The sequence below is a fragment of the Telopea speciosissima genome, chromosome 10 (assembly GCF_018873765.1).
Source record: "Telopea speciosissima isolate NSW1024214 ecotype Mountain lineage chromosome 10, Tspe_v1, whole genome shotgun sequence".
NCBI classification, from domain to species: Eukaryota; Viridiplantae; Streptophyta; class Magnoliopsida; order Proteales; family Proteaceae; genus Telopea; species Telopea speciosissima.
The window spans coordinates 62,388,538-62,523,327 of record NC_057925.1 but is presented as its reverse complement, the minus strand read 5'-3'; the positions used below and the strand labels follow the sequence as shown (position 1 = coordinate 62,523,327).

General features: G+C 38.8%; 7 protein-coding genes across 14 annotated transcripts; 3 read left to right on the top strand and 4 right to left on the bottom strand.

Moving 5' to 3' along the window:
* Positions 1-17,502: 17,502 nt before the first annotated feature.
* Positions 17,503-88,398, top strand: LOC122642716 (calpain-type cysteine protease DEK1-like). 2 transcript variants are annotated; one of them, XR_006330085.1, is made up of 33 exons: positions 17,503-17,699; positions 22,480-22,730; positions 26,592-26,774; positions 26,927-27,062; positions 27,370-27,500; positions 27,602-27,716; positions 27,825-28,839; positions 28,981-29,091; positions 30,353-30,411; positions 31,760-31,922; positions 32,709-32,982; positions 33,111-33,261; positions 33,365-33,476; positions 33,619-33,784; positions 33,908-33,978; positions 34,146-34,237; positions 39,977-40,139; positions 40,273-40,344; positions 47,612-47,989; positions 48,079-48,194; positions 48,299-48,596; positions 49,970-50,289; positions 50,426-50,777; positions 50,945-51,265; positions 51,350-51,454; positions 51,596-51,724; positions 67,636-68,016; positions 68,115-68,252; positions 68,617-68,853; positions 68,957-69,337; positions 82,176-82,180; positions 87,245-87,250; positions 88,389-88,398. XR_006330085.1 is itself a non-coding variant. In XM_043836280.1 (30 exons), exons 1-30 carry the CDS (start codon positions 17,575-17,577, stop codon positions 69,260-69,262), a joined length of 6,471 nt encoding a protein of 2,156 aa, XP_043692215.1. In that variant the 5' UTR covers positions 17,503-17,574; the 3' UTR covers positions 69,263-69,393. The 2 variants fall into 2 exon arrangements, 1 of the variants encoding a protein (XP_043692215.1); XM_043836280.1 differs by lacking the exons at positions 82,176-82,180; positions 87,245-87,250; positions 88,389-88,398 and having other exon boundaries at positions 68,957-69,393.
* On the top strand, positions 72,742-80,153 carry LOC122642718. 3 transcript variants are annotated; one of them, XM_043836281.1, is made up of 12 exons: positions 72,743-72,998; positions 73,263-73,325; positions 73,407-73,493; positions 74,835-74,933; positions 75,500-75,595; positions 75,790-75,855; positions 75,957-76,047; positions 76,656-76,723; positions 76,848-76,913; positions 77,727-77,777; positions 79,051-79,115; positions 80,072-80,153. In XM_043836281.1, exons 1-12 carry the CDS (start codon positions 72,786-72,788, stop codon positions 80,124-80,126), a joined length of 1,020 nt encoding a protein of 339 aa, XP_043692216.1. In that variant the 5' UTR covers positions 72,743-72,785; the 3' UTR covers positions 80,127-80,153. The 3 variants fall into 3 exon arrangements, with proteins under 3 accessions (XP_043692218.1, XP_043692216.1, XP_043692217.1); XM_043836283.1 differs by lacking the exon at positions 79,051-79,115 and having other exon boundaries at positions 72,742-72,998; XM_043836282.1 differs by lacking the exon at positions 77,727-77,777 and having other exon boundaries at positions 80,072-80,133.
* Positions 84,273-102,453, top strand: LOC122642720 (arabinogalactan protein 13-like). Its single transcript, XM_043836288.1, has 3 exons — positions 84,273-84,314; positions 85,798-85,800; positions 102,274-102,453. Exon 3 carries the CDS (start codon positions 102,274-102,276, stop codon positions 102,451-102,453), a length of 180 nt encoding a protein of 59 aa, XP_043692223.1. The 5' UTR covers positions 84,273-84,314; positions 85,798-85,800.
* Positions 85,174-86,969, bottom strand: LOC122642719. 3 transcript variants are annotated; one of them, XM_043836285.1, is made up of 6 exons: positions 86,760-86,969; positions 86,548-86,640; positions 86,223-86,460; positions 85,835-86,114; positions 85,620-85,697; positions 85,174-85,430 (listed from the first exon to the last, which is right to left on the bottom strand). In XM_043836285.1, coding segments are annotated over exons 2-6 (648 nt in total). In that variant the 5' UTR covers positions 86,549-86,640; positions 86,760-86,969; the 3' UTR covers positions 85,174-85,379. The 3 variants fall into 3 exon arrangements, with proteins under 3 accessions (XP_043692220.1, XP_043692221.1, XP_043692222.1); XM_043836286.1 differs by having other exon boundaries at positions 86,223-86,454; XM_043836287.1 differs by lacking the exon at positions 86,760-86,969 and having other exon boundaries at positions 86,223-86,463; positions 86,588-86,640.
* A 4,994-nt stretch (positions 102,454-107,447) lies between the features above and the next one.
* Positions 107,448-108,577, bottom strand: LOC122641479 (transcription factor MAMYB). Its single transcript, XM_043834726.1, has one exon. The coding sequence runs from the start codon at positions 108,547-108,549 to the stop codon at positions 107,587-107,589; it is 963 nt and encodes a 320-aa protein (XP_043690661.1). The 5' UTR covers positions 108,550-108,577; the 3' UTR covers positions 107,448-107,586.
* A 12,853-nt stretch (positions 108,578-121,430) lies between these two features.
* LOC122643868 (protein phosphatase 1 regulatory subunit INH3) lies at positions 121,431-121,814 on the bottom strand. The gene has a single exon (XM_043837439.1). The coding sequence runs from the start codon at positions 121,812-121,814 to the stop codon at positions 121,431-121,433; it is 384 nt and encodes a 127-aa protein (XP_043693374.1).
* An 11,257-nt stretch (positions 121,815-133,071) lies between these two features.
* LOC122642231 lies at positions 133,072-134,476 on the bottom strand. 3 transcript variants are annotated; one of them, XM_043835665.1, is made up of 3 exons: positions 134,144-134,476; positions 133,528-134,107; positions 133,072-133,413 (listed from the first exon to the last, which is right to left on the bottom strand). In XM_043835665.1, the coding sequence occupies exons 1-3, from the start codon at positions 134,341-134,343 to the stop codon at positions 133,297-133,299; spliced, it is 897 nt and encodes a 298-aa protein (XP_043691600.1). In that variant the 5' UTR covers positions 134,344-134,476; the 3' UTR covers positions 133,072-133,296. The 3 variants fall into 3 exon arrangements, with proteins under 3 accessions (XP_043691600.1, XP_043691602.1, XP_043691599.1); XM_043835667.1 differs by having other exon boundaries at positions 133,528-133,786; positions 133,826-134,473; XM_043835664.1 differs by having other exon boundaries at positions 133,528-134,474.
* Positions 134,477-134,790: the final 314 nt, after the last annotated feature.

Genomic DNA, 134,790 nt, shown 5'->3' with positions numbered 1-134,790 from the left:
ATAAGTGCTTGCAAAGCAGATTCTCATTTCATTGTAAAGGGCTCTAATAGTTTAATGCTTCATAAACTAGATGTTTCTAAGAATGTGACCGTGTCACTTGGTTCCTTGAGGATTTTGTTCATCAAGAAGCTTTTTGGGCAAAGGTTCTCATATTTTAGTAACGCACATGCAAAAATTTTTGTTAACTTTAGTAAAATATTACCTACAATATAATGTAGGGAGAGGGTTCCCTACAGTGCCAGTGTAAAGGGAATCTTTATGCCACACTAATGACAGCACAGATAACGGTATCATTTGCAAGAGCCTATATGGTCGGATTAGGAGGAAAAAGACAACAATAAAAGAAGAAAAAAACAAAAAAAAACCTCATATGAGAAGGCAATAGTAAGCACCCATATTAACGGATTGAACATATAATTTGTGGACTACTGACTCAAAGGTTCTCTGTTCATATGTTGTTTATGTGGATTGGAAGGCTAAGAAATATTTGGGAAAAAGAACCTTGAAAAGCAGCATGGCCCCTTGACAAGTATGCATTTCGCTTCGGAATATGCTACTTACTCTTTGGGTTCGCTTGGTTTGCATATTCCATCTCGTAGACATTTGAGAGCTCCACATAACTGTCTTGGATGGATTTCATCATACATTTTGTGGTTGCAGGCATTACTCATGCACACCATACCATCTCCATAATCTTCTCACTGAATTTTTTCTTCTCATGGAAAACAGGAAGAAAAAAAGTTTAACCCACTCACATATATCCTCTTATATGTCTATTTTGGATGAGAGAACTCTTCACATGTTATGTATGTAAGCATATTCATGACCCTTTGCTCTAGCCATGTGGCAAATTTTAACCCAGTCACATATCTCCATGGGGGAAATAGTTGAAAATATTGAAAATACAAGGGAAAGGAAAACAATATCATAAGATATGGGGTGGTAAATAAACAATTGGCCCTTCGAGGTTTCAAGATATATACATGTTAAAACTTTGGTTTCTAACATTCTAAGTTCCCCCTATTCTCTAAGAACTTGCCGGTAAATTCAAGCCTTTTAAATTTAGAATTCCTAAATTTCTGTTACATCATTGCTATTATCGTTTAAAATGGTAGTTCCCTCCAATCCACATCCATTTCTGGTTCCTAAACCTCCCTATATATGCTTCCTATTTCTGGTTAGGCATCATCGAAGGCTCTTGAAATGAAAATTTCAAATTGCATAGGAATCAAGCAGTCACTCGGAACTCAATTCGCTCTCTAGACTGCACTGCTCACTTGGTCTCGTCTTACGCCGGCTCAGAAACCGGATAGAACTGCGCCCTAAGGCTCTTTCTGTAGCTAATTGAACGGAGTCTTAATTAGTAACTCTCAAACACTAATGCCAACTCCCCTAAGGGTTCTAAGGCATAACAGAAAGAATCAGGCCACCTTGAACTATTAGGCTTTTTCTCTCAAACTCAGGTCGTCCCTACAGGGCCAATCCCTGGATGAAAGAGTGCCTAAATGGATTAGTAGCAAGGAAATGTGGTTTTCTTCCTAGGTGGGGAACAAGTTCCATCTTTCTTTCGTTAGTTAAACCCCCCCCCCCTTTATCTAAAGTGCTTGTAGTAATTCTGGTCTACGAGTTTTTTCTTCTCCCGCAGTCTCCTTCATCGCAACGCCCCTTTCGGATCAACTCTACTAGGATTCAGACATCTATGTGATGTCGGGTCCGGAGAGAAAGTCTACCCGCCTGACTGAGAAGCTCCTTTCTTTTTTCAAACATCGCAGACTCGTAATGTGTCGTGCCCTTTTAGACCAATCGGATCATGAGAACCGAGGGTTAATACGCATGTATGCGGGTATGAGACAATAATTCAGAGAATTTTCATGGCTGGTACCATATATTTTCTGTTAATATCTAGTTATCTGAGAGTAATCAATACTCCGCGAGCAAGGAGCGAATGAACATCAATCTTCATATCAACATATGAATATCCTTCGCCCGTTATCTCCTCATCTTCCTATTTATAAGCCACAGCTCACTTCGACGTTTCCAATTTTCCATAGAAAAAGTTCCAAACCAAGGTCCACCTTGGGCCAAATTCATGCTCAACTTTTAACCAAATTGGGTTGGGCTTGGATGGGCTCAACCTCAATTTGATTCAAATTTATCAATTTCCCAAGGCACTACCCAAGTATATTTTGATTGAAGGGGAAAAAATGAGAGAGTTAGGAGGGTGAAGCGATCGTCTCATTTTTGGTACAACTTTCAGTTAAAAATGAGTAGAACAAAAATTGCTAAAACTACAAAGATGCCATTATGTACTATATTCATGGGAAAAGGAACGCTAAGCGGTGCTGTGTGTGGGTGTATACCTGCACCCAGATACTGCATCGGTTAGCGTTCTTTCTCCCTATATTCATTTATGTTTTATGACATTTTTATAATTTTAGTGAAACTTCAAATCATATAAACTTTCCTAATTTAATTGGGCTGAAATTTTGCCATTGATTGGATATAGGGTCTTTTATCACATAGATCCACCCATGTACTACGACATAGTAGATGGTGAAGCATTATGGAAGCCTAAAAGGACCCCTTAAGTAAATTTCTAACACCAATGGAAAATAAAATTAATATAACATATTCATCAGATGATTTTTAATATTATTTTCGTTTTCCATTCTTTACATTTACTTGATAAAACAATGTGAAAATCACTAAAAAGTCAATATTAAATTCATGAATTTACCATCAAACTTTAAAGCCCCGTTTGTTTATAGGGGAGTATGGGGTGGGATAGTCTGACGTATGGTCCTAAAGACTGATGGGATAAAACAACCAAAATAGCAAAGAGAGGTCAAGTGAGGTAGCGGATACCCAAGGGAGTGGAAACTACGCTAACAAGTAAGAACGTTGGAAGCATTTTTTCGTCTCTCTCTCCGCTTTGCCATAAGCTTTCTCTCTTTATTCTCGTGTCTCTGTGCTATATACTTATATTTGCATGATTGGGTGCTATTTTTTCTTTTGGGGTGCTATTATTTGCTTCTAATTTATAATATACGATTTCATTTTGGAGAGCAGAAAGTAGAGGTGCAACAGGGTCGGGTTGGGATGGGCTTTATAAAATCCTAATCCAACCCTGAGTCTCCTTAGCTAGGCCCAGGCCCGATCCGACCCTAACTTAGGGCCTGAAAAATCCAACCCTGATCCGCCCTCAAGGTCGGGCCGGGCTGATCCTGATTGGCCCTGATCATGGAGGTGGGGAAGGGAGATGCATGCATGGGCTGAATTGGGCCAAGGAGAAAATTATCAATTTTACCTAAAATAACACTATGATAAAATGTTTATATCACTTATTATCTTCATATATAATATATTATATAACAAAATGTGGATGACATTTAAAGTTTATAATATATATATTTTATAGTATAGCTTAAAACAATGTCGGGCCAAGCCAGGCTCAGCCTGAGGCCTCAACCTTGACCCGACCTGACCCTAATCAGGGTTAAAAATTTCTAGCCCTGACCTGCCCTCAGGGCCAAGATATCTCAGACCAGGCCTTGTTTGGCTCAAGGCGGGTTTGGGCCGACAGGGCCAAACTTGCACCCCTAGCAGAAAGGGTTCCTTGAAGTCGGATCTCTCCAAGAGAGGAGCGTTAGCAAAGCTATTCGCTAGATTTCTTGGCAATGGGAAGAGAGGTAGAGTAAAGAGAGCCGTTGCATTTCCATGAACAATGTAAGAGCCCCAACGATTTGGTTAGACTTTGGAAAGTAATGGGTGAAAGACACATCAACAGACAAGGAAACCTTGACGTGCATATGTTGTCGGGTAATGTTCCCACCCCATCTAATCAAACGCCTCACTTTCTCATGCTTTTGGTAAATAAGTACAATTCTCTCACTCCTTAAATCCCATCCATCAGATCCTTCTTAAAAAATTAGTGTAATAGAATAACAATGGAAGAGTACATTTGTAAAACACTTAGGTGAAATAAGGAGAGTCTATCCTACCAAAAAATAAAAAAGAAGAAAGAAATAAGGAGAGTCTATTAATTTGAATGAAACCTATTGAGATTAGTCTCTCATTTACCCGCCATAGGTGGACCATAGAAATCGATAGAAAATCTATCCATGTACACAACTCCCATGGAGATTTTCTAAATTTCTTGTCCAACTTAATTGAAATTTTCTTACTATACATATTGGAATTTTTTTTTTTAATGAAATTTGGTTAAAGGAATTAGTTACATTCCTCACTCTCTCTCTCTCTCCACCTGTGACTTTTTCTCGTTTTTCATAGTTGTCCCAAAACAATAGGTTCCTTATTTAGGATGATTTGAACATTTATAACACAAAGTGTTTTAAGTAACTATTTGGGTTCTATTTACCAAAGAAATGATCCATATGTGAATACAACTACTAGTGCAGCTGGTATTACCCCGCTAAATAGATGGCAGGGTCCCAAAGGGGTGGTGGTAGATATAATACAAGGCATCCAATGCTGAACATTTAGCAACAAAAGGGGAAAACTACTTTGTTTTGAAAAAAGAGTTGGGTTTTGATAATATATTCATCGTGGTATTAATTATAAGTGTTTTATTCTTCATCACTTGCCTAGTGAAGCATAATACTTTACTATTTGCCACATGGTAGTACACGGGATAGTCCATGTGATAGAGGACCAGGTAAGTATCTCATTGATACTAGTTCAACTTAAACTAAATATAGGAAGTAGCTAAATTACAAAAGATGTTATTTCGTATTTTATATTCATCTCCATTTGATGACATTTTGATGATTTTATTAAAATTTTGAATCAGAGTTTTAACAACATTCTTTGCTTACTTTGGATTAAAATTTCGCCATTAAATATATGTGGGGTCCTATATCTCACATGGACTAACCCATGTATTGTCAAGTGACCAATAGTGAAGCGTTATACTTTACTAGGCATAGTGACACATAGAAGGACCCTAGTTATAATATCTATAATAGTATGCTTAGATAGCTTTAAGAGAGAGGCAGTAATGATTGGTGGAAACATATTTCTTAAGTTGCAAGCAAAGCAACTCTAGTTTAGTCAATTGGACATCCTTCTTAATTAGGAAAATATTGCTGTACTATGATTCAAAAGGACACTCAAATTTACACAGTGAACTTGCATACATATCTAGAAGTAATTTGGCAAGAGTGTGGGAGGGAAATTGAGAAGATGATAAATTGGAAAATTAAGGCAAGGGACCAGAGTACCAGACTTAAAGGGATTGATATCATGAGCATTCTCACTAAAAAAAAAAAAAAAAGAGTCTACACCATGTGGTAATGGGAAATTATCTCCTACGATTCTCTGCCCGGTACAGTTACCTGGTGCCTCTAATAAACGGGGGGTGGACCCCACTCAGGTAGAGTGTTTAGGCAGGGGTGGAATGGTCATTGCGCCCCCTTGTTAGAGGCACTAGGGAAACTGTACCGGGTAGGGAACCGCAACGGATAAAGATCCTTTGGTAATTGATATATATTGACCTAGTCTTGATTCAATCAGGCTTAAACCCATACAACCACAAAACTAGGTGGGGTTGGATCAAGGATGGCCATTTCACAAGCCATAAAAGCTTAAAATTTTAAAACAATTTACTTGAAAATTTGGTAAGAATTATGGATTTACTAATTAAATGGGTTAATATAAAAACAAAACTGCTAGGTATAAAATCCACATAAAACTCATCAAACCCATCTTACACACGGTCAAGTTATTGGGCTAATTGAATAAAAAGTTTGACCACTTAAATGATGAGTCAATAAGTTTTGAGATATTGTCATTTTTTGGATTAATTTAAGCAAATGTTAAGAAGTAACTTGGTTTTTTTAGACTTTCCTTAAATACACTCAAACTTGAAAAAAGTTCCTTGACATACCCCTCTTTTTAGTTAAAGGGTCTAATTGATAAAAGATTACATTTTAGGACAAGGAGGCATAAAGATGAATATGATTAGCAAAGATATTTAAAATTATACTCAATATTTATACTTGAGGAAATTCTTTTCTTTTTTTTTGTAAATATTCATTCTCATGACCCATTTTGATGAGCTTATCAAAGCAAATGAATTGCATTGTGCTATAGAATGATGATATGACAATTATGAACATTATGAACATTTCATATAGAATACATAATTTGGATTAGCTATGTGTCAAATTTCAGAAAACCTAATTCAATTAAATACCTCAGCCTTGTATATTGGCATACATCCCCATGTATGTTAATACATGCTTATGGTACTTTGATCACTGTTTTGCAATCATCCATAGCCCTGGATTTTCAAAGCTCTATTTTGCCACTTAGGAAACTATATTATGATGAGAGCATGAAATCTTAGGCTATCAGTTTACAAAATTTGAGCCATCTTGTTATATCCGCACCTGAGACCCTAATATCATATTATTATATTTGTGCCAAGTATATGGAGCTGAAGTTTATGTCGATGAATTGTTTGCAATGGTCATCAAACCGACCCACAAAATCATCGATCAATTCATGGGAATGGCTGTCGAGGATAAATTTCTCAGCTGAGAGTGGGGAAAGTTCATCGACGATGACTTCACGGACTATCCTCCTAGTTCGAGTCCCGGGAGCGAGGAGTTTCGAAAGGAGCACCCGATATCTTGTCACATCAACACTTCGTGTCTTAACGATGTAAGTGTTGAAGTTAGGAAACTCTTCGGAATCTCGGAAGACACATCGTGATGGATGAGGGGATCACATTTTTGAGTATGCTTCTAAGCCTAATTTCTCACTTGTTCACACTCCCTTAGAAGCCCTTGAAGTGCAGGCCAAAGCCCGGGGCTTGTTTAAGGTTAAAAAGGCCTTTCAGTAGGGGCGGATTCTCATACGGAGAAGTGAGAAACCAATCGAAATTCCACCCATGTTGTACTGCCCTTATTAGATTATTGGTTGAGGGGACCCACTTGCCTCGTGATCTGTGCAAGTGTGTGATGTTCCCATGCCGTACCTTTCTATGTTGAGTCATGTAGGTGGGTTCACGAGGCTCAACTAAGACTAAAGTGAGTTTTGAGTTGTATTTTGAGTAAAAAGTGAGTTTTTGGGTTTAGGGGCTAAGGCAAACAGACCCTTAGGTCTAACTTACTATAAATATGAACCCTGGGCCATTCATTGGCCCATTTTAATCTTCTCACCAAACAAAAATGTGGGAGGAGGAGGGAAATGAAGAGAAGAAGGTGGAGACTGGTGGAGGCTGCTGACTTGGAGGCCATCCATTGGGAGTTCCTCATTCTTCAGGTAAGATCTTTATTCCCCTCTTCCCCTCTTTGGTTTTGGGTTTTGGGGAAAGACTTTGGATGGTTTGAACCTAGGGTTTCATGTGAAACCCAAGGGGAATGTTGGAGCTCTTGATGGTGAACCATTATAGACCTCTGCCTCTTCCCTAGTAGACCTTAGGACACCTTACGAGTCAATGTATGGAGCCTAAGGCTCCATTCTCTCAAAACCTAGGTCTAGTTCTTGTGGGGGATTCAGTTCATTGAATCCTTAAACCTTTAATTGAAATAGGTCAGTGTGACCCTAGTAGACCCTGGGGCATCCTCCCTTGGTCCTTGAGGCTTTAAAACTTAGTAAGAATGAAATCTGGAAGTGAAGGCCTTTAGATCCCGGGCTTGACCTCAGGCGGATTATCAAACAGGATCTCTCCCAAGAGAAATCGGTCAAGAATCCTCCAGCCTTATGAGGCTGCTGCCTTGAGCAAATTTTCGCCAGGTAGCATGCACTGTAGAATTCGACCGAATATGCACCCTTGCCCTCAAGGCCTAGCCTTAGGGGCAACATGTGGGGGACCTTAGGGGACTTTCCCTTCATGTTTTTAACACTTTCTCCCACCTCCTTAGGCATCTACGTAGCTACGGGGAGACGTATTAAACGACATTCGACGACGAACCATAACTCCAAATCGTAAACTAATAGGTGAGCGGGGTTGGGTTTTGAAATAATTTTGGAATGTTTATCATTATAACCTATGTATATATGCCATATTCATACATACTTCATACTTGTATAATTATAACTATGATTGCGATTATGTTAGTGTTGTTTATGGCTTTATGTGATGTGTATGTTGGAAAGGATTGACATGTGATACAGTGGTCAAGGATGCCGACACTGGAATCATGTGACTTATTGCTGTCATATGATATGTTGGCCTGTCATGTACCGTGTTGTATCTTGTTGGTATTCGGGTGATAGATGATATGAGACTTTGATACACCCGGTATACCTCTTGACATGACAGTTCATATAGCAACTGCAGTTAGGGTTATGTTCCCTTTGCTACGACTCTTACCAATAGGGGTTTAGGTGTTGTGTAACCAAGTCTCCCTATGTGCCTGAGGAGTGATTCGAGCCCACGTCAAGGATGACCATTGGTTATCGGGGTTTGCCTTTGGGTGGTAAGTGGCTTCTATAGGCGCAGGCCCCATTGTAACAATTGAGGTTGTATTTCGGTGATAAGATAAGTGATCTGTGATGTTTCCCGAGTCGTTGCAGTATCAAGAACCTAGTGACTTAGACATGATTGCTAGGTGGTTAATTGGTTAATAATTCCATGCATCATAGACTATATGTTATTGCTTGTGTGTTCCCCATCCCCTCACTGGGCTCAGTGGCACTTACCCCCCTTTGTGTATACCTTTTTAGATGTGATTGTAGATGATGGAATTGTGACGAACCTGGAGGTTCACTCTTCAGATTATGATTTCATTGGTTCCGACCCAAAGTCGTTGATAGAGGATCACGGCAATGGGTGTCCTTGCGATGATTGTGCCTATAGGGCATATTGATTCAGAGACTTTACTTCTGATTCTTTTGAGTTTATACCAGTAATTGTATAAACTTTATTTTTATAGTTATGTAATGGTTGTTTGATTAAACATTGGAATACTGTATTACCTATCACTATACAGATGAACATATGTAACTATTACTTATATGCTTCTGCAACTCTGATATTATGCTTGGAAATGTAATATTCCTTTGTTTTCTACACACTAGTATTATTGTGATGATTATATTAGTTGACTGTGATTCAGAACACTGCATTCGAGATCCTAGCGGTGTATGGGATGACACGTGTCATCCTAGTCATACCTTGGTTACTATATTTTATCATTGTTGGGATAGGGGTGTGATATCGTGGTATCAGAGTGTGATGCTCTGCACCTGAATCACGATCTAACGAAACGTTTGATTTACTCTACACAATTAGGTTCTAAAATTTAAAAGCTTTCAAAAATAATAAATCAATGTGTGTGCAAACTTAAGAAGAAGACTAGTTAGGCGTGAAAGCCGATAACAACAATAAATAACAAGAAGAAGAGAGCACAGTGATACTAATGAAGCTTATATTAATAAAGTTGTACAATATTGGAGTACATAAGATTGTATGGAAAATATATGGGATGTATATGCCATTACATAGAAGGGTATTTGATGTAAGGGGGGATTTACACACTGCTTGAATGCATTGGCATCTCTCATACCTTGCCAATAGGCGCACTTGATGGAGTGCCTTACGATTCATATTATAGGTGTCAATTTTTGACCTAGCTGATTGGCTTTGATTTTGTATTTTATGAAACCAGTAGGAATGAAAATTGGATCGAATTGATTGAAATTGCAATCGAACCCAAAAAAAAAAAAAAAAAAAACTTTTTTTGTTTCATTAATTTTAGGGAAAGAGAACACTACCTGGTCAGGTTTGGTGTGTTGCTCATGCGCCTACACACAGGGCCACGTGAAATGACCGTCATACCCCGATGAATAAGTGAAAATCCCTAAGGGTGTGATAGTAATTTCTCACGGCCCTGTGTCTAGGCACAAGAGCCGTGCGCCACACACGACCAGGTAGCATTATTTACCCCTTACATTTTAATATATATAGAAGAAAAATGAAACTAAACTAATAACAAAAATAATTTGTTAAGCTAACCTAATAAAAGACTGAACCAAAATCAAGCATTGGCTTAACTTTGATTTAACATAAGATGAAAAATTGATTTAACTTAATCAATATTAAATCAAATCAATTGATTAATAATCCTCGTTTATATGTTGATGACTCACATGATTAGGGGGGAGAGAATATATCCAAATGCCGGAGTGTACATCAATTTTACTCGGCTGACTCAGGCTTTGAAATTCTATATTAACTAGCGTAGTGTAGATTTACCCAAAAAAAAAAAAAGGGAAGCAGTTTTCTGTACGGGAGTGTGGCCTACGCCAACACTCCCATGTGTCTATCTCTCTCCTCCTTAAAATAAGGGGGCAAAAGTATCTTTTCACATGGGAAGGAGAGAGATAGACTCATAGAAGTGCTGGCAGAGGCTACACTATCGACCATAATTTTTTCCCAAAAAAAAAAAACATTGGTGTAATACAGGTAAATACAAAATCATATTTCTTACTTTTGATGCCTTTTTGATGGGATTTTAATCCTCTCCATTTCTCAATCTATTATTTCTTGTAATTTCCCCCCTGAAAATGTGACACATGGCATAACCAAATCTAACGGCCTGTATTTAAAGTCCAACTTTTAAATCCTAACTAACCATGGTTACACCAACTCCTAGACTAACCCGAGTTGATGCAACCAAACCAACCCCTAAACCATGGTTAACGTTTAGATTCAAACTCATAATCATACTTCGTTTGCCCCCCATCTCTCTCTCTCTCTCCTATTTGCTCAAAACCTCTCAACCCTCTAGGCCGCCCCCATCTCGCCGGAGACGTTGAGGGTAAGCGGAACTCGGTCACCCCATCTCATTATAGAAGGTGCTACTCCCTTTCTCTATGGAGCACTTTTACGCCAGCGCAAGAGCACCCTCACGCAGCCTCTGAATTTTCAGGCGACGGCTCTTTGCCTCTGCAACTTCAGGCAACATCTTCCTCACTCCGCCGGAGCAACCTCAATTACTGCGAAGAAGCCGGAGAAAAATCCTTAGGTGGTGAGTGCAAATCTGAATCATTTCCCCTATTTTTTTCTCCTTTTCTTTTTTTGCTTGTCATCTTTGACGTCGACTTGGATTTTTATCCTCTCTTTTACTTTACTGTAGATATATACCCATTGTATTCTAGGGTTTCCAGTCTTCCTTATTAATCCCATCTCATCTTTTTGATCAAAAGTTTTGATCGTCATTCTTTCTCTCAAATTCCTTTATCCCTTTGTCATTCCTTCATCCTGGAGCCATGGCACCGAAAGCTAAGAAAAGACTACCTAAAGCTGCATCCTCTTCCAGGAGAGGAGTAAAATCCCATTGTACTTATGCTATACATGGAGCTTTTCGTTTTTTCATTTCTGGGTATCTGAATTTCAGTTTTAAAAATAGTATTTTTTATGTCACAATTTAGGGCTTGAAGATGCTTTGATGGACTATATTTCTGGCAAGAAAAAGGCAACTGAGGTTGCTCACTCGTGAGTACTTTAACTTAAATCACCGACTTCTTAAATTACCTATATGCAGAATGCAGTAAACATGTGGAATGTTCTCCCTCCACCCTCACCCTCACCCCCACCCCTACCCCTACCCCTACCCCTACCCCTTTCTCATGAAGTGCATATGATGAATGGTAAAGTTAGGGAAGAGTTTCTGTGTGATTTGATTTACTTCATTAATCTTCATTCAATACGTGCTTCGATTGTTTTTACTTGTTCTTGCCTTGAATTCCATGAGTCTTCTGCTTTGGATCAGACTGGAAATGAAAATCATTAATGTCTATAGTTGGGGGTGTGATTTGTATCGCATCTGACTCTCATTTGAAGCGTCTACTGAAATTATAAGAAAAATAGAAAGCAAATAAATAGAAACAAGGATGGAATCCTTCTAGAGGATCCATTACTATTACATGCAAAATGGAAAGTAATAAAAATTTGAAACTTCTACTTCATATCTATCTTAACCACTGAGTAACTCATTACATGGAATTAGGGCTGTCGTGATGGACTTTGAGAGATTTTTTAGGCAGAGGATAACATGACCGCCATATGTCATGGGGTCCAAAGTCAAACTACCACTTTGGGTTTTTATTTTCTTTCCCGTCTAATGATTTAAACATATGTAAACATGCTTAAATATGCACTTCGTGAAGTTTCAGAACAAAATTCCAAGTTTTGGCCATCGAAATGGACCAAATTTTGATACCGAAATTACTGAAATGCTGAAATACTTTGGTTTTGGTAGGGGTCAAAATCCCACCTTAATCCAAAAATTTTAATCTTGGATCTGATTATCCAAAAGAATTCAGGATGCTTGACTATGGTTATCTCATTGAGTTAGTTTTTAGCAAATTCTTCTAGTAGGCTCTGTTAGAAGGTAAATTCTCCCCCTGCCACCTTCCTCCTCTTGTCAGGGTGAAATGTAACATGGACATTATGATATTGGCAAATTGCCTCTACTGTTACTAGTGTGGCACTGATAAGCTGCATCCAAAAGTAGCAACATTCTTTCGTCATCCTTACATTGTAATCATAAGATTATATCCCTTTAAAGGGCAAAGAAAAGCGAGTTTAACCTTTCTATGGTGCAAAGTGCAAACAGCTCTATTCTTTTTCAAATATGCCGCCCAACCATTTATATATATTTCCAACTTTTCTTGCTCAAGATGTGGAGATATCCAATTGTTCCCTTCTAATACTCTTTGCTTTTGCTATTTTAAAAGCTTTTGTTTGTTTACTTGTTTATTTTCTGTTTCTTTTGGTTCATTAGGATGTGGAGACATATGGTCCGAAAAGGGGACACAGTAGTTGATGCTACTTGTGGCAATGGTCATGATACCTTGGCAATGGTCAAATTGGTAGCTGATGAGTCAGGTAGTGGCTGTGTTTATGGAATGGATATCCAGAACATAGCTCTAGAAAATGCTTCCTTACTATTGGATGCATTGCTTAATCCAAGTGAGGTAATTGTACTGTGCAAGATCCAAGTGTCTTCCTGGAATTGCTTTGTGCTTATGATGAAGTTGCAACATTAGCACATGCTACATTGCTCTCAAATTTTATTTGACGTGCTTTTAGTACATGCAGAGGGAGGACTCAGAATTTAGTCCTCCAAATTTTTTTTTTAATTTAACCAACGACCATTTTAACATTTTATTGCAGTTTTTACAATTTATCGTTCAAATTTAGAAAAGTTTAGGAAATGGGTATGGCTTCTACTTTGAAGTTTCCAGGTCCCTGAAATAATACAATGGTTAGTCTAGATGGTTGATTGTATTCTTTGACTTCTAATACTCTTTGCTTTTGAGCATTCTAATTATATTTTTCCCACTTGGTGAATGATCATTATTTGATAGGAAAACTGAATATTCATTTCCATACCAATGCTTACACCATGGAACACAAAATTGCACAAACCACACAATATCCTTCTCCTTCACCTAAATGAAGGTATGTGAGTCTTTAGCTCAAAACATAAGAGCAACTGGGGTTATACCCAGTAGATGGTGGTTCGACTCCCCCAAGACTCCTAATTTCTTTACGAGGGGATACAATATGTCCTTTTTTCATGTCAAATACTCTACATATCCTTGCTGATTAATTCATCTAATGTTTGGTTTGAGAGTCGATCAAGGAAGTCAATCCTGTTGGTGGCTATGAAGTTGACAAAAATAAAATCAAAGGAGATATTGGCCAGAACAGCATTACTGCCAGCTCTGGAACCAGTTCTTTTTTTTTTTTCTCTCTGATCTAGTATTAGTTGGAGATGAAATCAGGACCATTTGTTGCAAGAACTTCTGCCATAGCTAGCACTACTTCTATGTTCTCTGCAGCTCCAAACTCTGTAAGCTATTTTGCCAGCAGACCTGAAGATAGACTGCTATTTTCATGAGTTGGTTATCCTAGTTAGTAGATGATTCTATTGATTGAGCTATGATATTTGAACATTGAAGGTTGTAGTAGCTTTATGTTTTTGTCTGGAAATGGTTATCTGGTTGGAAAGTCTGTATGTTTATGGTATTTTCTTTGTTAACTGAAAGTAAGTATTCTGTTGTTAGGAAGAAAATTGGGTAGAGTGCAAACTCCCCACCTGGTTAGGTTATCTGACCAGCTTCCCTTGCGTACCTGTGGACAATGACTGAAGTCAATGGACCAATGGATTCTTCAACTAGTGGTACAAGTAATGTTAACCCAGCATGTCTGCTCTTGAGAGCACAAACAAACATATTTCAATTGTTAAGTAGGATGACACCAACTATCCAGACTGGGCTCATTCTATGAAGTTATCTTTGAGAAGTCGTGGGAAATTAGGATACATAACTGGAGAATGCGCCCCCCCCTCCCCCATTATTTATAATAATCAACCAACAACTGCAAAAATTGTAACCCTACCATGCATGGGGGTTACTTTGTTGCCAAGCTACTTAGGATCTTCTTCTATGCTATCTCAAAGAAATAGAAACTTAAAATAAAAGGGACTCTTAGTTATAGTAATAGTAACTAAGAGTCAACTACAAAAATTAGAAACCGAATCATAATAGAAATAAAATAGTAACTAGGATAGCTGGCACAATCGTGTTAAATGTATGAATCCTGATGGATTCGAACCATCATAACCTGGGTAATTCCCAGGTGCTCTCCCATTTTGAGCTAAAGATTCACCTTAAAAAAAACGTCAGAACAAACAAAAGGATTTTGATTTGGTTTGAAGGTGGAAAAGAACAAGAGATTCTTTCATTTGAGCCAGATGTGTGGGCTCTTTTTTCCTCTATTTTTAAATCAGATTCTTTCATTAAATTAACCCAAAAAAAAAATTAAAGGGAAAGAAGTACACGCTACCGATCCAAGATTCCAACACAGCTCTGTGGACTAACCAGACACCCTACAAGGAAATGTGCGCTTAAGCTTCAGAATTCAGCACTCAGAAGGGTATGGGATATCTCCAAGACTCCAACACAGCTTGATTGCAAATCAGCCATGTTCGTTCCACAAGAAGGGTATGGGATATATCCAAGACTCCAAGGTAAGGGGTTCTCAAGCTTCAAAGAAATCAGCCTGTTTTGTCTTTAATTTTGATAAAAATAAAAAATAAATTTAATTTTAACAAGTATGCCAATACCAATACATCCAATTGACCAGCAAAATGGCCATTCCATTACAAATCTTGTTTTAGGGAAAATTACAAGTCTCAGATTCTCATTTTGCATCCCCTAATCTACTCATCAGCCAATCCTCATAAAATATATGAACTATTTCACCATTACACCCAGTTCTGAAAGAACAGATCCAAATTAATCCATAGAAAATAAAAAAGAAAAGTCTAACCTACCATCTTGTACACAGTAAAGATCATTAGTCAAACAAAGGAACCAAAATCAAAGTCTAAGCTACCATCTTGAGAGCAAACAGTTGACATAACCATCAAATAAAGTGCATTCTTTCAACACTTGATGGAAAAATTGCAGTTTCAAAAATATATTTTACAGTCTTTATTTAACTTACCATTGATAGAGAATCCCAAACCAACCCTAACAAATCAACCAATCCTTCAAGATATTAACAGAAGCAAAATCCCATCCAACAAACAGGTGATCAAATAAAAATAAAGTATTGTGCCTATTTAACACCATAAAATTAGAGAAGCCCTCATGCATCTGGTATAGTGACTAGTTTCAAGAAATCGGTGATTTAAGTTAAAGTACCCACGAGTGAGCAACCTCAGTTGCCTTTTTCTTGCCAGAAATATAGCCCATCAAAGCATCTTCAAGCCCTAAATTGTGACATAAAAAATACTATTTTTAAAACTGAAATTCAGATACCCATAAATGAAAAAACGAAAAGCTCCATGTATAGCATAAGTACAATGGGATTTTACTCCTCTCCTGGAAGAGGATGCAGCTTTAGGTAGTCTTTTCTTAGCTTTCGGTGCCATGGCTCTAGGATGAAGGAATGACAAAGGGATAAAGGAATTTGAGAGAAAGAATGACGATCAAAACTTTTGATCAAAAAGATGAGATGGGATTAATAAGGAAGACTGGAAACCATAGAATACAATGGGTATATGTCTACAGTAAAGTAAAAGAGAGGATAAATCTAAGTCAACGTCAGAGATGACAAGCAAAAAAAGAAAAGGAGAAAAAAAAACAGGGGAAAGGATTCAGATTTGCACTCACCACCTAAGGATTTTTCTCCGGCTTCTTTGCAGTAGCTGAGGTTGCTCCAACGGAGTGAGGAAGATGTTGCATGAAGTTGCAAAGGCAAAGAGCCATCGCCTGAAAATCCAGAGGCTACGTGAGGGTGCTCCGTCAGGTGCTCTTGAGCTGGCGTAAAAGTGCTCCACAGAGAAAGGGAGCAACACCCTCTATAACGAGATGGGGTGACCGAGTTCCGCTTACCCTCGACGTCTCCGGCGTGATGGGGGCGACCTAGAGGGTTGAGAGGTTTTGAGTAAATAGGAGAGAGAGAGATGGGGGAAAACGAGGTAAGGTTGTGAGTTAGAACCTAAACGTTAACCATGATTTAGGGATAGGTTTGGTTACACCAACTCGGGTTAGTCTAGGAGTTGGTGTAACCATGATTAGTTAGGATTTAAAAGTTAAACTTTAAATACAGACCGTTAGATTTGATTATGCCATGTGTCATATTTTCAAGGGAAAAATTACAAGAAATAATAGATTGAGAAATGGAGAGGATTAAAATCCTTTTTGATGAGGCTGTAATTTTGTTTAGGATGTGGGACCAATTGTATGACTGTGACGAGGACTAAGAGGGAAAAAAAAAGAGATTCAGTAAAGTCTGCTTTTTTCCTCGGCGCGTGGGTCGCGCTAGTCTCCCGATAAGTTTATTTATCAGAAATATTTTCTATTTTCGGACATAAAATTTCTTTTAGACCCACATCCTGTCTTTTATCATTCATTCATTCCGCATTTCCATTTCCATTTCCATTTCCCATTGAAATGGGATTTCATCTGTTGTGTTTTATTTAATTATTTTTGTGTTTTCACTCTATCTCTTCTCTCTCTCTCTCACAAACACACACTCTCACTCTCACTCTCTCTTTTCCTCAACCTTCAGAAGGAACCGTTTCATACTCCTGACTCCTCACATAGGGTTTGAGACGAAAAAGTAATCTCTGTTCTTCGCCAAAGATTCTTGAAGGGCAGCTGCACAAGCACAAGATAACCCAAAAACCCTAACTCCTCATCACTCCACTCGATTCAATGTCCTTATCCTCGTTGTTTTTACCCTCCACACTCTCGTTTCTCATCAGTGTCTGAAACCGCTGGTTTCGGAAGTTAAAAATTCATGCAGAAATTAGTCACTTATCTTGGAATCATCACCTCTTTCCTTTTGTTATGGTCGATGGTCTGAATAGTTTCCGTCTGAAGTAGACTAGGGGGACTCTAAGATGGTCTCTTTTATTCCTGTTCCGGAACTCCACTAGGGCTGGGTTCTCATCTTTGTGGATAGTTTTGCTTTGCTTTTTTTTTTTTGGGGGGGGGGGGGGGGGGGAGGGCTCGAGCTGCTTGACTCGTTTGCTCTTCGTATTTCTATGACGTGAATTTGGAGTGAGTGAGGGAAGAGCCATGGAGGGAGACGGGCGTCAAGTTCTGATCGCATGCGTTGTTTCTGGGACGCTTTTCTCCGTTCTGAGTTCACTTTCCTTTGCTATCCTCTGGGCAGTAAACTGGAGGCCCTGGCGGATTTACAGGTATGCTTCACATTCTTTGCTGGGCTTAATTTCAGTTCAATTGGAGTAGTTGATTGCATGGTGTGGCAAATTTGTGCTTAGATTTTCTATTTGCTACTTCTAAGTATTTATGCCCTTCTTTTCCAGGTTCAGTTCAACCTGTTGGTTGAATGTGTAACCCACTAGACAAATCACTGCCATATTCTCCTAATCGCATAATTGATTTAGATTTTCCACACCCCCGCTTCACGATTGATATGAGACATTGTGTTGTGGTTTTTGCAATTATTTGTCAACCATTTTCCACTTTATTTATTTTCATTAGATATTGTTTCATTTGTAAGTATATATGACCATCTTTTCCAGGTTTAGTTCAGTCTGTTGGTTGAATATGTAACCGATACACAAGTCACTGCCATATTTTTCACAATCACATATTGCCTTAGAATTGCCACACCCCCGCGTCATGATGACATGCAATATTGTGGTGTGGTTTTTGCTTAACTGCAAAAGACTTTACATTTAAATTTTCTTTCCCCCTTGCCCATGTTGTGGCTTGGGATATGCTTGAAGTGACATCCGACAATCTCAGCGTGCCTAAGTTGATAAATGCGTGCGCAGCTGTAGAAGAAATCCATTACTATTTAAGGCTAAACTAATAAAGGAAGCGACAGGTCCAGAATGTGCTCTGTGGAAGTTGGAATTTCCCTGCCCGCATCCTTACCCCACATTCATGACCGAGTAATGGAGGCTTTCACCGAGCCGAAAGTGGATGATCCTTTAGATTAGGGGCATCACCTTTTCCAATGATCAAAGTGATATAAAATTTCTATTATATCGGATGGGTTTTAACTGCTATTTTAGGATAAGCTTTGATTTTGGGACTCAAGTATGTGTGGCCATTACATATAGATGAAAATATTATTTAACTATTTGATCAGAGTCAGACATACATATTTAGACCAAGTATTGGTGCTGCGAAGTACTTGGACTTCAGTTATTTTTTCTTTATATGTATGGCAAAGATGATCTTTTTTTTGGGGGGGTTCGAAAATGGAGTTTTCTGGGTACTGCCCCCTCCTTTATTTTGGTTCTTTGTAAGGAGTATTTTGACGTCAGCACTAATAAACTGTTTATTAGAAACCGGATCAAAACATTTATACCCTTTCTGAGTCTGAGAATAGCCAAGAAAATACATTTAATAAACCATAGTTATAAAGGCAGCAAGGCGACCATGGCGTTGGAGAGGGCCTAAAATCAAGGCAGCACCAACAAGGCAGCAAGGCGCCTGCCTAGGTGACCAAGGAGCCCAAGGCGACCCACCTTGATATCTATGTAATGAACCGAGGAGATAGTTTATCAATGGCAGGTTTAAGAATGTGAACGAAACACACTCAGCCAAAAACACGTGGTGGAGATGTCAATAAGGAACTATCCAGGTAAAGAATAGAAAAAGGAATTTTATTATTTAAAACAGAGGACGACTAGGTAACAAACAGTATGGACGACATCACATCAAAAACGTTTGGGCTCATTCATGTGGAGCATAATGGACCTGGCCACTTCCAGTAAGTGCCTAATTTTGCGTTCGGCCACTCCATTTTGTTGTGGAGTGTACGAGCAACTAGTTTGGGGAATAATACCATGAGTGAGGCAAAAGTTAGAAATCTTAATTTGAGTGTACTCAAGAGCATTTTTAGATAGAAAAATTTTTATGGATGTGCAAATTGAGTTTTTATTTCCTAATAATTTTTTTTAAAAATATAGTAAGAAATTGAGTCTCGTCCTTCAACAGATAAACCCAAGTGGAATGGGAATAATTGTCCACAAAGCTTACAAAATAAGAAATTCTTACCTATTACAAACTCGACACGGACCCCAAATGTCAGAATGTACTAAAGAAAAAAAAATGAACTTCTAGGTATAGTACGGGCAGGAAAGGAGGCACAGTGATGTTTACCTAGGTCACAGGCTTCACATTCAAGATGAGATGTAGACTTGCAACTAGGACCATTAATTAGAGTTTAGGTAGAGACGGGCGACACCCATCGCTCTCAAGCTCTCCACCAATCATCTTCCTTGTCTGAAGGTCCTGAAAAACACAATAAGAAGGATAGAAAGTTACCGAACAGTTAAGAGACTTAGTAGGTTGATTGACAGATAAAATACTTAAAGGTAATTTAGGAACATGAAGAATAGGAGAGGAAGTCATGGAGGATGTTGGAGAAACAGTTCCATGACCAGCTACCTGAGTAGAGGACCCATCAGCAAGGATAACATTGGAAGAGGTTTGAACATGATTTATGGAAGAAAACAAACTTGACTTATCAGTCATGTGACACGAAGCACTCGAATCAATAAGCCATGAAGTAAGAAGGATAAAAAGCAAAATTATCTTAATAGGATAAGGTGGCTGTAGAGGTGAAGGTAGATGCAACTTCAAGTTGTTGAAGGCGTTTGACTAGCTGGTTGTAATCATCGCGAGACATAGATGATGAAGTACTAGAACTCTGATTCATGTCACCAGTAGGTTTCTTAGTAGTAGTGTCAGTCATGGTTGTATTGGCTAGTTCATTCGCTCACTCAGGTTTTCCATGCTTGGCCCAACAGGTGTCCACGTTATGATTCGGTCTGCCACAATAAGAACACTGGCAAAAAGACTAGTCAATAGTTTGAGGACTTGTACCTCGTCCTCCAGTGCCACGGCACGGCCTCTAATTGGCCATGACCATATCCTCGTCCATGATTGGCAACAAAGGCTGAGTTGTCCTTGGGTGTATTTTCAGGTTTGGATGGATTAGCCAGACGATTAATACGGGAAAAAACTTCATTGAGAGAAGGAACCTTTTCCCCTGTGAGTAACTGATTCTTTACAGACTGGTGGTCAGGATGTAGTCCAGCTAGAAATTTTGCAACATGGAACTCAGCTCTTGTTGTTTCAACTAATCTAGATTGGTAGTTAGGGGCTGATGTATTTGGAATTCTTCAACATTGCCCTTATAACTGGCAAAATATTCATTCAAGGATTTATCTCCCTGTTGGAAAGTGAAAAGTTTCTCATAGAGATCATACATGCTGGAGATATTCCTTTCTTGAGAGAAACCTTCACGCAAATCATTTCAGACATCCTTAGCAAGAGATTGAAACATCACACTGGATGCAATAGCAGGTTCAACCATAGTTGTCACGACGCCTAGGCGACCCAAGGCATTGGAGAGGGTCCAAAATAAGGTGACACCAACAAGGCGCCTAGATGCCTAGACGTCGCCTTGACAACTATGGGTTCCACATTGTTCCATAACCATATCTTGATAATAGAATTTTTACGCAGCCACTCATCATGAGCTGTGATTGTGGTAGGATCCTTAGGATCACGATCAAGAGGATCATCTGTAATGTATTTTAGTTTTTCCTTGGCATGCATATAAGCTTGCACTGCCTGGGTCCATAATAGATAATTTGAAACTCCGGAGAGTGTAATAGTAGTAATCTTAACTTGGACATTGTCCATTGGTGGTTTAGGATCAGCCATAGGTAGTAGCAACAACAATATGCCAATCGGCTCTTAGATAGAATCAGATTGGGGTTTGAAATAAACCAAAAACAGCAGCAGTATACTCAACAGTAGCAATGTAGGTTTTAATAACCTAAAACCAGCAGTTGCACTATCGGCAGGGGCAATATTAGGGTTTAAGAACCCTAAAATAGCAGCAGTAATAACAAGAACAGCAGCAGCACACTTGTCAGTAGCAGTATTAGTGTTTATGAACCCAAATTAGTAGTAGTAACACAATCGGCAGTGGAGAATATCAATTCCAAGTTTACCAACCCCCAAAACAACAAAGATAGATAGCCGAGCGTTGTTCTGGGAGAGGGGAAACAGAGCCCAAAATCTCTTACCAGAAAATTGGATCGATTGGAGAAATAAAATTCCGACGAGGGTTCTGTAGAAATAAGAACAGAAATTACATTGTAAGAGGCCTTCAGTCTTCAACAATGGTCCACTGACTGGATCTGAAATAGATATATTAAAGAGTCTTCAAGAAGAAACCGCAGCTTGAATGAATGATCTCCAATCGATCTTGCATCTCAGTTAAGTAGTAGAACCCTAGTTTTTAATTGAAAACTCCATCTAGGGTTTAATGTATAGTAATATGCAGCAATGAGCACAGGGTGCTGCACCCCTTTAAGAAGAACTTGAAAAGACCTTCAAACCAGAATTGAAGAGTAACCCAACTAATGGTTGTGCTCTGATACCATGTAACGGAAAGTACCACTAGAAAACCAGAACTGAGAGAAGAAGTGGGAGAAGAGAGGAGAGCTGTCAAGGAGGATCGAACTTGGCAGTCTCCCTCAAAGTGTTTGTATTTATATGAAATAGATTACAGTCAAAAAGGGGGGGGGGATTCCTAAGCATATTAGGAATTCGTTGTTACAATAGAAAGTAGGAACAAAACATGAATTAGAACTAGGACTAAGGAACTTTAACTAAAGCCAAAATAGAAGAGACACATAAGGGGGGAATCTCGATCTGAATAATGGAATATTCTAATCAAGATTTCCCTTCTTTGTGCTCGATACATTTCAACATGCTATATATATTTATATTCATTCTGTCCCATCCCTTCAGAAGTTAGCATTCGTTTCTTCGTTGCCGGGTAGCTAGATCATCTAAGTTCCACATTTCAGTACTTATTTTCTTTACGTTCTATCTTTGTATAGCTTACAATTGAATCACGTCCTTTTTATAGTTCCCTTATGTTACTAATACATTGTTTTCATTTTGTTTCTGTAACATCAGTTGGATATTTGCCAGAAAATGGCCGGATGTTATAAAAGGATCTCAGTTGGGGGTAATTTGTGGTATCCTGTCTCTGTCTGCATGGACAGTTGTTCTTTCTCCAATTGCAGTGCTTGTCATTTGGGGGAGCTGGTTGATTGCTCTATTGGGTCGGGATATTATTGGACTGGCTGTAATAATGGCTGGCTCTGCTCTTCTGTTGGCCTTTTATGCCATTATGCTTTGGTGGAGAACACAATGGCAAAGTTCAAGTATGTACCGTATTCGCTTTCTTTAGTTAAGAAGATGTTGTTTATGCTTCCAGTCTTGTCAAAAGCACTAAATGGAATGGGAGGGTCATAATTACTTATTTGATGTTCCACCACTGACTAAGAAAAAAGAGAAAAATCTCGACATAAATATATTGGCTACTGGTGAGCCAGACATGGACTAATTGATTCCCTAATATACATCAGCCGATATGACCTAAATGCAAATGATGAGGCCCAGGATGGTGAAGTCAACTGATAATTGTTTTATAGGCGGCATTTAAGCGCGGTGATTGATTTATTGGCTACTGGTGAGCCAGACAAGGACTCATTGATTCTTTAATATACATCAACTCATATGACCTAAATTCAATAGATGAGTTGATGTATCAAATCAACTGTGTAATAGTGTGAGATTTTTACAGATTCTGAAAATGGCCTATATCAAGTAAGATGAAAATCTCAGTGGACATTTGCACATCAGTATCCAACTTAGGGTTTTCAAGTATCCTCAATGCAGAACAAAGTCAATGATTCATGTTAATCAACTAATGATCACCCTGTGCAATGATTGGGTTTTACACATGCACACGAAGAGTCACAGTCAGAGAGATCTTTCTTGTGTGTGTGTGTGTGTGTTTAGATGTGGATTGAATGAGTGGGATTCTAGGGGGGGGGGTTGGGAGACAAGGGTGCGGAGTATCTTTCTTGTGTATGTCACATTGATCGGGTAGAGGATTTTTGGGGTGTGTGAGGATGCAAAAAGGAGTTTAGAGGAGAGATTTGGTTTCCTAAACAAAAGGAGATAACTGTTAATCGTAAAATGATTATTAAAAAATTAACCAATGGAAAACTATAAAATATAATATTTTGATATTTTAGGAATCGAAAAGCCCAAAAAGGGGTGTGTGTGCGCAAGAAAGGGACCAGGGACAATTTCCGTTTAATATGTATTGTATGGATGCCTTCAACTCCGGTAGGAGATCAGTCAAATTCTATTGGATCTTCTGATATGAAGAGTCCATCTGTCAAGAATTACTTACAACATCTGCTTCTTTCCAATAAAACTTATCCAAAACAAATAAATTGTAGATGAACCATTAGAAGTTCAAAAGTGTTTTTTGGCTGTATGACTTATAGAGGCATAGAATCCACAGTTACAACTCAAGAGCAGTGATCAACGTATCTGATTTTTGTAAAACTGTTAGTAGAAACAATAGAAGCTTTGACTAAATGATCTGGAAATTTGCAAAACTGAATTCTGATCTTAAGTAGTAACAACTGAGTGAAGAACAACAAGGAATATTTGAGTCTCAATTAGCTATTTCAATAAAGCAACCCATTGAAATGTCGTATAAATCTGAGGTGCTTTTACTGGCTTAAATGCTTTGAATCTTTAGTTAACTGTTCACTTTTTAGCTCCTAACTAGATTTCGACTTGCTAAAAATAAAGTGGGAAACCAGAATTTAAAAAATTATGATATCCAACTAAGCCACTAAAAGACAACTCCAACTTTCCAAGACTTTTTAATTTAGAATGTAAAACTCAAAATTAATAGATTTGACTTGAGTTTCAATTGTTGGAACTCCCATGAGGGTTTCCCAGATGAATAAAACATTTAAAGTAAACATATAGACTCAGTTCTTAATTAAATTTAAATCTCCAAATGCAGCTTGATACTCAACTAAACTCATCCTTATCCCAACTAAATGGGGTCGGCTACATGGATCCTTTTTCTCCATTCAGCTCTATTCAAGGCTGACTCTCTCTCCATTGAGTCCATCATGTCCTCCCTTCACCTTTTTCAAAGCCTCTTTGGCCTCCGCATTAACCTCTTCAAGTCCCTCATCTTCCTTGCTAGAGTCCCTGACACCACCAAAGCCCTCCTCTCCTCCCTTACTGATTTCACCATTGGCACCTTGCCTGTCCGTTACCTTGGCCTCCCCCTCATCCCTGCTAGGCTAATAGCTCACCATTGCTTTCCCATTTAGATCTCCTTCGCAAGAAGTTGCAGCTTTGGAAAGCCTGGCTTCTCTCCTATGCAGGTGGGCTTGAGCTCATCAGATCAGTTCTCCAATCTTGCTACATATACTGGAGCGGAGTTTTTGGCCTCCCCAAGGCCACCATCAAGGCAGCAGAGTCTATCATGTGTGCTTTTGATGCAGCATTAAAGAGCCACATCTGTAGGAAGAAGAAGAACCACCCCCACTCCCATGTGGGCCCCATTGAGTAGTTACTTAGGGTTGGCCCTTGGTCCCCATACTTAGTTAGTTTGCTTAGTATTTGTTTACATTTTCTATACTTAGTTTTTTTTTAATGTTTTTAATTGAACCGGTTCAAATTGGTTGCATCCAATTGGTTCAATTTTAGTGAAATGATCCTATTGGCTAATAGGGTCTTAAATCCTATTGGCTACTTAGTAATCTTCTTAATTAGATGTTATAAATTAGAATTCTCTCCCTTCCATGATTTTAGAAGGGAGATTAAGTTGTACTGTTATTCAGCCAAGGAATTCTATTCCAAGGCTAAATCGTATTTTGGCCTTTGGCCTCATTATATATATTAATAAAAAATCAGAAGAGGATTAGCCTCCCAAAAATCGTGATTGAATATTGCTGCCATTGTTGCTGCTGTTTTGCTCCTCAGAGTGTGTTGCATCCTTGTGGTTCTATCAAGGTGGAAAGGGTAGGTGGATCTCCTACGACTCCTTGCGCCGAGACGGCCGGGAGGATCTCCATTGAAGGTGGTTCTATCCTTCTCCATTGCTCAAGCTTGCTGCCAGAGGAGTCTGCTGCAGATTGAGATCCAACTTCTGTTTCTAATCCTCTAATCCCTTCCCCAATTGATTCGCCTTTATTTTTATTTGAGTTCTATAAACCCTAAACACCCTTAACTCTGTCCAGCATCAATCCTTCACCAAACTCCCTCATATTTGGATCACAACTTCCCCTTAGCACCCCCTCCACTCAATCCTAAGTTGCTGCCCCAAATTATCATTGAAACCTTAATTCCCCTCTCCTCTAGTAAAACCCTAAAAACCCCAAAAGCTTCCTAGACCTAAACAGCCATCAGAATTACACCATATCACAGCTGAACCCTCCCCTTGTTGCCTCTAGCACTCGGCTAGAAGCCCTAGCCCAAACCCCCACTTGCAACCCTAAATCCAACTCTTTTCCTAGTTCCCAAAACCCGAAACCCTAACCCTAATTTTCTGATTTTTGTTTTCTCACTTAGACAACATCAAACCTATACCATTAGCTTCCCCTAGACCTGCCTAGTTTTATCATCTATCACACTCACCTATTATTCTAACCTAAACCCTAGAAATTGACCAAAACTTTAATTCGGCCCTGTTGAACTGCAGAATCAGCAGCCCCTTGGTTCCTTTGTCTTTAGATCCTGGATCACTGGTCTCTAGTAGGTCCTTTACCTATCTAGAGCTGCATTAGACAGCCTCTCTTCCTTCGGAATACGGTGATGATTTCTTTCACTCACTTAGGATATCTGGTGGTGAGATCTATTTCTGAGACACTGACTGTAGTAGATTCGATTTTATCTTGTTGAGTTCTTAGTCCTGCTACTGTAAATTGCTCAGTTAGTGGCATTCAATGGAATGGAATTCCGAATTCTTTCTCTTCATCCTAAGGTTTTAAAGGAATGCCTCAGTAGTCAATTGGAAATATATTTTGAAGAGCATTTTGGAATTTGACTTAACAGTCACAAATATACTATCTATTTCTGTTATGAAACTCAAACTGACCTGTAATACTATTTCTCAAAAGTTCTCATTTACTTTTCTTTTGGGGGACAAAAAGCTTTTTCTTGCCCTCATGAGCATCAACTAGTTTGTTTTCCTTTCACAGGGGCAGTTGCAATTCTTCTTCTACTGGCTGTAGCCATCCTCTGTGCATATGAACTTTGTGCTGTGTATGTCACAGCTGGTGCAAGTGCATCTGAGCGATATTCACCATCTGGCTTCTTCTTTGGTGTATCAGCAATATCCTTAGCAATCAACATGCTTTTTATTTGCAGAATGGTCTTCAATGGTAATAACTGTTCTTTTTCGGTAGCCAAGTTAATTAATATGTTTTATCAAGGGCTGGCATGTCATAATTCTTTCTTGAGAAAAATTAATACATGTGAAGTGATCAAACTACCATTGGCTCATCTCATCTTTGCAAATGTATTACTGTGTCAGGAACTGGTTTAGATGTGGATGAATATGTGAGAAGGTCTTACAAATTTGCTTATTCGGATTGCATTGAAGTGGGTCCTGTTGCTTGTTTACCTGAACCACCAGATCCCAATGAGTTATATACTCAAAAATCCAGCAGGCAAGTATTTGGTTCCTTTGGATGTTTGTTGTACTACTATTGCATGAAATGCTATTATCTCTTGCGGAATTATTTAAGGAAACTGGAAGCCTGGAGCAGATTTATGTTTTTATAGTGTTATTATATATTATATTTTTTGTCAAAAATAAAGCTGACTAGTATATTTTGAATAGTTTTCTACCTGTCGAGGTATAATGTGCTTTTCTAACCTGGTTCAGGCTTTATGATTCTCGAAAAGTAAATCCAATTTTTTCCCGTTCAATAGTTTTTTTTTTTTTCTTTCTCTGATTTGACATTGTCTCTGTAGAGCTGCACATCTTGGGCTTCTCTATCTCGGGTCATTGGTTGTACTACTTGTATACTCCATCTTGTATGGTTTGACAGCAAAGGAGGCACATTGGTTGGGGGCGATTACGTCAGCTGCGGTAGTTATTCTGGGTATGTTGCTTACTTGCTTTTTGCAGTTGTTTACATATTTGTGTATTGCTATCTTTTACGCACTGTGGGCGTGATTGATTGTTTCAATTTGTTTTTCCTAGACTGGAACATAGGGGCATGCTTGTTTGGTTTTGAGCTTCTCAAGAGTCGTGTTGCTGCACTGTTTGTGGCCGGAACTTCTCGGGTTTTCCTCATCTGCTTTGGAGTGCATTATTGGTTTGCTCCAGAACTTGCACATTCGAAAGTTTCATTTTCACAGAATTACACTTGATTGAAATTTAATGCTTTTGTATGTTTACAATTCCTTTCATTTTCCCCCTTCAGGTATTTGGGACATTGTATTAGTTATGCAGTTGTAGCATCTGTACTGCTTGGTGCTGCTGTTTCTCGCCATCTATCAGCTGTGAACCCATTAGCTGCAAGGAGAGATGCCTTGCAGAGTACAGTGATTCGCCTGAGAGAGGGATTCCGGCAAAAAGGGCAAAACAGTTCATCTAGCTCTTCTGAAGGTTGTGGCTCAAGTGCAAAGCGTAGTAGTAGTGTTGATGCGGGTCCACTTGGTATTGATGCTGCTTGTAGAACTGCAATTGGTGAAACTAGTAACTGGAATAACGTTGTTCTAGGTACCACTGCTAGTTCCCATGAGGGGGGAATAAATAGTGAGAGTATAGATAGTGGAAGGCCTAGTTTAGCATTGCGTAGCAGTTCCTGTCGTTCGGTTGTTCAGGAATCTGAAGTAGGAGCAACCTTTGCTGATAAACATTTTGATCACCACGGCTCTTTTCTGGTTGGTTCTAGTGGTGGTCTAGAAAGCCTGGGATGTGAGTCCAGTACATCAACTTCAGCAAATCAGCAACTGTTGGACTTCAATCTTGCTCTTGCCTTCCAGGAAAGTCTAAATGATCCCAGGGTTACATCTATGCTGAAAAGAAGGGCCAGACAAGGTGACCATGAATTAGCTAGTCTACTGCAGGATAAAGGTTTAGATCCTAATTTTGCTGTGATGCTGAAAGAGAATGGCTTGGATCCAACTATTCTGGCATTACTGCAGCGCAGTAGCTTGGATGCAGATAGAGATCATCGAGACATTACTGATGCCACCGTTGTTGATTCAAACAGCTTGGACAATGTCAGGCCCAATCAAATTTCATTGTCAGAAGAACTAAGGCGGCGGGGATTAGAAAAATGGCTGAAAATTTCCAGAATGGTTGTGCAATGTATAGTGGGTACACCAGAGCGAGCATGGGTACTTTTCAGTTTCATCTTCATTCTTGAAACAGTCATCGTGGCCATTTTTCGTCCAAAGACAATTAAAGTGATCAATGCAACACATCAACAGGTGAGAATGAAGAGTTATGTTTTGGAATTTCAGTCATTTAAATTGCAGTTTTTGGGGCATACTCGAGCATTATAATGATCCATATGTTTGGGATAACTTATATTTGCTGATACAAATTTATTATGCATTTCGCATGTGCAGTTTGAATTTGGATTTTCAGTTCTGCTTTTATCCCCTGTTGTATGTTCAATTATGGCATTCCTGCGGTCACTACAAGCTGAAGAGATGGCTATGACTTCCCGGCCCCTTAAGGTACATACCTTGGATTTATAGCATTTTCTTACTCTACATCATTTGGGGCATATGGAGAATGAGTTCGATCACATTAAAGCTGACTTGCTTAATGTTGACACTGGTTGATTTTACTTAAGGAACCTGAATTTGAGTAGAATGGCTTGAACGATTGATATGAAAATTCCAGAAGAAAGAAATCAATATGTGCATCTTGAAGTTGTATTTATTGATATGAAGTCTGATGCCAGCCTGCAGAGATATTGCTTTTATGTATATCTGGTCAATCCTCTTTCTCAGCAGTGAAAATTCCATAAGAAAGAAATCCATTTGATGGATTTAAATAGTTCAGGTTGTGTTGTACAAAGATATGCACAATCCTATGATGGGACTAGGGTCACTAAACAGTAAGCTAACAACCCAGTTTCCAACCCAATAACGCGATCAATAGGACTGGCTTACAACTAGTTAGACTCTTGTTATCCGTAATAGAAGGCTAGTAAATAGGCCTATCAGCAAGGCTAACAATATACGGCTGTTGACACTTTGTTAACCCATATATCATGATCAATATACTGTTATTAATGATTGAAAAACATTTAACAAAACAAAAAGGTGAACCTCACTGTCAGCAGTAACAGAGAACCAGGAAACTTAGTGAACAAGATACTCCCAAAATAAAAACTTAACACTTAAAATTAGAAACAAGAGATTCAGAATTAGAAACTCAATACTTAGAGATTTGCAGCCATTGGATCGCCATGAAAGTACTGTCGGGGGAAGCCAAGGACTGGAGAAGTAACATAGCAAAAGAGGGGCTTGAGTTGCTTTTTGGATGTAGAGATATCACCTCTGAAAGCTACTATTTTCATACGTCAGAAAAGTTGTGCCGCAGGGTATGTTTTAGCTTCAAAACTTCAATTCCTTAAGGAGGATGGATGGATCATGCGAGGAGACTTTGACAATACCTGGAATAACCTTCAAAGAAGTTCTCGGTATCTCCCAACATGTCTCAGTTGTATTGAAACAAATTAAAAACTTGGGAAAGAAAGGTGGAGAAGAAGGGGTGATGGGGGCGCGGGGGGGGGGGGGTTTAGTTTGGAACAACTCTACAACCCTCCTGGATAGGTCCCAAGTCAAAACCCCACTCGGTGTGTTTGTAATAAATGGAAAGCTTTGGCCTACTGTTTCTCTTATTTTGCTTCCATTTTCATGCATTATAGTGTTTTCAAATTTTTGTATTACCATTTATGGTGTTTCTAATTTTCTGCCAAATCTTCAGTATGGTTTCATTGCCTGGTTGTTGAGTACCGGCGTTGGCTTGCTTCTTTCCTTCTTGAGGTATGATTCTTCATCTCACTTAATTCTTTATGTTTCTTGTGATGGTGATGTTTTTCATCAAGTTTATGCCCTATGGCCCGTGCAGAGAATGATTCATGCTGTATGTTGCAACAGTTGGGTTGGAATTATGTTGTGATTTACATGTTCATTATCCTTATTTACTTAGGATTTTCCCTTGTTACTTCACTAGCAAAGTTGTTTTTGCTGTGGAGTACTATATTGTCATTCTGCCTCATGGATATGGATCGTATGATGTAACTGGTTGAATTAATTCCTTGAGAAATACCCATATCGTACTATGGGTAGGTAATAGATTCATGTAGGATCATGTATCCCCTCCCCCTAAATGATATAGGAGCGTGAATTTCTGTGGTGTTGATATTCTTTCTTGGGTCAGATGTCATCTTGAGGATGATAACATAACACTATCCCTCATTATCTGTAGATTTAAATAGTTACATATTTACCTGTTAAAGATCATCTTTATTCGAGTAATGAAGTGGATAGTTGTTACTACATACGGAATACTTTGCATGTGCTGTATTATATACATTCTTGTAATATATCTTAGAGAAGTTCAAGCTAGTCATAGAATTTCCTATTCCATGATCTGTAATGGAACTAGCTTTCATATCTCCTTTGTCCTAAGGGCCCTTCGACATTTTATTTTGGATGCATAAAAAATTCATTACCAAAAGAAAAGAGAAGAGGGGAGAGAACATACAACACAACATACAACTTATAAGACTCTGCCTTTACAGAGGGAGGGAGGCAAGCGCTTGAAAGAGAGAAGGGGGATGACCCCGAAAAGCTAGAAACAGATGAATTCTGGGGACCAAAGCTAGCAATGATCTAACATAAAATAAGAAAAAGACCAAATCTGTTGGAAAGATCTGGGCTACCCGGACCCTCTTGAGAGAGATATTGCATGTAGTTCATTTGATTTTTGTGATTTCTGGAGATGATTTATGTAACAATAGTTTATTTTCAGCCGCATATCCTTTGATATTTGGGTTGGGTAGTAATTGTAAATGTTGCTCTAATAATGCTCCAGATTTTTCTCAGGCCTCTTCCAACTCTCCTGTTAATGTAAATATAATTCTCAGAAAGAAAAAACAAAAAGAAATTGGAAATTCAACAACTTTTGTGCGTCGTTTGCTTAGAGTAACAGCTTTAGTTATTTACTGTTATCTCCCATATTTGTGGCTGATATTTTGAAGGGTCTAAGTTTTGTGGACTTATTGTTCAAAGCATATGCTTCGGTCCAAGTTATTTCCTGTTGTCTCCCACTTCGTTATTCCTTCTGTTCTGCTTGCTGATGCATCTACTTCGGTGTTTACCGCTGCAGCAAATCATCAGTTTTACTTGGCTTGGCTTTGACCGTCCCTCTCATGGTTGCATGCCTGTCTATTGCCGTTCCCATATGGATCTGTAATGGCTATCAGTTTTGTGTTCTGCGAGTTGAAATTGCCAGTCAGGGGCGCGACCATCGAAATCCTGTGATCAAAGAGGTCTGCTCTTGAGATATTCACTTGTTATCCTTTCATATGTGATATAATATATAGTAATATACTCGCAAACAAACGCGTATATATATCATTAAAATATATCCTTTTCCAATTTTATATCTGCTTAATAACCGTGGGGCAGATAAAAATGCATGTGATGCAGGACATTCAGGTGGTAACCTTAAATGGGACTTAAACTGGGTGACGCTAGGGATCACATGCATGGAATTTTAAACTAATTTGGCTAACATGATGAGGCACTGAGAGTATATATTTTTAGAGGAAAAGATGTATTTGTTTTGTGTATTATTGATCCGTACTTATATTCTGCATGGTGTCATGCTCATCTCCTCTTTTCCAGAGATGAAAATTTTAGAGAAGGGCTGAAGTTCAGTATAGGGAAAGGAAATATTGCAGAGATCTGGGCTGATAGATGGTTTGCTGATCATTCCCTCATCAAATTTTTTATTTTTACATCATCGTCGAATTTCAAGACAGCGACAATAGAACAATGTTATGAAGTTGTAGAAGTTGCTATATTTTGGTCTATGAGATTTTCCATAAATCTAAACGACTAGGGGTTTAGCCCCTTGCAGGAGAGGGAGGGAGAGAACAAAATGCAATAATTATTCAGTTTAGATCTTGTGCTAGTTGCTCATGGATGATGAGGAGTTTTATTATCAAGTTTTTTTTTTTTTAAATTGTTTTCTCATTCTTATTGTAGAAAAATTGTGTGAATTTTTTTTTTCTGGTTATGTTTTCACACTTCCTTCCTGGTTTCCATCTCAGGGTATTATTCTCGCTGCTTGCGTCTTGTTATTCGTTGGGTCCATCTTATCTTTAGGTTTTATAGTATCAGCCAAACCTTTAGATAAATTAGCCTACAAAGGATGGACTGGAGATCCGAAAAGTTTCACCTCACCTTATGAATCTTCTGTGTACCTTGGCTGGGCAATGGCTTCGGCGATTACTTTGATAGTTACTGGTGTGCTGCCAATTATATCCTGGTTTGCGACGTATCGTTTCTCTCTCTCTTCTGCTATTTGTATTGGTTTATTTGCTGGTACGTATGTCAAGCATACTTAATTCAACTTTAATGTAGAATTTATGGGACTCTTAAATTGCTACAAACATTGGCTTGGAGGTAACCTGTAATTCCGTGCATCTTTGTTGCTGCTCCTTCTGCTGTAGTTGTTCTTGTGGTTTTCTGTGGTGCATCTTACTTAGAGGTGGTGAATTCTCGTGACGATGGAGTTCCAACAAATGGTGATTTCCTTGCCTCTTTACTTCCCTTGGTTTGCATCCCAGCAGTGCTATCGTTTTATTCTGGTCTGTATAAATGGTGAGTAAAATCCAACAGCGGTGATTTGACTTTCGAAAAACATATTCTTCTGTGTAATATCAAGAGGGTCAGCTTCCTAATCTGCCATACAAATTTCTTGCAGGAAAGATGATGACTGGAAACTTTCTCGAGGCGTATATGTTTTTGTTGGCATTGGTCTTCTTCTGCTGCTTGGTGCAATATCAGCTGTCATAGTTATAGTCAAACCATGGACGGTGGGTTTTGTCTCTAGTCTATCATTTGTCCTAGGTCCCATATGTTTACAAAAAAAGAAAATGATGGGAAGCGATATTAATTTAAAAAGGAAAGTGGAACTTTTGAGTATTACTGATTTGTTTTGTTCTCACATTGCTACAGATTGGAGTTGCGTTCCTTCTAGTTCTCCTGCTTATTGTACTAGCCATCGGTGTTATCCACTACTGGGCCTCGAACAATTTCTATTTGACTCGAACACAGATGTTCCTTGTCTGCTTCCTTGCTTTTCTTCTGGCTTTGGCTGCTTTTCTGGTTGGGTTGTTGGAAGGTAACAACAGAATCTGTTAACAGTGTGTGTATTAGTTCTGAAATCGTTAACTGTGCTTCAAGATTCTTTCCATCTTGTGAATTGCCTGTTATGAAATGAAGTTTTTTTATTTTTATCTTTCAGGCAAACCATTTGTTGGAGCATCAGTTGGTTACTTCTCATTTCTGTTTCTTCTTGCTGGAAGGGCTCTAACTGTGAGTGAAATGTTGGTCTACATTTTTGACTTGATTCAATTGATAGAACTCTTGTAGTATTGGTATTTGGTATTGAGTCTTGTTTGTTGATGTATAGGTTATGAGTAATTTCATCTTGTTTTGGCTTCATCTTCTTTTCATGACACAGAATAATTCCTCTTTCACAGGTTCTTCTTTCACCTCCCATTGTCGTCTATTCTCCAAGAGTGTTGCCTGTGTATGTGTATGATGCACATGCAGATTGTGCAAAAAATGTCAGGTCTGTTTTGGTAACATCTTCTGTTAAGTTTTATGTGAATGATTTCAGTGATTTAAGGTTTACATGTATTTGATTGGTTGCTTTTCCTTATAAATTGTCAAAATTTATAACATTTTTCTTTTTGAATAATTTGGGACTATTTTGTTTATTAATGTGGGAATGACACTGGATAACTCTTAATCTCGATGAACGTGGAAAATTGGTATAAACATGATAAAAGTAGTAGAAAGCAGGGAAGAAAATAGAGCTACGCAATCACACCTAGGTTCCTAAGTGATGACTGATGCAGGTTGGTCAAGATGGATCTACTAGTGATTGGCCAATTTCCAAGATTCTGTTTCAAGAGCTGAAATTTCCTAAACTAATGGCTAAGATTTCTCAAATCAGATCTCAGATCTAATGGCCAGAATTTAAACAGATAATCTACAGATTTCAATAATTAATTTCCAAGATAAGATTTGGAAATGAATAAACTTATATATCAAATCAATGAGATGGATTGAGAGCATAGTTGTCAAGGTGTCGCCTAGGCGTCCAGGCGGTTTTGTTGGGGCCTAGGCGACCTCCGCCTTATTGCAAGGTGCCTTGCACTGGTTTTTATTGGTATCAAACTTGGTATTGGCTCATATTTATGCCAAATATCATTTACTTAAGAAATTATTCATAAATAAGCAAATACCCCCCTATTTGAATCCAATGAGTATAGTTAAAAATCAAAATCCAATAGGATAAAAAGTCAACCCCCCAGTTCAAGAACAAAAACTGGATTTTTGACGGTAGGTAAAATTTTCAACTTTCTAATGCTGGGGTTTTTCTCAAAGCTAAAAATTCTATAAATCTTAATATGCTAAAACATTGCTAAAAACAAAAAATGAGGTAAAATATTCATTTGTTTTGATATTTAAAAAAATATTTTCATTCAGTGCGATTTTGACAGCATTTGCGCATACCAAATAAGGTTTGACCGGAATATAACTTCTTGATGCAGAATCATCACCAAATAGGGCTTATTTCTTTAGAAATAGGCCTAGGGTTGGGTTATATACATGTTGGGCCTTTGTTCCTAAGGGTTTTTTATGTATTAGGCCACTTTAATGAGCCTAAGCTAGGGGTATATAGGTTGCATACGGGATTAGCCCAATACTTAGTTTATTTTTCTGTTTTTAGATTGAACCGGTTTAGAATTGGTTGCACCCAATTGGTTCAATTGGTCTAATTTAAGTGAAGTGTTCCTATTGGTTAATAGGTCCTTATATCCTATTGGCTAATATGGAATCTTCTTTTAAATTAGTTATTTTAAGTTAGATATCTTTTAACTTAAGTTAGTAGGGTTAAATAGGTCTTTTACTATTTTAAATTAGTTAAGTTAGATTAAATCTTTTCCTTCCACGATTTTTGAAGGAAAAGACTTTAAATTGTACTAGGACTTGGCATAAAGCCATCTTATTAATATAGTAAATCGTGGAGGGCTTCCCCCACATTGAAATTTGAATTAAAAAGACTGTTTTCTATTGCTTGGCCTCTAATAGGATCCTTATCCTATTTGGAGCTACATTATTTTGGTATCAGAGCCATGGCTGAACATGGCAATCCGGTGCTGCCACAACCACTCGATCCTATGGCAGCAATGTTTGAAATGTTTAAGAAGTTCACTGCTGAGCAAAAGGCTATATTTGAAGAGATCAGAGCTAAACAGAGGACTATCACTGAAAGGTTGCATCTGATTGAGCAACGACAGGTTACTCCTCATAGGGACATCAACATTCCCCTAGATGAGGACGGATATCAGGTCCAATCCCAAGTTCACCAGCCTCATAGAAGGCATAGGGAAGACAGGGATAGGCACAAGGATTACAAAGAAGACATGTATAGAGAATACAAATTTACATTGCCAAAGGAAATTGAGAGAGCACAAGTTGAAGATAAAGCTGAAGTGGCAGTGAATTGTGATGAAAAGAAAGAGACAGCCCCTATAGCTTCAAAGATGGACAGTCGACATGTAGAAGACCCTACTGAAGTGGTCAATGTCGAAGAAATCAAAGAAGACAAAGCGAAAACAGCAGAAGATGAAGAGGTGGTTGAAAACACTCCACAGGAAGGCAATGACCTTCAAGATGTTGTTCTTGAAAAGGTGAAGCTTGTGTCTCAAGTGTTCAATAAGAAGGTTGCTAACACTGAAGACTCTATGGACAGGACATTCATAGTTGCTGCTGATTCAGAAAGCGAACACATAAAGTTTGTTATGCCACCATGGTTCTTCGAAGAGAAAGCTCCACGCCTTGGAGATTTTATCTCCAATGTTCCTGCTTCATCGGAATTCTGTTTGGGGATGGTCAAAGCTGCTGGTCACATGTTGATTCCCCCTCATCACTACAAAATTCAAGGATGAATTTTTTCAAGTTGGTGAGAGTTGATGCAGAATCATCACTAAATAGGGCTTATTTCTTTAAAAATAGACCTAGGATTGGGTTATATACATGTTGGGTCTTTGTTCCCAAGGGTTTTTATGTATTAGGCCACTTTAATGAGCCTAAACTAGGGGTATATAGGTTGCATACGGGATTAGCCCAATATTTAGTTTATTTTTCTATTTTTAGATTGAACCGGTTTAGAATTGGTTGCACCCAATTGGTTCAATTGGTCTAATTTAAGTGAACTGTTCCTATTGGTTAATAGGTCCTTATATCCTATTGGCTAATATGGAATCTTCTTTTAAATTAGTTATTTTAAGTTAGATATCTTTTAACTTAAGTTAGTAGCGTTAAATAGGTCTTTTACTGTTTTAAATTAGTTAAGTTAGATTAAATCTCTTCCTTCCATGATTTTTGAAGGAAAAAACTTTAAATTGTACTAGGACTTGGCATAAAGCCATCTTATTAATATAGTAATTCGTGGAGGGCACCCCCACATTGAAATTTGAATTAAAAAGACTGTTTTCTGTTGCTTGGCCTCTAATAAGATCCTTATCCTATTTGGAGTTACATTACTTCTTCAATATAAATCAGATTTAAACAATTTTGGATTTGTTGGAAAGCTGGTTTTGTGCTCTACCTAATACTAAAAAGCTCATGTAAAAATAAAATCATCTGACTAGTCAAACTTCTTAGAGAACAAGAACATTTCTCTAAATCGAGAACAATTTAATTACTTACAGATAAGATCATATTTTCTAAGAATAGTATAAACCAAATGTAAGAGTAGTATATACCAAATGTATGTTTAATTGTTTCAAACTTCCAATAGCTTGCTTCTTCAGTTCTGTTGTCTTCTAGTTCTATGTTGATTTTTGATGACTTGATGTGGCTTAATATTGATTTTTGATGACTTGATGTGAATTAATGTGGCTTAATGTTGATTTTTGATGACTTGAGAAGGCTTAATGTTGATTTTTGATGATATAAGGTATATATTGTAGCAGACTAAAATATTATAGCATACCAAATAATGTTAGAACAGGGGGAAATAAAAAATAACACTTGGCGGCGCCTTGTCGCCTAAGCGCTTTGACACCCCTTTGAGCGCCTTGAGTTGCTTGGCCGCCTTGACAACTATGATTGAGAGAGAGAAATGGGTGATCAATGGATGTTGTAGAAGAGATAAAGTGGAGAAAGTTACTAGCATGCGGTGGAAGGAAGGATGGGGGATGAAAGGATATTAATCTATTGTACTGTCCTAATAAAGAGAAGAAATAAAGAAAAGAAGGGGAAAGCTGACAGTCGTCGGAGGGGAGAGAGAAGTCAATGAGAGGTGGAGAGAGAGAGAGATAAAGGAGAGAGATTCTCCTATCAAATTGGGGAGAGGGAGAAGAGAAGAGCCAACTAGGCCATTGCCAAGTGAAACTAATTAATTCATTAACACCATAATTATAGGGGGGTGGTTACATCTATTTATAGGGAAAAAACTCGAAGGAAATCTAGTAAATCTAGGACTCTTGGACGGCTAATCAAATTTTATAATAAGCATGCTACTTTCTTAATAACATGCAACCCAACTTTTTGTAAAATATAGTATTTTAAACTCTAAAAACTCCTAGTTGATAGCTAAAAATGAACTCTCCTTAAAACTCCAATTTAAAAATAAGAATTAATAACATAATTGCCCTCAACTCTAATTAAATGACTATCCTGCCCTGGTTACAAGATTTTAATCAATACTAATCTAAAGTAATCCCAATCACATGATCTGAATGTTGGATTGCTTCTGCATTATTCCCCCCTTATGTAATGCTAGGTCTTAGATAGACAACTAATAACCTAACTTACAATAGGACCTTTCAATCCTAACAATAGTACAATGTTTTACCAGTTTCCAGCACTAGAAATCAACAGAATCATCTGTCAGTTGTTGAACAGCAAGACAATCAACTCTTTTAACCCTCAACAGGGTTTAACAGCACCTTGGTTAAAGTCCAGCCACAAAGGAAAACAAAACAGGACCAATCTGGTCTATTGGCTGAACTAATAGGGTAGGTAGGTATTAACCAGGAAAAACAACAGGACACAGAATTAGTAAGTCATCTCCTCAAATGGCAAAGGAACGGCCAATTTTGGAAATAGAGTATTGAAGGCTTTTAAAACAAAGCCGTGAAGGTTGTCTTCAACCTTTAGCCATGAATAGAGCCAGTGGAAGGAGAAGAACTCCAATCACATGAAACTCCTTCAGCAAAGCACAGTTGGGATATGAAGGGAAATAGCATTTATTGTGAGGGGACAATCTTGAACAAAAATAAAATTAAGGACAGATCAGAATAAAAGGGAAAGGAAGGCCCAATTTTGGAAATAGATTATTAAAGGCTTTTAAAACAAAAGCCGCGAAGGTTGTCTTCAACCTCTAGCCACGAAGAGAGCCAGTGGAAGGAGAATAACTTCAATCGCGTGGAACTCCTTCAGCAAGGCATGGTTGGGTCTGAGTTTTTTCAGACGACGGTTGAAATTTCAAGCTCTCTTGAATGCAACTATCAATCAACACAATTAATTTGTGAAAAGGGTGATTCAACTCCTGCAACTCTAACCTGGCGGTGAATACAGTTTCAAGCTTGGTTGTGGTGCAGAATCTCACTGCAGAGAATGATTCTGGGGAAAAAGCACGGGCTTGGGTCGCCCTAAGATGGTGATTCAACGCCCGTAATATTAGGGTTTGATCGATTAGAGCTAATGGTTCAGCAAGACTTTCTTTCTATCCTGGTAATATCGCCCAACAGAAAAGAACACAGAAACCAGTGGACAAAGAAGAAGAAGAAGGGGAAGAAGAAACAGTTGCAAGGCTCCACAGCCATTTAAGGTAAACTCAAATCTTGTTCCATTCCAAAAATCTCTATGAATCCTTCGTTACAGCATGTATTATAAGACTCAAACAATCCATAATCCTAATCCAAATCTAAAACAAACTTTGACTCTATCTTGGACTCAACAATTGAAACAAACTCTAACTTCTGAAACAAACTCTAACTTGCTATTAACAAGTAACAACTCTAACAAGATAAAGACAAAAGAAATGCAAATTACATTTTATCTCTGATTAAACCTACGCTTAACTGCATCAACTGTCCATATGACTTTTGACCCTATTCAATGCCTATGAATGTTTCAGGTCCTAGAGAAGCTCCATGAACCCCAAAAGAAGTCAACTCCTTATAGTTCCTGCTCCTTGTCCTTATTGTTGTTGTCGTCGTATCATTATCTTCATTATTTACTGTTGTTCTTTTGGTCTCTAATATCTGCTACAACCTTTGTTTGACAGTGCTGCGTTTCTTGTTCTTTATGGAATTGCATTGGCGACAGAGGGCTGGGGTGTTGTCGCTAGTTTGAAAATTTATCCACCATTCGCTGGTGCTGCTGTATCAGCAATTACTCTTGTTGTGGCTTTTGGGTTTGCTGTGTCTCGTCCATGTTTGACTCTTAAGGTTGGTGCCACAAGAACGGAAGAACCCTGATTTAATTGTTCTGATGCCTTTATCTTCAAAAAATGTTTTGTATTCAATTTTTGTCTAATTCTTCCAATTTTGACTGGGGTGATATTCTTTTTTCTACTATCAGATGATGGAAGATGCTGTGCATTTTCTTAGTAAGGAAACTATTGTTCAGGCAATTGCGCGTTCTGCGACTAAGGTACATTTTCTTGCTTGAAATGACTATGAGATACAACGTCTGTGTGGTTGCTCCTATATTTTCTCAATTGTGATTGAGATTTTAATTTTATCTTTACTATGTGTAACCCTATTGCTTATGATTAGAGAGACATGGCAAACATGTCACTGCAGCAAATATCAGTGATTCAGTGGTCATAAGAGCAGAGCCGAACTGCCAAAGTCGGGGAGCTTGGGAAGGAGGCCCTGTTGTTTGACTTGATGTATGCTATCACTTTTCACAGTATATCACCCACCCGCCCACCCACCCACCCACCCACACATATCTATAATAATAATATATTTATAATTTGTTTGCACTTACATCATTTAGGAGTGTAATATGATCTTTTAAGATTTCTATGTATCATGAATTGTAGTCAAAGGAAAGTAAATGTTTAGGAATGTTAGCTTATATTTATTTGAGTAAACATCTAGTAGACCCCCTGAGGTTTGTTCACCTATCTTGTAGCCCCTAATTTATTAAAACTTTACTTACGGACCCATATGATGGACGGAATACTCGTTCCGTTATAGTCAACATGTTAAGTGATGATGTCAGCAGATTAAAGGTTATGTAAATGCCAAAATTACCCTTGTATATCTTTAATGAAAATAACCAAAGTGGAAATTACATGTCTTTCCTTATTTCATCTCCAACCTTAGAATTAAGATTTGGAGATGCCGGCCGTGAGGAAGAACCAGGAAATCTCACTCATAATTGAAGGTACTCTTTCCCCTAACTAAATCACTCCTTAATTTTGCCGTAAATCCTATTCCATTTTTTCTAAATCACTTTCCTTATGATGGCGGCAATGGCTCCCTTCAGTTTCTCGATGTAATTCTTTCTACCAGATGCAAAAGTTAGGCTTCCAGCTTTGATAGAGAAGGTGGCTTCTGAACATGGGATATTAGATTGAAATCAGTCATAAATGGAGTAGAATCCACACAAAAAAATTCGACTGGGATTGATTGAAATCGGTCAGAATCTGTGGAGTTGCAGGTGTGACTGAGTACGGTGGAGAGTGGAGAAGATGAAGTGGCTCACTAGGTTCTAAGCCTTTTAACTCCAAAACAAAAAACTTTAGGGATTCCTCTCAGAAAAGAGCACGCACCATCTCTGCCCTTTTGTCTTTTCTTCTCCTTGCAAACCCTGCACCGGATTCCTCTCTCACAAAAGAGCACATGCAATCTTCCTTTTTGTCTTTTCATTTTTTCTTTTTGGTGAAACCCTTTTGTCTTTTCTTCTCCTTACAAACCCTACACCGATCCATTAGAGAGAGAGAGAGAGTATTGCAGAACTTAGAACCGATTAAACCGAGGAAAAGAAAAGAAAGGCCGTCTCAGAGAGAGAGAGGCAGTGCAGGAAAAAAAAAATCATGGAATAAAGGACCAAGAGGCACGATGCCGATTTACTTCGAGGTTGAGCGGCAATGGAAGGGATGGATTTGAATTAGTTTGTGTTTGAGGATGATGAAGATCAAGATGGATAGTCTCTTCTTTTACTGCTACAGAAGATGGATCTCCTCCATTGGGTTGTTGTTGTTGAGGCTTTGACCTTTTTGCTTTTGCCTCTTTCTGTTGTTCTTCCTCGGCCCGTTCTTGACCTGCTTTCCTGTCTGGTTTCAGTCGTTCCTCCGGCAAGGGCACCTTGTGAAGTTGAAAATCTGATGGAACAGTCGGGCAAAGAGAAGGGTAGAATTGTCTTTTAAAATAGCCTTTGTATTTTATTACAGATGTATAAAGGCTATTTTGGTCTTTTACTTTGTTAAACTAATACCTAACTAGCACCGTGAGATTAATGGGTCTGTAAGTAAGGTTTTAATTAATGGGGGGCTACAAGATAGGTGAACAAACCTCAGGGGGTCTACTAGATTTGTCTAATTTATTGATGAGGTCCAGTCAGTGGTAGATACAGTTCATTAATTATAAGATAGATTAGCAAATTAATTCAAATTCCTACTTTATTATAGGACCCAATACATATATTATAGTTGACTCACTGTAAGGTGGGATATATACCGTAATGTGTGCATCATGCTGCCCCTCTCCCCCCCCCCCCTCCCTTCCTCTAAAAGAGATGAATCTTGACTCTGCACTGGGTAATGTAATTCTAGATTGGTAGGAGACCAACTAGAACCAATAACCAGGATCTGCTATGGATTAGGGAAATTGGCTAGGTCAAAATATGTGAAATTGTGAAACTAGGGTTAGGGTTTGATGGGACCTAGGGTTAGATGTTAGGGTTAAGTTAGAAGAGTGGATTATATGGGAGAGAAGAGATGCTGAAAGGTATAGTTAAATAAGATGACTAAATCTGAAGTTATTGAGGAATTCTAGTAGAAAATAGAAATAGGATTGAGGGGTAAAAAGGTAATTTCAGACAATCGGCTGGGTGGATGGTAATAAAATTTGGATCAAGTCTCTCTTAGGGTTTGAGGAAGATTCGATCAAATTTTCAGCAGGTTCTAACGGTTAGATTTGGCTGGGTAAAATTTTCACAAAAATCACCTTGCATGTGACCACCTAGAAGAGAAGAATTCTCCTAAAAAGACGAAGTCATTCAATATTAGAGTAACAGGTTTGGTTCATTTTTTTGCATTTTAGCTAGAGGTGTAAGTGAAGAGAATAGAAGAGATGAAGTCCGTCCCTTAGCCTAGTCTATATCCACAGCTTACGCAACTCTGTACCGACGCCTCACTACTACTTAAAAAATGAATTAACGGCTAAGCGATTTCATAACCTGAGCTTTAATTACAGAATTTCAATTTCAGACTTCTTGTTTGAAAATATCTTGAACCTTGCAGAGAAATTCCAGCAACTGAATATGTTTCTTCAAGAGATCGGCTTTGGCAGAATTGAAACTTGAATGGAACTTAATTGGAGATCGATGGAGGGCGTTGGGGAAGGGGATGGCATCTCACCCAACCTATCTCAGGATTTTTAACAAAGGCTAAAGCGGCCAATATTTCATTAATCAAATTTGTCTACAATGCTGGCCTCCCTTACAAACGTATATAGAAGACTCAAAATTAGACTTAGACACTAAAAGGGAAGGCCTAACCCTAACTGTAACTAATAAAGTAACCTAAATTGACTAGGAAAGTGAAATAATAAAGAAAACAAACTCAAAATAGGACTTTAACTAAACTAAGGAAGTAAATCCCGTTTTCAACCCATATTTTAGGTCCATTGAATTGGCCAATTACAAAATAAACCCATGGGATCAAAAGCCCAACAGATATATAACCCAACCCAAAGCTTATTTTCAATATAATAAGCCCTCTATGTGACTTATTTACATCACTGGGTGGGTATGTGATGGAGGATCCCATCTGATGCAGTACAAGGCTGGCATAGGAGGAGAAAGAACCAAAAAAGGCCAGCTCAGTCAGGCCCAAATTTAGGTCCAATAATAAGTCATAACTAGCTCACATTAGACCATGACTTGAGTTATAGTCAGAGGCTCATACTGATGCAGGAGCTGTTCCATGGGCTGGGCCGAACCCGTTTGAAAACCCAAACCAAGATGAACCGGTTTCAATTGGATATTTGGGTTCAGTAGGTTATTTAATTTATTAGGATTTTTAATTAGTTGGGATTTATCTTGTAATCTTCTATTTAATAGGTTAATTAGTGATGGAATTGCTTTAGGATTTAGTTAGTGATAGACTTGCATTAGGAATTTATTTCAGTTTTAAATTTAGATTAGGAGTTTTATTTTCCATAAATACTATCTTGTAAGCAACGAAGGATCAGATTTGAATGAATGAATGTTTGAGTTGTTTTGTTTACCGGATTGGTACGAACAATGGTTGTGTGACCATCTATTCCCCCGCCCCCCTTCTTTGTCCGATTTCTTCTTCTGTTCTCCTTCCACTTCTCTCTTGCTCTCTTACTTCATCCCTCTTTTTATTCTCTGTCTCCTGCTTTCCTATTCTTTATTGTAATACAGTTGACTTTTTCCTCTTTGCTGGACGGTACTACCAGCTTCAGGAGAAAAACCTTGCTGAAGCTTAAATCCTAATCGATTGACCCTCAGAGTTGGGTTGTAGGTCTGGGCGATTCAGCCTTCCAAACCTTTATCTCAGCCCCTTTCAACCTTGAGACTCCATCGCACATCAGACCTGCACCTCCATTACAACCGTCAGAGTTGGTTTCAGTTCCATCGTTCTCTTGGTTGTAGGTTCTTTTCAATTATTCTTGGTGCCCTTGAGAGAACAGGTTGTGGCGACTCTTGCCTGAAGCTTCGCATCGATTGGGTTCTCACTAGAAAGACCCATCTTCGAAATAACTTCCATTCTGCCGCTGGGTTATGGACCCTTCTTTGGCTGAGGAGCTGTGAGGTTGAAGAAGACAAAGTCCTTCCTTTTGTTTCTCGATTCCTTATCTATTAACCCATTTTCCTTTAGTTTCCAACACTACCCTTTTCTTTTACCTTTATTCCCTACTATCCATTATTTTATATTTCATTCCAAATTTGCTCTCCTATCACTTACGTTTCATTCCTTTTCTTTGCTTGTTGCCTTCTTTGGATTTCCGTTGATTTACCAAAGTGCCATCTCCTTGGTTAATTTCAATATAATTACAGAACTGCCATTATTTCTTGCCATTGAGTCATCTAGTATTCGGGTGGGCCCATAGCGAGCCCAATATTCCAGCCCGGGTTTGTATCACATACTTAGGCCCATATGTTGATCAAAACTTAAGTCCATAAAGAGCCCATGAGTAGCCATTGATCAGAAGCCTTTGGAATTTCTATTTTGGTTGATTATGTGGGCCCTTGTTGCTGCCACATGTGGAGTTACTACAATCTTTCTTAGTTATTTTTTTTTAGTTTCTATTCTTGTAATAATCTCTTAGTCATTGAAAGTGGCAGTAACTAAGAGTGCTTTTTTTTTGTTTTAGTAAGTTTCTAATTTTTGTAATAGCCAGGGATCTTCTTTCTAGGAATTTCTAAATATCTTGGTGAAGCAAGTGGCAACCAAGGTGGTGAAGCCTTGGAGGGAGGGTAGTGATTATAGTTGTCAAGGTGCCGCCTCGGCGTCCAGCCTCCTTTGTTTGGAAGGGAGCCTTGTTGGTGTCGCCTTAGTTTTTTACCCCTTCCGATGCCTTGGGTTGCCTAGCGTTTTGACAACTATGGTGGTGATACCTAACCGCAGGCCCTAGGTGGTGGTACCTATCAGTCATATCTTCTTTTCCTTTTCTCCTATTCTGTTTTGTGTTGTGTGTGTGTGTTTGTTTTTTCCACCTTTTGTCATTCACTGCTCCAGCAGCATTCCAGCAACTAAGGTTCCTACAGTGGGCATCCTTTAGGTGATTTCTATTTTTCTTCCTTGTGTTTATGTGATTCCTAACACTGTTAAATCTCTTAAATTCCATTACTTTTTTCCAGCACTGTTGTTAGGTCTGTTACCTATTGTTGGACAGCTTACATAGCTTAACCTTCAGTCGACAGATTCTAAGAATCTGGGCGTCAATCTGGGCTGATATTAAACTATGTTACACTCCTCTACCCTCTTCCATTCGACCTAAACCTTGTGTTCATTGGATGGCTCGTTAGTAAGTTGTGAAAGTTTTTTTTCTGACTTACTAATTTGCTGTTTTGCGACTTTCTATTTCTGTCTGAGTCAGTTTCTCATCATCCTACGATTAAATTCCTTTGATATTTTTACCACTTGAGCTCCTCCATAATTTCTCTAGGATATATTAATTTCACCTTCAGCGAGTTCATCGTTTGTGAGTTCTGTTTATTCAAAGTTTCTGCTGTGTTTAGGATTACTGTGATCTTGGTTTCTCATAGGTTTGCTAGTGTTTGTTACTTCAGCCTAGGTTACCTCATCACCATCCCATTTCTACTTGTCAAGTTTCATCTCTAAAGAAGTGGGGTAAGTGCCTTAAAAAGGAGTTCAGCGTGATAATACACCAGATTCCATTATTATTAAATGGCAATCTTGTCATTTACTGAAGTACCATAGTTGAATAAATAAAAAAAATTCTTGTGTGGCAGTCATTTTTTTAAGCCCAAGTGCCCGTCTGGAAAAGCAAAAAAAGAGTCCAGTATTTTGTTGAGTACTTTAGCTTGTAGACATTATTCCCTATTCTTTTTTCTCTGTTGCATTAGATATTTGTGCAATTCACTTTGTGGTTTTGTCACAAATGACAAGATTATACTTGCATTTTCTATGACAATTTTATGGTATCCCATGAAGTTGGGTTTCAGCTTGTTAATATGAGAAAGAACCTGTGCAAGACTATTAAAAAAACCGATGGTTGGGAATATGATTTGCTTTTGTCTTGTCAAATTAAGAAACTTAAAATCCTGTGGGAATGATGATATGTTGACCTTTCAGAGATAATAACTTTCTGCTCTGGTACCCTGGTGAGCAAATACCTGATACTCCAGATAGTCATTTCCATCTAGAATATCTATGTCTGCCATTTTTAGCAAGCTCTTGTAGTTTAGGGCCCCCAATGGTATCAGACGTCTATGCTGTCTATTGGAAAGATTTAAGAACAGTCTTTGGCATAGTTGTCAAGGCATTGCCTAGGTGCCGGCGTCGCCTTGGCAGACTTGGGCGCCTTGGTCCCCTAGGCGGGCGCCTTGGTCACCTACTTGGTGTCGCCTTGAACTTTGAACCTTTCCACCGCCTTGGGTTACCTAGCCGCCGTGACAACTATGGTCTTTGGATTACATTTGGAACTTTATAATTATGGAGTTTTCCTTTCCTTTTGAATCGAGGAGAATTGGGTCAAGAAGACGACAGAGAAGCTAGCTTACCTAGTACTACTTTTCTCGAGGAAAAAGACAGAACATCTGCCAGCTAAGGTAAGGGTGGTCTACGATCAGCAGCTGCTCCACTCTGCTGTGGCATAACTGAACTTCGTTGCCTCCCCGCGTACGATGTGAATGGGCCAATGGGCGTTGTGGCGTGGGTCAGTTTTGGGCGGGGGGCTTAGAGAGCCCAGAGGAACGATTCATTTGGATCGACGATTGAGAGAATACATTCTTAGTCTCTAAGTATTTAGATACATCAGGTTTAAAGTGTTCAAGACTTGGATAACGAAGGGGATATTCACCTTAAATAGATAAGACTTCCATTTCTGCATAGCTTCTGAGGTGTTGCAGTTCATGATAACTTTCTGATTTTGTTTTACTTGTTGAGTGACCTTTTCTTCCTTTTTTTCTCTGTCAGATTGTAAGAAATTATTTAAATAAATGTGAAGTTGCATTGCTTATGACCTTGCAGACCAGAAATGCTCTCTCTGGAACTTACTCTGCACCACAGAGGTCTGCTAGTTCAGCTGCTCTTTTAGTTGGGGACCCTACAATCATGAGAGATAGGGCAGGGAACTTTGTGCTCCCTAGAGCAGATGTTATGAAATTGCGGGATCGGCTGAGGAATGAGGAATTAGCTGCAGGATTGTTCTTCAGTAGAATCAGAGCTGGAAGGACATTTCGGCATGAATCATCTGCTGATGTTGGCTACAGGAGAGAGATGTGTGCTCATGCTCGTATTCTGGCTTTAGAGGAGGCAATTGATACAGAATGGGTATATATGTGGGATAAGTTTGGTGGTTATTTGCTTCTTTTGCTTGGTTTGACTGCCAAGGCCGAGCGAGTACAGGTGATTACAGCTGCTAACGGCTTTGCTTGCAAGCTCTGTGTTTTAATTTTTTCTGTGTCACCTATTGCTTAGCATTTGTGCTGTTGTAGGATGAAGTCCGCCTGCGTCTTTTTCTTGATAGCATAGGTTTTTCAGACCTAAGTGCCAAAAAGATTAAGAAATGGATGCCTGAAGACCGTAGGCAATTTGAAATTATACAGGAGAGGTATATCATTTCATCTGACATTTAGTTATCATTATTGTTTATCTTTAAAAATGCTGGACCTTTTCTATTTGTTTCTCATTTGGTTACTATTATTGATTTTGTAGTTACATAAGAGAAAAGGAGATGGAGGAGGAAATCTTAATGCAGCGACGTGAGGAGGAGGGAAAGGGAAAAGAGAGGAGGAAGGCACTCCTGGAGAAAGAGGAACGTAAATGGAAGGAGATAGAAGCATCTCTCATTTCCAATATTCCTAATGTTGGAAGTAGGGAAGCTGCAGCCATGGCAGCTGCAGTGCGTGCTGTTGGTGGTGATTCTGTTTTGGATGACTCTTTTGCTCGAGAGAGGGTTTCAAGCATTGCTCGTCGTATTCGTGCAGCTCAGTTGGCTCGTCGGGCAGTCCAGGTTCATATCTTATTATAGATAATTGTTTTCTTTCATTGCAAACTTATGTTGCAAAGCGTTAATCAGGATAATATTATTTCTTTTGCTCAGAGGATTTACTCCCAGTAAGTTAAAACCTTCACGAATATGATGTTGAACTCTTGCACTATTTACTTTTCAGAATGTCTGTTTTGATCAAAGGGCTGATTTCTTTATATTTGTTTCTTTCTGTGTGTCGTATGCATTTAGCAATGTGTGCAAATGTTTAAATATACAGTTTGTAACTATTATGGTGGGTGAGCCTTGACGCAACGGTTAAGTTATGCTATTGCAACCTGTTGATTGTGGGTTCAAAGCTTGGAAACAGCCTCTCCTGCGAAGCAGGGGGTAAGGCTGTGTACATTTGCCCCTCCCAGACCCTGTAGTAGCGGGAGCCTCGGGCACTGGGTTGTTCATATTTTTTTTTAGTTGCTTCAATCTGAAACTTTTCATTTTGTGGATGCAGAATGTAGTGTGTATTTCATCTCTTAGGAGTTGAATGAGATGTGTCTTCAATGTCTAGCTTGTCATCGTCGTTTCATTTTGGCCGAAAAGCCTGAAATAATTAATTTCGGTGGCCAAAGCGAATCGACTTCTTGACTTAAATTTTTTGGTTTCAAATTTTATGGTATTCAGTCATTTTGTTCCGTTTTGGCCTTTCCGCCTGAAACACACAAGATCCGTCCATTTAAAAACCTCATTACCAAGCTCATCCATTAGTCATTTCCCTTTAATGTTTTAACAAACAATGGGCAAACCCGGAAGCCTCATTTCTTTGACAACCCTCTCTTTCCAGTAATGAATCTGCACCAAATCAAGCTAAACAATTGTTCATGGGTTGCTTTTAAGTTTTAACAACATATTTCTCTTAATCCAAGGAAAGCATATTTCTTCTCATTTTTTTTTTGTCTAATCTGAGTTTTGTTTCCATAATTCTTTACTGTCTTCAATTAAAATCCATTTCATCAAATGAAAAATGATGTACAGTATAAGGTTTCTTGTAATTGACTGTTGATGTTGGAGAAATTTGTGTGTATTGGACCAAGACTCCCTTGTGATTGGGGAATTTCTGATGAACAAGTAATCTCAACCCATGAATATAAAAGCATGAAAGAGGAAGATGCCATGATGATTGGAAAGAAAGGTGAGGAAAAGATGGGCACGAGCATTCAGATGAAGCTCACAAATACTGATTATTCTTTGCCCATTTTTACTTTGCTTCTTGTTTTTTTTTTATTTATCATTATCTTGCAAATATTTTATTTTATCGAAATAAGGTTTTTGTTTTCTGCTATTGAACTGCATACTTTGTATGTCATTATACAAAACTTAATGTGATTTACTTTTTTGACCAGACGGGAGTTCCTGGTGCTGTGTGTGTTCTTGACGATGAACCACAAGCTGGTGGCAGACACTATGGCCAGATTGACCCAAGCGTTTGTCAATCTCAAAAAGTTACTTTCTCCATTGCAGTAATGATCCAGCCAGAATCTGGGCCAGTTTGTCTTTTGGGTACGGAATTCCAGCGGAAAATTTGCTGGGAAATCCTTGTGGCTGGTTCAGAACAAGGCATTGAGGCTGGGCAAGTTGGACTCAGGCTAGTTACCAAAGGCAATAATCAAACTACTGTTACCAAGGAGTGGAACATTGGTGGTACAAGTATTGCCGATGGAAGGTTTGTATTCTCTTGTGGCCTAAACATTAGCATCTTCTGTATAATTCATCTGGTTTTTATTGCTGCTCTTTTGAACTTTTCATTGTTTTGAAGTTCGATCATATTGCTAACTTGGTCTACTCTAATGGCTATGCAGGTGGCATATTGTGACAGTGACTATTGATGCTGATGTAGGTGAGGCCACTTGCTATCTAGATGGGGGTTTCGATGGATTCCAGAGTGGCTTACCATTGCATATGGGCACTGGCATTTGGGATCAGGGAACAGAAGTTTGGATTGGGGTTAGGCCACCAACAGATTTGGATGCATTTGGGAGGTCTGACAGTGAAGGAGCCGATTCTAAGATGCATATCATGGATGCTTTCTTATGGGGAAGGAGTTTGACTGAAGATGAAGTTGTGACTTTCCACTCTGCTACAAGCTCATTTGATTACAACATGATTGATCTTCCGGAAGATGGTTGGCAATGGGCTGATTCACCTTCCAGGGTATGCATCTATTTTTTCCTGTTTCAAGTCATAGCCTTTTAATTTTGTGATTGGCATTTCTTGAAGTAATTTTTGGTCTGTTGGTTTTTGGGTGCCCAAAAAGCATTTGTTTTGTCTTGTTGGTAGCACTTGTTGACTGTTTGATGTTTCCTATTCTTTGCTTTTAGGTTGATGGGTGGGACAGCGACCCTGCAGATGTTGATCTTTATGATAGGGATGATGTAGATTGGGATGGGCAGTATTCAAGTGGTAGGAAAAGAAGATCAGAACGTGAAGGAGTGGCAATTGATATGGATTCTTTTGCGAGAAAATTAAGGAAACCTAGGATGGAAACACAACAAGAAATCAATCAACAGATGCGGTCAGTTGAAATAGCCATTAAGGAAGCTCTCTCTGCAAGAGGTGAAACTCATTTCACTGACCAAGAGTTTCCTCCTAGTGATCAATCTTTATTTGTGGACCCAGGAAATCCTCCTTTAAAGTTGCAGGTTAGTTTCTCTGATTTGTTTATTGCTGTTGAGTAAGTCTGTTGTTCATGTTGTCCTGAACCTTGTGTTGGTGTTCCATGCCAGGTTGTTTCTGGGTGGTTGAGGCCCACTGAAATAGTTAAAATAAACCATATGGATTCTTGCCCATGCTTATTTTCTGGGGTTGCAAATCCATCTGATGTTTGTCAGGTATGCCTAGAGTTTGTTATAATGCCACTGGAGAATGTTCCTGTAGTTATGTGTGCTTTATCAATTCATTTTAACTGTAATTGATGACTATCCAATACCTTCTCTGCTCCTTTTGAGTGGCACAATGTTTAACTTGTACAGGGCCGACTGGGTGACTGTTGGTTCTTGAGTGCTGTTGCCGTTTTAACTGAGGTTTCACGAATATCAGAAGTAATTATTACGCCAGAGTTTAATGAAGAAGGAATTTATACTGTTCGCTTCTGTATACAGGTAATATGTTTGGTATTCCGAAAATGTGAGACTATTTTTCCCTTTAAGTTACTGGTTTGTTTCTTTTGTTTGTCTTACTTTCCTGAATGAATGTTATAGTTGTGTGTGGGTACTTTGTTTGGTGGAGAAAGTTTGTTGTGTTCCGTGTCTGGATAATTTCATTAAAAAGGAAACTGGAGCTGGGGCTAGGAATCAGAAATGTAGAGGCACTGGCAGGCAAGTGAAGACAGATAGAAAATGTGTTACACACTATTATGGCAGTATAGAAAAAATGAGCGACAGTTTCTCTTTGTGTAAGATGGCTTATTGGCCTTAATTAATCCTGTTTCCTTCCGGCCAATAAAATTTAGATATCTTCTTCGTTGGTTCCAAAATGAAACACCTGTTTCATTGAAATTTTTAGTTTTTAATAGTTTGGAAATTTGGGTCATCTTGGTTATTTCAGTGTGTTTCGACTGCTCAATTAATTTATGCCAGGAAGCAATTTATGTGCATTACATGGTCAAAGCTTTCGCCGTGGAATCCTGTTACTGCCCCCTCCCCATACCAAAACAAAACCAAAAAATAAAAAGAAAAGAGGGACAATCCTGTTACCGATGAGCTTCAGTGTGGTATGATGGAATTTATGGAAATATTGGTTGACCTGAGGGAGAGGGTTGGTATTATTGGCAAGGAGATGCCATTTACAATAAGGGTTAGAAGTTAGAACTGCAGAGGAGTCTTTGAATGGGTTTGCGCTCTTAGCAACCCACGTGAGGGTGGTTAAAGGAACTTTGTGGTCATTGTTGGATACTTGGTCGGGTTTAAGGTGTTGGTATGAGGAGTGGGGGATTTGGCTTCTATTATATGTTGGTCAGGTTTAGGATGTTGGTACAGGTAGGAGTGTTGGTGGAGGGCACAGAATTGCAAGAAATGGAAGAGAAGGAACCATTTCGTAGAGTGCACGGTGTTGAGTAGTAGTGTTGGCACTGATTTTCTTACTCACATCAGTAGGTAAGCAAAACTACATGGTGATAGAGCTTATCTTCTGGAGTGCTATCCGCTATTTATTGGATGGGTAATGGGTATGATGTAGGAGCTGTTCCTTGGGCTGGCCCAAACCCTTTGGGCCGCCCAGATGGAGTTGAATCGGATCCAATTGGGTTTTGGGTCTAGTAGGATTTTAGGAATTTATGTTATTTGGGGAAGAAAGTATCTTTTTTACTTTATCTGTTTATTTTGGAAAGTTGGATATGTTGGATTTTAGAGTTGGTTGTTTGGGTAGTAGAGTTTTTCTTTCTGGAGCCTTACTTCTACAACTTTAAATATGGGTTTGCTTGTAACTGATGGACAGAGTTGATGTGGAAATAGAGAATTGATTTGGGTGTGCCTGTGTGGCTTGATTGCGCATTCTTTCCCTCCCTTGTCTTTCATCTCTTCTTCTTCTTCTTCTTCTTCTTCTTCTTCTTCTTCTTCCCCCTTCTTAGTGAGACTCCTCTTCCAGTTCTTCTTCCATCCTCTGTTCTGGGCAACAGTTGCAGCGCATGTGCGAGCGAGTGATATTCTTCGTACACTATCTATTTGGACCTGAGTTTTGGGTTGTTGAAATCACATTCCTAGTTGACTCTCACCCTAGGTTCCCATCCCCAAAGCCCTCCTCTTTTGTGAGATATTCACTGAAGAACAGGTTTGGCTTTTCCTTTACCACCATGTCTGCTTACTGAATTAAATCAGATTTTTATACTGTCCTCTGTTGGGTTGCTATCAGTTATAATCAATAGAGTTGGGAGTTAGAAACTTAATTCTAAAAGACCAGCCAGATTGGTTCTCTTTCGAAGGAGTAATCTCCTTCTTATGGTGGCTGGGCCTGCCGCCGTGGTTTACATTCTAAGGTTGAAGACGATAGTCCTCCTCCCCCATGATTCTTATTTGCTTTATTTTTTTTTCTACTTTCCAAAATATCCTCTCTTTCCCCTATATTATGTCTTGCCCTTATTTTGTTTCCCATTCCAAGTTTGCTCCTCCCACCTTATACGCTACTTTTCCCTTTTGTTCCCTTCTCTTATGGTTTAAATGTCCAATTATTTACGGGATTACCATTACACACTTCAATTGAGTTATTCAATAGTTGGGTGGTCCATAAGCAATCCGAGCCGGGTTTTCGAGCCCGGAAGCCTTTAACATCATTGATGATGCATTATATAACGATAATGGACTTTTAATTGCCTAGTTGGCAGCCTGCTTTGTTCTGAACCATATAAAAATGAATAAATCAGTTAAAGTGCCATACTTAATAATGGTGTGCATTTGTCTTAAAATCAGCACAAAGAGTTCAGCTTGATTGAATTAGGGATGAAACCGATCAAAGATGTTGACTACATATCTATTTGAAAAAAAAAAAGATGTTGAATACATCTCTGAGGGGGATTCACCAAATCATTATGGCTTTGCAATGCAGGGAGGATGATATTATAATGTAAGCAAGTGGACTAAAACCTAAGGTGATGGGCATTTGCTTTTGTATGAAAAGGCATTCACTTCGAGACATTTGTGTAATGAGTTAAATTTTTAGGTTCAGTTGAAGGTCGGGGTAATTTCAGCCCCAATTTCTTTTGTTATTCATTATGAGATAAACAAATATCATATTAAAGAAGGCGGGGGGGAGTTGAGGACATTTTCGATTTTGATAGATTCTAGAAGCAGGGACTGGAGGGTTGGGAATAGCAGAACAAAAATCAATCATCCTCCCGGAAACATGCTCTATGCATAACGTTGAAAGAATTGCAACTCTGTGGCTTCCTGTTCTCGACGAGGCTGCGACAGTGTTGAAGGGAGTGGCAGCGGCGCTGGAACTCAAACAGATACACTCCGTCCTCATTCTTCCTTCCTTTCCCTTTTTTTTAATGGTAGCAATGATGGCATGGCAGTGGCCGCTGCAACTTCCCTTCATTGGTGGCAATTGTTGTAGCTGCTCCTGCTCCCGCTCCTTCGATCCTCTTATTCTTTCTCCTCCCCTTCCTTCCATCTTCATCTTCTAGTTATTACACTGTTGCTACTGCTGCTATGGCGCTGGCGGTGGCAGTGACAGTGTTTCTGTTGTTGTTTCCTTCTTATCAGAGGTGGTGGAGTCAAGTTGCAGGGGTGAGCATGTGCTGCTGACACCAAAACGCCTTGGGCAATAAGGCAACAGCCTGCCTTGGCTCAGATTTTCTTCCCGGACGCTAAGTGGCTCCTAGGCGACGCTTTGACAACTATGTCCTCCTCCCTCCTTCCCTTCTGTATATCTCTATGTTGAATTGGATGAATGAGTGAGGGGAAAACTAAGTAAGAAAAATGATTTGTTATTCTCTTTCCGGTTCTTCAGAATGTTTCACATCATTTTTCTGTTGCATTGCTTGTAATTGGATACATTAATTCTTTGAAAAAGCAAACATTTTGGAATATTAATAGAAGTAGGAAATAATTCACCCCTCAATATGATGAACTGAATCAACTGACTTCATTAAATTTTGGTTATGAATCCAGAATACTACTTTTTAAGCTAATGAAGTTATGCTCCAAGTATGATGTGTTGAGATATGAGTTAGTTGGGGTATGTCCAACCATGGTTCAAAATTCTGCGATATGTCGCTGAAATTTCGGTATATTTTGGTAATTTCGATACTACTGAGACAAGATGGACTTCCGAAATGAAAAATGTTCAAATTTCAAAATATTTCGGTAAATTTCGGGATATTTCGTCGAATCGAAATTTCATGAAATTTCGATATATTTCGTTAGACAATGTGTATTTAATTATTTATACGTATACTGTCAATCTAGGGTGCAAACCCAAAACACCACTTTGAGTTCTGTTTTTTTTTGCAATATGAAGGTTCAAATGTGTTTATTTAGCTTAAATAAGGGTGTACATGAAGTATCAGGCCTTAATATGGCCAAACACCCACCGAGATGGAGTGCTGAAATATGGCCGAAAAATACCATATTTCGGAAATCTCGACCAGCCCGAAGTGGAGAGACGAGACGAGATTTTAAACCTTGTGTCCAATGTGACATAGTTACTAAGTTTCCTAGTTAGACTAGAGTTCTATTTTAAGTATGTAATCTGTCGAAGGCTATTATAAAAAAGGATCATTGTCTAGAGCGGTATTCAACCTCACAGTCTTCTTCCATCTTCTTTTCTCTCTTTTCTCCTCTCTAAAGTTACTGGTTACAGGTTCGAGGTTTTCTACATGGTATCAGAGCTGTTGTAACCAATACCTGATTCTTTCCGTAATAGCCATTTTGAGAGTCGTTTAGGGTTTTTTGGGTTTGAAGAAAGAAACCCTAGTTCATAGAAGAAGAAGAACTAGGGTTTCGCATATTGAGTTGCTGATTTGCTACATTCGATTGATGAAGACAACTGCTACTGGTGTCTTGTTTCGTAAACTATTGTTGATCGAAGGAACTGTTGCAAGGTTTGAGAGCTCTTCTCGATCTTCTGCTGCCTCTGTTTGAGAGTCGTGATCCGCTGGACTCTCTTTGTTCTCCATATTGGTTACCGATTGCAGATTTGTGGTCTCGCTGCCTCTGATTTGCTTCCTGATTTTGCTGATGTTGAATCGATTTGCTAAAAGGGTTTTTGTTGGGTCTGAGAAGAAGACCTGCCGCTCCACCATGGTTGCTGAAAATCCTACAATTTGGGGATTCATATGTTGTCGCTTGATTCTCTGCTGATTTGTTGTGGTTTGGTGTTTCGTGGAGTCCAAAGGTTGAAGACGAGATTTCCGCATCTGGTTATCGCTTTCCTTTTTCGAATTTGGTTTCCGGCTGGTTCAGGCTGGAGGTAGGTGACAATCCACCCAAATTGTGCCTCACTTTTCTGGTTGCGAGCTTCTATCTGCTTGCATGTTGGTTCAGGTTTGAGTTGCGTAGGTTTTACTTCCCCAACTCTTCCCTACTTTATCGTACCGTGGTTTAAAAGTCCTCTTCCCACAATTTATTGATCTTTACTTTAGTTGTTTTCTTGGACAAACCCTATGCCATCAATACTTTATCTAGTTTCCATATTCACCCCTTTCTTCACCATTAATCCGCTCATGTCCATATTTTATCATACTTTCCAAGTTTACCCTTGGCCTTCGTTTGTGCTTATGTTTGAATTTACACTAAATTTCATCCATACCCTTTTGTCTAGTTGGGTTTATAATTGGATTTCAATTTAATTGCAATTCTGCCATTCCCCTTGCAATAATTATAATTCCCTTCATAGTTCATATCCCATACCTTTGGTATTTACCTATAACACCTTTGGAAGTTTTTGATAAATTATAATTTGCCATTCCTTCCTTTTTTAATTACTCATAGCACCTTTGGAAAATTCTGGAAAATTACCTTTTTTGCCATTATCCCTTACATCATCTCCATTACTTATCCCCATATACTACTACACGTGAGTGGGATATTGAGTATTCCATTCCAGAACTTGCAGAACATTGCAGACTTTGCAGACCAGTCTTTTCAACAGTTGCCATTGGGTCTCTCTTGTTATTGCGTTGTATTTGCCGTGAGGGGGAGATTGAAGTATTGAAATGATGCAGGACAATCTTGGACCGGGCCGACCCAACTGGTGTGCTACGTTGGACTGAGCCAAACCCAGTTGAACTGGGTCCAGTTTGAGTGTTTGGATCTAGTAGGATTTTAGGAAGTTTATTTTATTTGGGAAATTATTATGTAATCTTTTATTTTAAGGTAGTTATTAGACATATAGGGAAATTCCAATTTGAGTTTCATGGGTTTCTATTTTAGTTAGTCTGGTTTTAGTAAGTAATTAGTAATCTTTATTGTTGGGTTTTATAAATAGATGTAATCCCCCCCCCCATCATAGAGATATGCAAGAATGAATTGAAACAAAGTGAGTTTGTGCGTGGGCACACCTCCCCGTTCTGTCTCTTCCCACAGCAACCCTCTCTCTCCCATCTCCCATTGATACCCTACCCCTTTCCTTGCCCCTTCGATTCCACTGAACCCAAACCCCTGCGATTCCCTCCCCCCCCCCCCCCCCCCCAAAAAAAAAAAAAAAAAAAAAACCTCCTGAATCCCACTGTTTGCTTTCCCCTTTTCAGTGAGCCAATCGAACCTCCCCCACCATCTCCCCTTCCCTCTTAGACCTCCACTGAGTTTAATAAAAAATAAAAAAGGGGAGAGACTCACTCCTTCTGTCGATTCCAGCTACCCAACCCATCTCTTTCGATTCCCTTTCCAAAACCCCAACCCACCACCCCCTTCTTGTTTCCGCCAGAGCCAAAAAAAGAAAAAAGTGAAGAAAAGAGAGCGAGAGACAAGGCAATCATACCTGATTTCTGCAACTGTGGCTCAAACTCCAGCCTGTTTACAACTCGCAGCGCTTCTCCCGCCTTCTTCCTCGCTGTTCCTCTGGTTTGACTACAAAGCAGAATCCAGTTCAAAGTGGGCATCCTTCTTATGTTGTCGTAACCCACGATTTCACTTTTTGTCCATTTTCATTCTTTATTTCTTTTTATTCCTAAAGTGCCCCCTCTAGTTTATCCTTATTTTGTTATTACCCCTTCATTTAAACCCACTATTCCATAATACACCCACTTTATTCTTCTCATTTATTTAGGTCCTTTTATATTCCTTTTTTTCAGAACTACCCCTTTCATCTACTTTTTTTTCCTAATTCATCCTTTTTTATTATCATCTTCCAATTTTACCCTGGGTATGGAAACCTATATTTTCCACACTCGATTGGGATTGCCCAATGGAAAAGGTGTCATATTCCTTGTTGATAATGAGCAAAGTAGCAATTTCGTCTCGCAACCTGTAGTAGAGATGTTGTCAAAGACCGGCGAGATATGTTATGACGAGCTTGTTGATCAATACTTCCATCGAATTTGCTCATACCACATACTATGATGGGGCTTGGTGTCGGATATATCCATCCTGAAGGCGCATCATCAAAGTGGGCCATGATTGGGTGAATGAGCGTTGTGGCAACATTGACCTTCTCAACAACACTTGTATTCTTATGCCATTGCATTTGACCAAGGGTCATATTTTGAGAGGATTAAAGCCAAAGGTAACCACACCATAGTTGCATGAAGAGCCAATTGCCCCACAGGTTGTCGAAGAGCACGAGAATGACCCCGTGATTAAGAATAAACTCAACGGTTAGATCGGGGTCGAACCCAAAGAACAGATCGATTGTCCGAATGACAGTTTGAACCCCCACGATGAGATTCCAATCGACAAAATACAGTTGATGGATGATCTTCAACAGTTCGTAGCGGCCGATCCTTTTATTCCTATACTGATTGTTAATGTTCGTGACGTGCCCTGGATCATCGCTCCATCAAAGCCGTTGTTTGTGGACGCCGACCGAGTGATGCTGATCCTTTCCTTCTTTAAAACTCGTGGTTGAGTTTTTCTTAACCGCGGGAGAGTTGGTGCAGGACAATCTTGGACCGGGCCGACCCAACTGGTGTACTATATTGGACCGACCCAAACCTAGTTGAACCGGGTCCAGTTTGAGTGTTTGGATCTAGTAGGATTTTAGGAAGCTTATTTTATTTGGGAAATTATTATGTAATCTCTTATTTTAAGGTAGTTATTAGACATATAGGGAAATTTCCAATTTGAGTTTCAAGGGTTTCTATTTTAGTTAGTCTGGTTTCCGTAAGTAATTAGTAATCTTTATTTTTGGGTTTTATAAATAGATGTAATCCCCCCCATCATAGAGATATGCAAGAATGAATTGAAAAAAAAACAAAGTGAGGTTGTGCGTGGGCACACCCCCCTCCCCCTTCTTCTTCTCACGGCTTCTTCTCCCCCGCCCCCCCTCTGATTTCTTCTCAGATTTCCCCCCTCCTATCCTGTCCCCCATTATGAAGATATTTTGGGATCTTATTTGTTTGCCTATTTGAGGATTTACAGTTGGGTTGATTCAGGTTTTTTCGGTGTTTGCTGCCCTATTTGTTCATCTCTTTCAAGATTATATGTTATTGTGAAGATCCGAGATTCATCACTAGACAACTAGATCGATGAAAGCTGCCTTTTTTTCTGCCTTTATTAAGATCGGTGCTTCTCTCTATTTTGAAGAACGATTCTTCTCAGGCTTAGCAGAATAAATCTGTCCCGGTTTGCTGATCAAGTCTGTCCGAGTTTTGAAGATCAATTATCTCCAGTTCTTGAAGATTTAACTGTTTAGGATTATTTGGGAGCATCATCCATTTGCCCATGTGTGACATCCAAGTCCTAAATTACAAGTGGGTACTTACTGTCAGACATTGCTGCGACAATTTGGAAAGCTGCTTCGTCCTATTTCGTTCAAGTGGGGCATGTGTGCTTTCTATGCGCCAACTTGAGGGGGAGTGTTGGAATGTTTGGAGTATGTGCTTTATGGTGGTTGATTGGAGTTCTCTCTATGCTCACTGGAGTCTACGACTACTATTCAAGACTTGTGTAGCATTTATTTTTTCTATTATTGGTCCAAGCTGGGGCTTTCTTTTGATATATGTATACTCCAGCTTGAGGGGGAGTGTTGAGATATGAGTTGGTTGGGGTATGTCCAACGTGACATAGTTATTTAGTTTGCTAGTTAGACTAGAGTTCTATTTTAAGTATGTAATCTCTCCAAGGCTATTATAAAAAGGAACATTGGCTGGAGCGGTATTCAATCACACAGTCTTCTTCCATCTTCTCTTCTCTCTTTTCTCCTGTCTAAAGTTATTGGTTACAGGTCCTAGGTTTTCTACATGATGCAAAGCCATAATGAAATGATTTTATACCATGTAATTTCCAGACATACCCCAAGTAATCTGCCATATCAATGGACTGTTACACAGTCCTAAGGACCTGGTATTTCCAATATATTAGGAGTTAGTTGTATTTGAATAAGTCAAGGGAGCTGCTGGTTTCGGCCAACTCATCATGGCTTCGACTTTCTCAGGATCTACAGCAACTCCGGCATTAGAGATTAGATGGCCTAGGTACTTAACTTCCCTTTAGCCGAATTGACATTTTTGTATCTTTCAAATAATTATGAGCTTGTAAAATAGACAAAACAATCTCTACATGCTTAATATGGTCATCCCAATTTCTACTATAAATGAGGATATCATCAAAAAAATACAAGAACGGATTTTCTTAAATAATTTTTGATTACCTCATTCATGAGGAACTGAAAGGTTGATGGAGCATTGGTAAGGCCGAATGGGATTACCAAAAATTCATAATGGCCTTGGTGTGTTTGAAAGGCCCTCTTCTCAATGTCTTGTGGATGAACTCTTATTCGATGATAGCCAGACCGCAAGTCTAGCTTAGAGAAATACTCTGCACCGTTCAACTCGTCCAACAACTCATTGATCACAGGAATGGGGAACTTGTCTTTTACTGTGATTTTGTTCAATGCCCTGTAGTCAACTCACATCCTCCATGAACCATCATGCTTCTTTACTTAATCACAGGAGATGAGTAAGGGCTGTTGCTTGGTCGTACAACCCGTCTTCAGCATCAGTCACCATCTTTTCAATTTTTGTTTTTTGGAAATGAGGAAACGGTAAGGCTTAACTGAAACTGGTTCTCCATGCTTCAAGGGAATTCTGTGGTCTTGTATGTGTGGGGGGAGGAAGACCAATTAGCTCAGCCAGTACTTCCTTAAAATTCTCTAAAACCTGCTGAATTTGAGGATGTAATGCCGATTCAGTTGCTAGCTTGAGTGTGTTGCCTAACAGCTGTAAGAGAACTCCAGCTTTCTTTTTTCTTGTCTCATGCTGAATCTTAATGTTGCTGACAACCTTATCCTTGGGAATGGTAGAGCCCTGCAAAATTAATTCCTTTCTCTCCACCATAAACTTCATTAAAAATTTGAAAAATCCCAATTAATTGGCCCCAAGGTACATAACCATTGAGTTCCTAACACCAAATCATAGCCTTCTACAGACTACAGGTAAAATAAAAATCAATAAAAAATAGAACTCTTTGTAGATTATTTGAACATGATTACATTTACCTGGGCTAGCCAATTTTTCTCCTGAAGCCCCGATCACTTCCAATTTGCCTCCTCATAGTGGTTGCAACCCTGCTTTCTTTGCAAACTTCTCACTTACAAAGTTGTGAGTTCCACAAGAACCAACAGCAGCCATGTGTGCTAATTTTCCTTTAATCTGCATAGTTTCAGGCACTTCAGTACCTGATATTGCATGCAAGGATATTGCTGGAATTTCTGTAGTATCACCCTCTTCAATCTCCATGTCGACACCGTCATCGTTATCTTCAAATCTGGTTTGGATGGAAAATAATTTCTTGCACCTATGCCCTGGTCAAAACTGCTCATTGCACTTGAAACAGAGCCCCAATCTTTTTCTTTCGTTCAACTCATCCCAATTCATCATTTTGATGTTGTTAGGTGGTGGTTTAGAGTAAGGATAAGAAAAAGATTGAGATTGCTGAGTAACAACTTTACTCGTAGATGCTGTAACCTTCCTTTGAGATGTATTTCTAGCTTCATACAACGTAGCCAATTCAATTGCAGCAGACAAGGTTGTGGGATGGCTGGCTTGTACATTGGTACGAATAGAGTCTCCCAAACCACTTATAAAACAACTGACTTGCCTTGCTTGTGCCAAATGACCCACCTTAGCTAGCAGTTTTAAACTGAGGTTGGTAGTCTTGCACCGATCTGTGTTGTTGCAACTTGGTAAGCTCTCTAAAAAAATCAAAGAATTTGTTAGGACCAAAGCGTGAGCGGAATCCATCTTTGAATTCTTCCAATATAATGACTAGAACTTCTTGTTTGAGGAGCTGGTAGCATAATTGTGCATCATCTTCTAGGTGAAAAGAGGCTAACAAAACTCTTTTAGCTTCTGGGGTATTATGGAAGTGAAAGAATTGTTCTGCTCTACACAACCAGCATGTAGGATCTTCCTTACCATTTGTGGGAAATATAAATAATGGCTTGTGACTATATGGTCACAGCCCCACTTTATTTATAATGAGTGTAGGAACATTCTATAATAGGTACAAGGACTGAAATACCCCTATGACAAAACTACCCTTGAACCCATATTACAACAGTTCTGCTCAAGTTGGTGCATAAATATCAAACATGCCCAACTTGCTAATTATAGAACAAAAAATCTTACTATTAATTCTCTTAGTGAGAATATTAGCTAAATGCTCACCAGACTGGACAAAAAGAACACAAATGACTCCTTGTTCTAACTTCTCCTTGATGAAGTGACGATCAAAATATTCTTGGTGCAATCGTGTTGAACTGGATTATGTGCAATACTTATTGTTGATTTACTGTCACAATAAAGGCGCATAAGCAGATCAGCAACAACACATAAATCTTGAAGAAGTCCTTGGAGCGAGAGGAGTTAGCATATTCCATGGACCATAGCCCGAAACTCTGCTTCAACACTGGATCGAGCAACAATAGCTTGTTTCTTGCTTCACTAAGTGACCAAGTTAACTGCAACAAAAGTGCAATAGCCTGATGTAGATCTTTTGTAATCTAGACATCCTGCCCAGTCAACATCAGTGAAGGCCTCAACTTGAAGATTGATTGTGAGGAGAAAAAAGTATGCTCTTTCCAGGAGAAGATTTCAAATACCTCAAGATCCTATACTCTGCCTCCAGATGAGTAGAATAAGGATCATGCATATATTGGCTAACTACACTCACAGCAAAAGCTATATCTGGTCGTGTGTGTGATAGGTATATCAGATGCCCAACCATTCTTTGATAACTGCCCTTATCCATTGGATCTCCATCTTACTCTTTAAATGAGTATTCGGTTCCAATGGTGTATTGGCAGGCTTACATCCCAACATTCCAGTGTCAGTCAACAGATCAAGTGTATACTTTCTTTAAGAAAGAGAGATGCCTTGAGTTGAATGAGCAACCTCGATCCCAAGGAAGTATCTAAGTTTTCCTATGTCTTTAACTTTAAATTTTGTTGCTTTTAGTTTGTCTATTTCTTCAAAATCACTCCCAGAGTCCCAGTGATTACTATGTCATCCACATAGGAAATCAATATTGATCAGCTTTGTTCTATTTCTACCCAATAGACGCAATAGCTCTATGGAAATGACAAAACCATGCTCTCGGGGACAATTTTAGGCCATATAATTCTTTCTTCAAATCACGTAGCTTTCCTTGCATCTCTGGGGCAGAAAAATAGGAGGAATCTACATTTATACTTCTTGTTCTAGCTCCCCATGGAGAAAAACATTTTTTTAGATCAAATTGTTGAAGATCCAATCCTTGGTTGACAGCACAGGAAATAATTACCCCTACCGTATTCATATTTGCTACTGGGGGCAAACATTTCCTAATAATCGACCCCATTGGTTTGGGTAAAGCCACTAGCTACCAACCTAGCCTTGTATCTTTCTACCAATCCATTAGCCTTCAACAAAAACGCATTGCAACTTACGGGTTTCTTTCCTAGAGGAAATGTTTCCAATTCCCAAGTGTTATTGTTTCCTAGGGGACTCATTTCTTCATTCATTGCTTCTTTCCACTTCGAATTAGCTATTGCCTCCTGCCAGGTGTTAGGAATAAAAACAGAGGACAAAGAGGGAACAAAGGCATGGAAAGAGGGAGAAAGATAATTATATGACACAACATTAGAGATGGGATGTTGAGTATATGTTCTTTTTGGCTTACGAATAGCAATTGGTAAATCAAGACTAGGATCAGAAGCATACTTACCAGAGGGATAACTTGGAACAGGTAGTGCCGATTGAGTAGGAGCAGTGGTGGTGGTTCGTTTATACCAAGTTCCTCGAGAAAAAAGTCTTCATGGTGTCAGACTTGTCAGGCCCCCCAGGTTCCCTCTAAATTAATGGTTGCTCCTGCTCCTCTTGGATTGGATCAAAGGCTGCTCCTATTCTTGTCTTGTTATACCATTCTTAAGTTCTGTGGATGGGTCTTCCACTATAGGTGCATACACATCCATTGGCGCAATGAAGGACATCTCTTCACTTACAGACTCCCCCTAAAGAGGTCCATGGGTAGGGAAATAAGTCTCAGACTCCCTAAAAATGCATCCATGGTGACAAATAACTTCCGTGTAAGCGGGTGATAGCACTTATACCCCTTCTGAGTATAGAGTAACCCACAAAAAATGTTGCGAAGACCCTTGGGATCAAACTTCCCATGAAGATGATGATTGCAAGCAAACACGACCCAACCAAATACCTTACGAGGTACCACCAATGTAGAAGATCCCAATAGAACATCAAGAGGGTAGTGAGCTGCTAGCACCCAGGAAGGCAGCCGATTTATAAGATAGGCAGCAAAAAGCGCATCATCACCCCAAAAAACGAGGAGGAACAACAATTGTGAACATAAGAGATCTGGCCACTTCCAAAAGGTGACGATTCTTTCGCTCAATTGCACCATTCTGGGCTAGAGTATCCACCCAAGAGGTTTGGTGTACTATCACATGAGAAGACAGGTAGGTCTGAAAGGAGTCATCCATGTATTCCTTCCCATTGTCTGTCCGGAAATGTTTTACTTGAGCATCAAACCGAGTCTGAACCATTTTTACAATTGGAAGCAGGAGAAAACATCACTCTTTTGGTGCATGAGTTAAACCCAAGTAGTATTTCTAACTTTGGTATAAACACAACGGGCTGGGCCCCACACATCAGAATGAATTAAACCGAATGGAATTGAACTTCTACTATTTGAAACGGGATAAACAACTCTAGTTTGCTTGGCAAAAATGCAAGCATCACAAGAAAAATGGTTTGGATTACAACTCTTAACCAAACTAGGAAATAAAGTAGATAAAACTCCTAGAGGAGGGTGGCCTAGACAACGATGCCACCTATGCAATTTGGCCAAAGCTGATGCCGAAGATTTAGGGAGAGAAGCCTAAGAGACCAAAGCTGATGGAGCTGATGGAGAACTATCAAGCATGTGGAGACCACCAACCACTTTACCACTACCAATCGTATGACCCGTTTCCAAGTCCTGAAAAAGACAATGGGTAGGATAGAAAGTCACTTTGCAGTTCAAATCTCGAGTAAGACTACTAATAGACAGTAAATTAGTAGAGAATTTTGGCACATGCAGGACAGAAGAAAGACACAAGGAGGGAGTGCACTTAATGGTGCCCTTCCTAGAAATAGAGGAAAGAGAACCATCAACGACACCGACTTTACTGTTACCAGATAATGGAAAATATTTAAAGAATTTAGTAGAATAACCTGTCATGTGGTCAGTGGCACCGGAGTCAATGATCCAAGAGTTGGACATACCTGAGGTACAAGTGCCTCTAAACAAAATACTTGGTGTGGATGAAGGTGAAGTAGAAGTTCCTGGCAGGGAGGTAGCAGAAGGTGCTGATGAAGAAGTGGTGTCAAGCCGAATCATCAATTGACGAAGATGTTGAAGTTCCTCCTAGGAAAGAGGCTGATCTGATGCATTGTCTTCAGAAGATGCCTGATTAGCTCTGGCTGCGGTAGAACAACCGTGCCTATGTCCCCAAGTATCAGTGGAACACCCATGTAATTTCCAACACTTGTCTTTTGTATGTCATTCCTTGCCACAAAAATCACACTTCACATGATCACGATCAGGAATGGGATGGTCACCAATACCACAGGAAGAATTCGATGAACTCTGTGGGCTAGAGAAGAGTGCTGATTGTTCCTGCGTAACTGGGTGAACCATGGCATATGCCTGCTCAAGAGTAGGGAGAGGATGGTGATTCAGGAAGTAGAAGTTGAAGTAGAGCCATTCCTGGTGTTGTTGCCGTTACCTCGCTGCCCAAGAGATTGTGCTTGCGACACAGAACTCTCTCCAGCTTCCTTATCCGATTGACTTGCAAGATGATCTAAACGGGTGTTGAGTTGGGAAAAAAGATCATTCAATTGGCTGATAATTTCTTTCTGCCCTCCTGATAGTGATTGCACAGTATGTTCCAGCTGTTCCAATCTTTGGTCCATACCTGTGCTCTTGTGCCACTTTGGCACGTACTGGTTCTGTTTCTTGCCAGAACCTATGTTGCTGAGATAAGATTGGAAGACAGAATTTGGTTTGACTGAGGAAACCAGGACCTCTAACGTATACACTTCTAATTTATAGATTCAAGATCCTTTCTCGTTTATTTGCTGTCATTTAAATAGAGATTACAACTAGTAATAACAAACTACCAAATGAATACGAACTAATACTAATGACTAGGAAACCAGGTAACAAACAGAGACGTTATGCCAACAGCTCTCTTGACTTATTCAAATACAACTAACTCCTAATATATTGGAAATACAAGGTCTTTAGGAACGTGCAACATGGACCACCACCTTAGGATAGGGGAGAACAGAATATTAGTAAATGAGGCCCATAGGCCGTGTCATGAATCTCCATGGTGGGACAAAACTGAATGGCAGGAGCTCATTGCACTGGATGCCCACGTAATAGCATTGATTGAGGGGCTCTCCTTGGTGTTTTTCTCAAGATTTAATCTTTCTTTTATCCTTAGGTCAGGCAAGAGAAGGTAACGTCTTAAAAGGGTGAGAAGGGATACATTCTTTGGAATTTGACTCTGTTTGATGTCATTTGGATGTTATGGAGGCAAAGAAACGAGTGGGTGCAAAAACTACTCAGGATCTTTCCGATGAGTTTGTGCTGATATGAATGAATAGGTAGGGAGGTAAAGCCTTGTTTCAGTTTAACTTGAATACCTGAAAATATCGGACCTATTTCTCTTTCATATGGGAAAGCCCATCAACACCAAAAGTGCCTGGATAACCTACTGAGCTCCCATCAGGATGGAGCTACATGCCTACATCATTTGATACTGATGAGCATGAGTTTATGCTTGTACACTATTATTTTAGCTATCATTTGGTTTTAGCGCTTGTTGACTTGCTTAATAATCCTGTCTGGGTGCCTTGTCTGTGATCTATATATAGGGTGAATGGGTCCCTGTTGTTGTTGATGACTGGATTCCATGCGAGTCACCTGGAAAACCTGCATTTGCTACTAGTAGGAAGGGAAATGAACTCTGGGTTTCTATTTTGGAGAAGGCATATGCCAAGCTACATGGATCTTATGAGGCATTAGAAGGTGGACTTGTGCAAGATGCTCTTGTGGACCTCACTGGAGGGGCTGGTGAGGAGATTGACATGAGGAGTGCACAAGCCCAGATTGATCTTGCAAGTGGAAGACTCTGGTCTCAATTATTGCGCTTCAAACAGGAGGGTTTCCTACTTGGTGCTGGCAGCCCTTCTGGTTCGGATGTGCACATTTCTTCCAGTGGCATTGTCCAGGGGCATGCTTACTCATTATTACAGGTAAAATAAATTGGAAGCTCTTGTTTGGCTCTATTGCTTTTATGTGGTATAGATTTTAGTGGGAAATTACCAATTATCTTTACTAATTTATCTTCCAGGTAAGAGAGGTTGATGGCCACAAACTTGTTCAGATTCGGAATCCATGGGCAAATGAAGTCGAGTGGAATGGCCCTTGGTCTGATTCATCACCTGAATGGACTGATAGGATGAAGTACAAGCTGAAGCATTTTCCTCAGGTACTTACTATGCCTGATTTTTGCCTTATATTTTCCTTTATGTTATATCACAAGTCCATTTTATATATATATATTGTTTTCAATAATTTGATGCAAGTAAATTTTGACCAGAACTGAAATATTTTCTTGTTTCCACTGAAATTAGTTAACATCTGATCTTTTATTGCATTGTTTATGGCTTACATATATTCCAATCTATGTTCTTTCATTGTATTTGTACGAGATTGCATCATTTTTTGTAACGGTGAAATAGCATCCATGTAGCTAAGCCCATTTAGTTGGAAAAGGCCTTTGTTTGAGTTGAGTTGCATGTCATTTCCCTTGTCATTTTTCCTCACAATTGCCTGTTTCTGTTGTTGGGCAGTCAAAAGATGGCATATTCTGGATGTCGTGGCAAGACTTCCAGGTTCACTTTCGGTCCATATATGTTTGTCGTATTTATCCCCCAGAGATGCGTTATTCTGTCCATGGACAGTGGCGTGGTTACAGTGCTGGTGGTTGCCAAGATTATGACACATGGCATCAAAACCCGCAGTTTAGGCTGAGGGCTTCTGGGCCAGAGGCATCATTTCCAATTCATGTGTTTATTACCTTAACTCAGGTATACTTACTAGTTTTGCTTTTTGCATGTTTTAGTTTGTCTGTATGTACTCCTTATTGACCAAAGTGAGCTAATGCACTTTGCTTCCATTTTTTATGGGCAGGGTGTTAGCTTTTCAAGAAAGACAGCTGGTTTCATAAATTACCAATCCAGTCATGATTCAATGATGTTCTACATTGGAATGAGGATACTGAAGACTCGCGGTCGTCGTGCTGCATACAACATTTACTTGCATGAATCAGTTGGTGGGACAGACTACGTCAATTCTCGTGAGATTTCATGTGAAATGGTTCTAGAGCCTGATCCCAAAGGTTACACAATAGTGCCCACAACTATCCACCCTGGAGAGGAAGCACCATTTGTCCTCTCAGTTTTCACTAAAGCAGCTATAACCTTGGAAGCAATATAATATCTGATGGTGACCTAATAGGTGGCTGATTTTGCTGTGCTACAGTGGTGCAATTCTGCCTCTTGGGTTGCTTGTGTTCAGAAGAAGTCTAAACACACCAGTGGGCAGGTTTTAATTCAATCACCAATGGATATGATTCCAGAACTTGGCAAGTTTTCGATCTGAAATTTTCTTTACTTCTGCTTGGTTGTCAACTATCTTTATATAAATGTTTAGACTTTTTCCTGATTTTTAGTATGACCGCCAAATACTGATGATGAATACATCACTCAAGGATTTAGGCAGCGACATGTCACTTCATTACGATCCAGGGCATCCACCAGCCAATAGGCCAGCACGCCTATTCTCCAAAAAATACTTGCCCAGGCCCAAGACTCCCAAGCCCAGCCCATAAATTTTGGCCTAGGCTGGCCAGGGCATTTCTGCTGATGTGCATCTAGTGGCCTTGCTAGGAAGCCGCTAGAGTATTCTCCTAGTTTTTAGTACCTGTCTTTTTGTATTCTAAGGCATGATTATGAGCCTTCTGTTATTCCTAGGACTATTAGTTAGTCTTTTTCAGTTTCCTAAGTATAGTCTAAAGTCTAGTGCTAAGTTTTAATTTTTTGTTTAGGTCTTTTCAATTTGACTTCTTGGGAATTACCTTTGTCTTAAATCCCAGAAGTCCCTTTATTGTATTTTGTAGTTTTAAGAGGCATTTGGCCTCTGTACCTTGGGCTATATAAGAGAACCGTGAGAGCCTCTCTTGGCACCAGGAATTAAAAATATAAAAAAAAAAAAACCCTCTTTGAGAATTCTTGCTTACAAACTCAATTGGCCAAAGGTGGATTTCTTTTGGTGATGGTGGATTCTATGGATCTCTAGCAGCCACAAGTTATCTTTTATTATTTTGTTTATGCTCCCTCTAACATCAACTTCAAACTATCTCCATCATCTTCAACCTCTTATCAAACAGCCTAACTCACCCATAATCTAAGAACCTGCAGCCTTAAACCCAAGCCCCTGAACTGTCGGTAGGTGACTTCTCATCTTCCCTAGCTTGCAGCCCTTCTTTGAGTCCAGAACTGATTCCCCTCAATCCCTTAAGCCTAAACCAAAATAGTCTCGGTTTTTCTGTTGATTACTGATGTGACTTTCATCTTTTCGTTACTGTTGTGTAATTCTAAGGGTTCCCCTGATTTCTGTTGGCAGGTCCGATGGGAGTGTGGTTCTGATATCAGCTGCAAGGATGGCCTTTGCGATAACATTTCCAATGTGGGGGTGGCTCATCCTGTGTATGGTCCTTGCCTCAGAACTGATGTGTGAGTGCAGAAGGAAATCTTAGTGAGTTGCTTCTAGTCATGCTGGGTGGATCTGTTTGATTAAAAAAGAAAATAGAATTCCAATGGATTCAGAGGCTTTTTCAGCCTGGCACGCTTGAAATAGTTTAGCTGTGCCAGCGTCAAGGAAGGTTTTCGGGTGAATCTGTAAATAGCAGTGTGTTACAGTTATAAGCAAAAGTGAAACAATCATGTAAAGTTAGAGAGAGAGAGAGAGAGATGAGTTGATCAAGGGGAGTAATAAGGCAAGCAGCTAGAAATGGTAAACCAGGGTTTTAGCTGCAATTTTTCAAATGCCCATGTAAAGAATTTAGGGTGTATGTATAACAATGCCTTTTTCCCCCCTGTAATAGAATTCCCCTTTCCAATGTCATTTCAAGTTGTCATCTTGCCTTCGATTCTAATCCTTTTCTCCCTTTTTTGTTCCTGGGAGGTCCTATTGGGCATCTTCTAATTTGGGGTAGAGTTGGAAGAGTCTTCGATAGGTTTTCAAAACCTTTTTTATAGTGCTTCTTCTTTGTAGGAAGATCACCAATACCATCTTCTTGTATATGTTTGTGACATATTCATTCAATCAGTATTTCTTCTTTTTAGGAAGATCATGCCTTAAAATGTTGTTCTAAGATACCGGGAGATGAATTGAATTGGCATCATTAATTGGTTTAGAAATATCATCTTCTCACCCATTTTGCCTGTACTCATTTCACAGATTCTCCATTCATAAGGGTTGGTTAAGGAATTCAGGGATTAACTAGTTAAATTTTTCTGAAGCCAGCTAACTGATAAAGTAGATTCTATGCATGGTTGCTTGAGATAGACTTTATATTTACAAAGCCAAAACTCAAAGGTGCACTGGTCTTCTTCAAGGTATAAATTATTCTATCCAACTCTTTCTTGAATGCTTGGATAGGTTCTTGGGCCGTTATGGTTTTTGCATAGCCTGATGGATTGCAAGAAGGTATTGATGGCTGGAATGAGATGCAAGATCGTGTGAATATATCAAATTAGTATATGGATATTCTAAACTGATAAATGAGTTCTCAAATCGCTAGATTTAACCCTCAATTCTGTTGAACAAGATGGATGCCAGATTGCAATGCTTATAGCGCTAGTGAAGCTGAAAGGAAGGAACAGAGCTATTAGTCTCTGCTCAAAGCGCTAGATGTAACCCTCATGCCTGTTGAACAAGATGGATGTCAGATTGAAATGCTTTTAGCGCTAGTGAAGCTGAAAGGAAGGAACAGAGCTATTAGTCTCTGCTCAGTTCTAGAGTCAATCTCCCACCATGGTTAAATGTCATTGGAGAGGATCTGGATTTGTGAAAATCCTCTCCTAATACTTAAAAATTAAAGTGAGTATCTAAATTTTCTTATGGGAGAGTGCTCTAGAGAACCCATCAATCAGGGAGGTGCATCACGATTTGTCAATAGGGTCAGAAGGAGAAATAGAGACGAGCTGCCAGCGTAACCCATTGGTACTTTTCTGATTCTTGCTTAGAAAACCATTGTTAGTATCACAAGGGAGAGGGTTCTCTAGCAAACACCATAGATGAGCACACAAATGCGGTGCAACAAAACATTATCATCCATTAGATGGTAGCGATGTCTTTTTATATGAAAAGGAGAGAGATACGCAGTGAGGTACCCTACCCGAGAGACATTCCCCCACTTATTGGCAGCATTTCAAACCCTCTTCCATTATTTTTTCTTTTATTTTCAAAGACATAATTGTCTTATAGAAAAAAGTTTTATCATCCCTCATGTTGGGTATGTTAACACCTCTGTGAGTATCTCTCTCCTTTTCATATAAAAAGATATTGCTACCATCCAATGGAGGATAATGTTTTGCTGCACCTCATTTGTGGGTTCATCTAAGGTACTTGTTAGAGAAACATTCACCTACGGCTTGAGCCACACAGATAGCCAGCCTCTCAATATGAGATTAGGGAATTCAGATCCTCTCCAATGACATTTAACCACCAGAATCGATCTCTCACCATCCATGGGGTGTGGTGGTTAAATGTCATTGGAGATGATCTGGCGGACTCCGAGATTCGGAGGCCTACATGATGACGAGAGAGTGTAGCGATATATGAGAGGGAGTAGAAAAGCATCCCCACACTGACCGCGTGGGGGATATTTTTCCCACTATAAAATGGAAACGAAATCAAAGGGTGGAATTGTGGAAAGTAGAAAACGGCGGGGAAGATGAGTCTGGTTGGAGTGACACCTTCCTATCTTCGTCTTCGCTGGTCGAAATTTCCGGTCTCATGCATTATTAATAATGCCTTTAAGATTAATAAGATCCTCCACACAGATACATCTCTCCTCTTTCGCCACTCAAAACCCTACTACTACTCTTATAATTATTCTTCTCGTCGCCCTCTAGCAATGGCTTCTGCAACTACTCCTCCTGCTCAGGTAAGTACTTCCATTAATTTCATTTCGTTCTCTTGTGCATTCCTTTCGCTTCCTATCATTCACTATAAGTGTAGGAAGTGAAATTTATCTGATCACTACAAAAATTGGCTGAAAATGAAATGCAGCGTTGAACTTGAACACCGATATTTTTTCTTTCTTCCTTTCTTTCTTTCTTTTTAGAGACGTGTCTTTGATATATATATAAACTTGTTCAATTTGAACCAATTTTTTGTAATTAAATCTTTCTCTTGTTTCTTCATTTAGACTGTTTCGTCTGGAGATGTGAGCAGTGATGACAACGTGTACAAATTGATTCAAGCTCATCAGGTTACTTTTTGGAACCGAAATTGAATAACCGATGGACATGCGTTTGCTTTCAATCTGAAGTGTACATGATTTTTGTCACAGGAAGCGGCTGCTCGACTGCCTCCGATTGAAGAAATTCGGACAGTTCTTGATCGCAGTACCCGGGGTATGCTGTCTACTTTTTCTCAGGTATTCAATTAACATATCGTTATGAATTCATTTTAGTTAGTCTCGACCAATCTAATTTGAAGAAAAGGAAGTTCCTGTTTTTTTTCGTTTGGTATGGCTCTTTCTTCTTGTTTTAATGATGGTTGTAATAGTAGCCCAGTTCGTACCAAAAAAAAAAGTAATCGTAGCCCAGTTTTGGGTACGATTGTATGAGCTATATATTATTTCAAATTCGTTTACATGAACCACGATGAGAAGCAGCCTTCTGCGAGTTAATGAAGATCGTTTTAAGATGAATCATTAGATCAGAATCACTAGCCTTTAGACTATATGGCCATTGTGTAGGATGACTTAGTATTAGTACGCAGAGAAAGCACCATGACCTGAAAGTTGACCATGGAATGATGGTGATGACTTTTCTAATTGTTACCAGCTCCTCTCTGCTGCCTTTGGTGAGATAGTGTATGAAAATACCAAAGGCCTTTGGGCTTTGGGGAACTTTGGAAATTTATATGCTTTCTATTTTGCCTCAAAATATTTTCCTTCCAATGAGTGGGATTACTTAATTACAACAACAATGTTGGAAATGGTTTCTTAGAAGCCAAAAGCAGTAAATTTACAGCTAAGTAAACTTATTTAGTGTTTGCAGCAAAAATTATGAACAATTGAAAATGGCAATTGTCTGACATCACTCAATCCCATTGGAATGGCAAAAATGTGTAGTCTGTGTTGAAAAGTGAGTTTGCTTCTCAAAGAGTACTGGGATTGTAGAGGACATAAAAAAGAATTAGTATAGCGTATCAATATAGAAGAAAAACTCCACTAACACATGGCCAAGGACTCAAGGTACGAACTATTAGGTGCATTCATCCTTTTAATGGTTTTGAGTCAATTCAGTCCTGAACCTGAGAAAAAGCGCCAGCCTTAGACTTAGAGCGACTCATCTGATCCATATGGATTTTTTTAAAAAAAATTTATTTCTTATCTGGACAGTTTCCACCAGATATGGATTTGAGTCCAGTTTCAGAGGTTGTGTATGCATGCTTCTGTCTTGTATGCATGCTTCTGTCTTGTCTCTTAGGAGACATCCATTAGAGCCATTTATTATACAAGAAAAAAAAAACAAAGTAATATATAAATTAGTTAAAAAAAAATCTTTGATTTCTATTAGGAAAATCTCCCACAGATAATGATGAATTTTCTTGCTACTGGCCTTCTCTTGTTAAAAAAAAAATCATATCTTAGTTAAAGAACTTAGAGTTGAGGTGCAAAGGGTGCTATGATAAAGTATTTTCTTTTCATCTTCTGGAAAATTATATCAATTTAAGATTGACTTATAGCAAGCATCCTTTTCATTTGCAGAAGTATGAGGGATATCCTTCAGGTTCCATGGTCGATTTTGCATGTGATCAAGATGGGTTTCCAATATTAGCGATCAGCAGCCTGGCAGTTCATACAAAGGTTTGTATTGGGATTTCAGAACACCTCTCTCTCTCCCCTCCTAGTGATGGTCAAAGACTTGGAACTTCTTCGCCTTTGGCTTTAGTTTGGAGAAATACTTGAATGAGGGCATTTATTTGTTCAAACTCACCCAAAATGTGAAGTGCTTCATGGAGGGAGCAGAACATACCACTAAATGTATACCTGTTATTTTCTTGTATATGCTTTGCCTTTGAGTATTTCAGGTTGGGGCCGTTGGGCCTCATATATCATTGGCTGTTCAGATGCGGTCACATGTATGACTGTTTTGGCCTACATATTCTTCTTGGTCATTGGTTTATTCACTTGGTGTGCTAACCAATTGAATTTTTTAAGACTCCATTTATGTGTGGGGTCCCACTATTTGTACTGATTTTATGAAATAATTTCCCCTTTACATGGCTTTGACTCAGAAACAAATGGAACCTAAAGTAACAAAAGAAAAACTCCTTATAATCCTTACTGCCTTCCACATTTTATTTCGTTTGATGTTTTGTTGTTTCCTGAAGTCTCTAATAGTTGTCTGAAACCTTAACTGGCACATGCAGGATCTATTGGCTAATCCTAAATGCTCAATACTTGTAGCAAGGGATCCTGAGGACAGAACTGATTTAGTGATCACTGTACACGGCGATGCTACAGCTGTGGGTTCCTTTTTCTCTGGGGTTTCACATATTTCCAAATGAATTATTATTTGGTCAATAAGATCTGTTTAATTTTTTCCACTTGGTAGATGAATTGTCCTTGGCAACAAACTGTACGTTTTCACCTTTAAATATTTCAGACATTTAGGATTCAAATTTGGATGAATATTTTTTTAGTATTTGTCTTCCTCTAGGTTAGTGAACAAGATAGGGAAGCTGTGCGTGTTGCATACTTGAAAAGGCATCCCAATGCATTCTGGGTGATTTCCTCATCTTCTCTAAGATTCCATTTTCATCTATTTGCACTGGATTCTTTTGTTGTTTTTGGTGGGCTGACAAATAAAGTTTTCACAATTTGAAGGTTGACTTTGGAGACTTCCAATTTTTGCGCATTGAACCAAAAATTGTTCGATTTGTGTCTGGTGTTGCAACTGCTCTATTGGGGTCAGGAGGTATGAGCAGGGTTTAAAAATTATAGGCATTCCTAATATCTCCTCCATTAGTTTCCGGTTTCAACAGAACCTAGCTGTAAATTTTTTCACAACACAGTCCCCATTTCTATGATTTTAAAGGACAATTTACTCTCTATGTTATTTTAGCACTGTCTATTGTTCAGCATGATTGACCAAACAATAATATTTTGATACCCAGCATTTAACTCTTTCACCGCCTTATTTTAGGGTTTTAAATGCACCTTTTGGGTTTTATCATTGAGAAGGACCAATTAGTGATTAAGTTATTAATTATGCACACTGTTTAAGCTTGCCCCTGGATTTGTACAATGTGATAAACACAGGGAGTAGTATAAAGAGCATACCCTTTAGCTCCCTTATTTAATTTATAAGCAAAAATGGAATGACAATTGCATCATTCCCTTCTATCCTGACTGCACCCATGGGAAGTATTCAGCCACTACTGTTGCTGCTTCTTCTCAGCCATGTCTTTTGATCTTTGTGCATCAAAAAACAACACAAAATCATTCTTACATGCCTCTTTACAAGTTTGTCTCCAGTATCACTGTTGTCTTATCTCTTGACAACATGTGTTTCTTCTGTTGCAGAATTTGGCAAAGAGGATTACAAAATCACAAAAGTTGATCCAATAGCCCAGTTTTCCAATCCATTTGTGGTATACTTCACAAAAGTTGATCCATTGAATTAGGGGCTCTCTAGTATACTTTCACCTCTTCTTCTTATTTTATCTTTCAACTGTTCTTTTCTATTCTCATCCAACTTCCAATCTGTATTGGCAGTCGCACATGAATAAAGATCATGCTGGTGATACAAAGGCTATTGTGCAACACTCAACAGCAATTCAGGTGATCTGGGGTTTTCCTTTAACTTCTTTTTTCCTTTCTTTTTTGGGTGGGGGTGGGGGTTAGAGGATGGAAGTGGCTTAATAATAGCATATATTTAGGTATTGGATACAGAAATGTCGCTTGAGGCCTCTAGGAAGTTAGGGGGCACAAAAATTATAGCATGTGGAAGTAAGCAACTTGGACAGATAGTTTGGTTGGACTCCCTGTGAAAAATTAAGGATAATTCTGTAAACTTAGACTTGAGATGCTTAAGTTTAGCAAGAGTCATGCTGATTCCTCTCCCCCCCCCCCCCTCCCCCGGGACCCCTCCCTTTCTTGGGTACCGGCTTCCCAAAGTAAGGGTTCCCTGATCAAACCTATGCAACTCTTAAAGAATTTCCTTGAGCTCAAGGAGGTCTGATTTGATGGTTTGATGCACTGCCTTAACAAGTTTAGAGGGTTCTCATGATGACTCGATAACAGGTTAACACTCCAAGCCCTCCTCCTGTTCCTTTTGAAGGAATCCCTCCATTTATACTGAAGCACCAGCTCTCACTTACATAATTTGGGGAAGGAGAGAGACTCTACTGCCCAATGATAAGAGGAATTTTCACTGAGGAGGAGAGTCCTCAAGAAAGAACAAAGACCTTGCACATCTCAAAGGGCACCCAATCCACTCTGGTACTCTTTATGGGTTGAACAGCATATCAAACAAAAAATAGATATTGGGATTCGTCAGCTGAAGGGTGGTATATAGTTGCACAGAGGGAAAGCTTTATAATCATAGTAATATCTCTGATAAGCTTAGTAAAGTCAATTTTTTTTCCATATCAGGTTGACTATGCTTACCTTTTGGATTTGGACAGTCTTGGTTTCAATGTTAAGGTAATCTTGAGCTTATACCATTTGGATACCTTTTTTTTAATCAATATTATGTAGTTTCTTTCTCTTTTGCTTTGTGTTTTTGCGTTTGAACATGGGAAAATTCTAGGTCTTTGTGTCACACGATCCTAGATCATTGTTTGGGGCGCGCACATGTTAAGATCATCGTGATCCACCATTAGATGGGTCACAGTTTAGAGATTATATGGACAGGAAATAATCTTGATTGGATAATCACGGCTTGTTAATATTAATCATACAAATTTAATGGCAAACTCTAAGAAAACCATGAAGTATTGAACTACAAATAAGATGGTTAAAATTAAACTGACTACTGTTTTGGGTCCTTATAGTCAATGATGTTGGACCTACTAGTTATCTGCTTTGATCTTCTAAACTTGTGCTTAACATTCCCAATACCATAGGATGCGCTCCTTTGTCAAATTTGGGGTGTGCCCGAATCACTGCCCTTTAACATATTGTTTGGTTTAAACTGTAAAGTGAGAAAAGATGCAAAATGGTGGAGGGTTAGGCTTGAATCATATCAAATCATTTCCCCCTTTCTATATAGCGGTTTTATTAAGAACCATAAAGAAATAATAGTACAACAAGAAGCCTGAGATGATAGAATATATAAGATCCAAGGCATAACGCCACTAAATGTGACCTGTGTAAGTTAAGCTACACTGAATTGGGCTTATAACATAATAACATATTTTCATTCAATTTCTTTTTGAAATTAAGGCTACATACAAGTTGTGTTTTGGAGAAGTGGGAATCGTAATTTTACTCAAATTGTTTGAGTTGCTCTTTAATGTCCTGTAGTCGCCTGCATTATTGCATAAAACAAGTTATATCGCACCATAGAGGATCCTTATCCAAATCATCTAATTTAAATCATACATCTTGTGAATCATTTTCATTGCTTGATCCTATCATATAGCTTAACAGCATGAGGGCCAAAAACTTGGGGGGGGGGGGGTTAGATACAAGTACATGTTTATGATTTTCTTTTTGTCATCTCCATTTACTTTTTGGGGAAAAGTTCTCTGTGGGGGAGTGTGGCCCCTGCGTGTGCAGGGGACCAATGGGAGCGCGCACAGGAGCATCAACAGGGTGGGTATTTCCACCTTTCATGGGGGGTGGGGCGGTCATTTTGCCCCCACTTTGTGTCTGAGCGCAGGGGCCATGCTCCCCCACAGAAACCATTTCCCCTTTTTTAGTACTGCCTAGGAAATTTATCTTTTATTTTGTTCTGACTTTTCATTTTTCTTAGGCTGGTTATCAAGGGAATACTTTCAAGCTTCGGATACCTTTTCCTAGACGTGCAGAGGATAGAAAGTGAGTCAATTTAGCTCTTCTGAATGGGAAAGGTTTTTACTTGCTGAGAAATGTCATTTGATCTGTAGTCATTTTTATCTGCTCTTCAATATTGCTTTGTTGAAATAAAAATTGACTTGTGAGATAAACTATATCACTCTATAACTTCTTATCTCACATTTATATATTTATAAAATCCCTTGGGGACAGAGAAAATTATTTTAACCATGTTCGGCCCTTCCTGGCTGCAAGGCTGCTAGTTAAATGCATCACATGAAGAATTAATTCTTTCTGGTCTATATACATGTGGTCGGGGTAACACCTTTTTTTTTTTTCCTGGAGTCTTGGATACTTTTTTGTTGGATTCTTTATTTTTAAATTCTGCGCATAAGTCAGAATCTCCCTGCTTTTGTATCATGTAATTGACAAATAAGGAGGTATGTATTTTTCACGTCCTCCTTTCTGTTATGTTATATGGAACAGTGATAACTTTATTTCAACTTACAACTAATGTTTGTGAAAACAAATGGGAGGTCGGGCTATTTTGGCCAGTGGTAGATGCTATAACAATCTAGTATCTGGTTCATCAGTCTGACCCTAAAAGCAATAATGAAGATAGCAGCTATATAGGCCAATTTTTAACACCAAGTGGGGTTGTGGGCTAAAAGGTAAGGTTACTTTGTTCTGTTGGAGGATGTGTTCAAATTTGTCAACTTTGTTGTATTTCATTTTGAATATCATTAATTTATTCTAAAATAGCCTATGGTATTACCAGCTAGTCTGATCCCCTGTTTGATGGTCCAATCTAGTTCTGATGGTCTTTGACCAAGTCGACGGTTTTCAGCGAACTAGCTGTATCACGGCTACTAGAATTGTAATTTTGACTGTTCTACAGTTATGGGTGACTGACTGTCCAGTGACTACAGTCTGATCTGGTTTTCGAACTATTCATAACTTTATTCTTCTGGTTCTTGTAGGGATGTAAAGACTCTCATAGTGGAAATGCTTCAAGCTGCTAAAGCCTTGAGTTAATAGATCACAAAGGTGAACTGTAAAAAGCTATGCGGTTATTAGGCATTTTCTGGTGCTTTCTTTTTGGTTTGCAGTTTGCACTTTCTTGTTTTGACTGTGATCTTGTTGGATGCAATCTTTCTTTTATCTTGTCCTTTCTTCATCTTAGATTCTTAGTAGTCCCTATGGAATTGTATTCATTTCCTCTTTTTTGATTTATTCAGTTACTTATTTTATTATGATGGAACTTTGTGATTGAGGTTCACTGATGTGTCTAGCAAGCCTATGAGAATCTTACATTTTCATAACTGACTGATTTGAACATGTAAGGTATGAATCATATGTCGTGCTGGAACATTGGAAAATAAAAGCTCACCCTGTATATAGGATACTTTTAATACAGGCATTCCTTAGTCTTATTTGAGTATTCATTGGAGTATCATGGCTACATTTTGCAAAGATGGTGGTCAACAAATCAAAATTTCAAAGTTTAGGGCGACTTCAGTCTGATAAGTGCCTTAAAGTTGAATATTTGGTTGTATTCATGCATCTGCCACCTGTCTTATGTTGAGATGTTTTCACCAAGAGTTATTATAAACTTTTCATCTGTAAAAATCATCGACTCTGATCTGATGCAACTATCATAGTTATCAAGGCAACTAAGGCATTGAAGAGGGTCCAAAATCAAGGCGACACCAACAAGGCGGACCAAGGCACCAGCCTAGGCGACCAAGGATCCTGGACGCCTAGGCCACGCCTTGATACTATTGTAGTCTAATATAGTAAAAGAGAGAGTTTTTGACAACTTTGATGTAGATAGACTAAGAGAGTATGATAAGTGCCTTACATATATTATAATGTGTATCTGGCTGTCAAAATGATAATGTTTTGACAGTAGTAATGTAATTTACATAATGTATTAATGGTTGTAAAATCTAGGTCATCTTGGCTGGAAAGAGTGAAAATTCACAGATTTCAATTAAAACATTATATGAATTCATGAAATATATCTTTACAAGACCTTGACTATATTCAAGACACATTTGACCTTAGCCCTGGAGAAGCACTTCTTTATGTGACGGTCTCTTCTCAAGTATTTGGAACAGAAGCCAGATTTATCACTCTCCAGTTATTTATTATTATAGGGAGAGTCTGTAAGCTTGGTTTCATCTAAAGTATTTGGAACAGAACCAGATTTATCACTCTCCAGTTATTTATTAGTATAGGGAGAGTCAGTAAGCTTGGTCTCATCTCAAGTATTTGGAACAGAAACTAGATTTATCACTTTCCGGTTATTTATTATAGGGAAAGTCAGTAAGCTTCCGTTAGACATCTTAGATAGTTAGATGTTGCCTAGTGTTGGTGAGATTTCTTTAGACATGAAGTAGCCAACTCATAAATTGAATTCAAATTTGCCGATAAATTTTCAAACTGTACTCTTGGTTTAGAGCGTGAAAAAGCACCCACTTCTGATCACTCAAATGTATTAAATTATAATTTAGAGGTCATATCCATTTTCCATGAGCACCTAAAATATAAACCTCTCTTGAGCTATATCAATATTACATATAGACCTAATAGTTTATTACCTAGCCCAGTCTAGGGACCTTGCCCCCATCTAGTGGCGCACTAGTTGATTGTGTTTGATGATTTTATGTGGCAGTTATAAGATATATTGTTAGTGTTCCTTGAAGATGGTGTCATTCAATATGTTACCCCTATCATCTTGTTCAGACACTGAAGACACTTGGAGGCAGAGCATTAGCCTATGAGAAATGAATGCAGCAAGTCTTCTAACCTTACTACTTGGCCATGCAGGATTGTGTATTCTCGTATAATGTTTTCTGGTTTAACAACAGATATGAATACTGCTGGTGTCACTAAGTGATGAGGAAATTGAGTGCTTCTGGTTCATGTCAGAAACTTGGTGACCAGTAGTTATGTTCTCCTGAGGAATTTGCTTCTTTACTGTGAATTATAATGGTGTAAAATTTGAATAGCTGACTGGAATTGACTGTTCTTGTGTAGCATTGAGATATGTAACTTCAGATACCTATAAAAACTGCACAGATTGTTGATGTGTAGCATTAAGTTGCTCACTTCTGTAGGATAGCTATCCAAGCTGCAAACCTCACTTGTGCTACTCCTGGAACTATTAACTGCTGAAGCCATGGACATAGGAAACAATACCATGGAAGACTGAAACACCCCGGCTTTACCCTCTGAAGACTGAAACTGCAGCATAACTACCCACTAGACTACTAGAGGGAGCATTGCCTGATGGAGATTGACCATCAGAGGCAATGCTAACCCAGAATTCAGCACAGCCGATGGATGTAGATGAAAGGAAAGAAACCTTATTTTTGGGCTTTGTGAGCTCCCAAAATGCGGCGTGGGAGATTAACGTCAGGTTCTGGTTTGGAATAATCAGTAGCAGTTTTCATAGACTTGTCCATTCTTGTTCTTGCAGTTCCATATCTCGGTTGACCTAATTGAGAAGTTAACTGAAAGAAGAAGAGGGAGGGGGTCTGTTTCTAGATACCATCCCCAGATACAAATTGAATATGGTAAGGATGAACAGTGGTTTTGGGTCCTGACCAGGGATGTAAAAATCAGATTGGATTGGATCCGGCTGATTTGGGTCATAATTGGCCGAGGCTGATCCAGTTTGGATCAATCCTTGTATGGAAACTAGGGTTATGGATCTACCCATCGATTCTAGGGCTAATCCAGACCGAGTTTGATTCGATCTGGATTGGCGTCGGCTGGGATCGATTCTGGCCTCTCTCTCATATGGAGTTTGTTGTTTAAAATGAGGACATGGACCCCATGGTCCAATATCAAGGAGAAGGTCGAGATATTGCCTTTGCCTCGAGTAATTCATATATAGTGAATGGAAGGCTGAGAAAAATAAAAGGATTATTGAGGCCTTTTTCTTTTTAATTTATTCATTGTTTTAGGGAAGATTATTAGGCGACGAGGGGGTTTTGATTCAGACGACGAATTTCATGAAGAGAGAATACGAGTTGAGCCACCTGCCCCGCCCCCTCCCCCTCCCCCGGCCCACACAAACCCCAAATAGCTATGTATTTTACATTAAACATCTTAGATACCTTTTCTTCTTAGGTTGGCTCACGGACGGTGATAATCACTTGTTTTCTCATAATTCAATCTCCAGCTGATTCTGCCTCTGAAGTCAGATGGCGAGCTGGGAACATTGTTTGAGGAATCAGAATCAAATCACCTACTCTGATCGGATTGGACTAGAGTTCGCAAGACCGGATTTCCTATTAAAGAATCGACCCATTTTTAGGGTTCATGTTGATTTTGACCATGCTTTTAGGAATCCGTATGAGATCAGTTGTATCGGTGTAACAAAATTTTGAGGGTAAAGTTTTTTTTTTTTTTTTTTTTTTTTTGAAGTATCAGAAATTTAGGGGAAGTGAGAAGGAAATCATAACCAAATTAGAATCCATGGAATCAAGGATTAGCATCGAGGATTGAATAACTCTTTTCGTATTTGGACCTGGATCAGATTGGAATTGACCAGAATCAGTCCCTAGATTTAAAAACCAAACATCTAGTCCTAAAAACCCTAAAATTGACCACTCAAGAACGTTCAAATTGGGATTAATCGCGATTGATAATGATCCTAATGAACCAAACCGATTTTGATTTTTGAAACAGTACATGGAAGTCGATTATGGTTTTTTTTTTTCTTTTTTCGAAACGATTATACTTACTTGAACCTTGAATGGGAGGGAGTGTGACTGCTTTTCTCCCTGTGTGGTGTGAGTAGTAGCTGCAAAGTTGGAATCCCAGTCATGCACCGTTCGCCTCGAACAAGAGGGCTCTCGTCAGTCCCTTTTTATTATGCCCCACAATACCCACTGGCCCCACCCATCCAGGACTAGAGCAGGGAGTAGGGAGTAGGGCTACTAGCATTTCACTAATATGAGGTGTTGCCACCTCACACTTCGAAGAAGAGTCTTTTAAAGTCTTTTACTCGACGGTTGAGAACTTGGGGATACCAAAGAATGGAACACAACCACCCACCCCCTACAGGCTAAATCTTCTTCCCCTCCACCACCCACAACAGGTACCGTTGAAGCATGAAGAAAAGCCTTTAGCCGTGTTACGTTGATTCCAAGCTTTTAAAGATAGAAAGTTTTCCTTTTATCTTCTCTTCTTATCATTTCTCACCTCCAAGTTCTACCAATTGCGATCTCATCTCCCTCCCCTTCTTTCCCTCTTAACCAAACTTTCTCAAATTTCAGTCCCTACCCTTTACAAGATTCAATTCCTTTACTCTCTCTGTCTTCACTAGATTCTTTCAAAACGCACCGTTTCTTGCATCATAATCATTTTCGCAAATCGAACCACGAGAACTGAGCTGAGCATCAACCCATTACCTATTACCAGAATCAGGGGGAAATTTACAAGGAAGAAAAAAAATATGAGTTGCAGAAAAAATTGAAACGCCTTCCAAAACCCTCTTCACTGAGCATCTCTCCGTCGTGTCGATGGCAGCAAGCAGAGCAAATTATCAGGCTGGATGGATCACACCCACTTTCGGAGTTTAGCGGATTCTCTCCCACGGTGTAGCAGAGCCAAAGCCATCTTCCTTCTCACCCACGTACCTGCCCCTCCCCCCTCTCAAATCAACTAACCCAACTCAGCACAACACAACACATCTCACAATAATAATAAACTAAACCACTCTGCCCACACCATGTACCTGCCCTATACCATCTTTCCTCACCTGCACCGGATCTCTTCCCTTTCACCGTGATGCAAAGCTCTCTCCTGATTTTCTCGCTTCCATAGTGTTGCCGATCCGCGGTAGCAAGACATCAAAAAATGGTCTAGGTTTAATCGACGGAAACCACATTTGGATACTTGCTTGGATAGCACCGGGTAACCCGTGTGACGCGTAATAAAGATCACCATTATCATCATCGGCAGTAGGTAAGGAACGGATTCAGAATACAGAAAAAGAAAAGAAAATTTATAAAACAAAAGATTTCTCTTTTCTCAACCTCTCTTTTTTTTTCTTTTTGGGTTTACCGAAGAAATTGAAACATTTTATTTCTAAGGGGAAAGCAAAAGCAATTTTGTACAGAAGCAACGGAGACTGCTCTCTTTCTCTATCTTCTCCCTATTTCTTCAATTTTCCTCGCTAATAGCCTCTAACAACTTACAACTCTCCTCTGAAAATCCAAATAAAGAAGGGGGAAAAAACCCCCAAAAATCGAAAACCAAACGAAATGTCTCTCATTCTGAATCGCTTTCCATGCTTCCCATGGCCTTCAATCCTCTTGGTCTCTGCATTATCAGGAGGAACAAAAATTCACCAAAATAAGCAATCCACCAACTAATGAAGAGGGGAAAACAAAGAAAAAACAGAGACCCAAAAGATTTTGGAATCCGGACACCCCCCCCCCCCCCCCACCTCCCCTCTCTTTTTTTCCCCCTCTTGTAGACTGTAGAGAAGAGATGTGATCAATTCCGTACCTTCTTAGATGTCTTCTTTTCCCTCACTTCATATCTCTCTTGGCATAGATCAGAGAGCCATGCACCGGGGCTCACTAACTGCGGAAAATCCACCATATTCGCCCATCGTCCACAGCAAAATAAGTCAAAATCAGAAAATCGGAAAAATCCACCAAAAAAAAATAGGACTTCTTGAGAGGAAGTTGGGGGTGTTGTGGGAACAGATGGGTACTTACAAGTAAACTCTTCTGGATGAACTTGGCCCTTTTCTTTGGCCTTTGAGGGAGCTTACAGCCTTTCATCGCCATGAAATCCTCCTCTTTTTCTTTGCTTGACAATGAAATAAACAACTTGGGCCAAACAACCCCTCTATCCTCTCCCGCATCCATGAAAATCTTGCCATTGTCGTCGAAACCCAAAGACCCTCTAGTCGTGTAGTACCGGTCCTCCTTCTCCGGCGAAGATGACTTTCTATTCTCGCTTGCAGTAGATGGTAGCGTCACCGGCTCGGAGTTCCTGAAACCAAACAGAATCAGAAAAAATAAGTCTTCATTCCCTTTCCCTTTCCCTTTCGGATTTTCAATGCTTGCAACCCAATTTGGTTGAAGTTATTTTGAAGGTTACCGGTTAATGGGATTGGGTTGCGGAGGAGGGAGAGGAGATTCTTTCTCCCCTCTGACGACACGCCGATCAACTCGAGAGGTGATTTTCTTCCTAATCACACCATCGGATTTCTCTGATGCGTCGTCTTCTTTTATCTTCACGCAGCGCAGTCTCCTTCGGTTCCCCCACTGTAGGAGAAAATCGGTTTCTGGACCTCTACCTGATGTTTGATTCTTTGTTAGCTTCTCCATCCCTGCCACAAGTAAATGAAGAGATTAACGAACCCATTTGGGTATGGGTTGGGTTTGCTCCAACAACTCAAGAAAAAGGAAGAAGAGGGTAATACTTGGAGGAAATCGCTCAATCTGAAAAGGCAAATAGCACAAGATCTAAGGTTGTCGCAGAGAAATCGACAACAAAACCACCGCTTCAAACTACTCTGCAATTCAATGGATTCAAGAGGAGCCATTAAAAGAAAACCCAAAGAACAATATAGACAGAAAGCAAGAGGAAATGCACAAGAAGAGGGAAGGAGGAAAAAAGAAGACGAAAACTTACAAGAAGAGAAGTCCATTACAGAGTAGGCAGCCCAAAAACTTGAAGAAGATGAGATTCTTGTCATAGGAAATGAGAAGATATCTTCAAAAGGAAGGAAGAAACCCAGATCAGTTTTCTCAATTCACCCTTGCTCTTATAGAATCGATCTTTCTCTCCTATTAGGGAGAGCTTCTTCTGTCTTCGCTGTGCTGTGCTCTCTCTCTCGTTTCTCTCTTCTGACTCTGTCTCTCCTTCTTCTTTCAAACTTTGTTCTGTGTTCTCTTGTTTGTTTGTTTGTTTGTATGTTAGTATATCACCTTCTTCTTCTTTTTCCATTCCACCAAAGGAGAAATAGGTCACTTTTCTTCCCCTCATTTATTTTGGTAGCGCCTATAGAATAACCGAAGAATTGCTGTTACCGTTTGATCTCAAATGGACAGTCGGATGCGCCTCCCTCTCTAACTAGCCTCGTAGCTTGAACACCGGAGTCTAGCCCCAAAGGCCTCCATCGGGTCTCTTTTATATCATGTCAGCTTCCTCCGCCCCCAAGGAGGCAAGGCAAGGACCCATCACCCAAGTCACCCAACCCTCTCTCTCTTTCACTCTTTGTGGCTAATCCGTTTACCTTCACCCGAAAGAAAATGGCACGCCCTCAATAACTGCCACATAAGAAATTTTATGTATATCCAGGATTTTAACACGGAATCGGTCATTCGTGACTCGGCTTCCGTTCGATGAATCAGTCTTCCGATTCAAAACAGGGAATTTCTAGGGTTTTTGAGTATGAAATGGCCTTGTTGGATCGATGAAAATGGGGATCGATCATCGTCGATTTTGATCCGAATCAGTCGATTCACCGATCCCATTCCCTATTCTTAAAACTCTGTGTATACTTCAGGGTTTAAAATCCCAAAATCAGTTCAGATCAATTTTGGCCGATTTCGATATGAATCAAGATCAGTAAGCAATGGAACAATCGACCTAGAATTGCCCTAACTCTATATTTTGAAATGGAATGAACCAGAATTGGGATCAGTTGATTTGAGTTTTTAAAACCCTACTAAAGATGAACCTCAAAAAATCTTCTAGTCAAAAATTAGAATCAGATTAGTCGAATCGATAATGATCAATTCAGATTTAAGTCATTTTGAAGCAGCCAATTCTAGGGTTTTTGGGACTCTTCAATTCTCAATTTTGAGTTTATAAACGATGTTTTGGATGTATGAGGCATACATGGAGGATATGAGTACATATGAAAGGATATATTAAATCTCAATTTGAATTTTGATATATATGCTCAATCCATATCATTTTCTATGCATTCAATGGTCATAATTTCCAAATCACTAGTTTTAAATGGTTTAAAAAAAAAAAAACACCAGGCAAACTTTAAGAAATTTGTGTAAGACGAGCCCACTCCTTTGGGATGGTTTATATTGAATCCTACCCTAATTTAAGAAATTAGTGTGTAAATGATGAGTTTTCTGTTTATGGTAAATGTGTTAGACGAGTTTTCAGTATTTCTAATTTCTCTATTTGGTTTGAAGCCTAGGTACCTCTTCTACATGAGTTCCACATTCCACATTCATACAGATCATTCATTAGTGTTTGTTGCCATTGAAATCTGAATGGATGACTTGTCACTAGGAGACCTGCACACTCCTTAAACCAAAGAGTGAGCACAAGAGAGAGAGACAGAGTTAGACTCCGTTGCGGAGTCTCCGATGCTTAAGTCAGAATCCAAACAACAAAATAAGAGTTTGGGGAGATGAAAGAGTAGTAGTGAATGGAATAGTACCAGATATTGTCTAGTGAGTTTACCTTAAACTTCACCTTCTCATTTATAAAAGAAATGGTGCATGATTCTGGCTTCTTAGCATGGGGGTGGGGAGTCTAGGCCTATATACATGTGGGTGGTGCGCTTAGACCTTTTTTGTGAGAATGGGGATGCATCCAAGCCTTTCTGCATGTCGAGGGTACCTTCAAACCATTCTAAATGCTGGGGGCGCGCCCTAGCGCTTCTAGCACACTACAATGTTGACTTTGTATATCTATGCGGTAGTAGCCCGAACAACTCGTTTTAGCCTTGCCACATGTCAGCTCGCTATAAGTGGGTTGAGTTCAAATATATCAATGTTCGTATAGTTAATGAATTAATAATTGATGCATCTTGGAATGTTTTCATGATCCACTTTTTCTTTCCTCCATCAGTCGCTCATTGCCATTTGTAGAACTCCTATTTATATTGATCTTTCCTTACCATGTTGGTTCTGCCCTTTTCCGTTTTCTGGGGCTCTTACTACCAGAATTATTGTGAGACAGATGCTTCCTTGGGAACTTGGGCCCACCTTTGCTTGTCGTAATAAGAAAATTCGGAAATGTCTTTGGAAGTTGCCTTTGCATCCTCGTTTCAAAGAACTCTTTTGGAAAGTTTGGATTAGCAATATTATGACTAAGGATACACTTGTTGGTTTTGGTTTGAATTTGACGGGTTTTTTGTGTCACCTGGCAATTGAATCTGATTAGCACTTATTTTTCTCTTGTCCAATCTCCAAACGTGTCTAGGCTGCTAGGCCCCTTGGGTTACGGACTCAATTCCTTCGGGTCTCTTCTTTTTGTGAGTATTTTGAGTCTCTTGTTTGTTCTCACCTTTGTCTCTCTTTGATCTTTTTATAGTTTTATCAATTTCTATTTTTCAAAATAAACCTAGTTTTTATTGATCTTCGGATCTTGGCCTTTTAAAACTCAGAAAAAATTTATAGGACTATCAGTCTACCAACCATGATGTATATAAGGATGGAATGTTAGGTAGTGAAGAAGCGACACGTAAATAAACTAAGTGTGGTAGAGATGAGGATGTCGAGATGGATGCGTGGCACGGCTAAAGAAGGATAAAATAAAGAATGACCATATTAGAGCTGAGTTGGGAGTAGCCCTTATACATGAGAAGCTACAAGGAAGTAGTTTGAGGTGGCATGGTCATGTTCAACAGAGGCCTCGAGATGCACCAATTTCGGAGGAGTGATTTGATTCAAATTGAAGGATTTAAAAGAGCAAGGGGTATGCCAAAAATTATCCTATGAGAAGTAGTGAGGAAATACATGCATAGTTTGGGCCTTCTCTCAAGCATAACCTCGAATAGAGATGTTTGGAGGACAACGATCCATGTTGCCGACCCCATTTAGGTAGGTTTTCTTGAGTTTCTGTCGATGTTGTTGTGCTTTTTTTCTTGAATATTTTTTTAGTTGCAGCCTTTGCAAGGATCCATATAGGTAACCCCATTTAGTTGGGACAAGACTGAATTATTGTTGTTGTTGAGATCTTGGCCTCTTCCATAGTGATAATAGAACCACTCCTAGTATGATGTGTCAGTTTATCTTTGGCAAATTTACTTGTTCTACCACCTAAGGGTGACCTTGTTATTCTCTGTGATACGCGATTTCTGATCCCATTTCTAAGAGTAGTGGATGGGGTTTTGTTGCTTTGTTTTGTTCACACTTTCACTTAATTAGCACAAAGCATGCTAATGTACTTCCGAGTGAAGGAATGTTGAATCCTTGTTGAATCTCCTACCGTTGAGACGCAATGTGTCTACCTGTTCTGTTCGTTTGTATGTTGTGACCGTTGGATGAAAATGATAAGTAAACCGATGGGGGTGATAACTAGGAACAAACGAGTCAAAACTGAAATGGGTCCCATTCAACCTCTCCAAGCGATGATGATACCTCACATCGCTACTCTTCAGGAGAAAAGTCTAATAAGAAGAAGTGTTTCCATGATCAGTGGATCAATCCTGGGCTATTTATTTATTTATTTATTTATTTATGGAGAGCTCTTCTTATAATACTAGTGTAGTGCAATCGGAATTTTGAATTTTTGAGCAAAGCAAAATTTCAATGGTTTGGATTTGGTTTGGTTGCATTGATTACGTAAGTCTGCCTATTTTGTGAACCGTAGAAATGGAATAAATTCTGAGATTCGAATAAAAGACTTGGGTAATGTAATGTAAAATCCCTAATTATAAGCATCATCGGTTTAGACTTTAGACTTTAGTGGGTGGGGCGGCACATGCAGCAAAGCTTGACAGATGACTCAGATTGCGTAGATATAAAGTCCTCTGCCATGTGGCAAGCTATAGAGCACACGTCACACCAATCTCATTTGGCAAGGACCACCATCTCACAATGAAAAGGTCATGACTTCAACTCTTCTTAGAAATTATTTATTTAAAAAATTAAAAAGAAATGAAGCAAAAGACTTGAACCCAGATGAGGTTTTCCAGTTTTGGCTTTGTGTACCGAAGAAAGGCTGATTAAATCAAGAATAGTTCGGACGGTTGAGAATACATGAGGAAGGATAACTATCCTATCCTATCCTATCCTATCCTATCCTATCCTTAAAATAGAGAAAATTACAAGATTAGATACTATTAGCTTTGACATTACAAAATTAGACAGTTACTGTTTCAGGTAACAAAATTATCCGAAATTGAGTATGGGTTTACAAACTAACCAAAACAGTCTTCCTTCCTCTATTAAGTAAGTTTTTGATGGGTTTTACCTTCACCTCCCATCTCCGATCACCGTCTGAAACACCATCCTGCCCCTGTAATCCTCCTGCAACCACATCCCTCCCCCTGCTATCCTCCACACCCAATCCCTTGCTTGCCCCATTAAACCTTCAAAGATTCAATTACTTGAAATCGAAGATGAGTAAATACCAAATAATCAAAGCCACAAAAATCCAAATTCATACCGTTTTAGAGAATCTTGGTTAAAATTTGCCACAGAAGGCTGAAATCATCTTAATGGTATAATAAAAACCACAGTACAGATCGATCAAATGGATACGATTGAATATTGACATTCCTCCAACAAGAGCAGATTCCTTCCCCCACACCCCCCCCCCCCTCCCCTCCCCTCCCAAAATAAAAAAATCCCTCAAAAGGCATCACCGGCACCGTCAACATGCCATAGTCGAGGGGATAGAGGTTCGCACAGGAAATTGCAGGTTTTCTCCCTCTAAATTCCGGCAGTTTATGAACTAGATGGAGGCTACTCCCTCACCCATGAACCTTTTTAATCGGGTTTTGCGCTGGTTTACGATTGGGTACTTCTGATTTGCTTGTGGAGGCAGCGAAGCATCCGAAGCCGGGGGCTCGTTCGGTGGCCACAGAGACGGGAACGATGTCCGAGATGGGTCAGCCGAATGGGGTAGGGGTGGGGGTTGCGTGAAGGAAGAAGAGATGACTGCAATCGAAAGGAAGAAACGACCAGCAATCTCCTTCATTCTCTTCAAGGGTAAAAATGTCCAAAAAAAAAAAGAAAAATCACTGTATTGTCTAGTTTTGTAAAATCAATTCCAGCTTTGTGTAATTTTGTTAACCAAACAATTGGTGGGCAGTTTGGTAAAAGAAAACCCAAATATGCTTAATCTTGTAATTTTCCCTATTTTTAATACTTGGGTGGATCTGATAATAAGATTATAAGATAAGATTGATTTGGTGGAGGGAGGGAGGGAGGTACAGAATCTTAATTAATGCATAATTGCATATATATGAAAACCGAAACTGAGACCCATAAGTGCCTGTTAACTCAATCCGATGGAGAATCTGATCCTAACCAAGCCGATAGCAAACCCGATAACGGCCTGATAAGAGCATGTCAAGTCAACCCAATGAAAAATCGATGCAAAACATGCCGAACCCGACTGAACCAAATTATTTGCTTAACGATTTAGTTTCAGTTTGGCCTATTGCTAGTCGACCCAATTGAAATCAGATCAAACCAACCAATTGACATCCCTAGAACTACCTTTCAGGGTTTTAAAAATCAGATTGGATCAACCGATTCCAGCCAATTTGGATCAGAATTGGCTAAGACTGATCCCGATTTCCCCGATTAAGCTCAGATTTGATTATGTTCAGAAAAAAACCCTAGATGCCAGAAATATTCTGGGGCCAATCTCCAAGATCAAAACTGGACTGTACCAATCCAGATCCCAATTCCGGGTTTTAGACCTTGATGCCATCATTATTGGATCGAATTGACCGGAACTGATTCGAATTTAAACCCTGGTACCATCAAATTTTGGCTTCCACTAGTTTATATTTACGTTTGTGTAATGTTTTACAAAAGCGTTCTAGATTTCCTTCAAAAAGGTGGGGAAAAAGCATTCTGGATGTTCTCAACTTCCCTGTGCTTTATTACTGTTTTCAGAAATGGATCGAATTTGAATTAGAAGAATTAATGTATCCCATTTGAAAGCTTGGGCTTGACTTGAAATAGCATGCAAGAGGGTTGCGCCCAAGAGGTTGGGCTTGGGCTTGGGCTTGGGCTTGTACTTGGGCCTCTGCTTTGCCTTTCCGATTCCCATCCCTCAGGGCAAGTGTCCACCTAAACAAATTAGGGCACATAAAAGCACACAAAACAATGGAGTATTTGGAGTCAATTTTTTACAGCCTCCATTCATACTGATATTCTTCACCAATATTTCTCAAAAAGATTGATGTAGTGAACAGGTGGAGAACCCTTTGTGATGCTACTTTGATTTCTGATGTGTAGAGGGTCCAATACAAAACCTTAAGGCTAGAACTCTTCAAGTACATGAAGGAAGAGGGTCTAATTCAAAACCTTAAGGCATTATGTAAAGAGAGTTCCTCCAGTATATGAAGACACCAAGGACATTAACAAACCAATGTGAGGCTATAACTCTCTATAACTCTCAACATCTCAATAATCCCTCTCATGTGTAGCCTTGACATACCTGATTTCAGCTCTACAACGTAGGCAAACAACGTAGGAAAAATAACAAAGGGACTTGGCTTCTGATACCATGTTGGAGGCTAGTCCAATCCAAAACCTAAAGGCTTTAGATGGAGAGAGCTCCTCAAGTATATGAATTCATAAAGGACTTAAATAAATCAATGTGGGACTATAACACTATCACTGTCAGCATATCAACACTTCCCCTCACGTGTAGCTTCGACACACATAATTAAGAATTTCTAATTAGACAAGCTTTAAATGGTTGTGAGATAACATGCACTATTGTGATCATCCACACCATTAGTATAAGTTATTGTTTACTTGATATGCTTGTGTCCTTGCATTTTACATTTATCTTCCAAAAAATTAAAGGAATAAGTTTCTGAACAGGTCAATTATGCCAAATTCTTACCCAAAAAAAAAAAAAAATTTTATGCCAAATTAATGAGGTTTCTCAACCAAATGATTGACCATATATTGAGTTCTTCCCATGTTTCTTTAAAAGCCAAAAAAAAATTTCAAATTGAATTGATGTTTCAAGTTTTTTTTAAGCATATTATATATTAACACATGTCAAAAATAGATTAAAAAAAGACTAGATGATGATATAAACACCTAAAGGGAAAGTTTTCTTACACCCAAAGTACATCCATCAAAAGTCATAATTCATAAATGTTCTACCCCCATAATACAAAGTCAATAACACCCCCAATTGGTCATCGATACCCTATGGACACCATCTGAACTCATCGGTTCTCCCTTAATCATGGGTGTGAGAAAACTCGATCCAAAAATTAATATGTATACTTTAAAGATTGAATGACTTGCCAAAGAAACAAGAAGGTTTATGTTGAGAAAATTATGAAGGAGAATTTTATAAATTTTCCTTAAAATTGTAAATGTATTTTGGTAAATCTGAAGTAGTTGTAAGTGTAATTTAAACTGGGTTGAACTTTTTGCATAGTAAGCTCTGAAGGGCTAGGCATGATAGGGCCAGAAACATGCTGGATTAGAACAAGGTTAAATGTGACCAAGGCTTAGCTCAATGTCGCATAATCAATATGTTGCATGTATATTGTAAAACCAAAAAAAAAAAAAAAAAAGAGAATATAAAACTAATGAAAACAAACAAATATGTTTTCTTTCCCGTGTAGAAAAAGGACAAATTAAAACATTCTTGGTTTAAAGAAATTTTATTCATCTGTGTTTCATGAACAAGTTAAAGCTTCGGTTACACAAAACTCATGAAGTCAAGGAGTGAAACGAAGCCAAATTTTCTTTCACGGAATTGACATGACAACATAATTAAAAGAGCAATCCCTAGTAGTTTTATGTTTTGTTGTAACATAATTACAGCTTTCACTCTTCCCCGAACCCTATGAAAAATTAGTTTAAATAAGAAAAGGTAGAACAATATTTCCTCTGGACCTCTAGTGCAAAGATAGGTTGACAAGTGGTTTTTCCTTAACCTAACCAACAAATCAGAGACACTCAAAGTCTAAAATTAGGCTAACCATTCTGAATGCTTGGTGAAGACATATGACGCTTTGGTTATTGCGTGTAATTCATGATCAATTCCAATTTACAATCGATAAAAATTAATTCATTTGAATTATAATGTTATTTTTTTAAGATGCTTTCACCTGCTCATAGAGGCAGACAATTTACCAGAATCGATTTTTTATGCCTTTAGGGTTTTCCCGTACACAAATTTGTTAAAAATACCAACACGAATTTGCAGAAGAAAATCAAAAGAAAAAGAGCAATACAAGCACATAAGACACGAAGATTTACGTGGTTCACCCTCAAGAAGGAAGGCTACGTTCAAGATCGAGCAACAATCACGAATCCACTATTTACTTTGAAGAAAATTAAAAAGACTCACACATACCTCACATCTCTCAAAGAGATACATTTATAAGAAAAGCCTAACCCAAGAAAAATACAAAAATGCCCCCCAACAACCTGCCCGGTCTAAAACATTACAGGGCGAATTACATATCAAATCAAAGAGAATCAGCATTTTTAACGCTGAGCTATACACTTGTAAGCCATTTTTACGCGTTTCGAAGCCAAAAAAGCCCGCCGAAGATTCTTCCTAGAATAGAACTGAGATCAGGCTCATCAAAAACAGGATTGGACAAGCCGTGCCGGCTCCGCCAGAATTGAATTGAAATGCAGATTTCAACACATCATTTCTTACTTATTTACATGTTTCCACTCCTGTCCACACTTCCGATAGACTTGTTTTTTTGCTCTCTCTAGAATTGGTTCCTAGTGGCATGTTTCTTGAATCATATCATGATTTCATTGCATTATCACGCTTGCATTTGGTTTTTAATATATAAAAAAATCATGACTGAATGTTTCTACATACATATTTAAGGTATTCTAAGATGCCTTTTAGTATATTTGAATGCTCATCATAAGTTTCATAATGTTTTTAGTGACACTTTTTATTGTTTAAAGACTTTTTTGTATTTCATGCATAGGGTAGAGCTTAATAAATTTGTTCTATCATTTTTCATGCCATAATTGAATCTCCATAAGCATGTCATAACATTTTACCTCGACATTTTGTACTCCTCTTCGTAATATTTTATGTACGTGTTTTTCTCTACATTACAAATTGCATTCTTAAAATTTGATGAAAGATAGACCCTACATCCTTTGCTCACATGTAAACTTTTTAACCTAAAAGGGAGTTTGCCATATGGCAAAATAAAGCATTGAAAATCTCAACCATTAAGAAGGTGCATGGATTACCAAGAGGATGATGAACGTACATTGGACATTATATGCCAATACTTGAGAGGGTATATAACTGAATTTGGAGATAAAATATGTTATGTTGTAGGCATCCAATAATCGGAACTACACATTATCCTTCATCATGGTATAATTAGGCGTGTCAGTCATATAACCTCAGATTGGTAATCCAAACAAAAATCTTTTTACCCTATGGAATTATGTATGAGTTTCAATTCCAGTCGTCACATATTTATTACCACAGCTAGTCCAAGGTCCCCCACTTTCATGTCAAGTTTCAATCCAAATGGAGTTTGCTAGGTGGCAGAATAAAGGATTTAAAAACTTTTGAACTACAAAGAAATACACCAAAGACCAAGAGAATGCTTAGATATAATGGGAAAGTATATGATTCAAATTTGATGCTAAAAATTTATACTTTGTGTATCCAGACCATTACTTATATATTCAATTGTCTAAATTGCCACATCATTCTTCCATGTGGTGTGATTATAAAATTAAAAAAAATTGAAAATTCAAATTATTATCGTCACTAGAGTATTTTATTTTTCCAAACATCACAAGACATGTATTCTACCACACAGATAGATGATGTGTCCATTCCGATTGCTGGATAGCGAAGACATGGTCTTGATTAGCCATGTATTACATTTGAAGAGTCTCAGTCAGATACCTCACCTTGTATGTCCATGCATGTGTACGTACAAGTACTCTAATACTATGCATTCTCCCAGCTCTTAGCAGAGACCTACGTACAGTTTAAATTAAAGAAAAATAATAAAAATCGATGTTTTAGATTTGTCTTTTACTTTTCAAAAATATCACATTACGTTGTTTCATGGATAACTATCCAAAAGAAAAAATATAAGTCACTATTAAATTGAAAACATTAGAAACACTACATAAGCTCTAAGTGACAGTTCTAATGTTTGTTTCATACATTAAGAAATGAGGTTTCTGTCTTAATTGGAGGGGTGGGGGATTCCTTTCACATTTATTCTAGTTAATATGTTACTCAATGTGGATCCTATAACATCTCAACCGATAAATAATAACCATCTCACCAACAAACTTGACTTGGAAGAACTTCAAAATTTTATCAAAGTGAAAATGACAGTAGTTTGTTCTTTATTTGGTGAAGGACAGCAAATTTTGGTCTTGTAATTAAACATTTAAGATTTTATTTTTATCTAAATATCAGTTCTAAAGCTCAAGTAAGGATGGATCCCTTTATCTAAGCCCCCAAAAAGTTATTCCCTTGGTAGAACACGACTCTTGTATCTCTTTTGGAAACAAGTTTGTGCTAGTTTAAGGTTGTGTTTGATATGCATTAGCATAATAGATTCTGAGTCTAGAATACATTGTTAAACCTAGTTCTTCTATATTTTCTCACTTTAGAATACGTTCTATACTCATAATCTATTCCGAGAATACATACTAAACACGAGCTTAGTACCATCACAATTGTTCCCAAAAACTTAGAATTGCGAAAGTTGGACCTATAAAACCATGAACCATCCTTCTTGTTATGAGTATCTTGATAGCTAGAATGTTGCAGGTTTAATATGGCTTACTTAAGGTAGTTATATTTTCAGTTGTAGTTGTTGAGCCCCTAACAAGTCCAAGTTATGCCTAACACAATTTATAAAACCAAACCTCGGGTCATGTCCCGTTTGGATGGGATTTTAATATTGAATTCGAGATTTCTAGACCAGAATCAGTATCTTGTGGGTTGAGCATCACTTTCAAATAGATTTTATCATTTTAACTATAAAATCTAATCAGATAATCACCTCGTCTCTATGATTGAGTAAGGGAAAAGTTTTCTTATTCTTGCCAATGGTGATCAGACTAAAAAAAAAATAAAAAAAAATCACATATTTCTATAAATAAGGACAGGTTTTCGAGTTTTCTTTCATTTACGATGAAGAGATAATCTATTAATCCATGGGTTCTGGTGGTTAATTTGACGACAGTACTCCTGAAATATTGTCATGCATTTCAAACTTCGTATATAATAAGAGGCAGAGGGAATAATGACACCCCAATGACTAAATTCTCTTCACTACCACTTTTTTGAAATGGAGAACAACTATATATATCACCGGCGGGTGTTTAACCTTATCAAATGGGTAGCTATTAGTATTTATTGATAGGAGGCTTATTGTGGCGTTATAGATAAGAAACATTTGGATGGGTATTTTGTTATTACCCAAAAATAAAAAAGAATGGGTATTTAGTTGTGCAATGTAGTAACAGCATAGTAGACTATATATGCTGAAGAAATTATGTGAACCCGAAATTTCCATGCTCACAGATTGTATAGAAAACATACTTGAGAGGCTATGTCTCGATCTATACCAGAGGGTATGAACTTTACATGTAATCAATTCACAACATTCTATAGATATCCAATAAAAATAATAATTGCCACGTCACCCTTCACATGGTATCATGTGGTGTACTTAAAGTGATTTTCTTTTTATTTGTAGCTCTATTTATATATTTGTTCTCTTTTTATATATATAACACATATTTTAAATTTCAATGAGAGTATGATATAATAGTAAGGGTGAAAGAATACTACTTGGTCGTGTGTGGTACGCGGTTCCTTTGCCCAGACATAGGGCCATGCGAAATGATCGTCACGCCCCATGGAAAGGTAGAAATCCTTGAGGGTATGGTGTTCATTTCCCATGGCACTGTGTTTGGCCGCAGGGACTACACGCCGCACACCACCATGTAGCGTTCTCTTTCCCTAATAGTAAATATTACATCTTTAAATATGGGAAAAAGAAGGTTGCCATGTTGCGTGGTGCCTGGACCTAGACTAGGAAGGGCGAAATGACCACCCCACTTCTCGTGAAATGAAGAATCTTCCTTTGTTGGATGCCTTTGCGCATGTTCTCATTGACCTTTGTGCTAGTGCAGAGACCACACACCTTAGCATTGATCCCTCTTCATTTAAATTATTTTAAAATCTTTTTGATTTTCACTCTTAACTTAAAGAACTTTTACGAATTAGACAAAAGACAATCAATAATAGGTCAAATGTACCAATCTTAGTTTCTATGGGAAACAATCTCTCTACAGAACAAGGGTAAGACTGCATATATTATGATCCTCCCTAGACCCGCAATGGCGGAACCCTCGTGCATTAGACTAGAATGAATGCCATGAAGGCTTAGGGTTTAATCCTAAGACGATGCAACAGGTTGACTGATTTAACGAAAATTCACTTGTTACTTCATTTCACCAATTCAAACTTGGAAAAAAAGGAGAAGAAAACAAAAAGGGAAGGGAAGGGTAAATTACATTCCCCTTCCTTATATTTTTCCCTAATTACACATTCCATCCTTTGACTTTCTCTAATTACACCTAGACCCCCTCTCCAATAACTTACTGTTAGTTATTGTAGAGAAGGACTATTTTACCCTTCTACTAAACATCAGAAATAAAATTATGCAGCTACCCATATCGAAAGGGTAGACTAGTCAATAAAAAAGTTTTTAGCATTTAACACCTAAAATTAACGGTGTGGATTTATATGGCTTTAGGTTGAAAAGTAGAGGTGGTATGTGGAATTTTCAAAGGGTGCGTGTGGACTTGTCAAAACCGTAGAGGGTATGAAGAATATGTGGGGCATTTTAGGGGGTATGTGTATTTTACATTTTTACCTTTTATTTTTTGACTTGAACCACAATAAAACCGTACACTCATAACCTTTAGTGAGCAAAGATTCAATAAAAACACTTTAAATCACTTTCCCCAAATTAAACAAGTAAACAACTAGTTGGAATAGAAAATTGATTTGATGTGCTCCTATTGTATTAGGAATAAAGATGAATAAATTGTAAGGGTAAACTAACTAATATTGAATCAATGGATAAATAGGATAAATCATTGGTACAAATCAAACTATTGTTTATTTTTTTGTTAAAGATCAGTAATGTGTATTTATAATAAAAGGATGTTTACAGTGTAAAGAAAACTGAGAAAAAACATCTTAATCTCCCCAGAAAACATGACCCTTGAGCTTAAAACCTTTAGGTCATATTTGGTCTGGGTGATTACATACTTATGCTATTTAAGTGAAGCGATAGAAAGGTCGATCTAGCGCTTCCCAATAAATGGTTTGTCTAATAAACTGTGGTGCTGTCACCCAGCAATTATTCTCCTTCCTTTTTGCCGCATGTCTAGCAAGAGCATCCGTAGCTGAATTTGCTTCTCTATAGCAATGAGTTATTCGCCACTTTATGGTGCTAAGAAAGTTGTTTGCTTTGCACCACATGTTTAATCGACTCCAGGGTAGATTGCTGGAAAGGATTGAGTAGACAACCGTTTCAGAGTCACACTCAATCCAAATAAATTTCGCACCCATTTCTCTTGCGTGTTCAACCCCTGAAAAGAAGGCTCCTAGCTCAGTCATGTAATTTGTTCCTTCACCTTGGAATTCAGAGAAACATCTTATCACCTTTCCCAAGTGATCACGAATCAGACCCCCTACTCCAATTGAGCCCGGATTCCCTAAAGATGAGCCATCGATATTTAGCTTCCACCACCCTCTTGGGGGCTGCTTCCATCGAACTTCTAAAATCCTTCTTGCTGGTGTCTTTTGTATATTCACCTTGAAGAAATGTGCCATGGATAAGTCACTCACCATTTTTACATGCACTCCACCTTTCGCCTGTAGGCTTTCTTCTACCTCCTTGTAGCATAGCCTCACTACTTCTGAAGGAGTTCTACTCAAGTTGGCATATCTTCTTCTATTCCGCTCCCACCAGATATTTTTGCAGCAGATAATTAGGATTATATCCCAAACTCTAGATAATGGGACCATCTTTGTCCTCCTGCGCCACCAAGAAAATAAGAGGTCATGAGTTCAAACCACCTTGGGGCCTATCCCCATCCCCTAACCCCCTCCCTACTATTAAAGCTCTCCAATTTCAAAAAAAAACTAAAAATTTCCAAACTATTGTTTATCATTGTAAGGGGAAGATTGAAATCAATGGATAACTAATCTATGAAAACATGACTAATATTGAAATTAAAAAAAAAACAAAAAATGAACCCTAGTATCAAATCATTCAGTTAATTATCCAACTAATTTTGTATAATGAACAAAGAAATCAATTGAAGCATTGTTACAAATCAATTTTTCTATTCATAACCTTATAATAATTGATTTGTAACGATTCCTTTTATAATCATAATTTTCTCAATAATATTGAAATCAATCGATAATCAATTCATCTATTCATAATTTAATATTTATTTTTTTTTTATTGCTCTCATTCGATTCGATTTTCGATTTGCATATCGGTCTGTTTGATTTTATGCAGTCCAATTTCAGCCGGTCCTCTGATCCTCTCATACACTCATACCCCCAATCCAAAACCAATAGGATCGGTACGGTTCAGTCTAGGTATCTTCGGTCGACTGTACCAGTTCGTGCAGGTTTGACACCCTTACTTTATTCTTTAAAAAAAAAATATCTCGAAATCTGAATAAAAAACGAATAGTTTAATTTAATTTAATTTAATTAAAAAGGGTAAGAAAATAAAAATGAGTAACATGGTGGTTAAGAAAGGGACAGAAAAAGGTGGGGACCCACTAAAGAGGAGACAGCTGTATGGCACCTCAAGGAGAGAGGACAGACACTCTGTCAACAGCGGGCAGCTTCAAAGCTCTCTCTCTCTCTCTCTCTCTCTCTCTAATTTAAGGGTTTCCGGGTTGAAAGCGGAGAGCATGTCTGTTGAACGGTCATTTTTTCATTTTGGGCAGCCTGCCCGAACACTCGCTTTGCTCTTCCCCATATAAACCCCCCTGCACTCCCCCATTTTTTCCCCACCCACCTTTGCTGCTGAGTTCTAATTGCGCTTGCTGCAATTCCTTTCTGAAACCCTTCAAGAGGAATCGTAGAGACCGTCTCTCTCCCGGCGGCGGCGGCGGCGGCGGCAGCAGCAGGACAGAGAAGAAGAAGAAAAAAAATATTATAGATGGAGGCGTTGAAGATGAGACTCTTCGCCGCTGTGATACTCATGGTATTGGCCGTCTCGGCGGTCCAGAATGTGGCAGCAGCTGAGGCTCCGGCACCAGCTCCCGCTTCTGATGCGGCCGTCTTTGTTCCTACTGTCTTCGCCTCTCTAACGGCTCTTGCCTTCGGATTCCTCTTTTAATAGAGAATGGATCTTATGTCGTAGATAGGAAGATCGACTTCTGTTTCAGTCACTACCGCCTCCTTCGATCCACAGATCTACTCCGACACAGAGATATCGAATAGGGTTGAGGAGGACTCTTAGAGTCTTTTGGATTTTTTTTTCCTTTCTTTCTTTATTTGTTTGGTTTTTCGATATTGATTATTATATTTTTTTTTAATTTCACAATGTATTAAAGTTGTTGAGGATTTGTTAAGTTTGGGTGTGATTGGATTGTAATTTCAGATTTTTCAATGTAAATGTTTCGATTCTTTTTATGAGGCGAGAAGGGTTTTTTTTTTTGGTGTGTTTTTGTGGCGGGGATAGAGAGTGGGGAAGAAGGTAGTTTAGCGTTTGGGCCAATAAAGCGATCAAAGAACTGGGGAGCGGGAGAAGTAGAGGTATTAAATTAAATTTTTTTTTTTTGGTAAACAGTATTAATTCTTTAAGTATTGATTGAGTAATTTTAACGATTATTTCCTTCTTCTTTTTTTTTATTTTAGTTCTGGGGCCTATGGAATATGGAATTATGGTTGGTAGTGATAATGAGGGACCACAACGTGCCACCCACCTCTTTAGAAACTTGCATTTCACGCTATGGGTTTTATCAAAAAAAAAAAAAAAAAATCATGCATGGTCGATCGTTAGCTTTGTATGGATATGACTTCTATTACAAATTTTTTTTTTTGGGGGTAACCACTTTCTATATGCTGTTGCTACTTCTAGACGGAAAATTATCGCCCCCCAGATAAAGATCCCTTCTAGACTCTAGTAATGGAAACGAAGATGCATCATACATGCCTATGAAAAACTGGCCATGAATTACAAAGATCCTGAAGCCAGTGAATGGATATAGGCCAATATGTCTTGTATGCTAAAGACAGCCTTCCGACTTAGGGAATGCGCCACAGAGTTTGCATCCCTAGAAATAAGTAGGGTTGTAAACGGATCGGATTCGGTTCAGATAGTGCTATATCCGCATCCGCATCCGTTTAGCTATCGGACGGATTCGGATAGTGCTAAATGGATACGAATACGGATACAGATCGGATATTTTATCCGTTTACATATAAATATAGCTTTTTGGATAACTATAGTCTATCCGTATTCGCATCCGTTTAGCTTTCGGACCGGTTCAGATAGTACTAAACGGATATGGAAACAGATTTCGGTTATTCATTTACATCCCTAAAAACAAGGGCAAAGGAACATTCTCTAAATTGAGGAACCAGTTGAAAGATATTTGACATAATTCCAGCAATGCACAGAGAGGTGTGTTGCTCGTAGGATTGTTCAAGGCAGGGAAAAGAGTAGAATTATCTGATTCGACCAGGATGAAAGGGATATCCTTCGTCTAAACCTCAAGTAAACCCCGACAAACTACAGCCGCTTCTCCTTTTAGAGCATTGGATAAGGAGCACAGCTCACAGATGGTCATTATCATCTGACCAAGGGAATCGCGAATCACCACACCCAAGCCTCCTCCAGGGGGGGGGGGGGGTCCAAAGTACAGGCTGCGTCACAATTGATCTTCAGGATGTTTAGGGGTGGTTTTGTCCCATCTTCGCTGCACTTCCTGATCAACTGTATATGTAGAGCGAATAGACGAAGCTTGAGCCTTGGACAGGGACCAAAATTCATCATGCCTACTGGGCTGTGCAAATCACCTCCATTGGAGACCAATCTCTTCTCCCAAAATACAGAGTCATTTATAGCAATCTACAATTGCCAACAGATGAATGTGCTTAGACTCAAACTCTCCACTCTACTCTCTTTGTTTGGGAAAGGGAAGCAATTCCAATTATGTAGCCAGAGAGAGATCTTTGGGGATTCATTCTGCGGCACCATGTATGCAACAAGACAGCTTCCAGGGCATTCAAGTGGCATGTGATCTACCGATTCAAGTTTGCAACCACACCTGCTGAAGCTTGGATCAATCAGCACTTGTCTCTTGGCTAGGTTACTCCCAGTAGCAATCCCTTGAGCACACACTCTCCATAAGAAAGTGTTGATTTTTGGCAAAGACTTGTAGCTCCAAATTCTTTTCCAAGTATCAGTGGGAACCTCCTCCCACTCATGGCGATTAGATGTAGGAGTTTGAGAGCTCATCAGCTGATCTCGTTGGTTTGAAAAGAGGTGATAGGCAGACTTGATAGAAAACTTCCCATTTTGGCTGTACCCCAGACCAGTCTATCCTCCCTCGGCAATATACTCAACTTAATCTTCAATATCTGCTCCTTATCTGATGGATGAAAGAATAAGTCCAGCAAATCCAGCTTCCAGGTTCTATTGTGCTGATCGATCAATTCTGAAACCAGAGATAAATTACATCCACTTGGCTTAGGATATTGCACCTTGAAGTTCAATGAGGACAGTAGCCAGTTTCCTCCCCAGATATCGATCCTGTCACCCCTTCCAACATCCCAAAGTAAACCATTCCCATGACAATACTCCGCCAACCCCACGAAGGTTTGTTACCCAAAGAGGCATCAAGGAACTCCGAATTTGGGAAATAGATTGCCTTTGTAAATCTGGCCCAGAGGGATGTTGGATCCTCCAAGAGCCTCCATGTAGCCTTTGAGAGAAGACCCCGGTTCTGCAATATTGGATCTCTTAAACCAAGATCCCCCTTTTCTTTAGATCTACACAATCTCCGAATTTCAAGAGATCCAGTGAATCTTGGTTTCCTCTTCGTTTTGTCCCTAATAGAAGTTACTAATGGCCTTCCTTATAGAGTCATGGGTTGAGGCAGGAAGAAGGATCATACATGCCTGGTTACTCACACTGAAGTATTCTACCAAAAAAAATAAAACAAACTTACGCTAAAGTGAACTGAATGAGATAAACATTAATTATGGAACCTGAATATAATTGAACTATTAGTTAGGGGTGTCAAAACAAACCCCGAACCGGTCGAAAATCTATGACCGAACCGAATCGACCTTTATTTGATTGGTTTTGGATTGGGGTATGACGGGATCGATTGAGAACCAGACCACACTGAACCGACCAATATCTAGGCCGAAACTAAATCGAATGAAACCGATAAAAAAAATCATTGATTATGAAGTTAATTATGAATATGTGAATTAATTATCTAATGATTTCAATAGTAGTGGGAATATTTTTGATTTACATGGAATTGATACAAATCAATGAATATGATGTTATGAATAGAGAAATTGATTTAACAATGTTCCATTGATTTTTTTTGTTCACTGTACAAAATTAGTTCGACATTCAAATGAATGGAATGATTTGATAGTATGATTCATTTTATCTTCTCATTGATTAGTTATCATTTATTCCAATATTAGTTATCTTCCCTTTACAATTTATTCCCCCATGTTTCGATTCGGACATAAATAATTGAACACATCAAATACAACATACTTGTACGTATCTAATACGTATCCATCTTTACAACAGTTTCCATCTTTACAAACACTGGCCATGAGATTGGATAATTGATTAGCTGCCAAATCTCAGGAGGACCCGGGTGGTCTCAGATGCTTTTACACTTTAAAATTTCTGGCTGTTGCATCCTTTTGCTAATTTTGTTGCTCCAGAGATTATATACATAATTTTTGTTTAGGTTCCTTTCCTACCGTTCGAATATAAAATGTATTAATGTAAAATATTTTAAGCAAAAAACAGCAACGACATGATAGAGAATAATAATATTTAGACGGTAGTTGAAGAATGAAGTAAAATATTTCCTTTTGTCACACTTTTCTGTAAAAGCTAATAAGTAAATTAGTTGAAAACTTTGTTTACCAAAGTAAGTTTTTGATTTAGTTAAACAATCATTGTTGGCATCAGTTGAATAATATTACATTTAATTTTTGTTTCAACTTTGCATTAATTTACAAAACCTTGCTTCCGACCAGACAGAGCCTTTAGTTTGCTCTTTAGACGGTAGAAGCCACAGCCTGGAATTTCAGGAGGATAAAAAGTCAAAGTTTGAGGAAAATTGTTCATTTTAGCTCTGCAATTCCTACACTAATTAGAGTATATTAAAAAGAATCCCGTTGAGTTATAGTTGAAATTACTCAATAATGGCATTAATGTGCATCAAAAACAGAAAACTAATAGCATCAGAGGAAAGATAGAATAAAAAGAAGAGAGGCGGGAGAAAGAGAATGGAATAAATAAAAGAAGATGTAAAGAAAACCAACCAATCTCAAGAAGAAACTAAAGGCACGCATAAACCTGCAGAAACTATGAGCCTTAAAACAACACGTAGCCGTGAAGGTTAGACAAACACACAGGGAGTAATGGCCTTTCATTACATTCATCTTTCAACACAAAAAACAGATGAAAGTCAAGCCATCTAAAACTGAAATTTAGAGCCAAAAAGAACAACTATTTCTCATCAAACAAGCTTAAGAAGCCACCATGTACAAGCATTTACCCCAATTTTAAATTTTTTTTTTTTGGGTTGGGGGGGGGGGGGGTAGGGGGGAGCCATGAAAACAAAAAAATCCTGGTTTTATGGGCAATTATGTATGAAGTTTCTCTAAGTGCATTAAAAGCAACATGTTTCCTGCAAAATGATAAAATTCCAGAATAATGACACGAACTTCACTACTTCTAGAATCTAGAATGAGCTCCTTATCAATGTAGCAAAGGAAGACCTAAATTCCGTGGAGTGGGAAAAAAAAAAAAAGGAGAGCTATACAATTGCAAAAGCCATACAACATATTTTTCTCTCTTGTAGTCGTATATATGGAGAATAAGTAAATTCAGAAGGAATCAAAGTCCATTAATGATGGAACAATTCTCAAATGAAACAAAAACTCAGAGAAAGTGGTCACCTCCAATCCATTTTTTTTTTGGGAACTTAAATAGCTCTACCCGATTCCTCTCTGAGACGAACAATGAACATGAAATCAAAATCCAGACCCATAAATTGTACTCTTACAACAAATGCAAAAGAAGACCCCCCAAAAAAATAAATAAATAAAATAAAGTATAATCTCTGACAAATTACTCATTAACCTTCGAGTTTTGACATTTTTGGTCAGTAAGATAACGATCCAACTCTTACCTCATTGATGCCGTAGAAAGAAATTGGAAACTATGGGCAAATTACCCAATTTTATTAAGGCCTTACTATGAGTCTGCAATAGCTTTTGAGCTACGGAAATCCCTTTTCAACTCGGTGATTCTTTTCATACAAACAGCCTTAGATTTACCCGGAACAGCAGCTGCGATCTTCTCCCATCTCATCGGAACATCTTTCGGAAATGCCTTCAGAGCATTAAGAAGAGCAATATCTTCGCCAGAGGTCCAATTCAAACCAATGTTTTCTTTCTTAATCTCAACATTAGTCGTCGACCCAACTGCTGATTCTTCATTCACAGCTTCCAACCGCTTGTCTAAGGGTTTTCTTTGCTTCAGAAACTGCGAGAATGAATCTCCACCACTGGGTCTCTTCTCTGACAGTGATTTCGCCGTCTTAATCACACTATCCAATTCGTGCCGTCCCCGGAAAGCTTCAGCTATCAATTCCCATCGTTTCGGCTCTCCAACAGGATGCTTCGATATCTGTTTCGTCAGCAGCTCAAAATCCTCGTCAGTCCACTCCTTTACGTCTTCAACCACAAACCCATTATCGTTACACGCAGGATTCCCTCTATTTTTTTCGAATTTCTTCTCTGAGTTGTTAACAGTTGCAACCACCAGTGAAGATGAGTTCACCACGGAATCCTCAGATCTCCGAACTTTCTGGCGGCGACCGGAAGCTCTTTTCTTCGATTCATCGACTTCGAGGGGCGGATCGAGATCTGGCAATGGCTCGAGAGGCTCGCCCTTACCGACACGAATGTCGCCGCCGGTGATAGAGATCGGAGCGAATGGGCCAACAAGGAGGGACAGAGAGAACCATATGAAGAGGAATTTGAGGGTTTCGGATTGAAGAAAAAAGGAGAGAACGAAGAAGAGAATGGAAACAGAAGTGCAGATGAAGACCAATGGTTTGCTGATCTTCTGGGTTTCAGATTCCGGGCTGTGAGAAGAAGAAACGCGAGAATGGAAGAGGAACCTCGGTCGGCTTTCTTCGTCCAAAAATTCCATCTTTTGATCTACAAAACAAGAGAGTTTCCATCACCTCCAATCCAGTTACATATGAAAAATGCTTCATCTTTAACCACATCAATGCAAAACTCATTTAGCTGATTGGCCCATGTCTCAAATGTGTAAAAAGGAGTTGACCCCAAACTCAAGTGGATTTGGTTTGTCAGAATAACCATAACCAATAAGATCAATTGAATATACCCTATGTGATTTTGCAAGAACTGGAATGTTTTTCCTCCAATGATCGCTGTTCAGAAGGACAACAATGAGCCACAACAGCTATTTTAGAGGAGCCAAAAGGAAAACTAAAAAAATGAATAAAAGTTAGAAACCAACCAAAAAGATCAAGCTAGTATATCCTTCAAAAACAAAAATTCCCATCTTACATCATCAAGATGAGTACATAATGAATTAAATAACTGACCTTGCAAGTAAATGGCATAATATATACATATAGACTACATCTCTGAATTCATATTTTCCCACTTGCCATGTCAAAGACTATTGGGCACACTTCAGATTCAGACTCCATGTCCAAGTCCATGTAAGTAAAACTGACATCATGTATGGTTAATATTTTAGAAATTAAAATTCATACTTACTATTCATAGTTTTCATTTTTTAATGGGATTGTCTGAATGACACCTCTATAAGTGTATTTACAACTTGACACCTTTTAATTGCCCCTTGTCTTATTCTCATTAGTTCTTTAAGTTAGGGGTATAAAAGGGTTTTCAAAAATAATTTGAAAGTGAAATATGTGAGGATTATTGTGGAAGAGTAAAAAATCACACACACAAACATATGGATACAATATTGATTATGAACTTTCCCAGAATGACACGTAAAATTCTACCTAGCTGATGGGTTCCCATTTTTTTTTTTTCCCAACTGAATCTTTATTGTGAAACCAAACCATTGCCAGACTAACCCTGCCACATGTTAGCTGTAAGCTAAATTCCCAAATATGAGCAGGGCTATAAAGAAATATATTTAACTTTTCGGAGAATCTATTGTTTCAACAATTAAAATATGCTTTACTCGTTAGGTTATGTCACTTGGAGAATTCAAAAGAATAGCCATACCAGGGCCAACACTTCACCATCAAATAAAAACTTCTGTACTCAAGTCATACCCTTTCTAAGTTCCCATGATATGTTCATAGGACACACTTAAAAGATCCATACTTACAACGACCCTACATAAATGCATTCTCAAGCTGACACACATAAATTTGGACCTGCTGCAGCTCACTGTGGCCACTTTGTTGCTGCAGTTTGAGTTTTCAAAGATACCTAAGCAATAGCTGGAGGTTGCTAGTGGTGCATTCTCATAAAACCAACTTCCATGTTCCTCTATATTGGGTGGGGAAAATTTTTCCTTTTTCAGGACATGAGTCACTCATAATAAGCATATGCACAGCAATTAATCTAAAAAAAAATGCAGGGATTCTAGTTTCCAGGATGTCTGTTTGACATAGTAAACGGTGCATTTGTAAATACAAGCTCACTTACAAACCATATGTTTGTACTAAATTCACAGACCATGAGGTATACTCATGGCAGTAATGCAGTGCAGAAATATCTGGAATCTGTATACTGGTTACAGTAATAGTTTTTTTTCCCCCACAATGAAGGCAGTTTAGTGTCTTCACCAAGGAAGTTCATTGTCCCTCAGTTTCCCCTTTTCTATCCCCACATGGTTAGTTCTATGGACCTATATATCTATTAGTGAGGAAACACACAAAAGAGACATTCAAGTACTTCTTTAGATTTATGAAGATTCTCCTAGGCAATCATTTAAAGTCTAATTCTTATCCAATAAAGTTTTTCTTAGACTCGTAAGTGGCTAGCCCCAACATCACCATTCCAAAAGATGCATGGAAGGAACATCAGGATCATGTGGATTAAGAACTCAGCCTCCTGAATTGACACCAAACAATAAAACACACAATCTATCTTATGTTGAATTTTCCAAGGAAAATCACCAAATTATTAATAGTTCATTGACAAAGAGAATGCAATAGATACCAATAATGTTGAAAGACATAATGAACTAGAAAAAATAGTAAGCCAATAAGAAACATATTATTATGGTTTAATTTCAAGATAACTGAACACACAGGTTGGGTTGGGCTGGGCTGGGCTTAAGTCAGAGCCCGAGCCCAAAGGAGGCCCAATATGAGCATATATCTCAATACATAGCTTGATTATCCCAAGATAGGCAAAATAATGGATGCAGAACCATCGGTAATTTAAGCATTTTAACTATGGATTGTGAAGATATATGTACCGTTATCTTGTTGACATTCATGCTGCATCATTAAATATGAGTAAGTCCATGTGATAGAAGACTCCATATCTATCTCATTGGTCAGATTTAGAACCAAAATGAATAAAAGAGTTCATCCAAAGTCCATTAGGGTCTTTTTGGTATCATTTTTCATTTTGCTTTTTGCCTATTTAAAAAAAATCATTACTGAAAACCATTTCCCTCAAAAAATAAAAATTGTTTGGTCACTACTAAACATAATTGATTGTAGAATGAAAAATAGGTTTGGTATGTCCATGTGCAAATGATTTTTATGAATTTTTTTAAAAAAGGGACCAAAGCCCGTATGTATAGTTTAAGTGGTAGGTGAAGAGAAGACTCTTCACCCATCTTCCTCCCCAATCTGAAACAAAGATCATAAACAAACAACAACCACACCAGAGATCATAAAACTCAAAGTCCATAAAACAAAGAACGACGAAAGCAGAGACTTAAGAAAAGGAATATTCCCACAACAGTTGCTAATCGGACATCCACGAAAACAGGTAGCAGATAACAGTATTACAACATAGCACAACAAACCAAATCTCAAAAAAAGTTTAAAACAAAGTAACAGATCAAAGAATGAATTTCACCTCAAAATACATTTAACCAGAAAATAACAAAAGAAAAAAAATGATTCTTAGTTCAAGTTATATCAAGTACACTAGATCTGTGAACTACACAAACACAAACTTGAGCTCTTCCATCGATTGGATTAAGGAAAATATAGAAGCAAAGACGAATAGATCAATACAGAAACAAAAGAAGAAATTCCTTAAAGAATCATTGACGAAATCAGAAGGGAAAGGGCTCAAATCTTCCCTCAGATGTGCAAAGCCAGAAATGAGCCAATGAGGTGAAGAATGAATTCTCTCGCCAAAGCCAATGGAGATGAGCGATGCCAATCGACGAAATACTTTATGTTTCTTACACAGTTTAACAAATATATCCTGAGGACCAAAACTCACCTCCCTTCCTGCTGTCACAACCACTTTCTTCCCTGAAGGCTATTTTATAGGATATTTTGGTTATTTTATACAAATCTGGTTATCTGTTTCGTGGTTTTCCCCATAAGATTTTTTGTTGTTTTGTTCAGGAATTAGCACAATGGTTAGCCTTGGTATGTGGGGATTTTAGTCCCTGTTCCACAGAGATGTTTGAGAACTTAACAGATTCCATGAATTTTAGCACAAGTTACAGTCTTTTTTTCAGCATCAAATAACTAAAACATGAAAGGAACAAAAAGTACAAATAGTCCAACCAAAAAACAGAGACTTGACCAGGATACTAGCTTCGACACAAGTCCTCAAACCGGTCGTAGCATAGCTGAACAAGAAAATTCAGAACAAACATAATATACAATGCTTGCGGCTGCGGCAACCAAATAATTTTATTGATTTTGTCGCCGACCACCCATTAATGTACCTGATCAGATTTTAGCACAAGTTACAGTTTTTTTTTCAGCATCCAATAACCAAAAGATGAAAGGAACGAAAAGTACAAATAGTCCAACCAAAAGAAACAGAGACTTGACCAGGATAATAGCTTCGACACAAGTTGATGCAGATTCATCACCAAGCTGGGCTTATTATGATGGGAATAAGTCTAGGTTTAGGTTCTATACATGTTGGGCCTTTGACCCCATGGGTTTTCTATGTAATAGGCCACTTTTATGGGCCTAAAATATGGGTAATTAGATTGCATACGGGATTAGCCCCTATACTTAGTTTATTTTTATGTTTTAGTATTTGGAATTGAACCGGTTCAAACCATGGCCCAATTTAAGTGATTTTTATTCTTTTATTGCTTAGGGAATATTCTTTTATTTTAAGTTGTTTTTTAGTCCCCACACCCCTCCACGATTTCTAAAGAGGGAGTAACTTGTATTAGGAATCAGCCTAGTGATCAAACTCCTAGGCTGAATAGGAATTAGGCCATTGGCCATCTTATAAATAAAACAGATCAAACAGATCGTGGGAGGCTCCCCCACAATTCAGAATTTAAAAAAATAACTCTTGCTTGCTGCCATTGCTGCTGCTGCCTTGCTATTGAGAGTTGCCCGGTGAGTCATATCAAGATGAAGGGACTGGTGGATCTTCAATTGACTCCTTGAATCTTGTAGATCGGGAGGACCTGCTACTTGTCTTCAAGCTGCTGCCATTGAAGACCTGCAACTCCAAGTAAGTGGTAATATTATTAGCCATCCCTCTTCTTCGCCTAACCCTCTAAACCCAGCCCATTGATCCCCATTGCCAACACTCCATTAGAACTATCGATCCATTAAAACTCTAAACCTTCACATTCTGTTCAGCACTATTCCACCATCAGAACCCATCCATATTTAAACCACAGTACCTTCACAATATTCCCTCCACTCGATCCTAACTTCAGACCCATCCCATCATCTAAACCCTAATTCCCCTCATCTCCATTAAATTTCCAAAACCCTAAAATCCACCTAGACAATTCCAGCCATCAAAAACCCTCCATACTTTGGTCAAGTGTTCATCTCCGCCCTAGGAGAAGTCGATCCAAAGCCCCCACCTTAATTCCCACTATAAATTCTAGAATCCCTCACTTCCCTCTTTTCAAAAACCCAAAACCCTAACCTTAGTGGCTGCCCAAATCTATCTAACCTACTTCTACCCATCCAAAACCTATAAAACCTAGTTCATTAGACTCCCCTACACCTGCCTAGCTTTACCATATAAGACACACTCCCATTGACCTAAAACCTCAATTCTGCGCCCCCCATCGAACCAGCAGCTTTACAGATCTTGGTTGTTTGGCTCCTAGTAGGTCTCCTACCTATCTAGGACTGCATTACAAGTCCTCAAACCGTTCGTAGCATAGCTGAACAAGAAAATTCAAAACAAACATAACATGCAATGCTTGCGGTTGTTGCAACCAAATAATTTTATTGATTTTGTTGCCAACCACCCATTCTTATACCTGATCAGAGAAGACACGACTGAAGTTGTGCTGTTCATCGGGCATGTCCTGGGCAGGAAGATGTGGGGCGGGAGTGGGTGTGGTTTGAATCTTGATCCAATGAATGATCAGGGAGAAGAACTCAAGAGATGGGGAAGGGCGGTTGCAGGAGGAGGAGGAGGAAGGAGGAGGTCGGGACTTGCCTTTCTAATTAAAGGGGGAAATGACTCCTTTACCATTGACTTTGGGGCTTTATAAGCACATACTCATTAAAGTTCCGCAAAAATGACTAAAAACGATTTTTTGGCCAAAATCCATAATAAGGTCTCAAATTTATTATGGTTTTTCTATTATTTTGATGTTTTTTAAATAGAAATAAGGTCCATAAATGAAACCAAACACTTGTAAAAAGGTTTTTGTGACAGAAAAACAAAATGAAAAATGATACCAAAAAAACCCTTAGACCTTCCCCATTTCTCTTTCTAACTACCAACTTCTTTTATTAACCTGTTACATAAAAATATAAAACCTAGCCTGTTTTTTGGTTTTAGTGAATATTTTTTCCCCCAAAAACAGATATTTCAGTCATCCAACAACTGGGCTCCTGGGCACACATTGGGATTGTATCTACATGGGCCCAACGCACATCCAGCCAGCCCAGCCGTTGGATGCCTCACTGGGTACTCCCTGGATGATAGGCTCGCTGGAGAGGAGCCCAATCCAGCTTAATACGGATTGGGCTCCTCTCCAGCGAGCACCCCATCCAGTGAAGCACCCAACGACGGGGCTGCTCTGTGCATGCCGAGATGTGCGCTGAGGTGGTGCCAGGCACACATCCCGGCACACTGCAAGCTGCCCCGCCGTTGGATGCCTCACTGGGCACTCACTGGACGGAGTGCTTGCAGGAGAGGAACCTAATCCGCTTAATACCTGAAGTATGGGCAACCTGTTTTCTTTTTGGCAACTATTAAACATCATTATTAATTCAAAAGCTACACTCTTCTGCTGTTTGAACATGCTTTTCTGTGCGTCAAGGCTAAAAAAGGTGAAATAAGCCATGGCTACAAACCCAGTGGATAGATAGGTATCTCTTTCATTGGCTACAAGTCAAATTTGGTGGCCCAATTCAACAATTTCGTCAACAATTGAATTAGTGAATTAGACTTCTCAATTGTCTTAAGAAGCTTTCTTTCACTGTATGACAAACTTTCGTAAGACAATTGAGAAATCTAATTCAATAGTTTAGTATTTTGGATGAAACAATATAAAATATTAAATAGCAACAAGGTCGTAAGTCAGTAGACGAGTTGTGGTATTATTGTACTAGTATCTTTGTCATATTGTCTACGCAGATAATACCCTAATATGTAGTGTCTATACCTTTTTAACTAAGGGATTTTTTTATTGACACCCATTAAGAGTCAAATATTTTGTATACTTTACTCTTTTTTTACCTTTTAGTATAACACATTTTTTTCCTACTGAGGGTAAATACTGTGATTTCACATGTGTACTTGAAAAATATGCAAGACAATTACAGCTTTTAATAATAACATAATAATAAGTCACTTTCAAATTATTTTTGAAAACCCTTTTATATCCCTAACTTAAACATTTTTTTGCGAATAAAACAAGGTGCAATCAAAAGAAGGTGTAGAGCTGTCATTTAGATAATCCCACTAACTAATTATACATTCTCACCTTCCCTCCCCTCCCCCAAAAAAATAAATAAATAAATAAAAGGGGGGATGTCAAACAAGATTAAAATAGCCACTAGGCAGTCTAAGCTTCTCATTGTAAATTCCTAACCAAGGCATTAATCAAGGGTCACAGTCAAAATCATAGGCCGTGTTTAGTATGTTTTGTCAGAATAGATTTGGGCCCAAAACGCATTTTGAAGCATGAAAAACAACATTTTCTCAATTCAGAATGTGTTATAGACCTAGAATCTATTCCAAGAATACATAACAAACAGAGCCTCAGTTTCATTGAGCAACAGGGATTGTGTTGCAGTCATTCTTCAAATCAATACACAGAAAATTGGAGAGCATATCCCCTCCCCCTTTTTCTCTTTTCTTTCCTCATTCCAAACTAGAATGTCAGGGTAACCTGTGGCCATCTCATATCAAGAAGTACGACAGTATATAACCAAATCAAAATGGTCATATAATGCAAAACATCCAACATAACAGAATAGATATCCCAATGCGAACAGGTTGAATTTTCGTAAGAACATATGGAAGAACTGCTTACTCAGTATCCACTATGATGATTCAAAAGTAATGCTTAATCACGGACAATCTTTCTACATGCACACTGTGAAGCATCCTGCCACTTAATCACACAATGCACACCGATCTGAATCCAGTACTCAGCTTCAACAACCTCCAAAAAGGTTGGGAGGGGGCAATCCAACCCAGATATGCTCCAATACATACTACTTTAGTCGCATTCAGAATCTCAGTTTCATTGAGCATCAGGAACCATGCTGCAATCATTCACCAATGCATACCAGAGAAAATGGATGCTCCAATCCTTCCCCTTCTCCTTTCTTTCCTCATTCCAAAATCCAAACCAATATAACAGAAAAGATATCCCAATGAGAACGACTTAGTTACAGCTAAGAACATATAAAAGATCTGCTTACTCACTATCCACTAGGTTGATTCACCAATAATGCTTAATCATGGACAATCTTTCTTCATGTATGCTATGAAGAATCCCACCACTTAACCACTCAATGCACACCGATCTGAATCCAGTATTCAGCTTCAATAACCTCCAAAAATGTTGGGAGTGGGGTACCCAACACAAATGTGCTCTAACACACGTACTAGTGCAATCACAGCTGGACTTCGGAAGGGTACTGGAAGAGATTTAACAAGAATGAAGCCAAACCTTTGCTTAATCGCAGTAAACAAGGGAGTGCATTACTGTATTTTCTTCATTTAAGTGCCAAAGGGCACGTATTAGTATCCAATCCTCTTCTTACAAAGGCTCTCTCTGACAGCCAGAGCCTCATGGATGGCTTTCCAATGAAAGTGTTCTCAACTTTGGGTACTGTCTTCAGTTTCTGCATCTCCCTCCAAGTGTTTAGGGCAGAATTCTCCTGCAAAACATGACAAGCAGATCTTATGGTGAAGGTGCCATTTTCTGGGGATGCTAGATCCACTTGTCTGTGAACATACGCATGGAAAATGGGGTTTTGGCCACCTTGGAAGAAATACTTGATTCGGAGTCTTCTGTCCTGCATGATCTAATATCAGGATTCTCAATGTCTTCACAGTTCACACATCAGTGAAACCAGCCAAGGGTCAATCCAAATATTGATGGACTCTCCCTCCCTTCCCTACTATTATCCCTCTTCTACCCATTTTCAGATCATTTTTTTCCTTGAGAATACTTCTTATTTCAAAGAGAGCATAGCTTAGGCCTCTTTGCCTGCATGAAGTATGGCAAGCATTCACAGCTTTCTCCCCACATGGAATCAGGAAAGAGGCTAATGTAGTCCTAGATTGGTAGGAGACCAACTAGGAGCCAGTACACCAAGATCAAATATGAACTGGTAGTCTGATTGGGGTAGAATATGATTTTAGTTCAAAATTAGGGTTAGGGTTTGGTTAGGGTTAAGGGTTTTGAAAGGTGGAAGATGATGGAATCTGGGGTGTATAATAACAGGAAATCAGGTGGTTGAATGGTCTTAATATTTAGGTTGAGTGTGGGTAGGGTAGAGGGGAATACATGCTGAAAGTTACGGCTAAATCAGATGGTTAAATCTGGAGTTATGGAGGTTTCCTAGTAGCAATAGGAGAGAAGGGTAAAAGTATAATTTCAGGCAATCGTTTGGGTAGATAGTAATGAAATTTGGATCGAGTCTCTCTTAGGGTGTGAGGAAGATTCAATCAAAATTTTAGCAGGTTCTAACAGTTAGATTTGGCTGGGCAGAATTCTCGCGAAAATCACCTTGCATATGTGACCTTCTAGAAGGGAAGAAGAATAGTTGCAGGTTTCCAGTTCTAGACTTACTAATGGATGAAGAACAGATTGGATCAGACTTGGGGTGATGTTGTAGACTTGAACAGTGCTTGATGATGTAGAAACACCCTTGAAATCAGAACTTGAATGTAGAACATTAATGTAACAGTAATGGAGAAAACAAATAACCAATTCGAACCACCCGGACTTCCCACCGCAAGGTGTCAATCAAATCAAATACTAATTCCTTCAAACGATCCACCCGGGCTTCACACCGCAAGGTGTCGATTGGATCAAACACCAATCCCACTAGCCTTGTTCAAATACAAGACAAATCTTCAATGGAGAAGAAGAGAAAGAGCAACAAAAGCTTTTTCATTAATATCAAAATTTGTGTACCATGCTTGCCCACCTTACAACCTTATATAAAAGACTCAAAAATAGACTCCTACTCTAAAAAGAAAAGGCCTAACCCAATCCTTAACCTACTAGTAATGTAGAAGAGGTTCAGCTAAGAAGCACTTTACAGTAGGATCGATCACAGGTTGCAGCAGAACATCAAAATAGCAATAAAACCAAAATTAGTAACTTAGGTGGTTGGGATCAAACCAGCCATGAGATGGGGATCAAACTTGGGTCGAGTGTAGGGGTTGGTAAGAGGATCCTTGGCTCCAAATTGGTGCTGATTCTAATGGCCAGATACAGAGATAGAGATTGGTTACCAAATTAGAAGGTTAATGCAGAGATCAATTTGGGCAGCAGTTGGGGAAGTCAAGCACAATCGAGTGGAGGGCAAGAGGTGTCCCTGATATACTTTGAATATAATCTCAGCAGAGTCACAGGTTGCTGAATTCTGGAGCCCTGAGATTGCAACAGGTTCTGATGGAGAAAACAGAGCTGCAGGAGTGCTTCCGCCTTCTCTTGGTTGTGTGCAGCAGCAATAGTACTTGAAAGGGATTGGAGATTGCATCTGGTCTTCAAAGAATTCTCCAGCAGCTAAGTATTAGTCACAGAGCAGCAACAAAAAGGTCGAGTAGGATAGGAGAAGAAAGGTAAAAGAAAAGAGGGATAAAGATACTTCGGCTCTCTCAGCCAGGTTTTTCAACCCTTCAAATCATATTCAACACTTGAGAAAGGAGCCATATTTGCATAAGCAAATTTTAATTCATCAGCTAAATCGTGGGGGGGCTTCTAAAAGCCATTACAAAAATATGGAGGGGCAAAGCTTGCTCCTCAAGAAAGAAGAAAATAAAAACTTAACTAATTAACTTCAATCTAAAAAAAATAGAAACTTTCCTAATTAACTTGACTGAAATAAAATAGTAACTAGGATTGACATGAAAATAGAAACTACTAAATACTAATTGATTCTACAGCCTTCAAATCTCTTCAACTGAATCATGTGGACACCACTTCAGATGGCTTAATAGGTGCAGCCGAACTCCATAGTCTGTGGTCCCCACCCTTTAAGTTGTCTCCATTGGTTCAGTTTTAAAGACTTTAAGACATTGACAAAACTGCCCCCACAGTTTCTTCTAGTAATTATCTCACCAAGCCAAATTAAGGGGTTGTGACACTGTTCACGAGAACAGTAAAATACACGACTTAAACCGACTAGGAAACTAAAATACTAAAGGAAATAGACTCAAAATATGGTTGGACTTATAGACTCCTAATCCAACCCAACTTAAATAACAATTAAATAATCACACGACCACTTAACCAAATAAAAAGAAATCTACTAACTAATCCCGTATGTAACCTTAGTACACATATTTTAGGCCCCTAAAAAACCCATGGGATCAAAGGCCCAACATGTATATTACCCAACCCTAGACTTATTCCTAATAAAAGAAGCCCAGTTTGGTGATAAATCTGCATCAAAGGCCCCCTTTCAATCCCCACCAATCCTTGCTTCCATCATCTTCCGGATTTTTCCTTGTCTCTGTTCCCAAAACTGCCTGATTCATCTTCTCACAAACATCTTGATGCAAATTCATCACCCAAATGGGCTTATTTTATTAGGAATAAGTCTAGGGTTGGGACATACATATATTGGGCCTTTGTTCCCAAGGGTTTTCTATGTATTATGCCACTTTAATGAGCCTAAACTAGGGGTACATAGGTTGCATACTGGATTAGCCCTATACTTAGTTTATTTTTATGTTTTTTAATTGAACCGGTTTAAATTGGTTGCATCCAATTGGTTCAATTGATCTAATTTAAGTGAAGTGATCCTATTGGCTAAGAGGTTCTTATATCCTATTGGCTAATAGGGAATCTTTTTTGTTTAAGTAGTTTAAGTTGTTTTTAAGTCATTAGGACTCTATTTTGAGTCTATTTCAGTTTCCTAGTCAGTTTCAGTTAGCTAATAGGTTAGGGATAAGGTTAGGCCATTCCTTTTTAGTGTCTAAGTCTATTTTTGAGTCTTCTATATAAGTTTGTAAGGGAGGCCAGCATTGTACACGAATTTGATTAATAAAAACTCAGTTTTATGCTTGCTGCCTTTGTTGCTGCCTTTGCTCCATCGTGAGCGTGCCTTGTGAGTAATATCAAGGTTGCCTTGTGAGTAATATGAAGGTAAAGGGACTGGTGGATCTCCAATCGATTCCTTGCATTGTGAAGATCGGGAGGGCTGCTACTTATCTCCTTGCATCTTGTAGATCGGGAGACCCCATTGTTCATCTTCAAAGTTGCTACCATTGAAGATCTCTGCAAATCCAGTAAGTTTCAATCTAAGATTTGATTTCAAACCTTCTTCTTCTAATCTGTCCAGTCATTCCCCTTCATTAGACCTAGTCCAAACTCCCCTCCATCCATCAAACCCTAACTTCCATTAAAACCCTAAATCTAATTCTGCCCTAAATTGCAGAATTTTAAAACCTTCCCAAACCCTAACTTCTTTATACCAAAATAACCCCCTAGACCTGCCCATTAATACCCTATAAACCCCTTTCCCAAAATCCACCCCTAAACCCTAGATCTCACAAACAGTCCATTTTCATAAGACCTCTAACCCGAAACCCTAGATTTCCAACTTCATCCAAATCAATCCAAACCTACACCAATAGACTCCTAAAAACCTGCCCATCTTACCAAATAAAACCCTAGCTCAACAACCTAACCCTAACCCTAATTCTGCCCTAATTAGCCTAAGCTGCCCCAAACCAGCAGCCTTGTTAAGTGATCCTAGTACCCTGGCTCCTAATGAGACTTGTCCTACCTAGGAGTACATTACATCTCCTAGAGTTACCAAAACAGAAAACAAGAAGAAGAAGAAGAAGAAGAAGGCTTGGCAGTTGGCATGGACCGAACTGCAAAGCTCACCCACCTATTGCGAGAGACCGAAAGTCTGAAACCTATATTACATTTCCATTCTCCACAAATCAAAAATGGTCAAAACATAGATATTGTGCAGGGAAAACCCACAAAATTGACATGTAAGAGTGTTCATGTTCAGCTTTACTTTTTACATTCAAAGACATCACAAACAACACATAGATTGGACATTACATCTCCAGAAATCACAACTCAACAGCAAGATTGAAGGAATTCTGATCAAAATCATCCTCTCACAAAAATATTTCTTTAGAAACAGAAATATGTCTAATATGAAAACAAATTGTTGAGCTTACTATGCCGGATGACTATAATGTGACGCATCAATGCCCGCCACTTGTGCTGGCCTCGTCATCGTGAGAACAACAACCTCCTCCGTGACCGTTGGCATGGTGTGCATCATCTGCCTCCTTTGATCGGTCGTTGTTGTTGTCCTTGTCACTATCATCATCGTCGAAAGGCTTTTCCTTGTGGAAGATGCAACACTTTTTGGAGCTTTTCTTATTGAGGAATTCATTATCGACAGTACCTTCCTTCCATGTGACCTTCTTCTTCGTCGCCGGTCGCCGGGAGAGGAGAAGAACTAGGGTTTGCTGTTGCGGTCGCTGAGATGAATCTGAAGGAGAGGGTTCTTCTATGGTAATGGTAGTGGTTGCACTGGCGCTGAAAGAATCCAATACCCTAGCGCTACTCAGCGATCTAGCCATGCCCTTCTGGCTGCATTTCGAAAGATCAAATTTTGATTTTTGCAGACCAATATCAAGCTTTTTCTAATCAAATTTAGCCAATAGAACAATCAAACTAGGGTTTCGATAAAAGATTTATAGCCAGGTTTTGAATCACGAGGAAGATTAGGAGGAAAATCTAAGAACAAAAAAATGAGAGAGATAGAGGGATTTTTATCGCCCCCAATGCATGTCCAGTGCAAAGCTGGGAAGACGACACGTGGCAAATTACCATCCAATGGTCCAAATTGAAATCCAACTATTTACTCCGCCCTCCCTCCCCAAGCCCTAACCCGAGTTGACTTGGGCCAAAATTGCAAGCCACAACACCATCTGTTGGCTTGACGTCAACCTAATCCCTTGGATACCACTTCAGGCCGTGCCGAGCGAGGCAGGCAACATCAGGAAACATTTTTTGGCTGTTCGGATTTCGGAACCTTAAAGCACACTTTCACACAATCCTCTCCTTTGGGCGAAAGAGATCTACCGTGGAGAGAAGAGAAGAGGGTCGATTCTATTTTTTTTTTTTCCTTGGCTATTCCTTCTTGCATCTCCTTCGTTTTCGAGTTTCAAAGCTGATTGTAGAAATGCCTCAAGGAAAGCTTGATGATGTAGTCCTAGGTAGGAGTTGCAGGTTTAATAGAGATTAGGGTTTGATGGATGGAGGGGGATGTGGATTAGGTCTAAGGGAAGGGTAATGGCTAGGTGGAAGAAAGTTTTAAAATAACTTGCAGGTTTAAACTTACTGTAATGCATAAATAATGGCAGCAGCTTGATGTCTTGAAGGAACCTCCCGATCTTCACAATGCAAGGAGTCGCAGGAGTCCACCTACCCTTTACCACCTTGAGATCCACAAGGATGTAAGAACTCACAGAGGAGCAGAGGCAGCAGCATGATGGCAGCAAACAAAGCTTGAAAGCAGGAAATTTTTAACGCAGAAAATAGTGGGGGAGCCTGCCCACGATTGCTATATTTATAATAAAAAAAAAGGGCCAAAGGCCTTACACATATTCAGATCTGGATTAGGAATCCCAGATCTGATTCCTAGTTAAAAAACAACTCCACCCTCTTAAAATCGTGGAGGGGGAAGAATAAAACATAGTTTTTAAACAAAATTAAAAGATGCTCTCTAAGAGCCAATAGAAATAAAACAAAATCAACCAATAAGAAAGAGTCACTTAAATTGGACCATTGGTTGGACCGGTTCAATCTAAGAGCTCAAAAAAAAAGTATAGAAAAGAAAATTCTTCTTCTAAGGCTCCAACAATCAGTCCCTTAGGACTATTTCTTCTTCTTCCTAGTGCTTGGACCTGCATCACTTGAAGTCCTACTCGTTGGAGCCAAAGGCCTTGAGAATACTGATTTTCTATGTATGCCGTTGAATCCCTAAAACTGTTAATTTATCACATTTGGTATCTCATTTCTCAACCCAATTTTCTTAGATCCTGATTCCTCTGTTTTTTTGTAAATAAATAGAAAATTATTCATACATAAAGGATACAATTAAATTGAATCATCGCTTGTTTCATCTCAATTCCGTCAGATCTGGACTCCGCTTTTATGCAACAGATGGCGTCGTGGCTTGCAATTTGAGCCTAAGTCAACTCTAGTTAGGGCTTGGGAAGGGGTAAATAGTCGGATTTCAATTTGGACCATTGGATGGTCCTTTGCCATGTGCCGTCTTCCCAGCTATGCACTGGGGGATCATGCATTGGGGGTGATAACTACTTTTGAGTAACACTAAGGATCACCAGAACAGCATTATATTTCAATGATACTAAACAGGCAAAGCTTCCCTTCCTCGAATTCAAAATTTGAGGATCTAGCGACATCAAGAAAAGCAATTACAACAGTTTTCATTTCACACACCCAACGAAATAAAAATCAAATATAAATGACAGATATTCAAGGGCAAACAATGTTAAGAAATAATGGTTTCTGTCAGCACAGCAAATCCAACAGTTGCTCTTGAGAAATCGGAGAATCTTATAACACCTAGAAAGATGTCTACAGAATATTAACACACTATTCCTATAACATACGCAGAGTTGTGAGTCCATATTTATCTATTAACATGAAAACAATAACAGAATTATGTGATGTGCATCATAGATCTAGTGATTAGAAGATTGTTACCCAGCTTAGTGATAATCCAAATATTAAGAAACCAAGAAAACTTTAAATGAGGAAAAAAAAGAGAGCTTTAATTAGCAAGACGAAACCAGAAGCGTAAAGAGGAGATCTGCAATTTACCTGAGCTCTGGCGCAAGAGAGATGAGGCAGCCGCTTCAGTGATTCACCTATTCACAAACTTCGTGGAGGGTTAGAAAAACCCTAGTTTCGATTCTTATAGAGAGGGGCAAAGAACCTGGGAATCAGGCTCGTCTCCTGCGAGTCCGGATCCACTCCAACGACATAGAAGAGATTCCTTTCCAATTACCTTCTCCTGGTGCCAGGTTTCATATCAATTCACGGATACTTAACTTCGTTTCCGTTATTCCTTTTTTCCTTTTTCTATTTTTCTTTTTCTTCTCTCCAATCTCTGCCTCCATTTTAAGAATCCATAAAACGTGATTGAATTCAAATAGATAATTAAGATTATTACCGGAAAAATTAGGTAATTAAGATCGTTAAAGTTTAATTTGAAAGCTTTGACGAGTCTGTTTATCATGGTCGGTCCGTGTTACGTATTGGTATCGCTATGGTTTGAGGTATCGGTATCATATCGCTCATATCGAGGCGATATGTAACGGTATCGCCATGGTTTGACCTATCACTAATTTTTTCGTTCTGGTATTAAGGGTAAGGCACCGTTTGATAATGTTATGTTTCTGGTGTTTCTATGCTATTTGTGTTCCCATCACACAAATAGCACAGAAAAATTGTTTAATAAATCGATTTTGTTTCAAGTGTTTTTTATAAAAAAAATCAAAATTTGTGGTGCTAAAGATGTGATAGGTCTTATTCGATGGATTTTGCAGTCGGGCTTAAATTTGAGGGCTGCTCAGGAATTGGGTTTGAGTAGTATCATCCGTTACTTGTGTTTTGGAAGTGGCACTTAGACAAAGGCAAGAAATCCATGCCCACATGATTAAATTTGGGCTCAAACCCTGCACGCAAAGGATAAGTGACCTTGTGGTGTTGTATGAACGTTGTGATAAGATGTTGTTTGCTCGTCACCTCTTCAATGAATTGTTGGTGAAGAGTGTGGAATTATGGGGGAGAATGATTCAGGATACGTCCGCAATGGGTTGAATCAGGAAGCTTTGGAGCTGTATATAGACATGGTTTTTGAGGATTTTGTCTTGAACCCATAAATTTTGATTTTTGTTATAAAATACACTTGAAAAAAAAAAGGGTTTATCAAATGGTTTTTCTGTGCTATTTGTGTGTTGGGAACACAAATAGCATAGAAACACCAGAAACATTATGTTATCAATTTGTACCTTAGTCTCATCTTTTTCTCTATTGTCAAGTTGAGAGAGTATTCTAAGGTTAGAAGTCATCAGACCCAATAGAGAAACACTTCAGTAATAAAGAACCGGAGATGGGTTTCAAAATTTTCTCATCTTTTGCTCTGCTTTCGGGTTAAGGATAGTAAAGAGGAAAGAAGAGGATCGATTTAGGATATAAGGGTATTTTGTCCATTTATAGATTTATGGTCTACTGACATCATCACTTAACCTGTTCACTCTAACGGAATAGGTATTTCATTAGTGGGGTATGTAAATAAGTACCCGCTTGATAACCTTACTATTGTTTCTGTGCTAAAATTTTTCTGAGATTCTAAAAAACAATAGAACAGTTTTTTTCGAAACCCGTGCTGAGAAACCGCTTTTGACCCGCTTAGTAAACCTATTTTGAAAACATTTCCAGAAGACAACAACAAACCCCAATCATCCTCTATCTCTCTTGAATGATCATCCTCTCTCTTTGTCCCTGCTGCCTTTGCTATACCATCCTTCTTCTTCTTCCCTTGAACCCATTTAAAAATCCCATCCTCTACCTTCACCTGCCCATCGCAAATCCCATGATGTGCATGTATTTACAATAGTAACTAATGTAAATCAAACAATTCCTGAATGTTTGGACTCCTACAATCCAAACTGAACTTTAGATGATTCCTATATGCTACTACCGAAAAACCCAAACCACAATGCCATGGAAGAATCACAGAATTGTACCACTCGAGCAAGATGCACCTTTTCTCACATAGTTAAAACTATTAGGCTGCGTTTGGTAACGGTCTGAACAAAGAACGCCCGTTCTTGACTAAGAACGTTTTTTTGCGTTCTTCGTCTGGAACGACGTTCTGAGACTGAAAATGACCGTTTGGTAACGGTCTCAAGAACGTGTTCAAAACGAAAATGATGTTTGGTAAAACCTGTTCTTCCCAATTTAATATTAATTACAATAATGCCATCCTCATCTATATTAAGACCAAAAAATACTTGTCAACCCATTTTCTCTCTTACCAACCTTAGGTCATTGTAGAAAACAAACCAGCAGGGGCAACAACCTTTAAAATCGATTCAGCTCCTCAATCAAGGTCACCCATCTCATGGAAGATCATGAACAGGTTTGTAACCCTTACCCCTATTGAATCCACACTATCCCAACATTTTATTTTATGCACCAATCCTAAGACAAACTCCCAAAGTTGAAGATGCATGGTACAGTCACAACCAGTGATAGTGGCTAGTGCCGCTAGTTTGTAACTCAGACAAAAGTGAGCTTTCCAGATCTGAAACTCTAGGAACTATCCCATATTTGGAAGCCCTTTGATAAAGATCTCAAGGTGCAAGGGCTAGGTCAAAGAGAAATCAACCTACTGCTGTAGGATTACAACTATCACCCAGATCAGAATATGATTCACAGTAGCAGCAAGAAACAGGGAAAAACATAAGGAGGAAGAAACAGAGGTAACCTGAGGAAGAAGTTTAGACTCGCAGGAAAGGGAAAAAATGAGAGAAGAAACCCCCTTAAAGAATAAACCCCTTAAGTATCAAGGCTAGTTGAATGATCTGAGTTCAGATTTGCAGTCCCAATGGTGAATCACAGAACCCATTTTACTGGTAAACAATCTGTTTATGAACCATCCTAAATTCTTTTCCAAAGACTGCAACTATTTCAGCCTCCATTACTCTAATTGAAAACAAGATATAAATGAAACTAAATACAAAAAATAGAAAAGGATTCAAATTATTTCAAAATTCACAAGATATTACATCCATATGAACTCATCTACGTTCTTGAACTCAGAAAAAAGACAACCCAAGAATTTATACAAGGAAAACCCACCACACAACAAGTTTCTATCATTAAAAAGGGTTAAAAGATAACAAAGAACTAGAATCTAACAGCAACCACTTCCTCCCTGCATGTTTCTATTCTTCTGACTTCAATTGATCTTCTACCAAAAGCAGCGATTATTTAACTGTCATCATCAGCAGCAATGGACTTTGACGAACCGTTACCAGTCTTCTTCGGCAACAAGAGATTGTGAATGTTAGGCATCACGTCACCGTTGGCTATTGTAACAGCACCAAGCAACTTGCTCAATTCTTCATCGTTCCTTACCGCTAATTGAATAGGGGACATTTGAAACTCACCTCTGCTATGAATTAAACCCTAACCCATAGATAGGAAAGAAACCTTAATAGATAAATAGGGGAAATTCGAAACCCACCTCTGCTATGAGGTATTCAAGAACAGCAGCAAGATACATAGGAGCACCGGCACCATTCTGTAGCCTTCTTCGCCGCTCATGAGCCAAGAGATTTTCCCCTTCCGGCCATTGTCAAATATCAAACAAAGAAATTTTGCAGAGCTCTATTGAGAAACCAGGGTTATTTGAAGGAGATACAAAAGAGGAAAGAGGGATTTGAACAATCGGTAGCGAGAGGGAGGAGCATCATAAAATGAGAGGCATTTGAACAGGCTAGGGTTGCAGCAGGGGTCTTCCAATGAGAGAGGTGATGTCGAAGATGAAGTCCACAGTTGATCGCAAGAGAGCCCTCTGAACTTCAAACTCAAACGCCAAGAAATCACGGGTTTTCCTCGATAGTTGCTGGCGTTATTTGTTCTCGTTCTTTACAGACCGTGTTTGAGACGGTCTGTAAAGAACGGCCTTTTAATGAAGATTCCTTCCGGTTCATTCTAAAAGACCAAAAAAACGAACCGACAACTCAAACACAATTTCATGTTTTTTGGTTCTTAAAGAACAAAAAAACGGCAAAGAACGTTCTTCATACCGTTACCAAACGTAGCCTTAGAGAGATAAGAATCCCTAAAGACAAAACCGATCACTACCCATTAGTCGTCTTGCCTCTCCGAGACCCTTCATTTTTTTCTCTCCATATTTCCTTCTTCACTTTCTGGAGAAAGAAAAAAAAAACCCCTAAAAAGAGAAGCAGAGTCAGCTGCATTAGTAGAATTTCTCTCTCTTTCATCTATTCATCTTCCCCAAATCTCTCCTTCCTTTTTGGATAAAAAAAAACACAATCAGAATTCAGAAAAAAAGGAATTATAATTAAATTCACAAAGTTGGAAACAAATATTTAAAGCTTTATTTTCCTTTCTCTGCAATCCAGATTCCAGAAAGAAATAACAGCGATGGAGGATGGGGTTTCTTCTTCGTTCGATTCTAGGGCTTCTTCTTCGTTTCGATCGATGAAGCTTATGTCCTGTAAGTCTAGGGTTTCTTCTTCATTCGATTCTGCTGTTCCTTGGAGGAGCTTCGTTCGAACAACTAGGGCAGAGCTTCGTTCGATTTCTGCATCCTTGGAGAAGCTTCTAACAGCGATGGAGGATGGAGAGAGTCTGAATAGTGAGAAGTATGGACCTTGATGGCAGAGCGATGGAGGATGGAGCTTGATGGCAGAACGATGGAGGTTGGAGCTTGATGGTAGAGCATTGGAGGTTCCCTGTCGCTTGGTTCGTGAGAGTGGTTAGGTCGATGGATTCTTGAGATTTTTTATGGGGAACAACTTTTCAATTTTGTGCCAAGAAATGACATAACATGTTGGTTGTTCTGTCAAAAGTCTTCCATAGCACATAAATTTTGATTTATGCTGCAAAAAACACTCAACAAAAATACTCCATTATCAAGCGGTTTTTATGGTGTTTTTTCATTTCTTAGAACAGAAAAACACAAAAAATTGTTACCCGTAAGATTATCAAACGGACTCTAAAGTTTTAAAAATCACGGAGTCTACATGATAGCTCAACAAACCTTGAGGGGTGTATAAAATGTTTACCCTTAAATTTTAAACACAATTAATTATTACAAAGAAAAAAAAAATTTATAACACAATTAAGAGTTGATGAGTTCACCTGTCCTTATAATCCGCAAAATGATCAATGTGCCAATGTGCCCTATGAAAAGGTGGAAATACCTGAGGGCACAGTGATCATTCCGTGACCCTATGTCTAGGGTACAGGGGTAGTGCACCGCACGCAACCAAGTAGCGTTCTCTTTCCCTCATCAAAATATTTAAAAAAAGAAAATTACATCCTCTCGCCTGTAATATGGCCTAATTACACTTTCCTTCTTTTCATTTTCCCCAATTACACCAAGACCCCCCTCTGGTTGACGCTGACGGTGTTAACTTGCTGTCAGTTATTGTTTGTAAAAAGACTATTTTGCCTTTGTTCTAAAACATCATAAATGAATTACAAAGATATCCTTTTCATCATTTTCAACCTAAAACACCCATATCTTTCCTTGTCCACCCTCCACCACCACCACCGCCACCACTGCCGCTGCCCCCTCCTCCTCCTCCTCCACCACCACCGCTGACACTAGTGTTTTACTCTAGTTCTGGAGTCTGAAGTGCTTCAACTTATAACTATAAGTGTTGAAGCTCTAATCAAACGATAATTAGAGGAAAGAAAACTCGAGGGATGCAAGCGATCTCTATCGAAGTAACTTGCATGCAAGCAATCTCTACCAAAATATGAACTCCAATTCTCAATTTCCACAAATTCAACTCCAGTCAAAGCCGAAAAAGCAAGAAATCAAAAAGAAAATAAATCGTTGCACTGACTGAAACAAAGTTGAAGAGGACTGATTCTAGCCACCAAGAGTAATTGCCGACATGATCGAGCTTCAGCACTAGCAAAACTGTGAAACAGAGAAGAAAGGCATGTGCTGCAAAAGACTCTGCAGATTTCTCAATTCTCCTCCAGTTCATCGCTTTCCTTCGAAGCATAACCCCCTCAAATACCCCCCACCCCTCACACACCAGAAACCAAAACACTCTCCCTCAAGTTACCGATCGAAACTCTAACAGGGAATAAGTTCATAAGAAATAAACCGACACGTCATCTAATTAGTTTATAACTAGGGAGGAAAGAGAGCAGGGGCTTTAAGTAGGGGTGTAAATGAATAGCTGAAATTCGTTTTCGTATTCATGTCCGTATCCGTTTAGCACTATCCGAATCCATCCGAAAGCTAAACCGATGCGGATACGGATAGGTTATAGCTATCCGAAAAACTATATTTACATGTAAACGGATAAAATATTCGATCCGTATTCGTGTCTGTATCCGTTTAGCACTATCCGAATCCGTCCGATAGCTAATCGGATGTGGATGCAGATATAGCACTATCCGAACCGAATCCGATCCGTTTAAGGCCCTAGATTTAAGAAGACGAATATGCCTTCTTATAGACACCAAATGGGGAATGAAGCCGAGGGATCATGAGCTTATCAACCTGATGGAAAGGTATTCATAGTAGCAGTTGACTATGGTCTGTGATCCTCAACATCGATATTCGACCATCAATTGTCAAAACCCTAATCCTAATCGATGGAATCTCAATTATAATTTTGATCGATTTTATGCAAATTTTCACTAATTCCGACCAAGTCCAACTGATTATTGGACGAATACAGGATGATTCGAATTGGAACTGAGTTTAAACACTAGAATTTGACAAATTTTCGAGCTCTAGTTGATATATTATTGATCTTGCAAGGTTTGATTTGTATCTTAATTGAAATTGAGTTTGAACCCAAAATATCAATCATTTCATCGGAGTTGCAGGAAAGGGGTTGTAGGCGAAGAAGAAGAAGAAGATGGGGCCAAGGGTAAGGGTAAAAGGGTCTATTTATATGGATTAAGGGTTAGTTTAGGCATTAAATCAAAAGGGTAAATGGGTCATCTCACAATGACCCAGTGTTAGTTTGGGCATTATAAAAAAACTAACTATGCCACATCAACACTTAACAGACAAATCTTAGGCATGAGAGGTCTTAGTAATTTTTTGGAAACTACAAGGGATTCGTATGTAATTGGGCAAAATTAGGAGGAGGAAAATGTAATTAAAGCAAAGTACAGGAGAGGGGGATGTGATTTTCCCTAAAAAAGGGTTAGTAGTGGGGGAAAGAGAGAGTACAACAAGGTCACTCAATAGGATCCTACTCAATAACGTTAAAGGTTTTAATTTTTTTTTTTTCAAAATAATATTCAAAGAAAAAAGTTTTCCTTTATCGACAAGGTGAAAGATCACCATCCCATCAATGGCCATAAAAAATCGAATTAGGATCCTCTCCCTTGAGGAGATCGCCTAATGAGTATCTAATAGGAACGTGATGGTCATTTCACACAATCCTATGTCTGAAAGCAAGGGCACTCTTGAAACTATATCCCTAGTTCCCTACTTTGTGTAAGAATATTTACACCACAAAATGTTTTCATCAAACACGAAACATCCAACAGTAATTCAAACACCTCACATGGCCATCCTTCCTTTGTATCTTGAGTAAGCCAGGTAATTCTGTAATTACTCGTTGACACTACTTCATTGAGTTTTTACAGAATGAAGCTGAGAGTTGTTTCATGGAATCCTCATGGAATCCTCTAGGCTGGGGGGTAATCTTTCAGATTTATTCAAACTGGGAGGGTTCAGCTCCAAAACTTAAGATATTAATTATATAATGATGACCCAAAGGGTATATGAAGACATCCAATGTCTCAGACTCGTCAAAAATGTTTTCAAGCTTTCAGGCCCATTCTCTCTATTCTCAGCACCTCTTTCCTTGTGAAGACCTCTCAATCTTGATGAAAAAGGAAAAAGCAGATTTTCCATAGGGTGCCTTGTGCTGTTATTTCGAACTTCCAGCTCTAAAAGAACTCGAGGATATGATTTTTGTGGACATGCAAGTGGAAGTATTCTACTGTCCTCCTGTCAATCTGGGATTCTGTAGCTCATTGAGAGACCAACATAGCAAAGCCTTTTGTGGATGTTACAGGTCGTTTGATTGGAAGTTCTAATCAGTTTTTTAGGGTTTAATTAGCATATCAAACCCTTAAAAAAGGAGGGGAGCAGCCACCCCAACCTTTTCTTCCTTCCCTGTTTCATTAGGGATTTGATATGTTTTTGACCATGGACTCGCATTTTTCTTTCTAGACATATATATGTACACTTCTATTTCTTCTAAATTCACATATTGGTTTTTTGGATACTTAAATTCACTTATTGATTTAAAAATACTATAGTTGTTAAGACTTTCAAATGTTTGGACAATCTGCAAACAGAAACTCTAATAAGCCACAGAATCTGCAATTCGACTCTTCTATTTTTGCCTGTCCCAACTGCCGTGTGTGCCCCACACACAAGTAATGTGGAATGTACCGCCTTACCTCTGCCCGAGTGTCTTGCCCGAGCAGGGTAAGATGGTACTTTCCACCACGCTTGTGTGTGGGGGCGCACGGCAGTACCGGGTAGGTGAAAGTAGAGGAGTAATCTGACTATTGGGTGTCACAAACTGTTGTTAGAGACTTTCATTAACTGCGATCATTGTTTCATGAAACTCAAGATCTCGGCTGGAGAGTAGATCCTCTACTACGGTGCCCATAACCCATTTCTTTTGAAAAAGAAGCACTCTTTAAAAAAGGTTTGCCAGCCATTTCCTTTGAAAAAAGAAGCACTCTTTAAATGCTTTTTCCTCTCCCTGATTGGACATGTGGGGTTACTTGTACCAGCATTGTGCATTCCAGATGTTCTGAGCTTATTAAAAAAAACAGGAAGAATGGCACTTAGGGATGATAACTTTCTCCATAAGATACAGTAATCTTGAATGATGCAATTAGTACAGTTCAAAGTCCACCTAAGACCTAGCTAAGTGGGTAATGGCGTCGTCATGAGTGGCCCAACCAAATCTTAATACTTAATTGGCAAAGTGCTTTGAGTAATAATAGACAATTAATCACTTAAAATCCAAAATATAAACATGGTTATCTCCTCTGACATACCATTGCTTCTTCTATACTCTGAAGAGCATTTTGTAAGAAACAGAGAAACATAATAAAGGACAATTGAAAAAAAAAAAACAATTATTCAGGGAAGGAATCTAACTCCATATTCCCTCCATAGTATATACAGATGCATTCTATGGCAATCAGATTTGATGCAATGACTAGAAACCAGATAAAAAAGGACACGACTTTTCAGTTCTAAAGCCCATCATAGTAACCCCCAAAGGATATGGTAGCTCTGGTCAAGGGGACACCTCTCACTGATGAAAGAGCATGATTCAATTTGGTGGCATGGTTGACCATTTCTTTGATCCTCTGCAATCACAAAGTTAACAATTTATTTAAAGATTGAAAATCTATAAACAGAGCATAAGCAGATTCGAAGAAATTCAAGTTATTTAAAAAAAAGTCCATTAGAAATTTGCAAACCTTGTCATCAGCATAGATTTGGAAACGGAGCTTCTTCTGGTTCTGATGATGCTTGTGTCTCTTGTGATTTCCGAACATGAAGATGCAAATAGTGGCAGCAGCCACACCTACAGAACACAGAGCACCTACCCCAGATAGTCCCAACTTCCAGAAGCAAAACCCATCACCACCATTTTCTTCCCAGTTGCTCTCTTCCTTGATCTTGGAAATCGAGTAATCGTTCTTCACCATTTCTTGCTCTGCTGGCACTTTAGAAGAAAGCTTGTTATGTTCCTTTGCCTCTCCTTTAAAGCCTGCATCTTTCTCCTCAAACTGGATCGAACCCAGTTCTGGTTGAAGCTTAATCCCTGTATTCCCGGACTTGGGTGAGTCCATTTTCATGTCGACGAATTCGTTCTCCTTCAATTTCTTGAAGAAGACGTGCGAGATCATATCTTGATCTCCTGAAACTGCTGCTTCCAGAGTCGGAGCTATGATCTTCTCCGCCATCTCAGCAATCGGAACCTCAGCGATGTCTTTGACAAATTCATGATCTGGGTTCTTCCCTGAAAGTGGTTGCAATCGAATTTGGATCGGAACAAGTTGATTTGGAGCCCTCCTTGGTGGGATCAGACCGCTTGAATTCTGAGACGCATCAAAGACGCGTCTTGAAGCGGTAGGAGATGGGCAGATGAAGTAATTCATGTCGATCACATCTTTCTGATCAAAACCCATCTCCCTTGAAAGCTGGATATCAAGGAAGCCATGATCATCTCCATCATCAGGGATGTACTCCCACTCATCCAAATCCGTCTCTCCTGAGGAGGCTTTCTCCATGACGAGGGGAGAGGGATGTTGGGGGAAGAGAAGGGTGAGCAGAAGAGGGATTATATATGATTAATAGTCGAATTGAATTATTAGTTCCATGAAGGCAGGTGCTACGCGTCTCTATGAATACTCCACCAATGATGTCTTCTAGCTCTTGGGGAGAAGAAGAAGAAGAAGAAGAAAGCACCAAGCAAGAAGCTTTCTTGAAAGCTTATCTTCTTAAATAGTGACAGAAGGTATCCAAAGGTCCGAGGGGACCACCAAGGTAAAGAATAATTAAGGACCTCTCACCAATTAGCTCCTTAAAGATATTTCTTTCCATTTCTCTATCATGATTTTAGATCATTAAATGTTACTTTTGGGATACATTTTTACAATTTTTTGAAGAACACAAAATGGGCCAACTGTCGTTCAATTAACCCTAGTCTCCTTTCATGGCTTACCCATAGTAGTAGA

What these genes read in the sequence shown, in the direction of transcription:
- LOC122642716 (XM_043836280.1), top strand. Translation starts at nt 17,575, where the DNA reads ATGGAGGGAGACGGGCGTCAAGTTCTGATCGCATGCGTTGTTTCTGGG. An exon ending in AACACAATGGCAAAGTTCAA is followed by an intron (nt 22,731 to 26,591) that starts GTATGTACCGTA and finishes TTCCTTTCACAG; the next exon opens with GGGCAGTTGCAATTCTTCTT. An exon ending in TGACTTCCCGGCCCCTTAAG is followed by an intron (nt 29,092 to 30,352) that starts GTACATACCTTG and finishes CCAAATCTTCAG; the next exon opens with TATGGTTTCATTGCCTGGTT.
- LOC122642718 (XM_043836281.1), top strand. Translation starts at nt 72,786, where the DNA reads ATGAGTCTGGTTGGAGTGACACCTTCCTATCTTCGTCTTCGCTGGTCG. An exon ending in TGCTGTCTACTTTTTCTCAG is followed by an intron (nt 73,494 to 74,834) that starts GTATTCAATTAA and finishes TTTCATTTGCAG; the next exon opens with AAGTATGAGGGATATCCTTC. An exon ending in TGCTCTATTGGGGTCAGGAG is followed by an intron (nt 76,048 to 76,655) that starts GTATGAGCAGGG and finishes CTTCTGTTGCAG; the next exon opens with AATTTGGCAAAGAGGATTAC.
- LOC122642719 (XM_043836285.1), bottom strand. An exon ending in CAACCCAATCCCATTAACCG is followed by an intron (nt 86,115 to 86,222) that starts GTAACCTTCAAA and finishes GTTTGGTTTCAG; the next exon opens with GAACTCCGAGCCGGTGACGC. An exon ending in AAAAGAAGACATCTAAGAAG is followed by an intron (nt 85,431 to 85,619) that starts GTACGGAATTGA and finishes CTGATAATGCAG; the next exon opens with AGACCAAGAGGATTGAAGGC.
- LOC122642720 (XM_043836288.1), top strand. Translation starts at nt 102,274, where the DNA reads ATGGAGGCGTTGAAGATGAGACTCTTCGCCGCTGTGATACTCATGGTA.
- LOC122641479 (XM_043834726.1), bottom strand. Translation starts at nt 108,549, where the DNA reads ATGGAATTTTTGGACGAAGAAAGCCGACCGAGGTTCCTCTTCCATTCT.
- LOC122643868 (XM_043837439.1), bottom strand. Translation starts at nt 121,814, where the DNA reads ATGGCTAGATCGCTGAGTAGCGCTAGGGTATTGGATTCTTTCAGCGCC.
- LOC122642231 (XM_043835664.1), bottom strand. Translation starts at nt 134,343, where the DNA reads ATGGAGAAAGCCTCCTCAGGAGAGACGGATTTGGATGAGTGGGAGTAC. An exon ending in AAATCTATGCTGATGACAAG is followed by an intron (nt 133,414 to 133,527) that starts GTTTGCAAATTT and finishes TTGTGATTGCAG; the next exon opens with AGGATCAAAGAAATGGTCAA.